Consider the following 144,179-nt stretch of genomic DNA (forward strand, 5'->3'; position numbering starts at 1 on the left):
GGCGGGGAAAGCAGGGAATACGAGATTGATTAATGGGCGGCCGGCTTTTTCAAAAGAGGAAAAGCCGCCGGAGTTTTTATAACAGCAGTGCAGCGCCGCGCAGGAGATCGGGGAGCGGTAAGTATGAAAGAGGGGGGGGAACTGACCAACAGACAGCTAGAGGGACAGACAGACATAGAGACCGACCGACGGACTGAGGGAGAGAACGAAACATAAAAAGAAAAAAGACTGACATCACATGAAAAAAACACAAAACATACAGGGAACAAACAGAGATGCGTCCGTGTCACTCGGACGTGCGCACAGACCCATTGACTTTCATTGGGTCCGTGCTGCGTGTTGCGTGAATAAAACGGACATGCTGGCGTGAGACACGGCCCACAAAACGCATCACGGAGACGGACTAACGGACATAACCAAAAACGCATTTGTAACCGCTGAGATATAGTAACATTGGTGCACGTTTGGCCGTGTTTCCAGTATACACGGAAATGGACCAAACACGCACGTGTTTCACGGATGTGTGGCGGAGCCCTCAGAATCATTTGGATCCGTTGAATCATTCCAGAATTATAACCTCATGAAGTGACACTGGTCAGAATTGCAAAATTTGGTCTGGTCATTAAGGTGAAAATTAGCTCCGTCATCAAGGGGTTAATAAGCTTCTTTAAAAAGTATCAAATACTATCCCACACCATGAACATATAACATAGACAATTATAGTGTCATGATTGACTCCTGGCTCAGCTGGAGCTGAGCCTTTTTTTTAGTTTCACTTCTGATGCAGGTCACGTTAGGGGTTAATCCTTCCTGCCTCGTTCTGGAGGTCATGCTGCTTTATTAGGGCACTGTTTCTCTTGGACTTCGCCAGTGATATTTCTGGCTCTGCTGTGTTCTGCTCTTGAGTGACCTGTTGTCTGCCCTGCCCCCTCCTGACCTCCGTGTTCACCTGACATGTTAACCTCCTCTGTTGTCTGTTTCCATAAGTGTCTCTCCCGCTTTCTCCCTGTTCGTTCCTTATCTGTTTACCTTAATTCTGTCTTGTCTTCCCACTCCCCCTCGCTTCTAGGCTCTGATTTCCCGGCTACTGACTATTTGCTTCCCTCTGACTACATTTAGACTTTGCCCATGTGTACTTACAAGACCTCATGTTGTGACACGGCTTTCTGACGATTCTACTGCCATCTGGTGGGCTTGACTAGTATTACCTCTGCTAGGGAATTCCCTGCTCATACGTTTCCTCCACTTTTACGCCCCCTAGTGGTTTACCAGCTAACTACCTTCTCAAATAGTTTCAGGAATCCTCTCAGTCCCACATTACTGCGCTGTACTGCTATTGTACATCTTAGAGTACAGCGTGACATATAGACAATAGAAAGCCTTGATTAATGAGCTTCTCACTCAAGATTTTTGAATAAGGAGTGTATTATCCAATGATATCTAATAATGGTATGAACAGGCAAACATTTCTAAATTAACCCTTAAACATTTCTGTCCACTACCTTTCAATGGAGATATAACTTGCGTTACACGCACCCTAAAGTTAGATTCGTGTCCCCATTCCACGATAAGTATCCCTTAGAGACTGCCCCTAATCTCCCTTACTGGTTTAACATGGTAGACTAAACTCTTAGATATATTATACGGAAAACATTTTTTGAGCAGAATTCACTTATCTCATAGACGTATTCATTTCCTTCCACTTGTATATTGGGGTTCATAAGGAGACGAAGTTAAAGCTCAATCACCATTATGTTGCTCAGCTGCACATATGGCAGCACATATCGTTCCAGGACAGTCCACATGGTATAAAAAAATAAAATCCACTTATTTTTACCACGTGCACCGTTCTGGAGCGATATGTGCTGCCATATGTGCAGCTGAGCAATATAATGGCGATTGAGCTTTAACTTTGTCTCCTGATGAACCCCAATATACAAGTGGGGGGAAGCATCGAGTGTTAGATTTTTCCAATATTTTGATAAAGACTGTGGAAAGTCTGGGTATTATTATATACCAGTGAAAAAAGTCATGAGGGTGCTGTCCTGAATACGTCTATGAAATAAGTGAATTCTGCTCCAAAAAATGTTTTGTGTATATTATATCTAAGAGTCTACAGTAGTCTACCCTATTAAACTGGTAAGGGAGATTAGGGGCAGTCTCTAAGCAGCAGAAATTTTCCCAACAAATCCCTATAGTGTGAACATACCCTATATTTCAAATCCCATTTATTTCAAAGGTATGCAATATAACTCTTGAATCTAATATATAAAGCTGAGTGTATGTATGTATGTATGTATGTATGTATGTCCGCTAAAGGAATCCACACCGTCGCATTTACAATCACAAAATTTTGCACAGATGCCCCATGTGACTTATGGAATGTCATATACTATGTTTTGACAAGAAAATTTAACCCCGCGCTTTACAGTTACTTTCCAATAAACCTGCCTCCATTAAAGTGAATAGAGCTGGGAACTACAGGTCATTAATAGGAGCTGTGATTGGTTGCTATAGGAACGAAGGACATTCATAGTATAAGAAGCTTATGTGTGAGGTAATATGATGTTGGTGGAGAGACAGACACAGACAGACACAGACAGACACAGACTGAGAGACAGACAGACAGAGACAGATAGAGAGAGGCACACAGGGAAAGAGACAGAGACAGACAGAGACAGAGAGGAAAGAAAAGCCAGACAGACAAAGACACATGGGGAAAGAGACAGACAGAGGCAGACAGGGAAAGAGACAGAGAGAGACAGACAAGGAAAGAGACAGACCGAAAAACAGACAAAGACATATGGGGAAAGAGACCAACCTGGAAAGAGACAGACCTGGAAAGAGACCGACCTGGAAAGACACCGACGGGGAAAGAGACAGACCGGGAAAGAGACAGCTAGCAAAGGAGACAGGCAGAGAGACAGACAGGGAAAGAGATGGGAAAAGAGACAGACAAGGAAAGAGACAGACAGGGACAGACAAAGACAGACGGTGAAAGAGACAGAGAGAGATAAAGACAGACTGGGAAAGGGACAGAGACAGACAAGGAAAGAGACAGACAGAGACAAAGACAGACGGGGAAAGAGACAGACCTGGAAAGAGACAGACCTGGAAAGAGACAGACAGGGAAAGAGACAGACAGCAAAAGAGACAGACAGAGAGACAGACAAAGACAGACAGGGAAAGACGGGGAAAGAGACAGACGGGGAAAGAGACAGATGGGGAAAGAGACAGATGGAGACAGACAATGAAGGAGATAGACAGGAAGAGAGACAGATGAGGAAAGCGTCAGATGGGGAAAGAGACAGAGACAGATGGGGAAAGAGACACAGATAGACTGGGAAAGAGACAGACCGAGGAAAGAGACAGACCTGGAAAGAGACAGACCTGGAAAGAGTCAGACGGGGAAAGAGACAGATGGGGAAAGAGACAGACAGACACAGAGAGATAGACAGACACAGAGATAGACAGACAGACAGAGATAGAGAGAGGCAGACACATACAGAGATAGAGACAGACAGACACAGAGACAGAGAGACTGATACAGAGATAGACAGAGAGATACACACAGACAGACACACAGAGACAGACAGGGAAAGAGACAGACAGACAGACTGGGAGAGAGACAGAAAGACAGTTACTATCCCGGGCAACGCAGGGTACTAAAGCTAGTAGTTTTATAAAGTGGAAAAAGTGTTTCCTGCACCCTAGCACCCATTGTTAGATTTTTTTGACTGTTGGCAAGAAAAAGAAACAAATGAGAGCAAAACTTTGGTGAGGACAGAATCAGCCTCTATAATCAAATTTAATGTTGCAGAAGACGCCAAACAGTAATTATTTAATTCAGGTTTTTCACATGGCTGGTATTCTGTGCACTATTCAGTTTTCTGAAAATTTGCATTAACAGGAAAGATGTCAATAAGGCCTAACGAGTAGAGTTGAGCGCGGTTCTAGGTTCGAGGTTCTCCAGTTCTAGGCTCGAGTGATTTTGGGGCCTGTTCTAGATCGAACTAGAACTCGAGCTTTTTGCAAAAGCTTGATAGTTCTAGAAACGTTCGATAATGGTTCTAGGAGCAAAAAAACAGCTAATTCCTAGCTGGCTTTCCGCTGTAACTCTGTGACTCACTCTGTGACTCACACTATTATGAAATTTCAGTGTATAGTGTGCGTGAACAGCGCCTTCAGATCACTGCTGTTTGTATAATGGCGATCGCCATTTTTTTTTTTTCCTTGTCTTCCTTCCCTAAGCGCGCGCGTCTTGTGGGGCGGGCCAGCATGTCAGCCAATCCCAGACACACACACAGCTAAGTGGACTTTTAGCCAGAGAAGCAACGGCATGTGTGATAGGATGTCAATGTCACATGTCCCTGCATTATAAAACCGGACATTATCCTCCAGCACGCCATTATCTGCCTTCTGCGTCCTTGGTGTCAGACATCACTGGTGCAGCTCCGTCCTTTGTCCTATCGCCGATACAGCTGTATGCGCTCCATACACAGCGCTGGACAGCTTAGGGATAGCACTTTCTATAAGTCCTTTTAAAAGCTCCTACCGGCAGGATCAGAGCCATAGGTGACAGGTCCTGAAAACAGAGACAGCGTCTGTGTAGCTAAGGTCAGGGATTTCGTCGCTGCATTTCCCCATTAGGAGGGAATAGAAAGGCAGGCTTCCTTTCCTCTACCCAGAGCCCCACAACCCTGGCACTGTACCCTCCTGTCCTCTGCACACTCCAACTCATTATAACAAAGCCATTATACTAGCAAACACTCAGTGTACCTAGTGGCATCCTAAACGTGGCTATTGGACTTTTGTCTAGTCACACTAGTGCAAAGACATTTGCAGCACGTCTGCCTGCATTGCACACTCCAACTCATTATAACAAAGCCATTATACTAGCAAACACTCAGTATACCTAGTGGCATCCTAAACGTGGCTATTGAACTTTTGTCTAGTCCCACTAGTGCAAAGACATTTGCAGCACGTCTGCCTGCATTGCACACTCCAACTCATAACTAAGCCATTATACAAGCAAACACTCAGTGTACCTAGTGGCATCCTAAACGTGGCTATTGGACTTTTGTCTAGTCACACTAGTGCAAAGACATTTGCAGCACGTCTGCCTGCATTGCACACTCCAACTCATTATAACTAAGCCATTATACTAGCAAACACTCAGTGTACCTAGTGGCATCCTAAACGTGGCTATTGGACTTTTGTCTAGTCACACTAGTGCAAAGACATTTGCAGCACGTCTGCCTGCATTGCACACTCCAACTCATTATAACTAAGCCATTATACTAGCAAACACTCAGTGTACCTAGTGGCATCCTAAACGTGGCTATTGGACTTTTGTCTAGTCACACTAGTGCAAAGACATTTGCAGCACGTCTGCCTGCATTGCACACTCCAACTCATTATAACTAAGCCATTATACTAGCAAACACTCAGTGTACCTAGTGGCATCCTAAACATGACTATTGGACTTTTGTCTAGTCACACTAGTGCAAAGACATTTGCAGCACGTCTGCCTGCATTGCACACTCCAACTCATTATAACTAAGCCATTATACTAGCAAACACTCAGTGTACCTAGTGGCATCCTAAACGTGGCTATTGGACTTTTGTCTAGTCACACTAGTGCAAAGATATTTGCAGCACGTCTGCCTGCATTGCACACTCCAACTCATAACTAAGCCACTATACAAGCAAACACTCAGTGTACCTAGTGGCATCCTAAACGTGGCTATTGGACTTTTGTCTAGTCACACTAGTGCAAAGACATTTGCAGCACGTCTGCCTGCATTGCACACTCCAACTCATTATAACTAAGCCATTATACTAGCAAACACTCAGTGTACCTAGTGGCATCCTAAACGTGGCTATTGGACTTTTGTCTAGTCACACTAGTGCAAAGACATTTGCAGCACGTCTGCCTGCATTGCACACTCCAACTCATTATAACTAAGCCATAAGGCTATGTGCGCACTAGAAATGAGAAGTTTCTCAAGAAACTTTCTCGAGAAACTTCTGGGAGTGAAAGATTTCCGGACCTCCGGAAAAAATCCGCACCAAATCTGCATGCGGATTTGCCGCGGATTTGCCGCGGATTAGCCGCGGAATTGCCGCGGAATTGCCGCGATTTTCCCGCGGGTGGTTCCCTGCGGATTTCAGCAGGCTGTACTGCCGAAATCCGCAGGGTACCTGCGGAAATAATGGACATGTTCATTTTCTCAAGAAAGTTTCTCGAGAAATTCTTCTCGCGGAAATTTCTTGAGAAAAATCCACACCAGTGCGCACAGCTTTTTTTTTTTCCATAGAATTTGCTGGGAAATGTCTGCACAAAGATTGCAGACATTTCTCAAGAAATTTCCGCGGCAAATCCGCGGGTAAATCCGCGGGTAAAAAGCTCTAGTGCGCACATAGCCTTATACTAGCAAACACTCAGTGTACCTAGTGGCATCCTAAACGTGGCTATTGGACTTTTGTCTAGTCACACTAGTGCAAAGACATTTGCAGCACGTCTGCCTGCATTGCACACTCCAACTCATTATAACTAAGCCATTATACTAGCAAACACTCAGTGTACCTTGTGGCATCCTAAACGTGGCTATTGGACTTTTGTCTAGTCACACTAGTGCAAAGACATTTGCAGCACGTCTGCCTGCATTGCACACTCCAACTCATTATAACTAAGCCATTATACTAGCAATTTATGCTGCCAGTTTAAGGGCCGTAGTTGCATTGTCAGGGATATTTATTCTTTATTATTCTGCTGTTAATAAAGCTAGACCACCGCTGCAATCTACACCACCTCTCAATTTTTACTACCACATTTTCAGTGCACAATCTTGTCGCAATCAACATGAGTGGCAAAATGACAGATACTGGTGGAAAGGGGAAGAGGCGTGGTGGAAAAGGAAAAAAAGGGTTTGTCCGTGGGGAAGGTGGCAAAGCTCCATTATCATCTGCTGAAGATAGACCATCTACCAGCAAAAGTAAGATGTCTACTACTTACCGTGGACAATCCGATGTGCTCCCTTTTTTACGGACACGAACAACAGGAACAAAGGTAGATGATGGCCAAAAAAGGAAAATGCTTGAATGGATCTCAAGTGGTCCAACAAGTGCCCTCTCAGCCACTTCAAGTACCGCATCCAAAGAACAGCAGTCCTCTGAGTTGTCATCCCAATCAAACTTGCTTTCTCCCAGCTCTGAAGTCTCCATCAGCCCTGCACAGTATGGTGGAACTGAGATGGCTGAGTCTGCAGAGCTGTTCAGTCACACTATAGCCTGGGAATCAGAGGTCTGCTCCCAAGCTACAGTGAGTACAGAACATGAAATGGTCTGCAGTGATGCCCAGAACTTTTGTGACTCTGATTCAGGCCGTGAGGACCAAGTTTTTGAGCATAATGTTGACCCTTTATCACAAACTGTAACACCTGTGGTTATAGACAATGAGGAACATACTGATGAAGATGAGACGCAGATACCCGATTGGGATGACAACTTAAATATTCGGTCAGGGCAAGAAGAGGCTCGGTCTGAGGGGGAGGGGAGTGCAAACACAACAATTGATGATGAAGTTCTAGATCCCACCTACTGTCAACCCACAGTCAGGCACTCGAGGAGGTCAACAGAGGTGGTGGAGGAGGATGCAACTGATGACGAAGTTACCTTGCGCCTTCCTGGACAGAGTCGGAGTACTGGTAGCACGTCTACAACTGCATCCTCAGCCACCACTCTGCCTCTGAGCACTAGTCGGGGTGGATCAACAGGTCACATGCCCTCTAAGCCTTGCCTAGCCTGGTCCTTTTTTGACATAGCAAAAGATCGCCCAAATTATGTGATCTGTAAAATTTGTCATGGTTCTATTAGTAGAGGTCAAAACCTCAGCAGTTTGACAACTTCTTCCATGAATCGTCACATGAATAAATATCATATCTCCCGGTGGGAAGCTCACCTTGCTGCAATGCGGCCTAGCGGAGCGAACCATCCACCGCCTGCCCCTTCCAGTGCATCCGCGCGCTCTTCATCTTCTAGGACTGTGGGGACAGCTGTCACACCTATTTTTCCACGCACAACTTCCACCACTGTAACCGCAACAGGCACTTTGCTTGGTAGGTCATCAGTTGGTTTGGAAGGGGAAACAAGTGAGTGTGTACAGCTCTCTCAGACATCGATAGCACCAACGTTGGATGAAGGCAACATCATGTCTCCGCCTGCACTTTCCTCACAAACCTGCATTTTTCCAGGGACACCCTACTCAACCCTGTCTACACACAGCAGCCAGATCTCTGTCCCTCAGATGTGGTCAAATAAAAGGCCACTTCCTGCGACCCATGACAAAGCTAAGAGGTTGACTCTATCCCTCTGTAAGCTCTTGGCTACCGAAATGCTGCCTTTCCGCCTGGTGGACACACAGGATTTTAGAGACCTTATGTCTGTCGCTGTGCCCCAGTACCAGATGCCTAGTCGCCACGACTTCTCTAAGAAAGGTGTGCCCGCGCTACACCAGCATGTCGCACACAACATCACCGCTTTCATGAGAAACTCTGTGTGTGAACGGGTGCATTTCACCACCGATACTTGGACCAGTAAGCATGGACAGGGACGTTACATGTCGCTGACTGGGCACTGGGTAACTATGGTGATAGATGGTGAAGGGTCTGCTGCACAAGTCTTGCCATCCCCACGACTTGTGTGTCAATCCTCTGTCTGTCCAAGTTCCGCCACTGCTTCTGCCTCCTCCACCTCATCTGGGTCCTCCACCTCCGCCCCAAGCCTGCCTGGTCAGGCCACCAGCGTTCTCACTGCGCAGAAGGAATCACGCACGCCTCATTACTATGCTGGCAGCAGAGCGCAACGGCATCAGGCGGTCTTTAGCTTGACATGTCTTGGGAATAAGAGTCACACAGCTGAGGAGTTGTGGTCAGCTCTGCGGTCCGAGTTTAATAAATGGTTGTCTCCGCTCAACTTGCAGCCTGGAAAGGCCGTGTGCGACAATGCTGCAAACCTGGGTGCGGCCCTTCGCCTGGGCAAGGTGACACACGTGCCTTGTATGGCTCACGTGTTGAACCTTGTTGTCCAGCAATTTTTAACACACTATCCCGGCCTAGATGGCCTTCTGAACAGGGCACGAAAACTGTCTGCTCACTTCCGCCGTTCAAGCGCCGCAGCTGAGCGACTTGCATCGCTCCAGAAGTCTTTCGGCCTGCCGGTTCATCGCCTGAAATGCGATGTGGCGACACGCTGGAATTCAACTCTCCACATGTTACAGCGACTGTGGCAGCACCGCCGAGCCCTGGTGCAGTACGTCATGACGTATAGCCTGGGCCAACGAGATGCAGAGGTGGGGCAGATCACCCTGATGGAGTGGTCTCAGATCAAGGACCTATGCACCCTTCTGCACAGTTTCGACATGGCGACGAATATGTTTAGCGCTGACATTGCCATTATCAGCATGACAATTCCAGTCATTTACATGCTGGAGCACACGCTAAACACTATTCGGAGTCAGGGGGTGGGACAACAGGAAGGGGAGGAACTACAGGAGGAATCATATGCACAAGACACAACAACATCACCAAGGTCCAGACGTTCATCATCACCAACGCGGCAGGCATGGGACCATGGGGGACAGGGATCAACAAGGGCGCATGGTAGCAGGCTAAATGTTGAGGAAGGTGCAGGACAACATGAAGAAATGGAGGACGAACTGTCCTTGGACATGGAAGACTCAGCGGATGAGGGAGACCTTGGTCAAATTTCTGTTGAAAGAGGTTGGGGGGAGATGTCAGAGGAAGAAAGAACGGTTAGCACCTCTATGCCACAAACACAGCGTGGACTTGGTCCGCATGGCTACGCAAGACACATGAGTGCCTTCTTGTTGCACTACCTCCAACATGACCCTCGTATTGTCAAAATTAGAAGTGATGATGACTACTGGATTGCCACACTATTAGATCCCCGGTACAAGTCCAAATTTTGTGACATAATTCCAGCCATAGAAAGGGACGCACGTATGCAGGAGTATCAGCAGAAGCTGTTACTTGATCTTAGCTCGGCTTTTCCACCAAACAACCGTGCAGGTGCAGGGAGTGATTCTCCCAGTTGTAACTTGACAAACATGGGACGGTCTCGTCATCTTCAACAGTCTACCCGTACCAGTAGGACTGTATCTGGTGCTGGTAAAAGCAATTTTATGGAATCTTTTCATAATTTTTTTAGACCCTCCTTTGCAAGGCCACCAGAGACAACAAGTCTGACACATAGTCAACGGCTGGAGAGGATGATACAGGAGTATCTCCAAATGAACATCGATGCCATGACTTTGCAAATGGAGCCTTGCTCATTTTGGGCTTCAAATCTAGAAAAATGGCCAGAGCTATCCAGTTACGCCTTGGAGATTTTGTCGTGTCCAGCTGCCAGCGTTGTCTCTGAACGTGTCTTCAGTGCTGCTGGGTGTGTGCTGACAGATAAGCGCACGCGTCTGTCCAGTGACAATGTGGACAGACTGACGTTCATCAAAATGAACAAGTCATGGATCCAGAAGGAATTTACTACCCCTGTGTCATCCTGGGGAGAGTAAATGCTTGTGGATTTGGAATGTGCTTGATGCAAATCAAAACATCCTGTTTGCAACTAGGGCACAAGTGCTGCCACTGAAAGGGCTGGGTGTGTGTTGGGCCCAATTTTTGGAAAAAAGGGAGACTCCGCTTGGAGTAACCCTTGCTTGCTGTGTTTTTAAAAATGATCCTAGATGAACAGATCTGGGATCAGGAAAGACTTTGCTACCTAACCCGGGGTCATCCTTGAAATTGTTAAGTATGGCGTATTTTTGAATGTGCTTGATGCAAATCTAGCTGTGAAGTGTACAACTGGGGCACAACTGCTGCCACTGAAGGGGTGGGTGTGAGTGGGGCCCAATTTTTGGAAAAAAGGGAGACTCCGCTTGGAGTAACCCTTGCTTGCTGTGTTTTTAAAAATGATCCTAGATGAACAGATCTGGGATCAGGAAAGACTTTGCTACCTAACCCGGGGTCATCCTGGAAACGGTTAAGTATGGCGTATTTTTGAATGTGCTTGATGCAAATCTAGCTGTGAAGTGTACAACTGGGGCACAAGTGCTGCCACTGAAGGCGTGGGTGTGTGTGGGGCCCAATTTTTGGAAAAAAGGGAGACTCCGCTTGGAGTCACCCTTGCTTGCTGTGTTTTTAAAAATGATCCTAGATGAACAGATCTGGGATCAGGAAAGACTTTTACCTACCCCGGTGTCATCCTGGGGACGGTTAATTATGGTGTATGTTTGAATATGCTTGATGCAAATCTAGCTGTGAAGTGTACAACTGGGGCACAACTGCTGCTACTGAAGGGGTGGGTGTGTGTGGGGCCCAATTTTTGGAAAAAAGGAAGAATCTGCTTGGAGTAACCCTTGCTTACATTGTTTTTAAAAGAAGCCAAGATGAACAGAGCTGGGATCAGGAAAGACTTTGCTACCTACCCCGGTGTCATCCTGGGGACGGTTAAGAATAGCGTATTTTTGAATGTGCTTGATGCAAATCTAGCTGTGAAGTGTACAACTGGGGCACAACTGCTGCCACTGAAGGGGTGGGTGTGTGTGGGGCCCAATTTTTGGAAAAAAGGGAGACTCCGCTTGGAGTCACCCTTGCTTGCTGTGTTTTTAAAAATGATCCTAGATGAACAGATCTGGGATCAGGAAAGACTTTTACCTACCCCGGTGTCATCCTGGGGACGGTTAATTATGGTGTATTTTTGAATGTGCTTGATGCAAATCTAGCTGTGAAGTGTACAACTGGGGCACAACTGCTGCTACTGAAGGGGTGGGTGTGTGTGGGGCCCAATTTTTGGAAAAAAGGAAGACTCCGCTTGGAGTAACCCTTGCTTACATTGTTTTTAAAAGAAGCCAAGATGAACAGAGCTGGGATCAGGAAAGACTTTGCTACCTACCCCGGTGTTATCCTGGGGACGGTTAGGAATAGCGTATTTTTGAATGTGCTTGATGCAAATCTAGCTGTGAAGTGTACAACTGGGGCACAACTGCTGCCACTGAAGGGGTGTGTGTGGGGCCCAATTTTTGGAAAAAAGGGAGACTCCGCTTGGAGTCACCCTTGCTTGCTGTGTTTTTAAAAATGATCCTAGATGAACAGATCTGGGATCAGGAAAGACTTTTACCTACCCCGGTGTCATCCTGGGGACGGTTAATTATGGCGTATTTTTGAATGTACTTGATGCAAATCTAGCTGTGAAGTGTACAACTGGGGCACAACTGCTGCCACTGAAGGGGTGGGTGTGTGTGGGGCCCAATTTTTGGAAAAAAGGGAGACTCCGCTTGGAGTCACCCTTGCTTGCTGTGTTTTTTAAAAGGAGCCAAGATGAACAAGTCATGGTTCAGCAAAGACTTTTACCTACCCCGGTGTCATCCTGGGGACGGCTAAGAATAGCGTATTTTTGAATGTGCTTGATGCAAATCTAGCTGTGAAGTGTACAACTGGGGCACAACTGCTGCCACTGAAGGGGTGGGTGTGTGTGGGGCCCAATTTTTGGAAAAAAGGGAGACTCCGCTTGGAGTCACCCTGCTTGCTGTGTTTTTTAAAAGGAGCCAAGATGAACAAGTCATGGTTCAGCAAAGACTTTTACCTACCCCGGTGTCATCCTGGGGACGGTTAATTATGGCGTATTTTTGAATGTGCTTGATGCAAATCTAGCTGTGAAGTGTACAACTGGGGCACAACTGCTGCCACTGAAGGGGTGGGTGTGTGTGGGGCCCAATTTTTGGAAAAAAGGAAGACTCCGCTTGGAGTAACCCTTGCTTATATTGTTTTTAAAAGAAGCCAAGATGAACAGAGCTGGGATCAGGAAAGACTTTGCTACCTACCCCGGTGTCATCCTGGGGACGGTTAAGAATAGCGTATTTTTGAATGTGCTTGATGCATATCTAGCTGTGAAGTGTACAACTGGAGCACAACTGCTGCCACTGAAGGGGTGGGTGTGTGTGGGGCCCAATTTTTGGAAAAAAGGAAGACTCCGCTTGGAGTAACCCTTGCTTACATTGTTTTTAAAAGAAGCCAAGATGAACAGAGCTGGGATCAGGAAAGACTTTGCTACCTACCCCGGTGTCATCCTGGGGACGGTTAATTATGGCATATTTTTGAATGTGCTTGATGCAAATCTAGCTGTGAAGTGTACAACTGGGGCACAACTGCTGCCACTGAAGGGGTGGGTGTGTGTGGGGCCCAATTTTTGGAAAAAAGGGAGACTCCGCTTGGAGTAACCCTTGCTTGCTGTTTTTTTAAAAATGATCCTAGATGAACAGATCTGGGATCAGGAAAGACTTTGCTACCTAACCCGGGGTCATCCTGGAAACGGTTAAGTATGGCGTATTTTTGAATGTGCTTGATGCAAATCTACCTGTGAAGTGTACAACTGGGGCACAAGTGCTGCCACTGAAGAGGTGAGTGTCTGTGTGGCCCAATTTTTGGAAAAAAGGGAGACTCCGCTTGGAGTTACCTTGCGGTGTTTTACATGATTTTAGAAGGGCGTGCCATGCCTATATCTGTGTCTCCTCCTCTTTTTCCTTGTCCAGCTCTTTTGTTTTCGCATGAGTACATGTCCTTGTCACTTTCCCATGTGTTTGTGTTGTGTTGTGAGTTGTTTGTCACCTTTTGGACACCTTTGAGGGTGTTTTCTAGGGGTTTTTATGTGTTTGTGATTGCCTGCCATTGTTTCCTATGCGGTTCGAGTTCGGTTCGTCGAACATTCGACGAACCGAACTCGAACGGGGCCTCCGTTCGGCGAAGCGACCTCGAGCCGAACCGGGACCGGTTCGCTCATCTCTACTAACGAGGAAAAGGAACCTGAAAAAATCCAGAGTGTAATTACTTTACTGACTGGGCCGCATCTACCATGAGGCAAGATGAGCATGAGCACTCCTCAGGTGGCAGTCTGAGATGTCTTTCAGGGGGTGATATTTTGCCACTCTAGGAGTGCATATTGAAAAATTCCCAGTTATTAAACTAACCGCTGATTTGTTGTCCGAATATAAGGCAATTCCTCTACTTTCTACTTTCAATTGAATTTGCATCTTTCAGAAATAGCAGTGTAGCGTTCATTTCCCTGCCCTAATATGTAGTGACATGATGAGATTGCGCTGAAAAATGAGGCAAAGATTGCAAGAAGGTAAGCAATCTGTACTGGAGTTGAAGATATAAGGGACTTTTATTGCAGACTAAGGTGGAGGGGTAAAATTAGTTTGGGAACATAGTATGGAGAAGCGGCAGTGTGAGGAGGGGACACAGTGTGAAGAAGGGGCACACTGGGGGGTAGTGTGGAAATAGGGTAAGCATTAAAGGAGGCAATATCAAGAGGGAGCACAGTATGGAAAGGTGGGAGCTTGAATATACATTCTGGGTGGACAGTAATAGGTAGGGTGCAATAAAGGTGGAGATAATATGGAAAGGTGGCAGCATGGAGCACAATGTGAAGAAGGGTTAGCATAGGGAATGTGGCAGTGTAGAGATAGGTACAGCACGAATTGAAAATAATATGGAGGCAATAGTTCATTAACGAGGACAGTATTGCTGTTATCATTCATAAGAGAGGGCAGTGATGGTTGTAAATCATAAAGGAGTACAGTTTGGTGGTTATAATTAATAAGCCTGAAGAGTTTACCAAAAATAGCTCATAAGGGTGGACAGAGTGGTGGTTATAGCTGTCAAGGGCGAACAGTGTTCTCAATATAGTTCATAAGAGGAGACAGTGTGCCAGTTATAGTTCATAAATGGAGTATGGTGTGGCAGTTTTGGTTCATAAGAGGGATAGTGTGGAAAGAATTGAGGCTGTATTGTGTGCGGCTCATGGCAAATTGAACCCGTTCACATTTGCATCTTAGACGGTGCTGGTAAGTTGCAGTATACATATGGAGGTTGTGTCATGCTAGGTACGGGGAAGTACCAAGCTATAGGTGAAAGGTAAAAGGAACGGAAGGCATGTATCTCGGGAAGGTGAAGATGCTGACCCCTGACCAAATTTACTGCTGGTCCCTGCGGTTCTCGCCACCATAGATTGGTACCTCACCTATGCTCCAAGCCGGATACCTGACCCTAGATATCCCTAGTGCTAGGCCCTAAAAAGGGGATGGATGGGATGACCGCTTCATCAACCCCACTAAACACTATAAAAGACACAAGGAAGAGAAAATTGCATTAACTACTTATCCACAGATGACACATGTAGAAGTTCAGCAAAGTTTTCAGCAATGATACCACAGAGGAGTACAAACCACCTGCTTGCAACCAAGGCTTGAATTAACTGAAAAATATCACCAGAACCTGTCCAAGGAAGGAAGGGGAAGGAAGAACCAAGAGAATACTGACGATCAGCAGCTGGGAGAAATGCGAGCTCCTGCTGGGTTCAAAAGGTGGAGAGATGAATCCAGCAGGAAAGCTACCTATACCAATGAATACTGACAGCAGGAACAATAGAAGGTCAGGAAACATACTGTGCAGCCAAAGGCTGTAACCTCCTATGGCGAGAAACCACATGACTGTCTGTCACCCGTGACATACCCATGACAGGTTGTGCCTCTTTGGCTGTGCACTCTTTGGCTATTTTAAATTAGTGCTGTATATTTCTTCCCTTTTAAATTTGTCAGATTTTGGCCTGGGAGAATAATATCTGATAGGTTATGGTCCCTCCAGAGAAAGATATATCTTGGTGTTGCTTCTGGGTACAGACAAATTTGTCCAATTTGTGGGCTAAGTACCTTTATTTAATATGTATTGCCTATTTAGTAGCAATCAAGTTTAAATTTAACATATATAATGTTTATATTTATCTTGGTGCATACTGTGCGCTGTTGAACTGCTTGGTTTTCCTTAAGAATAGTCACAGGAGCATGCATCTATTCACACTTGCATCATTCTTAGAAGGTGCTGCTAAGGTTTTTTTGTGTTTATGTAGTATATATTTGGATGCATCTTTGGATGAACACTCCTCCCATCAGCTTAAGGAGAAGTCTTTCCTGCCCTTTAAATTTATATAATAGTCATGGCAATATGAATTTGCTTTATTCTTGAAAGGTACCGGTGAGTTTATTTTGTGTTTTATTCATATACTGATGGGTTTTTGAGCTGTATTTCTCTACTGATGGTTGATTTGGTGGTGGATTTATGTGCTGTTTTCATGTGTTGATGGTGATTCTGGTGATGCATTTATGTACTGATAATGGTTCTGGTGCTTTATTCAAGCATTGATGTTTTTTTGTAATACATTCATGCAATTACCTTGGACCCTGTCAGCCTGATAATAGCCCCAGCTGTGATGTTATTTAAATTGTTTAGTTATTAGATTAAACAAGGCTAAAAGCAGCTTTTAGTGATTGTCATATGGCACTAAAGGGTGTTTTTAGCCTTGTTTAAGCTAACATATAAATAATAAAAAAAAACAACGAGGTGTCACCCACCTACTTTTCATAACCAGCCAAGCTATAGCAGAGTGCTAGGGGCTGATATTGCCATACTGTGAAGGTTCATGGATATTGGTCCCTTCCTAGCCTATAAGGACCAGCTCACAGCTGCCCCAGAGTTGACGCGTCCATTAAATGTACCAATTCTGGAGCTTTCACTGGCTCTTCCTAATTGCCCTGTTGAGTTAGTAGTTGGGGTAAAATTTTTGGGGTTGATGTCAGTTGTGTAATGCCAGCTGGTATCACCCCACATTACTAATCCAATATGTAAAAAGAAAAAGACACATTCAGGAAAAAATTGTAATTTTGACTAAAGACTCCTCCACACTATATCTCGTTCAATAATTTATTAACAAAAATATTCCCACGAAGTTTCTCATTTGAGTTACTGGCTTAATGGTGCCCTAGCGACACACGGCGACGCTGATGATTGTTGTAGTCACTCCCCGACTCCTGTGTATAGCTGTGCACAGCTATTCACAGTTGCCAGAGCTGCATTCGTGGATCATGGACTATCACAGAACTTCGTGTGAACATTTTTGATAAAAATTGGTGAACGAGAGTTAGTGTGGTGGAGTCTTTATTTAAATAAACTATTTTTGTGAGTGTGTCTTTTTTTCTTTTATTTACTGGGTTAGAAATGGGGGTGTCACCTCTTCATTACTAACCCCTGTTCTTGATGCCAGCTGACATTACACAGCTGACATCAAATGCCAAAAATATTACCCCGATTGTCATCGCACCAGGGCAATCAGGAAGATGTGATTCACAAAGTTTGGGGCAGCTGCAGGCTGGTATTTCTAGGCTGGGTAGGGCCAAATAACCATGAACCTTCTAAGCCTGATAAGGTCATCCCCCCAGCTGTCTAATTTACCTTGGCTAGTTATGAAAAATGGGGGAGGGACCTCCACATAATAAAACAATAATTTGTTAAAAATTAAGTTCCCAGCAGTGACCTGGTAGTCCAAGCATCTTCCACAAGCTTTTTCCATCCATTTTAGTGATTTCCTTGCCCCTCCAACCCTCCAGATAGGGTCTTCTGGAAAAATGCTTGAGTTCCCCATTTACTTCCATGATACTTATTACTCGAATTAAACCCATCAGAGAGTTGCCGACCTGCTCAATCCGAGTAATGAGTACTCAAGCATGTTAGAGCACACCCATCACTAAACATTATATGCATCCCAAATAAGCTTACTAAGTAAGAATCTAGCCCTTATGTAGCACCATGAAATGAAAAATTAAAATGTTTCAGGTCACAAAAATGGTATCACAAAACAAAATTATTAGTGATGGGCAAATACTAAAACATTTGGGTTTGGTTTATTGGTCTCTAATATGTAGTACCATTTGTGTATTCATCACTAATAATAAATCTAATGCAAGTTAATGGGAAATGCAAATATTTTTCTGGCGGACCCTTGCATGATGTCTGTCGGAGCTGTAAACATGCTAAAATGTATGGAATAGTGCTGAAATTGATTTAGAAAGCATGGAGAGGATGCCCGGATGCATCTCTGAAAAACAGGTCGCTTCTGCAAACAATAATCAGAGTATTAAGCCACTTTGACCTGTGGTGCCTCATCTATTTGTGATAACCAGTGCAGGTAAAGTAGACAGCTGCAGCCTGCAGCCCCCAGCTGTGCGCTTATTTTGGCTTGTTATCAAAAATACATTCCTCCATGCTGTTTTTTTAAATTTTTAAAATAAATAATAAACAAAACTATGGGGACTACTACCTAATTTTGATCACCAGTGCAGATAAAGCAGATAGCTGAGGACTGGTATTCTCAGGCTGGAAAGGTCCATCACTATTGGCCCCCCAGCCTAAAAATAGCAGCCAGAAGCTGCCCAACAACAGGTGCATCCGTTAGATGCTGCAGTTGTAGAACTTTTCCTTGCTCATTCTGATTGACCTGGTGCAGTGGCAATCAGGGTAAAATATCAGGTTGAAGTCAGCTGAGATTTGTCAAAAATCACAACTAAACTACCCCCGCAGGTCTGGAGTCCACTCGATGTCCTATGATGATCCTGGGTCTGCTACATCCAGAAGCTGAAGTGATGGAAAACATGCATGATCATTGCAGCTCCTGAGACAAACTGAGGGCAATGGAGGCCCCGGCTGTGAGAAACGGTGATGTCACCCAAGTTCACAGTCAGGATCCCAAGGTGCCAATTGCTGAATCCGTTAGATGCGGCAATTGTAGAGCTTTACCTGGCTCATTTTAATTGACCTGATGCAGTGGCAATCGGGTAAAATATGGAGTTGATGTCAGCTGTGATTTGACAAAAGCACAGCTGTCATCAAGCCCTGGGTTTGTAATGGAGAGGTGTCTATGAGACCCTTCTATTACCAACACTGTACGTAAAAAAAAAAAAAAAAAAACACAAACAAACAAAAGTCCTTTTTTTAAATAATAAAAAACACTTTTTCCCTAGTTTATTACCCCCACAAAACGCCCCTGCAGGTCCAAAGTAATCCACACAGTGTCCCACAGTGATCCTGGCTCTGCTACATCCAGCAGTTGCATTGATGGAAAACGTGACAGATCACTACAACTTCTGGGACACTCTAAGTACAGAAGGGACCTGGCTGTGAGAAGCTGTGACATTAGTTAGGGCTCTTGAGTTCACAGCTGTATTCCCAAGGTACCAAGTGTGACTGGCGATTACCCCCTGTAAGATTGATAGATTATCAGATTGCTGGACATGGCGGAACGTCATTCTGGCAATTTGGCAGTCTGGTCACTGCAGTTCACAATCAGGGGCTCCCCGCTTCCCTCAATGATCTCATTTGAACCAGCTGATGGATTGCCGGACTGCCTTGTGGCCATGTCCTACAATCCGACAGTCTGGCAGTGTGTTCAGCTGAGTTCACTGAGTGTAGCTGGGGAGCCCCTGAGTATTGTTAACTCCGGTGACCTGACTGCTAGATTTCAACACTGCTGTGCTGCCTTGTCCCGCAATACAACAGCCCGGCAATCCAGCAGTCAGGTTACCGGAGTTCACAGTAAACTCAGTTGAAAATGCTGCCGGATTAAATGTTGGTTTGTGGGACATGGCCGCACAGCAGTCTGGCAGCGGGTTCAACTGAGTTGATTGAGGCCAGCGGGGGAGCCTCTCAGTTTGAAACTCTGGTGACCTGACTGCCAGATTACTGGACTGTCAGATTGTGGGACATGGTGGCACAGAATTCTGAATGCCTGCACCTGTGAGCCCTGAAAATCTTAAAGGAGCCTTTAAGGAAGCATTTAAGGTTCCTGCAGTTCCCAGCTGCTGGAACTTCTGGAGGCTGTGAACGCTTAAGACTTCACAGCCTCTAGATGTCCCAACAACTGGGAAATCCAGGAACCTTTAAGGCTCCCTTAAAGTTATCAAGTTGACAGCTGCCGGGACACCTGTTGGCTGTGAACTCTGGTAATCTAAAGTTACCAACATTTCCAGCCACTAGATCTCCGGGCAACTGTGAGGCCCAGAAACCTTAATCGAGCCTTTAAGGGAGCATTTAAGACTACTAGAGTTTGCGGTTGTTGGAATACCTGGAGGCTGTGAACTCTGGTTAGGCTTCACAGCCTTCAGGAACATTGTAAGATCCCGTAAAGGCTTCCTTAAAGAAGAAGAACTGCAGTAGCTTTAATGACTCCATTAAAGACACCTTTAAGTCTTCCAGGCCTAACATTTTCTAGGCCTTAAGTTTGAACTGTGCTGCCACCGTGTCACGCAGTCCAACAGTGCACTGAGTTCAACTGAGGTCATAGCTAGTGACTCACACAGAGGGTACTGTGAGAAACACCAGAAGAGACCTAAGGCAACCTGACTGCCAGATTTCCAGACTGCTGTGCCGCTGTTTCCTGCAATCTGGCAGTCTGGCAAGTTCACCACCGGTTACACTTGGTACTCTCCTCGCTACCCTCAGTGTATCCCAAAAGCTGCAGTAATTGGTTGCGTTTTCCATCACTGCAGCTTCTGCATGTAGCAGAATTGGGGTCTTTGTGGTAAATTGTGTGGATCACGTCGGACCTGCAAGGGTCTTTATGGGGTTAATAAATTTGTGAAAGAGGGTGTATTTTTTATTATTATTTAAAATAAAGGAGTTTTGTTTGTGTTTTGTTTTTGTTTACTTACAGAGTTGGTAATGCTGGGGGTCTCACAAACACCTCCTGTCAATTACTAACCTAGGGCTTGATGGCAGATGTGATTTTTGACCAATCACTGCATACACCAACCCCATATATTACCCTAATTGCTTTTACACCAGGGCAATTAGATGAGCCATGTAAAGGATCTCACTTGGCGCATCGAATGGATGTACCAATTGTGGGCCAGCTACGGGCTTCTACTTTTAGGCTGGGGAGGTCCTAATAATCAGGGACCTTCCCAGCCTGAGTATACCAATCCCCGGCTGTCAGCTTTACCTGGGTTAGTTATCACAAATAGGTGGGGACTGCACATCATTTTTGTTTATTCACTGCACCTGCCAATCATAGAAATAATGGTAGAAAAGAATGCTATGCCATTAGTGTGATTGGCAGGCAATCCCCAAATGTTTAGGGGCTGAACATTAGGCACCAAACATGTGTGGAAGCGAATTGAAACTCATGAGGTGAATACCAAAATAGTTGACGAGTAACGAATATCCCAAATACTTTAATATTTGTTCTAGTAACGAATAGTGCTATATATATATATATATATATATATATATATATATATATATACATATATATATATATATATATATATATATATACACAAAGCAAGAAGGCCTGCGGAGACACCATCACATGTTTCTCAACGCTGGCAGGAAACTAGCCAGGTCTTTCACCGGGAAGGAACAACCACGGGAAGGGCAGTCTCCAGTCAAGGAGACCACCTATGCCAAACATGGTATCCATCCACAGACAGCCGTTTCGGGGTATTTGCCCCTCATCAGTGTGGAGTAGGAATCTGGCTAGTGGGAGCATTGCCTAGTAAAAGACTATGTGAGCAAGGATGGTTGACCTTAGGGAGATCAACATCCACCACTGCGGAGACACCATCACGTGTTTCTCAACCCAGTGATTCTAGAGTAATGCCCCCTGGGAAATATTCTTGCTTTGAATATTTCCCAGGGGGCATTGCTCTAGAATCACTGCGCTGAGAAACACGTGATGGTGTCTCCGCAGTGGTGGATGTTGATCTCCCTAAGGTCAACCATCCTTGCTCATATTTATATATATATATATATATATATATATATATATATATATATAATTCGCTCAACAATAATCATTATGTATTTTTAACAAAAAGAAAATCGGGGAAAGTTTTGTTATCATTATAATCACATTCACTTGGAGAATCATGATCACGGGTCATTTTTACATTACAATAAATACTGTTAAAGCAATTTTAGTTGAAACCTTATGATTTAGTCTCCAAACCTGTACTTGCACTTGTGTGGTGCCACAAATGATGTGCTGGACAGGTGGAAAAAATATCATCGGAAACAATGTAGTCAGTTCCTTCATCATTTTTTTTGTAGTGTTTTTGTGAAATGCCAGCCGGTATCCACTTTGCAGTGCAAAGTATATGTGGACTCAACTGAAGATAGTAACTGCTGCATTATTAGTATATCCCTATCATCAACGAGCAAAGACTGACTCCTGCTATAGTTTGCTTTCTAGTTCAAGTTGAAGGAAAATTCTATCTTTGCTATCTAGATCTATGCATACCTGTTCAATTATTCCAATCCTATGTTTCCTGAATGTCCCTCTGTGAATATACTCGTCAAGTCATTAAATGCAAGGTTCAATAAAACGAGAATCAATCTCACCTGAGTGTCTCGAGTTTACAATTTGCCAGTCCGTAAATAACAATAAACTCATTCTTAAGCCTGCTTTACACCAGGCAATCTATCGTGCGATAGATCGTCGGGGTCACGGTTTTTGTGACGCACATCCGGCATCGCTGGCGATGCCGGCCTGTGTGACACCTCCTAGCGACGCAGTATCGCTCACAAATCGTGAGTCGGGTACTGCTCGTTAGGTTCCATAATATCGTTTACTTTAGTTGACCATCGTTTCCGTGGTAGCACACGCCGCTCCGTGTGACACCACGGGAACGATGAGCAGCTCGCCTGCCTCCCGCGGCCGCCGCCGTCTCTATGTGGAAGGAAGGAGGTGGGCGGGATGTTTACGTCCCGCTCATCTCCGCCCCTCCGCTTCTATTGGCCGGCGCCCGTGTGACGTCGCTGTGACGCCGAACGTCCCTCCCACTCCAGGAAGTGGACGTTCGCCGCCCACAGCGAGGTCGCACGAGAGGTAAGTGTGTGTGACAGGGGGTTACTAACTTTGTGCGACACGGGCAGCGATTTGCCCGTGACGCAAAAAGGACGGGGGCGGGTACGATCGATTGTGAAATCGCACAATCGGTCGTACCGTGTAAAGCAGGCTTAAGACTTGAGGTGGATTTTGATTGATAAGTAACACGAAATAGAATGGTTACTAATATCATAATAGTTATAAACAAAGAGAAAAGAAGAGAATTGGCACGAGAACGTAATGCAAAAAGTATTAAATTTTATTCACACCAGTATACAAAGATATAAGATATCAACTTGTCATAAAAATTGGTTGTACAATGTCAATTAAGACAAAAAATTGAGAAAGAGGAGATGAAGTCACCTAGGGGTAATGGATGCAAGTGTATGTAGAACACAAAAAGCATAAAAATATATAGTCCTGCCCGCCGCTGTAGAAGAACCCTGGAGGGGGAGGGCCCAAGGATGATGTTGGAAAATGGTGTTTAAGAATGGTATATCACCAAAATATGTAGGTCCAAGGAAGAGCCCCTAAACCCCAAGATAGTAAATAATCAGGGCTCCCTCCACAACTAAATGTAGTCAGGAATTGATAACAAAAAACAGGTAGACAGTAGTCATTAAAAGAAGTGCAAGAAAGTAGTATAGAAAGGATTAGTCGTAGGGCAAAGAGAGGAGACTTCTTCCTATTGGTGGACAACTTAGATAGTGCAGAATGCCTGGATCGAAATATATTGGAAACTTGTATTCATTATTTTGCACATTTGTCTGTGTCTCGTGTATCAATGTATCTGTGCTATCCATCTGTTATAAAACTCACCCCCTTTTTTATTTATTTATTTATTATTTTTTCTTTATGTAATTTAATGTGCCTTATTGACTTATGTATTCCATGTGCTATCACAATCGTTTTTTATTCTCCTTACTTTTCTACTATATCCGGTGTCCTTGCGCATCTGCCGGTTTGCCGACTGCTGGCGTGGCGTTGCTTGGCCGTGTCCGCCTTGTGCGCATGCGCGGGAGTCATGGAGACGTCCGTTCTCCCGCGCATGCGCACTACCCCCGGCGATCTCGGCCCGCTCCGCCCGCTGGCCTCGACTTCCGGCGCATGCGCAGTTTCGGACACCGTTCCCATCTGATTGAAAACATATGTGCTGACCCTTTATATAGCGGTCAGCCTCACTTCACTTCTCACTTCCCTCGTAAAAGCGTTCAGGCGAAACAGCTGTTGGGACCGTCCTCCTGCCGCCACCTTCCTCCACTCCTTCAGGTAGTACTTGGTTTTTCATTTCTATTACTCTTAACCTCTCTTTGGCTCCACGACTAGTCTGGGCATAGGGACTTGATTCCCTTTATTGTCCGCTATTGTGCTAATTGGCACCTCTCGGCTTTACGACTACATCTGCCCATTATACTTACCAATCCAGTCTCCTCTCTTTGCCCTACGACTAGCCTTTTCTACATTAGGGACTACCTCGGGTACCTTTCTTTCTCTGCCCGCTCATACCTCCCCGTACAGGGGTCGGGCTGCATTTTACTTTTAATCAACTGTTTACACTTGTCCTCTCTACATTGTTATCCTCTGCCCTGGGATTACATTTCGGCATCCTTGCCTTTTTCTCCACCTCTCTTTGGCTCCACGACTAGTCTGGGCATAGGGACTTGATTTCTTTTATTAGCCGCTATTGTGCTAATTGGCACCTCTCGGCTTCACGACTATATTTGCCTATTATATTTACCACCTCAGTCTCCTCTCTTTGCCCTACGACTAATCCTTTCTATACTACTTTCTTGCACTTCTTTTAATGACTACTGTCTACCTGTTTTTTGTTATCAATTCCTGACTACATTTAGTTGTGGAGGGAGCCCTGATTATTTACTATCTTGGGGTTTAGGGGCTCTTCCTTGGACCTACATATTTTGGTGATATACCATTCTTAAACACCATTTTCCAACATCATCCTTGGGCCCTCCCCCTCCAGGGTTCTTCTACAGCGGCGGGCAGGACTATATATTTTTATGCTTTTTGTGTTCTACATACACTTGCATCCATTACCCCTAGGTGACTTCATCTCCTCTTTCTCAATTTTTTGTCTTAATTGACATTGTACAACCAATTTTTATGACAAGTTGATATCTTATATCTTTGTATACTGGTGTGAATAAAATTTAATACTTTTTGCATTACGTTCTCGTGCCAATTCTCTTCTTTTCTCTTTGTTTATAATGTTTATTGAAGTAGGCACCTCTCCTGTGGGAACCTCGGTTTTGTTTCCCTCAGTGATTATATAATTAAGCCATGCATTTGTTGTTTATAATATCATAATAGTGTAACCTCATAATAAATGTCAGCAATTAATTACTAGCTTTTATCTTTATATCAAAGTCATGTACAAAGCAAAAGGAAAGCTTAATTTAACACTGTATTTAGGGGAACCATCCTCCTGTTTCTCATTTTTTTTGTCAATACCAATTATGTAAGTATTGGAGAATATGTGTCTCCTTTATAATTGCTGCTGATAAATTGATGGCTCTTACTACATCACTGTAGCCAGTATTGGCTTTATATCTGTGAATCTACCACTAAGGGGAGCTGGTACTCCGGCGAGATGTGATGCTTCTAGGTGAAATTAGGTGCAAGTGCACTAGACAGCACTAGCATCAGAGCAAGAATACAATAGAGTGGTCGTACAAGGTGAGGTCAGAGCCAGGAAGTCACGTAGGTACGGAGGGATAAGCGGAGCCGGAATCACATGCGAGCCGAGAGTCGAAAGCCAAGAGGTATCGTCAGGAGCCGGAGGGGAACAGAACTGTAGTCAGGTAACAATCCAAAATCGGGAACCGGGAGGACAAGTCAGTAAGAGGAGGACACAGAGATGGGATAACTAAACAGAGAGCAGGTAGGGAGACAGGGAGGACATACAATTAGGGGAGAACAGAGGTTAGGGAGAAAAGGACTGTGTAGTTTATAGGATCACAACAGACTTGCAGGGACCAGAGGCGCACACTGAAGGGCAGGAACTATAACTGGCGCCGTACTGAGCAAAACAGATCCAAGATAAAGCAGCGTGACCATAGGAACGAGGCATGGCAGGATAGACTCCTCCCACCAGACCTGACCCTTGAAAATACAGACAGCAGGAACAAAAATATACGCAATTGCTTTGCAGAGCAGTCATATGTGAATTGTGACAATATCGCTTTGTGTGCCCAGAATAGCTAGCACCCTATATTCTACTCATCAAGTGGGCCATACAACTTAGATATGTCTCTCTCCTCTTGAAGCCACCCAAAATATTGCAATTATCTTCTAAGATGTCCTCCCTTCCGAGCAACAGAATTCTAAGCCCCAAACTAATACATAAGTCGCCACTAATTAATATATATATATATATATATATATATATATATATATATATATATATATATATATATATATACACACACACACACACACACACATACAAAGTATATATATTTATTTATATTTAAATACAATTCATAATGATTATATGTAATTTGCCACTTTGGCAGTCTCACGTCTCACTTCTCATAGAGCAACATTTTCACAGGCCTCTTGTGCGTATAAGAAAATCTGACACTGATTTCAACTATTTAAAAACCTTTCTAATTTCTTTTTTTTCCACTGTAATTTGCCCATGAGATTACGATTATTGAAGAACGAGTAAAAGAAAGATGGAAATTGATTTAATTAAGGTCAGGAGAAAAGTTGACATTGTGTTCATCCACCCCACAATAACTTTCCTTTTAATTTGCTCACGTAGTAATTCATTATTGCAATCAACGATCCGTTTTTATAGTGAGCTTCTTCTAACATCGAGAATTTATATTCTCCTTTGGCACTCCTAAACTTTCTTTTATCACTCTGCTTGCAAAATAAAATAAGTCAGAAGAAGAAATACCTTACTTTGTGGCAAGGCATAAAATCTACTTTTACAAACCTCTCTTATTCTGAACATTCAGTCTACTTTGGGATTTGAATGGTACAGAAGTGTCTGTGCTGAAATGTGAAGTCATAAGCAACTGTGAGTCTAAAGCTTTCCATATAATATATGTTTAGTATACACTTTTAGTGCTATACCTCCAGCATTTTATAACCTGCTGCACAAAGAAATGAATTCATGTGGGTTTGAGACATCTCTGTGAGTACAAGCAGATAAAATGGATTATAGGACAAAATAATAGTTGAAGGACATATTTAAAATCCAGGAATGACTTATTTGATAAAGTTACATATCTGAAAATGATTTAGCTTGATTTTTGGTTCTCTCTGCAAGACACACAATATACCATGTAGAAATCCAACGTGCTGTTTTAAAGAATCTATGCATCTCCTATATCTTATTTTTTTTTATCTCAAAGATATACTTTCATTTACAGTTGTATGGAGGCATGTGGTGAAAAATAAAATCTTTAGAAAATGGCCTGCACAAATCAGCAATATCTGTATCCCATTAACTATAGTGGTACTTGCAATTTCTAAAAGAATGATAGTCGTAGGGATTTAAACACAATGGGGCAGATTCATTAAAGAATTTGTCCACTACTTTTACATTAATAGCATAACATTAGGAGAGGTCATCATTGTCTAATCAGACACCCCGCACCCCACTGATCAGCTGCTCTTGGTGCAATAGGCGGCAGTAAGCAGCTGGAAACGCTCAATTCTGGAGCCACCCTGTCTTATGATGACATCTACGGCTGAATACTGTGCATCTTCATCCCATTCAAATCAATAGGAGGCGGATATGCAGTACCTAGACTCAGCTACAACTCGAAGATGGGCTAGCTACGGAACTGTCAAGAAGGTGAATGCATGGAACAGGGACTCCAAGGAAAACCCTAAGACTAGGGCCCCTGTGCTGTCCCTTATCTCAAAAGGTAGACTTGATGGTAGCCAGGTTCGTGCCTCCAACATGGCCCTGTGTCCTCACCAAGCCCTGATTCTACTTCCCCCCACCAAGGGAGCAGGTAAACGAAAACTCTTGCGCACTGCACTCAAACACAAACAAGGGACAGTATGTGCCCTGGGGAGTAACCCAAAAGGGGTAGGAAATAAATACACAACTGGAGGACTCACACACCACGTTGAAATGCAACTCAAAGATCACAATACAACTGGATAACCACAGGAACCAGAAAGCAAAAAGCTATATCTGGCAAACAGCCCCAGAATCCAGAACCTTATAATGGCTGAAGATGGTAATCAGCAGTCTGAGCTCCCAGCAGCTGATCACAGGCCAGCAGAAATTAACTCCTGCTGTACTAGAGAGCAGAGAAGCCAGAACTAGCCGATGCCCATGACAGGCTGTGCAACTAAAGAATCCCAGGCAGCTTGTCAAACTCAGCAGTGTGAACAGATTCCAACGCTGCCATGACACCCAGCGAGTGTAATGCAGAACACTGCACGACAGGAATTGAACATTTCCGTCAGCCTGCTGCCGCCGCCGGCCCCTAAGACAATTAATCGGCGGAAGTGTGAGGTGACCCGGTCAATCTGACATTGATGATCTATCCTAAAGGGTGCTTTACATGAGATGACGGATTGTGTGATGCATCGTCGGGGTCACGGTTCTCGTGACGCACATCCGGCATCATACACGACGTCGTCTCGTGTGAAACCTCTGAGCGACGCAGTATAGCTCACAAAACGTGAGTTGTGCACTCGGCGCTCAGTTTCATAATATCGTTTATTTTTCCCGCAGCAGGTTGTTCATCATTCCCGTGGCAGCACACGGCGCTCCGTGTGACACCACGGGAACGATGAACACAGCTTACCTGCGTCCCGTGGCTCCTGCCAGCAATGCAGAAGGAAAGAGGTGGGCGGGATGTTTACATCCCGCTCATCTCCGCCCCTCCGCTTCTATTGGCCGGTCGATGTGTGACATCGCTGTGACGCCGAACGTCCCTCCCCATTCAGGAAGTGGACGTTCGGCGCCCACAGCGACGTTGCTCAGCAGGTAAGTGCGTGTGATGGGGGTTTCACGACTTTGTGCGACACGGGCAGCGATTTGCCCGTGACGCACAAACGATGGGGGCAGGTACGATCGATTGTGGAATCGAACAATCGGTCGTCCCTTGTAAACCAGGCTTAAGGATAGGCTATCAATGTAAAAGTAGTGGACATGTCTTTAAGACTGGCGGTACACATACCAGTATTGCTGAATGGGCTCACTGTGGAGAATGATCTGCCTAATTTGTTAAGACAAGCATGCCACTTATTGAAACAGTTGACTGGTTTATGCTGCCCACAGAAATGTACTCCAGTCAGAGACAAGAGTACACTTCTGGAATAAATTACATGACCTTTACATGTATTTGACTGGGGGGCGTAACTACATACCAGTCCTTAAAGAGTCAGCCCCATAACACACAAGATTGTCAGCATTATATTCTGAATTGCTTGAATGGTGTATAAAAAGGGAAAGTAGATTTCAGAGCATAGGCGCAGCTTGTGAAAGATTTGAATAAGATGATTGAAAGTAATAAGGTAGAAGATCATTAACATCAAATATGCATTACTAATAAAAGATAAACAAATTTATTCAGAAGGAATGACCGTATTTTTCGAATTATAAGACACACTTTTCCTCCCAAAACATTGGGAGGAAAATGAGGAGTGCGTCTTAAAATCCGAATGTAGCTTACCGGGTGGTTGTGCAGAGGGGTCAAAGGAGGCAGGGAGATGCTCCGAGCAGTGCACTGTGCTGACGGTGCTGATGGTCTGTGCGACGCTGTTCTGGATCGGAGCGCGCCGCTTTGTTATGTTCGGAGCAGCTCCGTTCTGCTCTGTCCACGGCTGCTCCGTCCTGCTCGGCTACTCTGTGCATGGCTGCTCCATCCTGCTCTATTGCTCTGTGCACGGCTGCTCCATCCTGCTCTATTGCTCTGTGCACGGCTGCTCCATCCTGCTCGGCTGCTCTGTGCACGGCTGCTCCGTCCTGCTCAGCTGCTCTGTGCACGGCTGCTCCATTCTGCTCGGCTGCTCTGTGCACAGCTGCTCCGTTCTGCTTGGCGCTCGACTGCTCCATCACCAGCCCTGCACTGAGCAGAGCGGCGTCGCTGGCCCCGCACAGTGCAGAGCATCACAGGGCCCGCACAGAGCAGAGCGACATCGGCCTCGCACAGAGCAGAGCGGCGTCGCCGGCCCCGCACAGAGCAGAGCGACACCGGCCCCGCACAGAGCAGAGCAAAACTGACCCCGCACAGAGCAGAGCGGCGTCTCTGGCCCCGCATAGAGCAGCATCCGCGTCGCCGACCCCGCACAGAGCAGCACCCGCAGTGAGTATTTGGGCCCCCCTCTATACTACTCTACTTGCAGTACTCCAGTGCCGTCCCTGCCTCCTGTGACCCCCGCTCCTCTGCAGGCCCCCCTCTCTGGTAAGACACCACCAGATTATAAATGGACCCCATTTTTTTTTTCACCTTTTTTTACCTCCAAATTTGGGGTGGGTCTTATAATCCGGTGCGTCTTATAAAACGAAAAATACGGTACATTTTCCTCAAATTTTATAATAATTCAGATTCTCCAGAAATTGAATTTATTACAATTCACGATGTGTAAATTAGAAAACAAACAAATCGTAAAAGGTTAAAAAAAATAATAAAACCTCTCTACTCCCAATGTTTTTTTCTCTTTGTATGTTACAGCGTTGCTTAGGCAGCTCACTGAGATATCTATGTTTATGATACCATTCTTAAATCACTGGTAATGATGGGTTACAGTTTTATTTACTTTTTCCACATGTTTTCAGCACAATTGCCCCCATTTTGCGTCCTTCTACAGCCTCCCTAGCCCTTATGACCATTTTATAGCAGCAAAGTGATCAGACCAGTTTAATCTTCAGGTCAGTAGAATTATAGAAATACCAGATATCCTATTTTTCTATGCTTTTCTACTTTTCACACTAAAACTATATTTTAAATAAAATAATTTGTTCAATAAAACATATTCTGAGAAATTTAACTCTTCTTTTTCAGAAAGATCTATATTAGGATGTTATTTTTTACAGGACAGTTTGGTATTTTCATTTAACCATTTTTTTACATATGACTTTTTGATTCCTTTTTATTCCTTTTTTTTATGTCTGTCAGTATGATGAAAAAGTGACATTTTTCATTATTAGTGTTGTTTATTACCCTGTTCCCCGAAAATAAGACACTGTCATATTTTTTTTTGCCCCCAAAAAAGCAATAGGTCCTGATTGGGGTTAAGTTTACCCCCCCCCCACACACACACACACCACATCAGTTCTCCCTATGATCTCCCTGCAGCTGTGCTGCCCTGCGTCTGGCTGACATCAGATCTCTCACACTCAAGCCAGCTTTACAATTAGGTATGCGATCTCGTATGCGATGTGACACGCCCAGGTCGCATATGCGATTGAATGAGATTGCACATAGGTCGTTCATTTGCTGTCACACGTGCGTTAGTAGTCTATGTTAAATTGATCAATTTTGTGTGCGATCCTTTAGATCATGTGTTCTGTGACGTATGCATTGGACACCCTTTTTTTTTTTATTTATTGACTTGCCAAGCGTGTGTAATGTGTAGGGATGCGTTTTTACTATGTCATCTGCCATTCAGCTCTGCTACATGGCCGCTGACAGCAGACACAGACAGCCATGTAGCAGAGCTGAATGGCAGATGACAGCAGACACAGACAGAGCCGCACTGTCAGAATGAACTCGGGTGAACCTCACCCGACTTCATTGTCATGCTGCGGCTCTGTCTGTGTCGCGTCCTGATTAGCGGTCACCTGTGAAGGGCTCACCGGTGACCGCTAAACTCCTGAGTAAGTGAATTGAGCAGCCCTCTCTCATACTCACCGATCCCCGATCCCTGGCGCTGCACGGCATTCACACTGCTCCGGCGGCTTTTACTGTTTTGAAAAAGCCGGCCGCCCATTAAACAATCTCGTATTCCCTGCTTTACCCGCCCACCGGCGCCTATGATTGGTTACAGTGAGACACGCCCCCACGCTGAGTGACAGGTGTCACACTGCACCCAATCACAGCAGCCGGTGGGCGTGTCTATACTGTGCAGTGAAATAAATAATTAAATAATTAAAAAAAACGGCATGTGGTCCCCCCCAATTTTAAAACCAGCCAGATAAAGCCATACGGCTGAAGGCTGGTATTCTCAGGATGGGGAGCTCCACGTTATGGGGAGCCCCCCAGCCTAACAATATCAACCAACAGCCGCCCAGAATTGCCGCATACATTATATGCGACAGTTCTGGGACTGTACCCGGCTCTTCCCGATTTGCCCTGGTGCGTTGGCAAATCGGGGTAATAAGGAGTTATTGGCAGCCCATAGCTGCCAATAAGTCCTAGATTAATCATGTCAGGCGTCTATGAGACACCCTCCATGATTAATCTGTAAATTACAGTAAATAAACACACACACCCGAAAAATCCTTTATTAGAAATAAAAAACACAAACATATACCCTGGTTCACCACTTTAATCAGCCCCAAAAAGCCCTCCTTGTCCGGCGTAATCCAGGATGGTCCAGCGTCGCGTCCAGCTGTGCTGCATGGAGGTGACCGGAGCTGCAGAAGACACCGCCGCTCCGGTCACCTCCACACAGCTAATGAAGACAGCCGCGCGATCAGCTGAGCTGTCACTGAGGTTACCCGCTGTCACTGGATCCAGAGGTGGATGCAGCGGTTGCCGCGGGTAACCTCAGTGACCGCTCAGCTGATCGCGCTACTCACCGCTGCTCCTCTCACCTCCACGCAGCAACTGAGGTGAGTAGCGCGATCAACTGAGCTGTCACTGAGCTTACCCGCGGCCACCGCTGCATCCACCGCTGGATCCAGTGACAGCGGGTAACCTCAGTGACAGCTCAGCTGATCGCCGGCTGTCTTCATTTGCTGTGTGGAGGTGACCGGAGCGGCTGTGTCTGCTGCAGCTCCGGTCACCTCCATGCAGCAGCACTGGATGCGACGCTGGACCATCCTGGATTACGCCGGACAAGGAGGGCTTTTTGGGGCTGATTAAAGTGGTGAACCAGGGTATATGTTTGTGTTTTTTATTTCTAATAAAGGATTTTTCGGGTGTGTGTGTTTATTTACTGTAATTTACAGATTAATCATGGAGGGTGTCTCATAGACGCCTGACATGATTAATTTAGGACTTATTGGCAGTTATGGGCTGCCAATAACTCCTTATTACCCCGATTTGCCAACGCACCAGGGCAAATCGGGAAGAGCCGGGTACAGTCCCAGAACTGTCGCATATAATGTATGCGGCAATTCTGGGCGGCTGTTGGCTGATATTGTTAGGCTGGGGGGCTCCCCGTAATGTGGAGCTCCCCATCCTGAGAATACCAACCTTCAGCCGTATGGCTTTATCTGGCTGGTTTTAAAATTGGGGGGACCGCACGCCGTTTTTTTTAATTATTTAATTATTTATTTCACTGCAGAGTATAGACACACCCACCGGCTGCTGTGATTGGGTGCAGTGTGACACCTGTCACTCAGCGTGGGGGCGTGTCTCACTGTAACCAATCATAGGCGCCGGTGGGCAGGTAAAGCAGGGAATACAAGATTGTTTAATGGGCGGCCGGCTTTTTCAAAACAGTAAAAGCCGCCGGAGCAGTGTGAATGCCGTGCAGAGCCGGGGATCGGGGATCGGTGAGTATATGAGAGAAGGGGATAGACTGACATGGACAGAGAGTGAGAGACAGCGATAGTGACCGACTGACAGAGATTAGTGCATGACAGACATTGTGAGGCGCTTCAGAACGCAGCTTTTCAGCTGCGCTCTGAAGCGGACCTTTTTTAAGCTGCGGTGCAGAGCGCACACCTGCGCACATAGAATCAGACATCAAAATCGTATGAGGGATGTCACACGTTACAATTGACTAGGTTCATACAACAAAACGTCCAATGTATGAGGAATAAACGACGTGTATGCGATCACCGTATTTTCGTTCAATCTTGATTGCACGTAGGTGTCACACGTAAATACGTCACGAACGATGCAGGATGTGCGTCACTTACAACTTGACCCCGACGACGGATTGAAAGATTTATTGAAGCGTGTAAAGCAGGCATCACACACACACACACACACACACATCAGTTCTCCCTATGATCTCCCTGCAGCTGTGCTCTCCTGCGTCTGGCTGACATCAGATCTCGCGCACATGTGAAGCCCCACAGGTGTTGTGTCAGTGCATTACCTTCAGGGACTCCACGCAGCTGGATCTGGTCACAGGTAGGAGATCTTCTTCTTGTCGTGACGCCACTCTCAGTATTGCGGCCAGTAGGGACCGCCACTGCAGGTTGAGGGTCGCCTGGGGCTGATGGTATGTGCAGTTAGTTGGAATAGCCTCCTGAGAGTGAGGCAAGCCCCAGGGCCCGATGTAGGTGCGTAGTACCACAAGGCACAGAATAACTCCACACAGGCAGAATGTCTTTCAGGGTTTTTACTCACTTCAGGTGGCAGGGTGAGTAACCCGGGCGTAGCTGGGATGAACCAGGCGGGAACCAGGTGTCCTTCAGGCTGACTTGTGAGGGTGACTACTAACTCGCCTTCCTTAGCCCTTGGTGGTTTGGGGTGACCCCGACTTTGAGTCCCTATGGGGGTCACCCAGGGAAGTTGCTGAAGCCTCACTCCCCTTCGTTTGCCGTGTGCTTGTTGCCTGGGCCAGATCACTCCAGCTTCTTGCCTCCTGTGAGCTATGGGCCCTAACTGTGGCTACGTGGCTGCGGCTTTTTGTGGTGTTGTGGCGTGGGCTTTGAGAGCCCCACACCGGCAGGTTTAGCAAAAGAAAGCTGGATCTATCTCCGCTTCGGGATCTGCCGCCCGTTTGGGCCTGGTACTCTCTAGCAGTCTCCTTACTTCCCACTCCGTGCTCTCTCTTTAGCTGAAGATGGATTTCGGGTAGCACTCCTAGTTGACCGTTCTCCCCCGTCAGTAGCCTCTGCGCGGGCGCTGTTAGACAGCAACAGCCCCACAGGTCTGCTCCTCACCGAGCCCTATGGAGTTCTGCCCTAACTGACTCACTGCCCCTCCTCTCCTGTTCTTGCCTACGCCACCTAGCAACCAGATTCTCTTACCACACCCCTTGAGAGGAGATGGAGGCTTTTGGCCCCCTCCACTATTCCAGTGAAGGTCAAGGCTTTTCCCCCTCCTGGGATCCCCAGGGGTCCTCTCATGGGTACATGTGTGAGACCTGATCACTATGCGCCTGTGTACCACACCCCTGTCAGCCTTCTGGATTACCTGTATTGTACTGTCCCCAGCATGGGTGCAGTACTCAGTGGTGCCTGACCAGGTCAGGGGCGCCACACACACACACACATCAGTTCTCCCTACAGCTGTGCTCCCCTGCGTCTGGCTGACATCAGATCTCACACACACACACACACACACACACACATATACACACACACACACACACACACACACCACATCAGTTCTCCCTATGATCTCCCTGCAGCTGTGCTCCCCTGCGTCTGGCCGACACTCACACATCAGAACACAGTCACACATCAGACAGCACACACACACACACACATACACACACATCACTTCTCCTTGTGCTCTCCGGTGGGTGGTCCCAGCAGCTGGGCCGCACGCCATCCTCCTCTCCCTCCTGCCGACACTCACAGATCCGATCGCATACATTCACACACACACAAACACACACACACACACTCACAAATCAGACAGCATACACGCACACATCTGATCGCATACACTCACACACACTCACAATATCGCACACACTCACAACATCCGGAGATACCACATGCGTCTGGCCATGTGATCCTTGGCAGGTCCTGGATGATCACTGCACGCACAGTGCACAGTATCGCCGCCGAGAAACAAGCTATATTGCTGGATGTGGTGAGTGTGTGGATGCGATCTGTAGTGTGTGTGTGTGTGTGTGTGTTTGTGTGATCTGATGTGTGTGTGCATGTGTGTTCCGCTGCAAAACCTTGATGCGCTCACCTGCTCCCGGTCGGCGTCTGGTAAGTATGATTGGGGGTCTTTTTTCTTCTGCCTTCTCTCTTCTGGGTGTCCCGCTGCCTATAATGAAGTGTCCTGCAGTGTCTTTAACTTTTTCACCGCTGCATGACACTTCATTATTGACCGTGGCTAGGTCTTATTTTCAGGGGATGTCTTATATTAAAGCTTCCCTGAAAACTACTGGGAGGTCTTATTTTCGGGGGAGGTCTTATTTTCGGGGAAACACTGTATTATTTTTTACGTTGTTCACCATATGGAATAAAAAATGGAAACGTTTTATAAATCAGGTCATTCCGAATGCAGCAATACCATTTATGTGTACTTTTTTGTTTATTTTTGTTTTAACCCCTTCACATTTGTCGATTTTTCCATTTTCTTTTTTTTCCTCTCCTTCTTCCAAGAGCCATAATGTTTTAATTTTTCAGTAAATATAGCCATGTGAGGGCTTGTTATTTGAGAGATGAGTAGTGAACCCGCAAACATCTGGAATTGGTGGGTCCAACCGGATTTTTTAAAAAATCCGGGATCGGGACCAAAATTAATTCCAGATATCCGGCTGGACACTGATCCCCATATAAGTCTATGGGGACCTGAATATTATGCTTTAAAATGGTGTTAGAAAGGGCTAGGGGGTTCTAGACCAGGCGCTTTATACTTACCGAGTTTCACGTGCAGCTATAACACTACTTCTGGGGCCGCTCATAAACCCTCATACATATTCACTGTTTCCCCTGCCCACTGGGGGAACAATTTTGAAGTTTGTCAATAAAAAGAATTGCGCTTTTGTTGCTATTTTCCAAGACCCCTAGAGTTTTAATTTTTTAAAATCTGGGCCTGAGTGAGGGCTTATTCATGTTTTGATCTTTTGTTATTGCATAGCGGCAGAAAATGGTGCGATCCCTGCCGGAGCATGTTAGATCGTGTTGTCAGAGTTTGACAGCCCAATCTAACTATTTAACAGGCAATCGGAGATCCACCCGTGTCTTTTAGCTGCACATATCTGCTGATCAGATTAGCAGCCATGTGCAGGGAATAATGTGCACTCAACGTGGGAGGCCGAATTAAAGGGCCATACATAGGTACGTCATTGGTCGTGAAGGGGTTAATGCAATTGCAATATTTTTAGTGACAAAATGGGTTTTCAGGATTTGCATGTGTTTTTTTCAGTTTTTTTTAATGACTTTTTTACATATTTTATTTAACATTTTCATTTTATTTAATTTATTTAATTTAAGCCCACTGTGGGACATTAACCTCTTCATCACACATGACGTACTGGGTACGTCATGGATCGTGGGAGGTTAATCCGTTGCCGTGGGCAGTCCGAGGGGATCCGCGCACATCTCAGCTGATTTCAACAGCTGAGATGTGTGCCTGCTAGGCGCGAGTGGAATTGCTTTCCACCCGTGCCTATTAACCTCTTACGTCGTGCTGCCAATATCTGATAGTGAGATGTAAATGCACGCCGACATTAGGGTAACTTACCCACCCCCATTTGAAGTCACGTGACTTCCGGTGATTGCCATGGTATCACAGAGTCATGTGATGACTCCTGTAGCTATTATGAGTCACTTTCTGTCACTGCCGGTAGGGGGCAGTGTGTGAGAGTAAAGCCACTTTTCTACAGATCTTAGCTGTGTAGCTGTGATCTGGAGAAATGAATGAGCCATCAGACTGATGATCATTATAGTCCTCTAGGGGACCTAGTAAAATTAAAAAAAAGTAAAAAAAAGTTTAAAAAATAAAAAAAATAAAAGTTCAAATCACCCCCATTCGTCCCATTGAAAATTAAAGGGTTAAAAAAAATAAAAAATAAACACACATTTGATATCGTCCACATTCAGAAATGCCCTATCAAAATATAAATCAATTAATCTGATCAGTAAATGACATAGTGGAAAAAAAATTCCAAATGCTAAAACTATGTTTTTTGGTTACCGCAAATTTTGTGCAAAATGCAATAACAGGCAGTCAAAACATAACATCTGTGCAAAAATGGTACCAGCTTGAGACACAAAAAATAAGCCGTCACTGAGCCAAATATCCTGAAAACTGAGGACGCTATGGGTCACGGAAAATGGGGCAAAAAAGTGCGCCACTTTTTTTGGACAAACTTCTGAATTTTTTTTAACCCCTTAGATAAAAGTAAACCTATACCTGTTTGGTGTCTATGAACTTGTACTGACCTTAAGCATCACACCAGTACATCAGTTTTACCATATAGTGAACACGGTGACTAAAATATTCCAAAAACAATTACTTATTTTGCAATTTTTCCGCACTTGGAATTTTTTTTGCTGTTTTTCAATACACCATATGGTAAAATTTATGATTTCATTTAAAAGTACAACTTGTCCTGCAAAAAAACAAGCCCTCATATGGCAAGATTGATGGAAAAGTACAAAAGTTACAGCTCTTGGAAGAAGGGGCGAAAAAAAATGAAAAAATTAAAATCGGCCAGGGTGAAGGGGTTAATCTTAAAGAGAACCTGTTGCATTTTACATTCAGTCCAATCTGTGGACAGCATAATATAAGGATGGAGAAGCTGAGCAGGAGGATATATACAGTACAGACCAAAAGATTAGACACACCTTCTCATCTCTAGAACAACTGTTAGGCTGGAAACACATCTATGCGAGTAAAATCGGTCCGACTGGGCTGAAAAAAACTCGGCTGATTTTAGTTCACGTTAGGTCCGAGTGCAACGCAAGTGCGATGCTTTTTCTGAATAAATTAATGATTTTACTAGCGTGTGTAATGCGTGTGTAATGCGTGTGTAATGCGTATTTTTTACTATGTCATCTGCCATTCAGCTCTGCTACATGGCCGCTGACAGCAGACACAGACAGCCATGTAGCAGAGCTGAATGGTAGATGACAGCAGACACAGACAGAGCCGCACGATCAGAATGAACTCGGGTGAACTTCACCCGACTTCATTGTCATGCTGCGGCTCTGTCTGTGCCGCATCCTGATTAGTGGTCACCAGTGAAGGACTCACCGGTGACCGATAATCCCCTGAGTGACTGAAGTCAGCAGCCCTCTCTCATACTCACCGATCCCCGATCCCCGGCGCGGCGCTGCACGGCGTTCACACTGCTCCGGCGGCTTTTCCTATTTTGAAAAAGCCGTCCGCTCATTAAACAATCTCGTATTCCCTGCTTTCCCCGCCCACAGGCGCCTATGATTGGTTGCAGTGAGACACGCCCCCACGCTGAGTGACAGGTGTCTCACTGCACCCAATCACAGCAGCCGGTCGGTGTGTCTATACTGTGCAGTGAAATAAATAATTAAATAATTTAAAAAAACGGCGAGCGGTCCCCCCCCAATTTCAATACCAGCCAGATAAAGCCATACGGCTGAAGGTTGGTATTCTCAGGATGGGGAGCTCCACGTTATGGGGAGCCCCCCAGCCTAACAATATCAGCCAGCAGCCGCCCAGAATTGCTGCATACATTAGATGCGACAGTTCTGGGACTGTACCCGGCTCTTCCCGATTTGCCCTGGTGCGTTGGCAAATCGGGGTAATAAGGAGTTAATGGCAGCTCATAACTGCCACTAAATCCTAGATTAATCATGTCAGGCGTCTCCACGAGATACCTTCCATGATTAATCTGTAAGTTACAGTAAATAAACACACATACACCTGAAAAATCCTTTATTAGAAATAAAAAACACTAACATATACCCTGGTTCACCAATTTAATAAGCCCGAAAAAGCCCTCCATGTCCGGCGTAATCCAGGATGGTCCAGCATCACTTTCAGCTCTGCTGCACGGAGGTGACCGGAGCTGCAGAAAACACAGCCACTCCTGTCAGCTCCACGCAGCAACTAAGGTGAGTATCGCGATCAGCTGAGCTGTCACTAAGGTTACCCGCTGTCACTGTTGGAGGATCCAGCGGTGGCTGCGGGTAACCTCAGTGACAGCTCAGCTGATCACGATACTCACCTTAGTTGCTGCATGGAGCTGACAGGAGCGGCGGTGTCTGCTGCAGCTCCTGCCACCTTCATGCAGCAGAGCTGGAAGCGACGCTGGACCATCCTGGATTACGCCGGATATGGAGGGCTTTTTGGGGCTTATTAAATTGTTGAACCAGGGAATTTGTTAGTGTTTTTTATTTCTAATAAAGGATTTTTTCATGTGTGTGTGATTATTTACTGTAACTTAAAGATTAATCATGAAAGGTATCTCGTGGAGATGCCTAACATGATTAATCTAGGATTTAGTGGCAGATATGGGCTGCCAATAACTCCTTATTACCCCGATTTGCCAACGCACCAGGGCAAATCGGGAAGAGCCGGGTACAGTCCCAGAACTGTCGCATCTAATGTATGTGGCAATTCTGGGTGGCTGCTGACTGATATTGTTAGGCTGGGGGGCTCCCCATAATGTGGAGCTCCACATCCTGAGAATACCAGCCTTCAGTCGTATGGCTTTATCTGGCTGGTATTGAAATTGGGGGGGGGAGGGACCGCACGCCGTTTTTTTAAATTATTTAACTATTTATTTCACTGCACAGTATAGACACGCCCACTGGCTGCTGTGATTGGGTGCAGTGAGACACCTGTCACTCAGTGTGGGGGCGTGTCTCACTGCAACCAATCATAGGCGCCTGTGGGCGGGTAAAGCAGGGAATACGAGATTGTTTAATGAGCGGTCGGCTTTTTCAAAATAGTAAAAGCCGCTGCAGCAGTGTGAATGCCGTGCAGCGCCGCGCTAGGGATCGGGGAACGGTGAGTATGAGAGAGGAGGGAAAATGACCGACAGACTGTGAGAGAGGGACAGAGATAGTGACGGACCGACAGAGAGAGAATAGAGACCGAGAGGGAGAGACCGACTGACAGAGAATAGTGATTGACAGACATTGTGAGACATCACTCGTTTCCAGTGTTTTAGGAAACATGCGAGAAATGTATTTAGAAAATCGGATGTCACTAGGATGGTGAGAGTGCCGTCCCGTGACATCTGATTTTTTACACGCTCCCATAGACTTGCATTGGAGAGACTCGCAGTAGAAACTCGCAAAAAAGCAGCATGCTGCGATTTTTTTCTCAGTCCGATTTGGACTGAGAAAAAAATTGCAGATGAGAGCTGAATCATTCACTAACATGTGTCCGATTCCAATGCGAGTTTTTCTCGCATTGCTCTACTGCGAGAAGCTCGCAAGTGAGAAGCAGCCCTTAAGAGGAGACTTTGTGCCGCAGGTCTTCATGGTAAAATAGCTGCAAGGAAACCACTGCAAAGGACAGGCAACAAGCAGAAGAGACTTGTTTGGGCTAAAGAACAGACATTGACAAAAATGGAATGGACATTAGACCAGTGAAAATCTGTGCTTTGGTCTGATGAGTCCAAATTTGAGATCTTTGGATCCAACCACCGTGTCTTTGTAGAAAAGGTACAACAAAGAGCCAGCACCAATGTGCACTAAGGCATCAAATATTCCAAACTGCATTATAAAAATTTTTTTTGAGATTTTTGGCAAAAAATTGCAATTTCTTGAGCTGCTTCGCCACGTCACGGCAAATCTCATTTGAAGCAGTCCTACACTAAAATATTTTTATAAAATGTGCCATGCGGCCTCACATATAAATAGCAGAACTGCTCTCAGCAGCACTCACCTGGTCTATTGCAGTCCCGTACCCATGACTGAGTCATGGCTGTGGGCGGGACAGGTCCAAGCAAATGCTGCATGAAGTATATATATAGCCTGTGGACAAAGCCTGATGACCCAATGTGAACAGTCACCAAACGCCAAAATCTATACAGATGGAATACATCCCAAATTGGGGTGCATAGCAAGGTGGAGGTCAACCACCGACCAATTCAACAAAGAAACAACAAAGAGCCAGCACCAATGTGCACTAAGGCATCAAATATTCCAAACTGCATTATAAAATTTTTTTTTGAGATTTTTGGCAAAAAATTGCAATTTCTTGAGCTGCTTCGCCACGTCACGGCAAATCTCATTTGAAGCAGTCCTACACTAAAATATTTTTATAAAATGTGCCATGCGGCCTCACATATAAATAGCAGAACTGCTCTCAGCAGCACTCACCTGGTCTATTGCAGTCCCGTACCCATGACTGAGTCATGGCTGTGGGCGGGACAGGTCCAAGCAAATGCTGCATGAAGTATATATATAGCCTGTGGACAAAGCCTGATGACCCAATGTGAACAGTCACCAAACGCCAAAATCTATACAGATGGAATACATCCCAAATTGGGGTGCATAGCAAGGTGGAGGTCAACCACCGACCAATTCAACAAAGAAACAACAAAGAGCCAGCACCAATGTGCACTAAGGCATCAAATATTCCAAACTGCATTATAAAAATTTTTTTTGAGATTTTTGGCAAAAAATTGCAATTTCTTGAGCTGCTTCGCCACGTCACGGCAAATCTCATTTGAAGCAGTCCTACACTAAAATATTTTTATAAAATGTGCCATGCGGCCTCACATATAAATAGCAGAACTGCTCTCAGCAGCACTCACCTGGTCTATTGCAGTCCCGTACCCATGACTGAGTCATGGCTGTGGGCGGGACAGGTCCAAGCAAATGCTGCATGAAGTATATATATAGCCTGTGGACAAAGCCTGATGACCCAATGTGAACAGTCACCAAACGCCAAAATCTATACAGATGGAATACATCCCAAATTGGGGTGCATAGCAAGGTGGAGGTCAACCACCGACCAATTCAACAAAGAAACAACAAAGAGCCAGCACCAATGTGCACTAAGGCATCAAATATTCCAAACTGCATTATAAAATTTTTTTTTGAGATTTTTGGCAAAAAATTGCAATTTCTTGAGCTGCTTCGCCACGTCACGGCAAATCTCATTTGAAGCAGTCCTACACTAAAATATTTTTATAAAATGTGCCATGCGGCCTCACATATAAATAGCAGAACTGCTCTCAGCAGCACTCACCTGGTCTATTGCAGTCCCGTACCCATGACTGAGTCATGGCTGTGGGCGGGACAGGTCCAAGCAAATGCTGCATGAAGTATATATATAGCCTGTGGACAAAGCCTGATGACCCAATGTGAACAGTCACCAAACGCCAAAATCTATACAGATGGAATACATCCCAAATTGGGGTGCATAGCAAGGTGGAGGTCAACCACCGACCAATTCAACAAAGAAACAACAAAGAGCCAGCACCAATGTGCACTAAGGCATCAAATATTCCAAACTGCATTATAAAAATTTTTTTTGAGATTTTTGGCAAAAAATTGCAATTTCTTGAGCTGCTTCGCCACGTCACGGCAAATCTCATTTGAAGCAGTCCTACACTAAAATATTTTTATAAAATGTGCCATGCGGCCTCACATATAAATAGCAGAACTGCTCTCAGCAGCACTCACCTGGTCTATTGCAGTCCCGTACCCATGACTGAGTCATGGCTGTGGGCGGGACAGGTCCAAGCAAATGCTGCATGAAGTATATATATAGCCTGTGGACAAAGCCTGATGACCCAATGTGAACAGTCACCAAACGCCAAAATCTATACAGATGGAATACATCCCAAATTGGGGTGCATAGCAAGGTGGAGGTCAACCACCGACCAATTCAACAAAGAAACAACAAAGAGCCAGCACCAATGTGCACTAAGGCATCAAATATTCCAAACTGCATTATAAAAATTTTTTTTGAGATTTTTGGCAAAAAATTGCAATTTCTTGAGCTGCTTCGCCACGTCACGGCAAATCTCATTTGAAGCAGTCCTACACTAAAATATTTTTATAAAATGTGCCATGCGGCCTCACATATAAATAGCAGAACTGCTCTCAGCAGCACTCACCTGGTCTATTGCAGTCCCGTACCCATGACTGAGTCATGGCTGTGGGCGGGACAGGTCCAAGCAAATGCTGCATGAAGTATATATATAGCCTGTGGACAAAGCCTGATGACCCAATGTGAACAGTCACCAAACGCCAAAATCTATACAGATGGAATACATCCCAAATTGGGGTGCATAGCAAGGTGGAGGTCAACCACCGACCAATTCAACAAAGAAACAACAAAGAGCCAGCACCAATGTGCACTAAGGCATCAAATATTCCAAACTGCATTATAAAATTTTTTTTTGAGATTTTTGGCAAAAAATTGCAATTTCTTGAGCTGCTTCGCCACGTCACGGCAAATCTCATTTGAAGCAGTCCTACACTAAAATATTTTTATAAAATGTGCCATGCGGCCTCACATATAAATAGCAGAACTGCTCTCAGCAGCACTCACCTGGTCTATTGCAGTCCCGTACCCATGACTGAGTCATGGCTGTGGGCGGGACAGGTCCAAGCAAATGCTGCATGAAGTATATATATAGCCTGTGGACAAAGCCTGATGACCCAATGTGAACAGTCACCAAACGCCAAAATCTATACAGATGGAATACATCCCAAATTGGGGTGCATAGCAAGGTGGAGGTCAACCACCGACCAATTCAACAAAGAAACAACAAAGAGCCAGCACCAATGTGCACTAAGGCATCAAATATTCCAAACTGCATTATAAAAATTTTTTTTGAGATTTTTGGCAAAAAATTGCAATTTCTTGAGCTGCTTCGCCACGTCACGGCAAATCTCATTTGAAGTAGTCCTACACTAAAATATTTTTATAAAATGTGCCATGCGGCCTCACATATAAATAGCAGAACTGCTCTCAGCAGCACTCACCTGGTCTATTGCAGTCCCGTACCCATGACTGAGTCATGGCTGTGGGCGGGACAGGTCCAAGCAAATGCTGCATGAAGTATATATATAGCCTGTGGACAAAGCCTGATGACCCAATGTGAACAGTCACCAAACGCCAAAATCTATACAGATGGAATACATCCCAAATTGGGGTGCATAGCAAGGTGGAGGTCAACCACCGACCAATTCAACAAAGAAACAACAAAGAGCCAGCATCAATGTGCACTAAGGCATCAAATATTCCAAACTGCATTATAAAAATTTTTTTTGAGATTTTTGGCAAAAAATTGCAATTTCTTGAGCTGCTTCGCCACGTCACGGCAAATCTCATTTGAAGCAGTCCTACACTAAAATATTTTTATAAAATGTGCCATGCGGCCTCACATATAAATAGCAGAACTGCTCTCAGCAGCACTCACCTGGTCTATTGCAGTCCCGTACCCATGACTGAGTCATGGCTGTGGGCGGGACAGGTCCAAGCAAATGCTGCATGAAGTATATATATAGCCTGTGGACAAAGCCTGATGACCCAATGTGAACAGTCACCAAACGCCAAAATCTATACAGATGGAATACATCCCAAATTGGGGTGCATAGCAAGGTGGAGGTCAACCACCGACCAATTCAACAAAGAAACAACAAAGAGCCAGCACCAATGTGCACTAAGGCATCAAATATTCCAAACTGCATTATAAAAATTTTTTTTGAGATTTTTGGCAAAAAATTGCAATTTCTTGAGCTGCTTCGCCACGTCACGGCAAATCTCATTTGAAGCAGTCCTACACTAAAATATTTTTATAAAATGTGCCATGCGGCCTCACATATAAATAGCAGAACTGCTCTCAGCAGCACTCACCTGGTCTATTGCAGTCCCGTACCCATGACTGAGTCATGGCTGTGGGCGGGACAGGTCCAAGCAAATGCTGCATGAAGTATATATATAGCCTGTGGACAAAGCCTGATGACCCAATGTGAACAGTCACCAAACGCCAAAATCTATACAGATGGAATACATCCCAAATTGGGGTGCATAGCAAGGTGGAGGTCAACCACCGACCAATTCAACAAAGAAACAACAAAGAGCCAGCACCAATGTGCACTAAGGCATCAAATATTCCAAACTGCATTATAAAAATTTTTTTTGAGATTTTTGGCAAAAAATTGCAATTTCTTGAGCTGCTTCGCCACGTCACGGCAAATCTCATTTGAAGCAGTCCTACACTAAAATATTTTTATAAAATGTGCCATGCGGCCTCACATATAAATAGCAGAACTGCTCTCAGCAGCACTCACCTGGTCTATTGCAGTCCCGTACCCATGACTGAGTCATGGCTGTGGGCGGGACAGGTCCAAGCAAATGCTGCATGAAGTATATATATAGCCTGTGGACAAAGCCTGATGACCCAATGTGAACAGTCACCAAACGCCAAAATCTATACAGATGGAATACATCCCAAATTGGGGTGCATAGCAAGGTGGAGGTCAACCACCGACCAATTCAACAAAGAAACAACAAAGAGCCAGCACCAATGTGCACTAAGGCATCAAATATTCCAAACTGCATTATAAAAAATTTTTTTGAGATTTTTGGCAAAAAATTGCAATTTCTTGAGCTGCTTCGCCACGTCACGGCAAATCTCATTTGAAGCAGTCCTACACTAAAATATTTTTATAAAATGTGCCATGCGGCCTCACATATAAATAGCAGAACTGCTCTCAGCAGCACTCACCTGGTCTATTGCAGTCCCGTACCCATGACTGAGTCATGGCTGTGGGCGGGACAGGTCCAAGCAAATGCTGCATGAAGTATATATATAGCCTGTGGACAAAGCCTGATGACCCAATGTGAACAGTCACCAAACGCCAAAATCTATACAGATGGAATACATCCCAAATTGGGGTGCATAGCAAGGTGGAGGTCAACCACCGACCAATTCAACAAAGAAACAACAAAGAGCCAGCACCAATGTGCACTAAGGCATCAAATATTCCAAACTGCATTATAAAAATTTTTTTTGAGATTTTTGGCAAAAAATTGCAATTTCTTGAGCTGCTTCGCCACGTCACGGCAAATCTCATTTGAAGCAGTCCTACACTAAAATATTTTTATAAAATGTGCCATGCGGCCTCACATATAAATAGCAGAACTGCTCTCAGCAGCACTCACCTGGTCTATTGCAGTCCCGTACCCATGACTGAGTCATGGCTGTGGGCGGGACAGGTCCAAGCAAATGCTGCATGAAGTATATATATAGCCTGTGGACAAAGCCTGATGACCCAATGTGAACAGTCACCAAACGCCAAAATCTATACAGATGGAATACATCCCAAATTGGGGTGCATAGCAAGGTGGAGGTCAACCACCGACCAATTCAACAAAGAAACAACAAAGAGCCAGCACCAATGTGCACTAAGGCATCAAATATTCCAAACTGCATTATAAAAATTTTTTTTGAGATTTTTGGCAAAAAATTGCAATTTCTTGAGCTGCTTCGCCACGTCACGGCAAATCTCATTTGAAGCAGTCCTACACTAAAATATTTTTATAAAATGTGCCATGCGGCCTCACATATAAATAGCAGAACTGCTCTCAGCAGCACTCACCTGGTCTATTGCAGTCCCGTACCCATGACTGAGTCATGGCTGTGGGCGGGACAGGTCCAAGCAAATGCTGCATGAAGTATATATATAGCCTGTGGACAAAGCCTGATGACCCAATGTGAACAGTCACCAAACGCCAAAATCTATACAGATGGAATACATCCCAAATTGGGGTGCATAGCAAGGTGGAGGTCAACCACCGACCAATTCAACAAAGAAACAACAAAGAGCCAGCACCAATGTGCACTAAGGCATCAAATATTCCAAACTGCATTATAAAAATTTTTTTTGAGATTTTTGGCAAAAAATTGCAATTTCTTGAGCTGCTTCGCCACGTCACGGCAAATCTCATTTGAAGCAGTCCTACACTAAAATATTTTTATAAAATGTGCCATGCGGCCTCACATATAAATAGCAGAACTGCTCTCAGCAGCACTCACCTGGTCTATTGCAGTCCCGTACCCATGACTGAGTCATGGCTGTGGGCGGGACAGGTCCAAGCAAATGCTGCATGAAGTATATATATAGCCTGTGGACAAAGCCTGATGACCCAATGTGAACAGTCACCAAACGCCAAAATCTATACAGATGGAATACATCCCAAATTGGGGTGCATAGCAAGGTGGAGGTCAACCACCGACCAATTCAACAAAGAAACAACAAAGAGCCAGCACCAATGTGCACTAAGGCATCAAATATTCCAAACTGCATTATAAAATTTTTTTTTGAGATTTTTGGCAAAAAATTGCAATTTCTTGAGCTGCTTCGCCACGTCACGGCAAATCTCATTTGAAGCAGTCCTACACTAAAATATTTTTATAAAATGTGCCATGCGGCCTCACATATAAATAGCAGAACTGCTCTCAGCAGCACTCACCTGGTCTATTGCAGTCCCGTACCCATGACTGAGTCATGGCTGTGGGCGGGACAGGTCCAAGCAAATGCTGCATGAAGTATATATATAGCCTGTGGACAAAGCCTGATGACCCAATGTGAACAGTCACCAAACGCCAAAATCTATACAGATGGAATACATCCCAAATTGGGGTGCATAGCAAGGTGGAGGTCAACCACCGACCAATTCAACAAAGAAACAACAAAGAGCCAGCACCAATGTGCACTAAGGCATCAAATATTCCAAACTGCATTATAAAAATTTTTTTTGAGATTTTTGGCAAAAAATTGCAATTTCTTGAGCTGCTTCGCCACGTCACGGCAAATCTCATTTGAAGCAGTCCTACACTAAAATATTTTTATAAAATGTGCCATGCGGCCTCACATATAAATAGCAGAACTGCTCTCAGCAGCACTCACCTGGTCTATTGCAGTCCCGTACCCATGACTGAGTCATGGCTGTGGGCGGGACAGGTCCAAGCAAATGCTGCATGAAGTATATATATAGCCTGTGGACAAAGCCTGATGACCCAATGTGAACAGTCACCAAACGCCAAAATCTATACAGATGGAATACATCCCAAATTGGGGTGCATAGCAAGGTGGAGGTCAACCACCGACCAATTCAACAAAGAAACAACAAAGAGCCAGCACCAATGTGCACTAAGGCATCAAATATTCCAAACTGCATTATAAAAATTTTTTTTGAGATTTTTGGCAAAAAATTGCAATTTCTTGAGCTGCTTCGCCACGTCACGGCAAATCTCATTTGAAGCAGTCCTACACTAAAATATTTTTATAAAATGTGCCATGCGGCCTCACATATAAATAGCAGAACTGCTCTCAGCAGCACTCACCTGGTCTATTGCAGTCCCGTACCCATGACTGAGTCATGGCTGTGGGCGGGACAGGTCCAAGCAAATGCTGCATGAAGTATATATATAGCCTGTGGACAAAGCCTGATGACCCAATGTGAACAGTCACCAAACGCCAAAATCTATACAGATGGAATACATCCCAAATTGGGGTGCATAGCAAGGTGGAGGTCAACCACCGACCAATTCAACAAAGAAACAACAAAGAGCCAGCACCAATGTGCACTAAGGCACATTGTTGTTTCTTTGTAGAAAAGGTGAACGGATGGACTCTACATGGCTGGTTCCCACCATGAAGCATGGAGGAGGAGGTGTGATGGTGTGGGGGTGCTTTGTTGGTGACACTGTTGGGGATTTATTCAAAATTTAAGGCATACAGAACTAGCATGGCTACCACAGCATCTTGCAGCGGCATGCTATTCCATACGGTTTGCGTTTAGTTGGACCAAATGACCCCAAACACACCTCCAGGCTGTGTAAGGGCTATTTGATTAAGAAGGAGAGTGATGGGGTGCTACGCCAGATGACCTGGTCTCCACAGTCACCAAACCTGAACCCAATCGAGATGGTTTGGGGTGAGCTGGACCGCCGAGTGAAGGCAAAAGGGCCAACAAGTGCTAAGCATCTCTGGGAACTCCTTCAAGACTGTTGGAAAACCATTTCCGGTGACTACCTCTTGAAGCTCATCAAGAGAATGCCAAGAGTGTGCAAAGTAGTAATGAAAGCAAAAGGTGGCTACTTTGAAGAATCTAGAATAGAAGACCTATTTTTAGTTGTTTCACACTTTTTTAAGTATTTCATTCCACATGTTTTAATTCATAGTTTTGATGCCTTCAATGTGAATCTACAATTTTCAGAGTCCTGAAAATGAAGAAAACTCTTTGAATGAGAAGGTGTGTCCAAACTTTTGGTCTGTACTGTAGATTTCTTGGCAAACATTTAGTATAACTTGTACTTTATTCACTGAATTATCTGCCTCACAATTTAAGGTAAGGATCTCCAGACTGCTTGACATAAGTTTACTTTCTCTAAATGTAACCTCTATTGTGCATACATATTGCTTTTGCCCTTAAAACTATTCTTTTACAACCGCACCAGCATCATTCACAACCTGGGAAACATCTGCCTGCAAGTGTACATTAGAAACATGCACAGACAGAACAATATACCCTAACCTGACCCAGTGTTGATTTGCTCCGGGCATCATCATGTAGACAACAGCTGTCAAAATCTATATTAATCAGTTTTTCCTTATTCATCATGATAGTTTAGTCATTGATTCATGAATGATCATTTCTAAAGTCATCAAAACAATACAGAAAACAATGTAATGAAATGTTCAATTATTTATCTTTATATGGTATGCAAATCAACAAATACTTAAAATGAAAATACTTAGAAGTGAAGCAATAAAGGCATGTGTAGTAGTTATACCGTAGTGTTCAAAATAATAGCAGTCCAATATGACTAACCAGATTATTCATTGTTTTTAGTATAAATTATATTATCTCGTCAAACAATTTACCAGTTGGTGCAGTAGATTCTTAGGAGGGCTTTGCATGTTGCGACATCGCAAGCCGATGCTGCGATGTCGCACGCGATAGTCCTCACCCCTGTCGCAGGTACGATATCTTGTGATATCTGGCGTAGCGATAATTATCGCTACGTCAGGTTCACATGCACTCACCTGCCCTGCAACCGTCGCTCTGGCCGGCGACCCGCCTCCTTACTAAGGGGGCGGGTCGTGCGGCGTCACAGCGACGTCACACGGCAGGCGGCCAATGGCGGCGGAGGGGTGGAGATGAGCAGGATGTAAACATCCCGCCCACCTCCTTCCTTCCGCATAGCCGCTGGCGGCAGGTAAGGAGATGTTCCTCGTTCCTGCGGCTTCACACACAGCGATGTGTGCTGCCGCAGGAACGAGGAACTAAATTGGACCTGTCGCGGCACCGGCATTATGGAAATGTCGGAGCCTGCACCGATGATACGATAATGACTCTTTTGCGCTCGTTCATCGTATCATCTAGGATTTACACACAACGACATCGCAAGTGACGCCGGATGTGCGTCACTTTCGATTTGACCCCACCTACATCGCACCTGCGATGTCGTAGTGTGCAAAGCCGCCCTTAGAAAACCAACAGACTCCACATTCATGATCTGCAGGTTTTTGAGTGTATTTGAATAATTAATTCAAAGGAAAATATAAAGCAGTAAGGAGTTAAATTAGTGAGGTCAATCATTCTGTGAAGAAACAGGTGGGAATCAGGTGGCACTTATTTAAGGGTGAAGCCAGCACGTTGTACATGCATTTCTCTTGGAAAGCCTGAGAATTATGGGTCATTTGAAACTTTGTTCAGAACTGTGTAATTTGATTAAAAAGTTGATTGGTTAGGGTAAAACTTATAAAGAAGTGCAGACAATGATCAGCTAAAATGATCTGCAATGCTTTAAAATGGAAAGCAGAAACAGAGAGACATGTAAGAAAACGGAATACTACCATTCAAATGGATGGAAGAATAGCCAGAATGGCAAAGGTTCAGCTAATGATCAGCTCCAGGATGATCGAAGACAGTCTTAAGTAGAGATGAGCCACTCCCTGACGTTCAAGTGCGGTTCTGTTCACCGTCTGAGGCTCCATTCAACAAACATTCGACAAACCGTTCGACGAACCACTCGAACCCCATTGAAAACAATGGCAGGCAAACACAAACACATAAAAACACAAAGAAAACACCTTCAAAGATGTCCAAAAGGTGACATAAAACTCCCAAGACACCACAAACACATGGGAAAGTGACAAGAACATATACTCATGCGAAAACAAAAGAACTGGACGAGTAAAAAGAGGAGACACAGATATAGGCATGTCATGCCCTTCTAAAATCATGTAAGGCACAGCAAGGGGACTCCAAGCAGAGTCTCCCTTTTTTCCAAAAATTGGGCCACACACCCCACTTCAGTGGCATCACTTGTGCCCCAGTTGCAAACTGGATGTATTGATTTGTATCAAGCACATTCAAAAATACGCCAGCCTTAACTGTCCCCAAGATGACACCGGGGTAGGTAGCAAAGTCCTTGCTGAACCATGACTTGTTCATCTTGGCTCATTGTTAAAAACACAGCAAGGCGACTCCAAGCAGAGTCTCCCTTTTTCCAAAAATTGGGCCACACACACCACTTCAGTGGCATCACTTGTGCCCAAGTTGCAAACTGGATGTGTTGATTTGTATAAAGCACATTCAAAATTACGCCAGCCTTAACTGTCCCCAGGATGACACCGGAGTAGGTAGCAAAGTCCTTGCTGAACCATGACTTGTTCATCTTGGCTCATTGTTAAAAACACAGCAAGGAAACTCCAAGCAGAGTCTCCCATTTTTCAAAAAATTGGGCCACACACACCACTTCAGTGGCATCAGTTGTCCCCCAGTTGCAAACTTGACAGGTTGATTTGCATCAAGCACATTCCAAAATACGTCAGCCTTTACTCTCCCCAGGATGACACAGGGGTAGTAAAGTCCTTGCGGATCCATGACTTGTTCATCTTGATGAACATTAGTCTGTCCACATTGTCACTGGACAGATGCGTGTGTGGCGCCCTGGACAAGCCAGGTCGTCACAGGTACTGCAACAACACACCCCACACCCCGGTCAGGCACACCAGTCACACACAAATCCTTGTTGCCTCCCTCCAGGGGCTGATGTCCACACCAGGTGGAGTGGAGCCAGGCGGTTGGCCCCACCCACTGAGGAGTTCACAGTCCTGGAGGCGGGAAAGGAAGTCAGTTAAGCTCGGGCAGAGCTAGAGTGTAGTTCAGAGGAGTAAAGGAGTAGAGGAGCAGTCTGACCATGTCCGGGTACGTGGCCCGGGCACATACAGCAAGGTTGGCAGACGGTGGTGGCGTCTGCAGGAGAGGCCGATTGACGCGGAACAGTAGGACTGGGGTCGGGCAGTGGCCCGCCGGTACCGAACCAGGGAGCGAAGAGAAGCCAGCACCATTCGGCAGGGCCTACGGACCCCGGCCAGGCTTGGAGTCGCCGTTAAACCGGTCAAATCCGTTAGCGACGGGAACCTCCGGGGTTTCCCAGCAGCAAAGACCCGATTGAAGGCAACCGTCCAAACCGTGAAGGGAAATACAGTCACCGCCAAGGCTACAATTCCCAGGGCCAGAGCCTGCGGGCAAAAGGGGCACCTCCGGCGCCTATCAAAGCTGGGGAGCGGGTTACCGGTGGAAAGCCATCGGGGCCGAAAACACACTACAGGTGCAGGGAAAGGCAGTCACCGCCAACCTACTGGGAGTGACCACTGCAGCCGTCTGCGGGACCCGTTGATCCAGCCGTATGTTTTACCAGAGACTCCGTGTACGTAATTGGCTGAGTGAGTACCACCATGCCGTCTGGCACCACGCTGCCCCCGCGACCCTGCACCTCACCAAACCCTGCCATCCACATTCCAGTCACCTCACTGGGCCCCGTGACCACCCAAAACCCCACTACCCATGGAGGGGAGAGAAACATCTCGGCTGCTCCCTGTCATCGCTCCCGGGATCCCTGTCCAGAGCAGCGGTGGTGTCCTAACCTCACCACAAACCGTGGGTGGCGTCACGGACCGACTTCCCCAACCCCAAAAACTATCCCCTTTCACTCACGGGCGAGGAGCGCCGCTTGAGTCCCCGGATCCGGCCCACCGCTTGAGCCACCGAACAGCGAGCAGCAAGCAGCAGGCTGCAGCGGCGCCGGACCCGAGCGCCAGCGAGAGCGCAGCAGCGACGGCTCCCTCCCCGCCCGCGACACATGCGCTTATCTGTCAGCACACACCGAGCAGCACTGAAGACATGTTCCGAGACAACGCTGGCTGCGGGACACGACAAGTTCTCCAAGGTGTAAGTGGTGAGCTCTGGCCATTTTTCAAGATTTGAAGCCCAAAATGAGCAAGGCTCCAGTTGCAGAGTCATGGCATCGATATTCACTTGGAGATACTCCCGTATCATCCTCTCTAGCCGTTAACTATGTGTCAGACTTCTTGTCTCTTGTGGCCTTGCATTGGATGGTCTAAAAAAAATTTTGAAACGATTCCATAAAATTGCTGTTACCAGCACCAGATACGGTGTTGCTGGTACGGTTTCACTGATAATGATGAGACAGTCCCATGTTTGGCAAGTTACAACTGGGAGATTCACTCTGTGCACCACTGATGTTTGGTGGAAAAGCCGAGCTAAGATTGCGTAACAGCTTCTGCTGATACTCCTGCATACGTGCGTCCCTTTCTATGGCTGGAATTATTTTGCCAAATTTTGACTTGTACCGGGGATCTAGGAGTGTGGCAACCCAGTAGTCATCATTACTTCTAATTCGGACAATCCCGAGAGTCATGTTGTAGGTAGTGCAACAAGAAGGTGCTCATGTGTCTTGCGCATCCCTGCGGACCAAGTTCTTGCTGTGTTTGTGGCGGCGAGGTGATAACCGTGCTTCCTTCCTCTGACATATCCCCCCAACCTCGAACAACCGAAATTTGACCAAGGTCTCCATCATCTGCTGAGTCTTCCATGCCCATCGCCAGTTTATCCTCCATTTCTTCCTGGGCTCCTGCACCTTCCTCAACAGTTTGGCTGCTACCATGCTCCCTTGTTAATCCCTCTCCCCCACCGTCCCATGCCTGTCGCCTTCGTGATGCATAACGTCTGGACCTTGCAGATCTCGATAGCCCTTCCGCATATGAATCCTCCTGTACTTCCTCCCCTTCCTCTTGTCCCACCCCCTGACTCCGAATAGTGTTTAGAGTGTGCTCCAGCATGTAAATGTCTGGAATTGTCATGCTGATAATGGCATTGTCAGCGCTAAACATATTCGTCGCCATGTCAAAACTGTGCAGAAGGGTGCATAGGTCCTTGATCTGAGACCACTCCAGCAGCGTGATCCGCCCCACCTCTGCATCTCATTGGCTCAGGCTATACGTCATAATGTATTGCACCAGGGCTCGGCGGGGCTGTCACAGTCGCTGCAACATGTGGAGAGTCGAATTCCAGCGTGTCAGCACATCGCATTTCAGGTGATGAACCGGCAGGCCGAAAGACTTCTGGAGCGATGCAAGTCAGTCAGCTGCGCCGGTGAACAGCGGAAGTGAGCAGAGAGTGACCGTGCCCTGTACAGAAGCCCATCTAGGCCGGGATAGTGTGTTAAAAATTGCTGGACAACAAGGTTCTACACGTGAGCTATACAAGACACGTATGTCACCTTGCCCCGGCGTAGGGCCGCACCCAGGTTTGCAGCATTGTCGCACCCAGCCTTCCCAGGCTGCAGGTTGAGTGGAGACAACAATTTACTAAACTCGCTCTCCAGAGCTGACCACAACTCCTCAGCTGTGTGACTCTTATTTTCCAGACATTTCAAGGTAAAGACCGCCTGATGCCGTTGAGCTCTGCTGCCAGCATAGTAAGGAGGTGTGCGGGATTTCTTGTGCGCAGTTAAAATGCAGGTGGCCTGACCAGGCAGGCTTGGGGCGGAGGTGGAGGACCCAGATGAGGTTGAGGAGGCAGAAGCAGTGGAGGAACTTCCACATACACAGGATTGACGCACAAGTTGTGGGGACGGCAAGACTAGTGCAGCAGACCCTTCTCCATCTCACACCATAGTTACCCAATGCCCAGTCAGCAACAAGTAACGCCCCTGTCCATGCTTACTGGTCCAAACATCGGTGGTGAAATGCACCCTGTAACACACAGAGTTTCTCAAGGAAGCGGTGATGTTGTGTGCGACATGCTGGTCTAGCGCAGACACACCTTTCTTGGAGAAGTAGTGGCAACTGGGCATCTGGTACTGGGGCACTGCGATGTACATAAGGTCTCGAAAATCCTCTGTGTCCACCAGGCGGAAAGGCAGCATTTCTGTAGCCAACAGCTTGCAGAGGGTGAAAGTCAACCTCTTAGCTTTGTCATGGCTAGGAGGAAATGGCATTTTAATTGTCCACATCTGAGGGACCGAGATCTGGCTGCTGTGCGGAGACGGTGTGGAGTAGGGTGTCCCTGGAAAACTGCTGGTCTGTGAGGAACAGGGCCGCCATCAGGGCATTACTACTGTGCCTGGTGTAGGGGGCCCAATGAAGAGAGGGGGCCTGGACAGGCCCGGGGTAAATACTTATCTTTATTAAGCCCCGGGCAGGACGGGCCCCTCCTCTTCACCAGGCCCCAGTCACAGCAGCAACAGAGGGGCCCGGCGGTGTCGCTTCACCTCCTTACATGACTAATTTGCATGTGATGGGGGCGGAGCATGCAAATTAGCCATGTGGTGGAGTGGAGGCAGAGTCATTGGAGCAGAGCAGGGCGTCGGCACGTCATCGCTGGGCCTTGCAGCAGTGTGGTGAGGTCATCACTCTGCGACCTCATTACACTCCTGCAAGTAACAGCGGCAGAGGTGGCGAGGACGCAGCAGCCAGAGGGACAGGTAAGCACTGTGAGCTGCAGACATTCGCTGGGGGGGGGTGAGGTGGCCCGCCCGCTTATCTCAGCCCGGGGAGGCCCGCTTATCTCAGACCGGGGGGGTGAGGTGGCCTGTCCGCTCATCTCATCCCGGGGTGGCCCGCTTATCTCAGACCGGGGGGTGAAGTGGCCCGTCTGCTAATCTCAGACCGGGGGGGCCCACTTCTCTCAGACCGGGGGGGGGGGGCAGGTGGTGAGGTGGCCCACCCGCTCATCTCAGACCGGGAGGGTGGGTTGAGGTGGCGCGCTCGCCTGCTGCTCTCAGGAAGGAGCGCTGATCCCAGCCAGGTTCAGCTGATCTCAGACTGGGGGGGGCTGCCGACCCCAAACCCTGTCTTACCTTAGCTAGATGCGCGGGAGGGTGCAGAATTGCATCACGGGCAGGTGAGTATAATGTGAATCATGTGTAATGTTCTGTCTGTGTCTTTGTAATGTGCTGTCTGTGTCAGTGTAATGTGCTGTCTGTGTCTGTGTAATGTGCTGTCTGTGTAATGTGCTGTCTGTGTAATCTGCTGTCTGTGTTATGTGCTGCCGGTCTGTGTTATGTGCTGCCTGTCTGTGTTATGTGCTGCCTGTCTGTGTTATGTGCTGTCTGTATGTGTTATGTGCTGCCTGTATGTGTTATGTGTTGTCTGTATGTGTTATGTGCTGCCTGTATGTGCTATGTATAAGATATGTGTGTCCTGTATAGTGTGCAATATGTAGCTGTCTGTCTGTCTATGTATACTATCTGTGTATACTGTCTGTCTATGTATACTGTCTGTGTATACTGTCTGTCTGTATATACTGTCTTAAAATACTGTCTTTCTGGGTATACAGTCTGTCTGTGTATACAGTCTGCCTGTCTGTGTATACAGTCTGTCTTTCTGTGTATACTGTCTGTCTGTGTATACTGTGTATGTCTGTGTATACTATGTGTCTGTATTCAGTCTGTCTGTGTATAGTCTGTATATACAGTCTGTCTGTGTATACTGTCTGTGTATCTGTCTGTGTATACTATCTGTCTGTGTATCTGTCTGTGTATACTGTCTGTGTGTGTATACTGTCTGTTTGTCTGTGTATTCAGTCTGTGTATACAGTCTGTCTGTCTGTGTATTCAGTCTGTCTGTGTATCCAGTCTGACTGTCTGTGTATACTATCTGTCTGTATATACTGTCTGTCTGTGTATACAGTCTGTCTGTCTGTGTAATTTTCTGAGGGTAACAACTTCAAGGGTGCTAACACTTTTTGGCCATGACTGTATATGTGTATATGTGGGTGTGTGTGTGTGTGTGTGTATACACATATGAGAGAGAGAGAGATAGAGATAGATATAGATAGATATATACAGTGCTGGCCAAAAGTATTGGCACCCCTGCAATTCTGTCAGATAATACTCAGTTTCATTTTGAAAATTATTGCAATCACAAATTCTTTGGTATTATTATCTTCATTTATTTTGCTTGCAATGAAAAAACACAAAAGAGAATGAAACAAAAATCAAATCATTGATCATTTCACACAAAACTCCAAAAATGGGCCAGACAAAAGTATTGGCACCCTTAGCCTAATACTTGGTTGCACAACATTTTGCCAAAATATCTGCGAACAACCGCTTCCGGTAACCATCAATGAGTTTCTTACAATAATCTGCTGGAATTTTGGACCATTCTTCTTTGGCAAACTGCTCCAGGTCCCTGAGATTTGAAGGGTGCCTTCTCCAAACTGCCATTTTGAGATCTCTCCACAGGTGTTCTATGGGATTCAGGTCTGGACTCATTACTGGCCACTTTAGTAGTCTCCAGTGGTTTCTCTCAAACCATTTTCTAGTGCTTTTTGAAGTGTGTTTTGGGTCATTGTCCTGCTGGAAGACTCATGACCTCTGAGGGAGACCCAGCTTCCTCACACTGGGCCCTACATTATGCTGCAAAATTTGTTGGTAGTCTTCAGACTTCATAATGCCATGCACACAGTCAAGCAGTCCAGTGCCAGAGGCAGCAAAGCAACCGCAAAATATCAGGGAACCTCCACCATGTTTGACTGTAGGTACCGTGTTCTTTTCTTTGAATGCCTCTTTTTTTTTTCCTGTAAATTCTATGTTGATGGCTTTTCCCGAAAAGCTCTACTTTTGTCTCATCTGACCAGAGAACATTCTTCCAAAACGTTTTAGGCTTTCTCAGGTAAGTTTTGGCAAACTCCAGCCTGGCTTTTTTATGTCTCAGGGTAAGAAGTGGGGTCTTCCTAGGTATCCTACCATACAGTCCCTTTTCATTCAGACGCCGACGGATAGTACGGGTTGGCACTGTTGTACCCATGGCCTGAGGGCAGCTTGAACTTGTTTGGATGTTAGTCAAGGTTCTTTATCCACCATGCGCACAATCTTGTGTTGAAATCTCTCGTCAATGTTTCTTTTCCTTTCACATCTAGGGAGGTTAGCCACAGTGCCATGGGCTTTAAACCTCTTGATGACACTGCGCTCCGTAGACACAGGAACTTTCAGGTCTTTGAAGATGGATTTGTAGCCTTGAGATTGCTCATGCTTCCTCACAATTTGGATTCTCAAGTCCTCAGACAGTTCTTTGGTCTTTCTTTTCTCCATGCTCAATGTGGTATACACAAGGACACAGGACAGAGGTTGAGTCAACTTTAATCCATGTCAACTGGCTGCAAGTGTGATTTAGTTATTGCCAACACCTGTTAGGTGCCACAAATAAGTTACAGGTGCTGTTAATTACACAAATTAGAGAAGCATCACATGATTTTTCAAACAGTACCAATACTTTTGTCCACCCCCTTTTTTATGTTTGGTGTGGAATTATATCCAATTTGGCTTTATGACAATTTTTTTTTTACTTTTTTCATTGAAGACAAATTAAATGAAGATAATAATACCAAAGAATTTGTGATTACAATCATTTTCAAGAAGAAACTGAGTGTTATCTGACAGAATTGCAGGGGTGCTAATACTTTTGGCCAGCACTATATATATGTGTATGAAATTCCTAGTGGCGTCCCTGGTGAGGAAAGTGCAGGCAGAGACTAGAGTTGAGCGATGTTCGAGGTTCGCCAATTTCATGTCCAAGTAAATTTTTGGGGGTGTTCGAGCTCGAGCTCGAACTCTTTGCTAAAAGTTCGACAGTTCGAGTTAGGTTCGAGAACGGTTCGATCAACAAAAACGTGGCTTTTCACAGTAAGGCTATGTGCGCACGTTGCTGTCTGCATGCGTCCTGCGTCCCCAGCACAATCTCTCTTTCCTACTCACCGATCACGGGCGTCTCGCTGCACAGCTGTCACAAATCTGCGGTGTCTTTCCCTCTTTAGAAAATGGCTGCCGCTTCGTTATTCAATCAAGTATTCTGTGCTTTCCCCACCCACTGGCTCCCATGATTGGTTGCGGTCAGACACGCCCCCACGATGAGTGACAGCTGTCTCACAGCAACCAATCACAGACGACGGTGGGCGGGTCTATATCGTGCAGTAAAATAAACAAATAATAAAAAAAAAAAAATGCGGTTCCCCCATATTTGATACCAGCCAGGATAAAACCACACGGCTGGAGGCTGGTATTGTCAGGATGGAGAGCACCACATTATTGGGAGGCCACCACCCTAATAATATCACCCAGAAGCCGCCCGGAATTTCCGCATCCATTAGATGCGACAGTCCCGGGACTCCCCCCAGCCTATCCCGAATTGCCCTGGTGTGGTGGCAATCGGGGTAATAATCAGTTTAATCATACCAGGCATCTCCCCGAGATACCTTCCATGATTAAACTGTAAGTGAAAGTAAATAAACACACACAACGAAAAATCCTTTATTTGGAATAAAAGACAAAAAAACATCCTCTTTCACCATTTTATTAATCTTAAAACAACAATCCAGGTCTGAAGTAATCCACACGACACTGTCAGCTTTGCTAACTCTGCTACATGAAGATGACAGCGGGCTTTTTCTTCTTCTCACGTAGCACTTGAAGAGAATCGCGCTGTAATCTTAGACTTCAGTCTGCAATGCAGAAGTCAAGATTACTAAATCTGCCCATGTTCTTCATTAGAGCCAGTAGCTCAATGGTTAGACCGCTCGACTAAGAAGCATTAGTTCATGAGTTCTATCCCCCCGGCCGTCCGGGTAAAAAGTTTTATTTATTCTTAATTTTAAATTAAAATTTTTTATTTATAATTCTAATTAAATTGAACTATGCACTGAGGGGAGGAGCCGGACATCAGCTGTTAGCTACACCTTTAAAATCAGAGCAGTTCATGAAATGAGTCTGCATTGCTCTATCTCTTTCTCTCAGTCAGTCAGTTAGTCGGTCTCTCTCTCTCCTCTCTTCTCTCTCCCCTCTCTCTCTCTCTCTCCTCTTCTCTCCTCTTATCTCTCTTTTCTCTCTCTTCTCTCTCTCTCCTCTCTCTTCTCTCCTCTTCTCTCTCTCTTCTCTCTCTCTCTTCTCTCTCTCCTCTCTTTCTCTTCTCTCCTCTTCTCTAATCTTCTCTCTCTCCCTCTTCTCTCTCTCTTCTCCTCTCTCTTCTCTCCTCTTCTCTCTCTCTCTCTCTCCTCTCCCTCTCTCCTCTCCTCTCTCTCTCTTCTCTGGTCTTCTCTCTCCCTTCTCTTTTCTCAGGTGTGTAGAATGCAGAGGTGGTGTACCTTGCTTGGCACCAGAGGAACACTAAGGCGGGCTTTGCACGTTGCCACATCGCAAGCTGATGCTGCAATGTTGCACGTGATAGTCCCTGCCCCGTCGCAGGTACGATATCTTGTGATAGCTGGCGTAGCGAACATTATCGCTACGCCAGCTTCACATGCACTCACCTGCCCTGCGACCGTCGCTCTGGCTGGCGACCCGTCTCCTTCCTAAGGGGGCGGGTCGTGTGGCGTCATAGCGACGTCACACGGCAGGCGGTCAATAGCGGCGGAGGGGCGGAGATGAGCAGGATGTAAACATCCCGCACACCTCCTTCCTTCCGTAGAGCCGCCGGCGGCAGGTAAGGTGAAGTTCCTCGCTCCTCAGCATCGTACCATCGCTGCAGCAAAATTATGGAAAAGTCGGAGCTTGCAACGATGATACGATAACGACGCTTTTGCGCTCGTTTATCGTATCATCTAGAATTTACACACAACGATGTTGAAAGTGACGCCGGATGTGCGTCACTTTCGATTTGACCCCACTGACATCGCACGTGCGATGTTGCAACGTGCAAAGTTAGTATCCCAGACACTTTTAGTATGCTACTAAGCGTCAGCACTGTTTGCTACAAAAATTGCGTAGCAAAAATGGCCAGGTGTGTAGAATGCAGAGGAGCTGTAGGTAGTAGGACAGCAAAGGAACCTCAGTTTCTATCCCTGCCAATGAAAAAATGCAGCAAGGAATTGCCTGAGCTGATGTAGCCAGACGTTGTTATCTAAAGCCCGGCACAGCATTGGCACGGACCTGCCTAGCAACAATGCCTATGAACGGCTGTAATGCAGCCCTGAAAAGGCTAAATCCCTAAAGCGCTGTGTAGATTGCACTGTATGGCTAGAGCGCACATAGCAGCAGCAGCGGGAGCGGGAGCAGTGACTGTCACCCACCCACAGCAGAGAGATAATGGCGGCGATGGGGAAAATGGCCAGATCTTATAGGGCAAGGACATGTGACATGCACAGCCTATGACACATGCCCTTGCTTGTCTGGCAAAAATCCACTTTGCTGTGTGTGTGTGTCTGTGATTTGCTGACAGTCTGGCCCGCCCCACTGTACGCGCGGTTATAAAAAAATAAAAAAATAATGGCAATCGGCATTCTTTCAGCACTCAGTAGCAGCACTGATCTAAACCCCATGCCCCCCCGCACACTATACGCTGCGTTTTGATAATATAATGATTCACAGTGACTCACACTATTACAGTGAGAAGCCAGCTAGTACCTAGCTACGCTGTTTGTTGATCGAACCGTTCTCAAACGTAACTTGCACTACCGAACTTTTAGCAAATCGTTCGAGTTCGTCGAACGACTCGAACACCCCCCAAAACCACTCGAACATGAAATTGACGAACCTCGAACATCGCTCATCTCTAGTCTTAAGTTACCTGGGAGCACTGTGACAGTTAGAGGACACCTGTGTGAAGCTAATCTATCAGCAAGAAGTCCCTGCAAAGTCCCACTGTTAAAAATAAGACATATACTGAAGTGGATACAATTTGCCAAACACATCAATTGGCCTAAAGAGAAATGGAGAAACATTTTGTGGACCGATGAAAGCAAAATTGTTCTTTTGGGTCCAAGGGCCACAGACAGTTTGTCATACGAACCCCAAACTCCGAATTAAAGCCACAGTACACACTGAAGACACTGAAGCGTGGTGGTGCAAGCATCATGATATGGGCATGTTTATGTTACTATAGTGCCGGGCCTATTTACTGCATACCAGGGATCATAAAGCAGTTTTCATAAATAAAAATACTTGAAGAGGTCATGTTGCCTTGCACTGAAGAGCAAATTCCCTTGAAATGGGTGTTTCAACAAGACAATGACCGTAAACACACCAGTAAACAAGCAAAATCTTGGTTCCAGTGCAACAAAATTGAGGTTATGGAGTGGCCAGCCCTTCCCCGGACCTTAATCCAATAGAACACTCATGGAGTGACATCAAAAATTCAGTTTCTGAGGCAAAGCCAACAAATGCAAATAAATTGTGGGATGTAGTCAAAGCATCCTAGGCTGGAATAAGATGTGACAGTCCCTGCCTTTTACCCGGCTCTTCCCTGCCCTGGTGCGGTGCAATCGGTGTAATAGGGGGTAAATGGCAGCTCACAGCTGCCACTAAGCCCTTGATTATTAATGGGAGACATGTATGATACCCACCCATTCCTAATCTGTAAGTGAAAGTAAATAAAAACAAACACCAAAAAAATCGTTTATTTGAAATAAAATACAAAAACCCACCTATTTTGACCACTTTATTAACCTGAAACTGGCGAACGCAAACCGAACAGGTTCGCTCATCACTAGTTGTGAAGGGTGATTTTTTTCACCATGAAAAGGATTCTCCAATTATACACCACTGTTGTCTTAAGTGAAAGTCCAGCCTTTTTTGAGTTCCCAGGCAAACCAATGCACTTTTTTTTTTAGAATATATCAAACTGTTAATTTGGTCACTTCTAACAGAAGCTAGCTCGCTGATTGACTTCTTTTGTTTTCAGTCTAATAATGGTTTTCTTTTCCATTGAAAGCTTCTTTACCCATATATTGTTGGTTCACAGCAACAGCTTCCAAATGCAAACGTACCAATATGTCTGCTGCAATTCAAACGACGAACAATATTTTGAAAATGAACACTGTGTTAACGATCAAATAGGTTGAAAATCTATTTGTGATCGTTCGGAGTCGCACGTAGGTGTCACAAGCAACGACGTCGCTAACGATGCCAGATGTGCGTCACGGAAACCGTGACCCCGCCGACATATCATCAGATAAGTCGTAGCGTGTAACGCCGCCTTTAGTCTCTGAGCACTAAACACCTTCTTTTTCTCGGCACTCCAGGGAAGTTGCAGTTTTGTAATATGACAGCAATGGAGTATTATGGGTCCTGGTTGCTTCACGTTTGAGTCTTCTCAAATTTTTGGTATTTGATATGCATCTTTTTTCTCAATATGATTTGTTTTTTTAACGCTGTTAACTATTTGCATTCTTTTGTTATCACCCTCCAATATTTTAGCAATATCATGAGTGCTGCATCCTTCTATAAGGCTTGTAACAATTGTTGCCTTTTCAGAGTCAGTAAAATCTCTTTTTGACCCATTTTGCCTGAGGAAAACAATCTGCTTAATAATTCTGTGCATCTTGATAAAGGGTGTTGTATCTTTATTTTTCATCCTCCCTTGTTATACAACAAATACTCATCACCCGATTTGCTTCATCCAATAAGCATTCAAGTTTATACAGCTTAAAGATGGAAGATATTCATAAAAACATAGGATAAAATAATCTGTTGGCCAATAATTCTGCACACAATGTAGAATATATATATATATATATATATATATATATATATATATACATATATATATATACACACACACACACAGTATATATATATATATATATATATATATATATATATATATATATATATATATATATACACACACTGTATTTTTCGCTTTATAAGATGCACCACTCACCCACCGCCACTGCCGCTGCCACTACTGACCCGCCGCACCTGCCGCTGCCACTATTGACCTGCTGCGCCTGCCGCCACGGACGCAGCCATGCCTGCTGCCACTGACCCGCCTTACCTGCAGCCACTGACCCGCCGCGTGTGCCAGTAGAACCTCTGCCTCCTGTGACCCGCTTCACCACCACTGCTGCCCCCCTCCGTTAAGACAACAATAATGCCGGCGTCACATGGTATGATCTATCGTGTGATCGCACGAGCGATCGTACATCCCCCGTCGTTTGTGCGTCACGGGCAATTAGCAATTAGCTCTCATCCAAGGGCTCCATCTGCGAACGCGCTGACTCCCGGAGCAGCACGTGCGCAGATGGAGCTCTCATCCAAGAGTTCCATCTGCGCACGCGCTGTCTCCCGGCCGCCATCATTTGAAACTGGGACCGCAGACGCACTGGGAAACCTGCTGTACAGCCACCCACCCGCACAGAGAGGTAGCTGGCACCGACAGGCACCCGGCTGCAGCCTGCACGCAGCCACAGGCACCCGGCTGCCGCCCGCACGCAGGTACAGGAACCCGGCTGCCACCCGCACACAGGTACCCAGCTGCCACCCGCACGCAGCCACAGGTACTCGGCCGCCCGAACGCACCCGATCGCCACACAGACAGGCCCCCCAGGTAAAGCTATATTCGGATTTTAAGACGCACCCCTCATTTTCCTCCCAAATATTTGGGAGAAAAAGTGCGTATTATAATCCGAAAAATACGATATATATATATATATATATATATATATATATATATATAAAAAGGTGTTCTGCCTTTCATATATCAGTATGCATAAATTATAACATGACATTTGTATATAAGATGTAATCTATGGATGAAGACTATGTGTGGCAAGGCAACCACGAACTTGTGGCTTGTAAATAAAAATGTTGTTTTGTGGCTTTCACCGTTGCCGCCTCCGGAGAGGCAGATTGGAGGAAGGGCCCGCAGTGGAGCAGGCTGGGGCCCAGCCACCACCGGAACCGGTGGCGATCCTCTGGGGGTTTCAGGGGTTCCCCATGGACGTGGGTCCCCTGAAAAGGACAGAACCCGCAACTTGTGCTGGACTGGGGTCAAGGGGTGTTGCCCATTTGCTTAGGGGCAGCATCAGGGCCAGGTTGCTTGGGTGGGAGAGAGCGGAAGCAGTAACCGTTTCGCAACATTTAAGTAAGAGTACCTCCCGATGTGGGAAGATGTTATTTTAATTGTAATCTCTGTTTTACTGTTTATCTTTTCAGTTGTGAAAATAAAACCGGTGATGGACGGGCAGCCCGCGGACGGTCTGCATTTTACTAAGGGGGAATGTGTTGCCCTGGACAAGCCAGGGGCCACAGAGAACAGCACCAACACATCCCACACTCCCGGTCAGGCACACCGAAGTCAGACGAAAAAACCCTTGTTGCCTTCCTCCAGGGGCTGATGTCCACACCAGGGAATGGGCCAGGCGGTTGGCCCCGCCCACCGAGGAGTTCACAGTCCTGGAGGCGGGAAAAGAAGACAGATCAGTTAGAGAGTTGAAAGTGAGAGGAAGGAAAGTGGTAGTAGAGCAGACTGAAGTTGGTCCGGGTGTGTGGCCCGGACGGATCAGCAAGGTTGGCAGACGGTGGTGACCGTCTGCAGGAGTGGCCTATTGGAGCTAGCCGTAAGGACCGTGGAGGGGCAGTGGCCCGGCGGTACCGGACCGGTACGCAAAGAGAAGCCAGCACCATCCGGCAGGGGCTTACGGACCCCGGCAAGGCTAGGAGTCGCCGTGAATTTGCCAAATCCGTTAGCGAAGGGAACCTCCTGGGTTTCCCAGCAGCCAAGTCCCGTCAGAAGGCAACCGTCCAACCGAGAGAGGGAAACACAGTCACCGCCAAGGCTAAAGTTCCCAGGGCCAGAGCCTGCGGGCAAAAGGGGCTCCTTCGCCAACCATCCAAGCTGGGGAGCGGGTTACCGGTGGGAACCCATTGGGACCGTTTACAGTACACAGGTGCAGGGAAAGGCAGTCACCATCAACCTGCCGGGAGAAACAACACCGCAGCCGTCTGTGGGACCCGTCCATCCAGCCGTGTGTTTTACCGAGAACTGTGTCCTCATCATTGGCTGAGTGAGTACCACCGTGCCGTGCGGCACAGCGCTGCCCCCGCGACCCTGCTCCTCACCAGGCCCCGTAACCCGCCTGCCATCCATCCCTACCCTATCACCGGGCCCCGGGACAACCAACCCCCTACCCACGGAGGGGAGAACTAACATCCAGGCTGCTCCCTGTCATCGCTCCCGGGATCCCCCGTCCAGAGCAGCGGTGGTGTCACCAACTTCACCACAACCGTGGGTAGCGTCACGGACAATAACCAAATCCCCACAATCCAATCCCCACCCTTTTCACTCACGGGCGAGGAGCGCCGCTCGAGTCCCCGGGATCCGGCCCACCGCTTGAGCCACCACCGAGCAGCAGCAGCAGCCGGACCCGAGCAGTGGGAGAGCACAGCGTCCCCTCCTCCGCCCGCGACATATGCGAAGGAGATAACAACAGCAGCTCATATTAAGCTCATTTTCTGCACCATACCCTGTAAAGCCCTATAAAACATATCAACCTTATTGTAAGATGGTAATAATGCTTATGCTTCCTTGTCATGCAGTGCATATTGTCATCAATTCCTACAACATAAGGTAGACAAATGTAGAATAGACTTTCGTAAAGGCTGTTTTGTCACTTGTAGTGACTGACATGATGCTAATAAAATATCACCATGGCCATATTATTATTTTTGCACAGCAGTGCTTCTATATAGTCAGGTCTGAAGCACCTCCTTTTGTTACAGTTTTTCCATCAGTCTTTGAAATATGATATGCCATGGCTTCTCATAGGACTCCTAAAAGCAATCCCAGCAAATAAATTCCATACATCATACCCAAGCATGCATTAGAGCGAGTATGTCAGATGAGGGCTGCATGTTGTAATGAATGCTCTGTAATCGCACGCAAAGCTATGCATTATTAAAGACATGTTTTACAACTGCATTAGAATGCATTGAATCTGACACAAAGCTATCATATATTTCATTTTTATACCTTGTTCAATAACATGTATGTTCCTCCCTGGATAATCATCTGTGTCAGATCTCTCATTGCAACAAACGTGAGCAGAACTGTAGAACTGTTGATAATCTAGTATCCTAACTGGCTACAAAACTCACAAACCTAGTATTATAATAATGCTATAATTATTATTATTATTATTTCACCATTTTTCCATGGCACTTTACAAATTAAAAGGGACATACATAATGAAACAAGTACAATATTCATGAACAATACAAGGCACAGACAGGTACAGGAGGAGAGAGGCCCCTGCCCGCGAGGGCTCACAGTCATATATATATTTAATCTCAGAAACTTAGTAATAAAAAAAATATTTGTAAAATGCAGTCTTTGTTGGAGAAAAATCAACAATAATGAAAACTAAATTTAGTGTGCCTACAACTAAGCATCTGAGTACTGCATAAATCTACCAATAAGGAAAATGGACGAGGCTGCTAAATATTACAAACTAGATGTTAGTTATCACGTTATATTGATTTTACCAGATTTTTTGGTCAATACTAAAAGACAATTGCCATTGAAAATTGTACACTTATGGCAATGTTAGACAGTGTGGCCTTGAGGAAATAATGATGCTGTCAAAAATACGGAGCATACAAACATATACACAAACTAGCCATAATAAAACCACATGCCTGATTTTGTGTCCCACCATCCCCTTCTGTTACCAAAACAGCTGAAATATGTTGAGCTATGGATTGCACATGACCTCTAGGCGTCCTACAGTATTTGTCACCAAAACGTTAACTCAAGATATTTTAAATCATAAGCGAAACTGGATTTTCTTTGACATTTTTAAGACTGTTTCCATCCACAGCAGTGACATTACTCCAAGCTGCGGATCAAACTAGGCTCACACATAGTAAGCTGGCTTTTCTTTTCTACTCTGATAGTCTTAAGCCGCATAAGCAGCAAGTTGTAATGCATTCTGTGTTCTAACGACTTATACTATAGTAGTTGTTATGACCATCAATAAGCCTTTGGTGCCCATCATGCCTTTTTCCTGGTTAACTGGTTTCCTTCACTGGTCCATTTTGTGTAGGTATTTGCCACTGTACACCAAGAACTTTCTACAAGACTTACCATTTTGTACATATTCTGACATAGTTATCTAGCTATCTTGCTAAAATTGCTCAGACCCATTGGTGTAACTTGAAGGTTATCTACCCTATTGCAGAATCTGCAATTAGGTCGCTTAACTATCATGTGTCTACAAAAGTATTAATATTTTCATATTGGTCAGTGGGACCTTTTGGACCCCCTAGGCTCCAGGACACAGGTTGCAGCTGCAATCTCTGCACATACTATTGTCAGGTCCCCTTATTCTTGTTCTTTTTTCACCAAATTCGAGACCTGACTATTCTTATACTGCTTAATACTTGTCACTACTGAACATTAATGTATAATGTCGGTGAACCCCCAAATCCCATGTGTTTTCTATTTTCCAATAAATTGAAATTAAACTAAAAGTAAATGCTACTTTAGTGTCTTTGGCTGTACATTTATAACGTTATGGCTTATTTGTGTAAATGCATTCTTCTCAACTGTCTCGGAACCAGCAGGACAATCAAGGACAATATTCAAATATTAACAAGTGTGGGGCAGAGAGCCATCAGCAATGTCAATATGTCATGACATGTAGGGGCATTAAAATATATATATGTCATTGCACTATGAGAGAATCATACAAGACAGGGGTATGCACTGAGGGGGCATTGTACTGTGCAAGCATGGGAAGCATCGTGGGTTTATTTTTGGAGCATTATGCTTCACATAATGTAAAAGGGCAAAAATAGTGATATACTGTACAGGAACATACAATAGGCTTCACTGGGGCATTATGTCTGTGACAAAAATGACTGAGTGGGGGGCGGAGCTAGACATGGCTGAGTGAGGACGTGCTTTTCTGGAGCTCCTCTATATAATCCCCCATAAAGCTGGCTTTTACATAAAAAATGGGCAAATCTACTGCCAAAAAGAACAAGCCCAATACCCCAAGTCGGCCCCCTGCACCCCAGCACAATATTGGGGCTTATTTCACCCGCTCCAGGGAGTCTGGGGCACCTCCACAGCCGGAGCATGAACTGAGGCCTGCAGAGCCTGAACCGGTCCCTGCTCCTGTCCTGGTGCCCAAGAATACCGGAATGCTGGAGGCCCAGAGGAAGGAGGACGCAACAGAGACCCCTCGGGATATAAATGGTCCCATCGAGAGACCCACAGCAGCGGTACACACAGCAAAGAACCCCGCGGCGGGAGGAGCGGTGAGTGTGCCGGCGCCATTCCAAGATGGCGCCCGCCTACCTGCGTTGCGGCCTGGAGGATCAGCGCTTGAGGACGGGACACCCGCGACCGCGACCTTGCCTGCCCCACACCCCAATGCGCTGCCGACGGGACCGGGGAGCGCCCACAACTCACCTGCAGCCGACACGAACGAAGTCTGGAGAGCGGCGCCCCATGAGCGAGGAGTGCACGCGTGCCCGGGCCCAGGTGATGACTCACCGCTGCAGCCCCGGGCACTGAAGAATCAGATGCCGCGCAGCGCGGCTGAAGTCCAGGTGCTGACAGCCTCTCACACAGGGGCGCCTGATTCCAGCGAGGAGGCAGTAGCAGACACCCCTGAAGGACTGCCTGGCCCACAGTTGCAGGTACAGGGGTGGAGGGGAGACATGCTGACAGGGGCCCACATTAGGAGTATTGGCAATGGCACGAACCACACTCCTTCACCAGGGGCCCCATGAACACCAGAGGGTCCTGGAGACGGGGGAGGACTGCACGGTTCTCAGAGGGCAACTACTGAATTCTGGGGGATACCCCCAAGAAAACAGAAATAGAAGGAACAATCTACGTATTAGAGGACTTCCTGAATCAATTGCGGCCCCTGATATCCCTACTGTCCTCCGTTCCATTTTTAACAATCTGTTAAAGAAGCCACCAGGAACCCCTCTAGAGCTTGACAGAGCCCATAGGGCCCTACGCCCCCTGGATCCACAAGACCCCCGCCCAAGGGATGTTGTGTGCAGGGTGCATTTCTTTGCGGCAAAGGAGGCCATTTTACAAGCAGCCAGGAAGAAACCGAACCTAACATATAACGGCTATGCCATCCGCATCATGCCAGACCTCTCAAGACACACCCTAGCCCAACGTGCTACCCTCAAGCCCCTCCTGGATGTCTTAAAAGAAAAGGGACTACCATTTCGGTGGGGATTCCCATTCTCACTATCGGTGCAGAAGGACTCTCGATGGTGGGTCCTGCGCTCCCCAGAAGATTCACCAAGAACTTGGGACTGCCCGCAACTCCCATCGCGGCCTGGCCACTTACTCTACTCCAGCCCTGGGTCCCCAGGGAAAGACTCGCCTATACCAGACCGACCCCACCTTCTGGGTACAACAGGGGGCTACCTCCGAGAGGAGAACGGGGCCATGGGGCGGGTCGCCCTCGCTACCCAACTTTGCATACGCCCCTATGACCTATCTTATTTACAGATATTCAAAACAAAATGGCCTTTACTTGTTGCTTTAAAGTTTATCCACTGCCCGTACTATATCAGCATTTAATTCTTTTGCCGGTATTTATGGTTATCTCTAACGTTTTTAGTATATCCAGAGCTCTACTTGGTTATGCCTGACATCCTTTTTCCCCAAATAGGTCGGGATCCTCTGTCCTGCCTAGACAAGGCGGATATGTTCCCTAGGAACGTTTGTTCGGATTTAGGTTACTGTGCAAGGTCTTTTTACCTGATGCTTCTTTTGTTTTCTTCTCCGCTTTGCTCTACCCATCTAAAATCTCTTCCTTTCCCTTTCTTTGGCGACCGGGTTGATCGTGTGCGATCCCCTTTCTCATATATCTCTAATGTCTTACTCTTTTATAGATGGCGGACCTAACTATCGCTTATTTTAATGCCAGGGGCCTCAATGTTCCGGAGAAACGATCGCAGATATTGTACCACCTTCATAAATGGAAGGTGAGCATGGTGTGTTTTCAGGAGACCCATTTCAAACAAGGCCATGCCCCCATTCTTAAAAATATGTATTATCAGACATGGGTATCCTCAGACAACCCGGATTCCCGCTCTAAGGGTGTGGCAATAGCTATCCATAAATCCCTCCCACATCAAATCCTAAAGTGCACGACAGATAGTCTTGGAAGATATATTATCCTCTCACTGAGGGTGGGGAACCAAACACTCAAAATCATTAATGCATACACCCCAAATCAAAAACAAGACAGCTTTGTTACACGTTTAGTAGACGCTGCGATCCCCCTGATACAAGGTACAGTTATTTTATGTGGCGACCTCAACGTCACCCTTGACCCCACTTTGGATAACTCCAGGGGGAAATCTAATATTGCTTACACCACGATTAAACGGATCAAAAAAGCTTTATTGTGCATTCAACTGTTCGACGCCTGGAGACTGCAACATCCGTCCGACAGAGACTATAGTTTCTATTCCCATACCCAAGACTCGTATAGTCGCATAGTGTCAGGGCCAGGCGGTCGGGCAGACCCAGGAGGTGGATCCACTGGGCCGAACTCTAAGATGGTGGTAAGGAGTCCGGTAGCTGAAGCAGTATGGGCAGTAGAACAGTCCGTGCAAGAGAGCGTAACGAAGAAGTCCCTGGGACCACGGAGTCACGGATGATAGTCCGGGTGACGTAGCTCAGGTTCGGAAGCCGAGATGATGTCAGGCGGGGTCCGGAACCTTTTGGAGCAAGATGACGGGTCACCGCAGGGATCCGAGATGGTACGGACTGTCAGATGGCAGACGGACAGCGTGCGGGGTTCCGGATTCAGCAGGACCGGATGGCGAGGCAGGATCAGCTCTAGAAGAGAGATACGTGAGTATGGCAAGAAGATACAAGGAGACCTGACTCCTAGCTTGGAAAACACGAAGATCAGGCCCCGCCCCCTTGGACAATAACCCCCTTTATACCCTGTACCTGTTCAACCTCATTTCCTGTTAATGGACGCTGGCCCTTTAAGAAAGGGTCAGTGACCGCGCGCGCGCCCTAATGCGCATGCGCGCCGCCCGGGTGCCAGAAGCCAGGGAAGGAGGCTGAGAGGAGGACGCAGGGGAGCCGGCCAGGTCCTGGGAAGCCGTCGGGCGCCGGAATCGGGCACCAGGGGGCCTGGGAAGGACGGGCACCGGAGGCTGGAGAGCGGGGAGCGTGGCAGGTGAGCCGGGGAGCGGGGGTGAGGACCCGGGGAGCGTGACAGTACCCCCCCCCCACGCCCCCCTCCCCGCAACCGGGACATGAAGGCACGGATAAGAGGAGTGCCCACGTTCTCCCTGGGCTCCCAGGACCTATCCTCAGGACCATACCCTTCCCAGTCCACCAGGAAGAACTGTCGACCCCGTACGGTCTTCATGGCCACGATATCCCTTACCGCATAGATGTCGTCATCGGCAATAGGTGGAGGAGCCGGACTGGCAGTAGCGGAGAAGGGACCAAGGACAACCGGTTTGAGCAGGGAGACGTGGAACGAGTTGGGTATCCTCATCGTGGCCGGGAGCTGTAGCTTGTAGGAGACCTCATTGATCTTGCGGAGGACCTTAAACGGCCCGATGTAGCGAGGACCCAGCTTGTAGGATGGAATCTTCAACCGGATGTACTGGGAAGCAAGCCAGACCAGGTCACCAGGAGAGAAACGCGGAGGGTCCAGACGCCTCTTGTCAGCGTGTTTCTTCATCCGCTGGGAAGCGCGTCCAAGGGACGCCTTGACAGAGTCCCAAATGGTAGCGAAGTCACGGGCTACAGTATCAGCCGCAGGGACATCCGAAGAAGGGGATATAGGCAATGGGACGGAGGGCTGAAGTCCGTAAACGACATGGAAGGGAGATTTGGAGGATGACTCACTGATGTGGTGGTTATGTGAGAATTCAGCCCAAGGCAGAAGCGTGGACCAGTCGTCGTGATGGGCGTTGACATAGTGACGTAAGAAGGAGGTCAAGATTTGATTGACCCTCTCCACTTGGCCATTAGACTGAGGATGGTAAGCAGAAGAAAAGTCCAGAGTCACTCCCAGATGTTTGCAGAGCGCCCTCCAGAAGCGGGAGGTGAACTGAGTTCCTCTGTCGGACACGATGTGGGATGGAAAGCCATGCAAGCGGAAGATGTGATGTATATAGGCTTCCGCGAGTTCCTGAGCAGAGGGCAGTCCAGCCATTGGGACGAAGTGAGCCATTTTGGAGAACCGGTCCACCACGACCCATATGACTGTGTGTCCGGAGGATAATGGCAAGTCCGTAATAAAATCCATCGCTATGTGTTGCCACGGAACTGAGGGTATCGGCAGAGGCAGAAGACGGCCATAGGGCAGGTGTTTGGGCGTCTTGTTCCTGGCACAAGAGGAGCAGGCAGAGACAAAAGCAGCGACGTCCGTGCGAAGGGATGGCCACCAGTAATGGCGTACAATCGCACCCCATGTTCTCTTCTGGCCTGCATGACCGGCTGTTTTTGAGGCATGACCCCAGTGTAACACTTTTTGCCTGTCTGTCTCAGAGACATAGGTCTTCCCGGGCGGTATCTGGGCCAGGGTGACAGGGGCCACCGGAATAATCTTGCTAGGAGAGATGATAGGTTGGGTAGTCTCTTCCTCCTGCTCCATGGGCATGAAAGACCTAGACAAGGCATCAGCGCGTACATTCTTGTCCGCGGGTCGGAAATGGAGCTGGAAGTCAAACCTGGCAAAGAATAAGGACCACCTGGCTTGCCGTGGGTTCAGTCGCTGAGCGGACCGCAAGTATTCCAGGTTCTTGTGGTCCGTGTAGATAATCACGGGGTACACTGCTCCTTCCAGGAGGTAGCGCCACTCCTCCAGAGCCAGTTTGACCGCCAATAGTTCTCGGTCACCGATGGTGTAATTACGTTCAGGTGCTGAGAAGCTCTTGGAGAAAAAACCGCAAGTCACCATCTTGCCGGAGGAGGACTTCTGCATGAGCACTGCTCCGGCTCCCGAGGAGGAGGCATCCACCTCCAAGGTGAACTGGCGGTTTAACTCCGGACGGTGGAGTACAGGAGCGGAGGCAAATGCTCGCTTCAGTGAGCAAAACGCGGCGTCGGCCGCAGGTGACCAGTCCTTTGGATTAGCCTCCTTTTTGGTCAAAGCGGAGAGAGGAGCAGTCAGGGCAGAGAAGTGAGGGATAAACTGGCGGTAGTAGTTGGCGAATCCCAGGAACCGTTGGATTGCCTTCAGTCCAGAAGGGGGAGGCCAGTTGAGTATGGAGGAGACCTTCTTTGGATCCATTTGCAGTCCAGTACCCGAGATGATGTATCCCAGGAAAGGAAGAGAAGACTGCTCAAAGACACACTTCTCATATTTGGCGTAGAGACGATTCTCTCTCAGTCTTTGTAGAACCAGCTGTACGTTCTCTCTGTGGGTCTGGAGGTCCGGAGAGAAGATAAGGATGTCATCCAGATAAACTACTACACAGATGTAGAGGAGGTCCCGGAATATGTCGTTCACCAATTCTTGGAAGACTGCTGGTGCGTTACACCAGCCGAAGGGCATCACGCAGTATTCATAGTGCCCATCGCGAGTATTAAACGCGGTCTTCCATTCGTCCCCAGAGCGGATACGAACTAGGTTGTAGGCACCCCGCAGATCCAGCTTGGTGAACACACGGGCTCCTCTGAGCCGGTCGAACAATTCGGGGATGAGCGGCAGAGGGTACTTGTTTTTGACGGTGATCTGATTCAGACCCCGGTAGTCGATGCATGGGCGTAGGTCACCCTCTTTCTTCTTAACGAAGAAGAAGCCTGCTCCCGCAGGAGAGGAGGATCTCCGGATGAATCCCTTTGCCAGGCTCTCTGTGATGTAGGTAGACATGGCCCTGGTTTCGGCTGGAGACAATGGATATATCCGTCCTCGAGGTGGTGTTGTTCCTGGGAGCAGGTCGATGGCACAATCGTAGGGACGGTGTGGCGGAAGTACCTCAGACTCCTTCTTGTCAAAGACGTCTGCGAAGGACCAATAGGCCGAGGGCAGTTCCGGTAGGTTCTCTGGAACCGGAGGTCGTCGGATAGGTTGTATGGACTTCAGACACTTCTCATGACAAGCAGGACCCCATCGGGTGATTTCGCCAGTACCCCAGCTGACTGATGGTTCGTGTGTCCGCAACCAGGGAAGTCCCAGCAGGATTTGATGGGACATGTGTGGAAGGACGTAGAGAGCGATGTTCTCGGTGTGCAGGGCACCGATACGCAGTTCGACCGGTCTGGTGACCCAGGAGATGGTATCAGATAGGGGTCTCCCATCCACCGAGGCAATCACTAGGGGCTTCTCGAGTAGAGTAACAGGCAGCTGGTACTTGTCCACAGTGGCCTGCTGGACGAAATTGCCTGCTGCTCCAGAGTCGAGGTATGCCTCAGCCGTAAACCGCGTCTCTCCCGTTGACACTTGCACAGTCCACATAACCGGGTCTGAGAGAGTCCCAGCACCTAGGGTGGCCTCTCCTACCAACCCTAGGCTTTGGAGTTTCCCGGCCTTTCTGGACAGGAGCGTAGGAGGTGTGTTCCCTCTCCGCAGTAAAAGCAGAGACCCTTGGCGAGCCGCTCTGCTCGACGTTGTTCAGACTGTCGTACTCGGTCGATCTGCATGGGCTCGTGGACGGGAATCCCAGCTGTTGATGACTGAGGTACGGAGGGCTTCTGTGGAGGAGAGGAATGCCGTACCGGACGTCTCTCACGAGACAGCTCTTTGGAGCGCTCCTGAAAACGAATGTCCACTCGAGTTGCTAGGGCAATCAGGGCATCTAGGGTGGAGGGCACGTCACGACCCGCCAACTCATCTTTGATGCGACTCGAGAGTCCTTCCCAGAAGGCGGCTGTTAGGGCCTCATTATTCCACCCGAGTTCTGAAGCCAAAGTGCGGAAACGGATGGCGTATTGGCCCACCGTCAGTGTTCCTTGACGTAATCGGAGAAGGGATGAAGCAGACGCAGAGGCGCGTCCCGGCTCGTCAAAGGTGCTGCGAAAGGCCTGCAGGAACTCTTGAAGAACCTTGGTCATAGGATCCTCCTTCTCCCACAACGGGTTCATCCACGCCAGTGCCTCGCCCTCCAGGTGAGACATGATGAAGGCGACCTTGGCTTGGTCGGAGGCAAACAGATGTGGCAGCTGCGTGAAATGGAGGGAGCATTGGTTTATAAACCCCCTGCAGGTCTTGGGATCTCCGGCGTACCGGGGTGGTGAGGCCAAACGCAGTCTGGAAGCATCCGAAGAGACAGCCACGGGAGCGGGGGACGTGGCTTGACTAGTGGCGGCTTGGGATGTTGAAGACGTGACTGCCGCTTGTAGCGTGGTCAGGCGGGTGTCCACGGAAGTCATAAAGTTCAGCATGCGGGTCTGGACTTCACGCTGGCGTTGGAGTTCCTCTTGCAAGGCCGCTAGTGCTGCAGCGGGATCCATGGCCTGATCTTACTGTCAGGGCCAGGCGGTCGGGCAGACCCAGGAGGTGGATCCACTGGGCCGAACTCTAAGATGGTGGTAAGGAGTCCGGTAGCTGAAGCAGTATGGGCAGTAGAACAGTCCGTGCAAGAGAGCGTAACGAAGAAGTCCCTGGGACCACGGAGTCACGGATGATAGTCCGGGTGACGTAGCTCAGGTTCGGAAGCCGAGATGATGTCAGGCGGGGTCCGGAACCTTTTGGAGCAAGATGACGGGTCACCGCAGGGATCCGAGATGGTACGGACTGTCAGATGGCAGACGGACAGCGTGCGGGGTTCCGGATTCAGCAGGACCGGATGGCGAGGCAGGATCAGCTCTAGAAGAGAGATACGTGAGTATGGCAAGAAGATACAAGGAGACCTGACTCCTAGCTTGGAAAACACGAAGATCAGGCCCCGCCCCCTTGGACAATAACCCCCTTTCTACCCTGTACCTGTTCAACCTCATTTCCTGTTAATGGACGCTGGCCCTTTAAGAAAGGGTCAGTGACCGCGCGCGCGCCCTAATGCGCATGCGCGCCGCCCGGGTGCCAGAAGCCAGGGAAGGAGGCTGAGAGGAGGACGCAGGGGAGCCGGCCAGGTCCTGGGAAGCCGTCGGGCGCCGGAATCGGGCACCAGGGGGCCTGGGAAGGACGGGCACCGGAGGCTGGAGAGCGGGGAGCGTGGCAGGTGAGCCGGGGAGCGGGGGTGAGGACCCGGGGAGCGTGACACATAGACTACATATTATTACAGCACAGTGCTCTCCCTTGGATTCAGCACACTGAGATGGATAGCATATTGTGGTCAGACCATGCACCGGTCTATTGTACGATTGAGATTCCCTCCATCCAGGCCCCCAGAGGGTCGTGGCGGCTGAATGAGTCGTTGCTGCTGGATGAGCTCTGTGTTACTGATGTCCAGAAATCTAACACAAGGTTTGTAGAAGACCACACAGTAGATGACACAGCCCCCACTTATAAGTGGGAAGCATTGAAATGTGTCATACGAGGTATTTTTATCAAACATGGGTCCCGAATCAAAAAAGAACGGGCCCAAGATATAGTAAAAGCTCTTCAAAGGGTTTCTGAACTGGAGTTCATTCACAAGCAAGCCTTATCGGCCGCAAACTTACAGGCTCTTCTACAGGCCAGGATAGAGGTTAAAAAACTATTGGATTCTTCATATAAGCGCCTAATACAGGTAGGAAGGGGGAGATTTTATGAGTTTGGGGACAAGCCAGGCAGGTTGTTGGCTAATGCATTGAGAGAAAGGAGAGCCCACACCCTCATACCTTGCATCAAGAACTCACGCGACGAATTACTCTATGCCACCCCTGACATATCTAATACTTTTCATGATTTCTATTCCAAGTTATATAATTTACCTGTCGAGCCACCTGAGCCGAGTGACGGATGCCCCGCAATATCCTCACCTTTTCGGCGTCTCAGTAGCTCCATAATTGAGGACCTGGAAAGTCCATTTTTATTGAATGATTTGTTGATGGTGATCCGCAACACACCGGGTAACAAGAGTCCTGGACCTGACGGATTCCCTGCCAAATTTTACAAGGCCTTTGCGGAGCAGTTAGCACCTTTAATGCTTCTCTCCTTCAATTCAATTTCGGACTCTGTCCCTTTCCCGCCTCATTCAACCACTGCCCATATTTCCCTGAAATAAAGGTGTAAATAATAGGTGAAATAAATTACCTTCCCATAAAGAGGGAAAGGACCCCACGGCATGTGGTAGTTTCAGACCGATATCTCTCCTTAATGTTGATTTAAAAATCTACGCCAAGCTACTTGCAAATAGATTGGGCCCTCTGCTCCCTGACCTGATTCATCTAGACCAGGTCGGGTTTGTCCCGGGTAGGGAGGCAAGGGACAATACGATAAAGACCCTAGATCTAATCCAACACGCACACACTAAAAAACTCTCTCTTATGTTACTATCTCTGGATGCCGAGAAGGCTTTCGACAGAGTCTCATGGCAGTCACTTTCACAGACACTGGAGCATATAGGCCTGGGACCAGATTTTCTCATCCAAGATTATGGCCTTATATCATTCCCCGACTGCATATCTTAAGATTAATGGCACTCTGTCGAGACCCTTCCCCATCCGGAACGGGACCCGACAGGGCTGTCCCTTGTCACCTTTACTTTATGTTCTAGTAATGGAGCATCTGTTATCGGCCATCAGGAATAACCCGGATATACAGGGTATTTGGATCGCCAACCAGGAGCATAAATGTGCCGCATTTGACGATGATCTCCTTATTTATCTATGTAACCCTCTCACATCCCTCCCGTCTCTACTGCTGGAGCTAAACCGCTTCAGCAAATGGTCCAACTTCAAAATCAATTTTGATAAATCAGAGGCCCTAAATGTCTCTCTGCCCCTAACAACGGTAAATGCTCTTAAACCAAATTTTCCCTTTCGATGGCCGGCCCACGGCAGTATTGGATACTTGGGTATAAAGATCCCCGCTGACCCAGCCAGGCTCTTTCAATTAAATTTTCAAACTTTTCTGTCAAGGCTCGAGGGACATTTGGCCTAATGGCAAAAAGGTACTCTATCGTGGTTTGGCAGGATTAGTGCTCTCAGGATGACGGCCTTGCCACGACTGTTGTACTTAACACAGACGGTCCCGGTCTACATCCTGGCAGCATACTGGGCCAAGGCACAACGCCTATTCAATCAATTTGTTTGGTCCAAAAAGCGCGCTCGCTTGAGATGCAGCGTCTTAACTAGGGCCAAGAATGCAGGAGGAGCGGGTCTGCCCGATTGTAGGCGGTACTACATGGCAGCCGCTTACGCCAGGGTTCTGAACCTTCTGCACTGCTCTGGATCTAAGCTCTGGGTTGGTCTGGCACAGGATTTGTGCCCTCTGTCAATACCGACCCTGCCGTGGACCTGGCCTCTCCTCACCAAACATAAAATTGAGATGTCCTACAGCACCAAACAAACATTGAAAACAATACATTCCATGTCATCACACAACCTCATGATCCAGCCTAGAGGACCCCTTATGCCACTAACTGACAATCCAGAGTTCCTGCCGGGAGCATCGTCCAACAATTTTTTGGGCAGCACGAAACTAAACCCCCTGAGATTAAAACAGGTGGCCCCGGGGGGTTCCCTCCTTCCGCTCCGGGAGATTGTAGAGAATCGCAACTTCAAACTGCGGTTCCATTTCGAATATGCCCAACTCAAACACTTTATAACCTCCCCAGATACTGTCATGGCCCACTGTCCGCCCCAAACACCTTTTGAAAACCTTTGTAGTGGGTCTTCTGATACGCGCCATGCAATATCAAGGGTGTACAAGTTTATGACGGGCACGGCAGAGACGTCCCCCCCTCGCTTCTGTGCGGCATGGGAAACAGAGCTCAATCAGACGTTCCCTAGGAAACAATGGGAGCGTTGTTTCCGTCTGACCCACAGGTCAGTGGTGGCCACCAGGATGCAAGAAACCAGCTATAAAATTCTTTCTAGGTGGTACAGGGTCCCAGCATCTCTCCATGCGTGGTGTCCCGAAGTTCCTGATACGTGCTGGCGCTGTGGAGTGCAGGGGGGCACCATGTCACACATCTGGTGGTACTGCCCGAGCTTGTCAGTCTTTTGGAACAAAATATTGGTGGCCATTCAAGAGGTCACTGGGATTGTGGTTCCCAGCCGCCCAGAAGCAGTTTTGCTGTACAAATCTATCCTAGGTCACCTCCTCCAGGCTGCCAAGACAGTGATCCCACGACGTTGGAGGGATCCTACCCCACCTACGCCGGATGAGTGGGTAATGGAGGTGAATGTGATTCACCGAATGGAAATGGTGATGGCCCAGTCACGTGGGCAGACGGTAGAGACAGCCACCAAATGGTTTCAGTGGGAATCATTTCTGTCGGGTAAAAAATTTCTGGAACTAATCTAACCTCCGGAGGACAGGTATCCTGGTCCCCTTATTCTTCAGATAATATACTACCCTTTTGACAAGTTTTGGTCCAACAGACAATGTATCAGTCCCGGTCGCCGCGCCCTACTTCCTTCCCTTCCACTTCTTTCTCTGACCCGCTCTTTCCTCTCTACTCTTCATGACTCTTTTCTTAAGCTTTCTTCTTTGTTTCACTATTTTCTATGGTTTAAAAATGATTATCCATGTATTCTTGTAATCATCCATATTCCATTATGAAGCCCATGATAGTTTGTTATCGTTCAGACTATCGATGAATACTATTTGATGCAGCATGGTTTTGTATTCTTCTCATGTATGTTTTTTTTGAAAATTCAATAAAACTTTAAATTAGAAAAAATGACTGAGTGACGTTAGGGGTTTGGCTTACTGTAAAATAAGTCTGCTAAGTAATATTGGATGCATCGCATTGCATATTCCTTTTTTCAGTATTTCAAAGTTAGAAGGTATAGTTCATGTATAAATACTGTACTGCTTTTCCCTGAGGTCCATTGAAATACTTCATATCATTAGGTTTTGGCCGCTTTTATTTATTGCATCTGCCCAGGGCTTGTAATTTTTCCAGTCACTTCAGGGAACTTATTCCTTACATGTAGCATATTATCAGGTAACTTTACATTAACCCCTTCCAGCAAATGAACATACAAGTGCATCTCAATAAATTAAAATATCAAAATTTTAATTTATTTCAGTAATTCAATACAAAAAGGGAAACGCATATATTATATAGAGTCATTACAGAGTGATCTATTTCAAGTGTTTATTTCTGTTAATGTTGCTTATGGCTTACAACCAATGAAAACCCGAAAGTCATTAAGTCATTATCTCAGAAAATTAAAATATTATATAAGATCAACTGAAAAAAATGATTTTAAACTCAGAAATGTTGGTGCCTACTGAAAAGTCTGTACAGTAAATGCACTCAATACTGGGTCAGGGCTCTTTTTACATGAATTACTGCATCAATTATGTGTGGCATGGAGGCGATCAGCCTGTGGCACTGCTGAGGTGTTATGGAAGCCCAGGTTGCTTTGATGGCAGCTTTAAGCTCATATGCATTGTTGGGTCTGGTGTCTCTCATCTTCCTCTTGACAATACCCCATCGATTAAGGTCAGACGAGTTTGCTGGCCAATCAAGCACAGTGATACTGTAGTTATTAAACCAGGTATTGGTACTTTTGGCAGTGTGGACAGGTGCCAACTCCTGCCTTAAAATGAAATTTCCATCTCTAAAAAGCTTGTCGGCAAAGGGAAGCATGAAGTGCTCCAAAATTTCCTGGTAGATGGCTGCGCTGACTTTGGTCTTGATAAACCACAGTGGACCTACACCAGCAGATGACATGGCTCCCCAAACCATCACTGATTGTGGAAACTACACACTAGAACTCAAGTAGCTTGGATTGTGGCCTCTCCATTCTTCCTCCAGATTCTGGGATCTTAAATTCCAAATTAAATGCACAATTTACTTTCATCTGTAAACAACACCTTGGACCACTGAGCAACAGTCCAGTTCTGTTTCTCCTTGGCCCAGGTAAGATGCTTCTGGTGTTGTCTATTGGTCATGAGTGGCTTGACACAAGGAATGCGACAGTTGTAGCCCATGTTCTGGATATGTCTGTGTGGTGGCTCTTGAAGCACTGACTCCAGCAGCAGTTCACTCCTTGTGGATCTCCCACAAATTTTTGAATGGCCTTTTCTTAACAATCTTAGTAAGGCTGCGGTTAAGCCGGTTGTTTGTGCACCTTTTTCTACCACACTAACTTTCCATTAATATGCTTGGATACAGCATTCTGTGACCAGTCAGCTTCTTTAACAATGACCTTTTGTGGCTTACCCTCCTTGTGGAGTGTGTCAATGATTGCCTTCTAGACATCTGTCAAGTCATCAGTCTTCCCCATGATTGTGTAACCTACTGAACCAGATTAAGGGACCATTTAAAATGCTTAGGAAGCATTTGCAGGTGTTTTGTGGTAATTATTCTAATTTTCTGAGATAATGACTTTTGGGTTTTCATTGGCTGTAAGCCATAGTCATCAACATTAACAGAAATAAACACTTGAAATAGATCACTCTGTTTGTAATGACTCTATATAAAATATGTGTTTCCCTTTTTGTATTGAATTAATGAAATAAATTAACTTTTTGATGGTATTCCAATTTTTTGAGAATCCCTTGTACTTTTTGGAAGGGGTCTTCACCAGTTAGTTATAAAGAGTAAACAAAAAGACATGTCAATCATGTTCAACCTTTCTAAATCAATTACACATGCTCTATCACTAAATTAGATCTGTGCTCCCACTGTCCACAAAAGGCAGATACTGGCTAAATTATACAGACTGCATTTGCCTCTACTAACAGCCATGTTTGTCTGGCATTCTGGTCATGGCTGTTAGTCATTTAAACATCATTGTTAATCTGTGATTTAAATGAAACATTTACCAGTGCTGTGTGACGCAATTGCGAGGGACCGATGGTTAGTGTGTCATTCCAACATTGTGAAGCTCAGCTGCGGTATGTGGTATAACCAATTAAATGATCGCAGGTTCAAGTCGTCTACTAGAGCTAAAAAAAAAAGTAAAAAACAAACACATTTTTTTTAAACAAAAGTGAGAATAAATAAAAGTTCATATCACTCTGCTTTTAACCAGTTAAATATAAACTAAGGTAAAAAAATAAACTTAACTGGTATAGGTACATTTCTGAAAGTTCTAGTGTATTAAAATATGGAATTGGTTAACCCAATTAGTAAATACCAAAAAGAGAACAAAAAATCAAAATGTGAGATTTGTGTGTTTTTTTTGTTACCTCACCAGCCTAAGGCCCCTTTCACACGTCAGTAATTCTGGTACATTTGTGCTTTTTTTTAAACATACCAGAATCACTGACATACGCAGACCCCTTATAATCAATGGGTCTGCTCACACATCAGTGATTTTTCACTGAACTTGTCTCTGTGCAGCGTACACCCGTGGCCGTGATTCTGCACGGAGACAAGTCAGTTTTTTTCTGGCACTATGGTGTGATCCGTGTGTGATCCGTGAAACACGTACCAGAAAATCACAGACATATTAAATATTTTCAACTTACCTTGCCTGCGATTCGCTCTGCAGCCTCTGCTTTCGGCAGCTCCTGCCTGGCTCATGAATATTCATGAGAGCAGGAAAACCCAACCAGGAAGTAGGTGCAGAGAGCGGTGGGCGGATGCTGCAGAGCTGGAGACTTCAGCACCATGGACAGCAGGAACGAAGGCAGGAGAGTAATGTCCATATGCAATCACGGATCACGGATTGCACATGGACATCCCACGTGTGCCGTGAATCACGGAACACGGAGGGACATGTGCGTGTTTTACACGTCAGTGAAGAAAGTCAGTGTTTTTCACTGACGTGTGAAACGGGCCTAACAAAAATGTAATATTAGGCTATGTGCGCACAGTGCGTTTTTCGCGGCGTTTTTGCGCGTTTTTCGGGTGCGTTTTTGGCCTCAAAACTGCAGGACTTTGCTTCCCCAGAAAAGTCTATGAGTTTTCATTTTTACTGTCCGCACACATCTGGGTTTTTTTCCTGCGTTTTTGAGTTACAAAAAAAAATGGACATGTCAGTTCTTTCCTGCGTTTTTCTGCGTTTTCCCCACATGCAATGCATTGGAAAAATGCAGCAAAATGCAGAGATCAAAAACGCAGCAAAACGCAGCCAAAAACGCACCAAATCGCGGCAAAAACGCATGCCTTTTTTGATGCGTTTTTTCGACGCAGGTGCGTTTTTGTGCGTTTTTAGCGGCCAAAAACGCACAAAAACGCAGCGTCAAAAAGACGCACTGTGTGAACCTAGCCTTAAGCAATCCAAGCCCAAGCATCGTATGTAAACTAAATTCCACTGGATTTAAAATGTAAGCTCAAGATGTAAAATGGAAGCACCTCCTTAGCCCCATTAACAGAAAAATAAATGTGCTACGGATCTTGGAAAAAGGCAACAAAGAAAAAAAGTGTTTTTTTCCAATATTCAAAAAACTTTATCACTTAAATAGTAAAACAAATACTTGTTTGGTATCTCTGTAATCGGATTGATATGGACAATTATGTTTCCATGTCATTTTTCTTGCACAATGAATGCAGTAACAGTAAAACCTTATAAAAACCTTTTCACCATTTCATCCCACTAGGATAATGTTTTCCAGTATTTTAGTACAACATAAATTAAAATGAGTGACATTCAAAGATACAACTTGTCCAGCAAAAAATAAGCCCCTCATGTTTATGTCGATTGAGAATTAAAAACGTTATGGCTGTTGAAAGAAGAGAAAAAGCTAAAGTGAAAAATGAAAAATTCAATGGTACTTAGAGGGTTAATGTAGCATTAAGCCGTTTTGTCTTATACTGTACTGTATTATCACTATTATCTTTGTTGCATGGACTTTTACTGTTTTAATAATTGCTATTTAGTGCTACATTATATATTATAAGATGGCTGGGTAATGGATCATGGGTTTAAATAATTCTTGCAAGATCATATACCATTTTATTATCCTTTTTTACAATATTTTGTATCTATCTCCTGATTTCCAGCTTTCTATTTCAGTTCCCATGCACTGCCTTGCTTAAATATAAGAACACTCAAACCGATGCTCAGGCAAAGGCACATTGTGCCATAAGTCTGTTAGATATTTCTTATGTTTTAAGAAAACAGTCTTGAAAAGACCCTTCCACTCAGCAGGATGAAAACTACTTTTGGTAAGGACATGAATCAACATATTGTGTCAACAACATTTCCTATATAGGTCTAGGCCTCGCTGGGATTTCATGGAATTTCTGTAAATTGAGTTTTACTGTGACAAATAGAATTTATGTCTTCATACAAAATATAAGGCTGGATGACAGGTTCTACCGCCATACAATATTAATCTGGGGGTTTTTTTTCCCCTCAAAACTCCATTATATCAGCATAAACTTGCAGTGCAAGAAAAACCTCCTTTAAACAAATATTTGCTTCAAATGGTGTTACATTGCCATATAGAAAATTAAAGCTTATTTTTATACGATTATATTTATACGATCGAATATACGTATTATGATTTCACCCACCTCACCTTAATTCACAGACAATGTATAAGTAAGGTTTATTGCAAATCATTCTGTTTGCCTGATCATTAATGATATGTTCAATTTGAGAAGTGCCATTATATACTGTAAGTCCTGTAAGTAATTATATGTATAAAGTTTGGACACACCTTCTCATTCAAAGAGTTTTCGTTATTTTCAGGACTCTGAAAATTGTAGATTCACATTGAAGGCATCAAAACTATGAATTAAAACATTTGGAATGAAATACTTAAAAAAGTGTGAAACAACTGAAAATATGTCTTATATTCTAGTTTTTCAAAGTAGCCACCTTTTGCTTTGATTACTGCTTTGCACACTCTTGGCATTCTCTTGATGAGCTTCAAGAGGTAGTCACCGGAAATGGTTTTCCAACAGTCTTGAAGAAGTTCCCAGAGATGCTTAGCACTTATTGGCCCTTTTGCCTTCACTCTGTGGTCCAGTTCACCCCAAATTATCTCGATTGGGTTCAGGTCTGGTGACTGTGGAGGCCTAGCACCCCATCACTCTCCTTCTTAGTCAAATAGCCCTTAAACAGCCTGGAGGTGTGTTTGGGGTCATTGTCCTGTTGAAAAATAAATGATGGTCCAACTAAACGCAAACCGGATGGAATAGCATGCCACTGCAAGATGCTGTGGTAGCCATGCTGGTTCTGTATGCCTTCAATTTTGAATAAATCCCCAATAGTGTCACCAGCAAAGCTGGTGAGTCTGCGTTCTATTCCGCAGCATTTAAGTCACTGTATGTGCGTTTCAAAACGCTGCCGAAAAGCTGTGTTTGGAATGCATTGTGAATGCAGAATTCTTGCAGATTTCATGTGTTCTGGAAAATCAATGGGTCTGCGTTCACGTGCGTATTCTGCCATAGACTGTCTTACGTGTGGAGCATACGTGTGCCCGTGTGCTCCACACATAGACATGTCTGGTTTTCTCCGGCATCATGGGTGTCACACGGAACGCAAACTGGTCATACGTAACAAAAACGGACCACGCGGATGTGTTGCGTGTGATACGCACCGGAGAAAACACATGTGTCTGCGAGAAAAAAAAACCTTTACTCACCTTCTCCAGCCCTGCAGTCTCTGCCACTGCTGTCACTTGCTGCTGACCGCGGCTCATTATGATCATTGCATATTCACTTCACTGCGGCCGGAAGCAGCAGCAGCAGGGAGTCGGCAGGACCGGAGACCGCAGATCAGAACCATGGACAGCGAAGCTGGGGACAGGTGAGTAGAAAGTTCCCGTTCTCTGTGTGTTATCACGGATAACACACGGAGAACACACGTGTGCCATACACGCGGCTCACCGAGGGCAATACACACTTTTGACACGTCCGTGCGTGATTTTCACGGACGTGTGAAAGAGGCCTAAGAGATGTGCACAGGAATGCGATTTCCAACAGTCTCCAATTAAACTCAAAACTGTCATTTATATATACTTCCACAAATACAAGCATTCCATGTACATATTTCTAAAGTAGTAACAAGTAGTAGAATAATAGCTGCACTCCCTGTATCCACCCAGCTTAGCCACACCCCATCAGTAGTTCTTTGTTTAAGTGTGTTCTCTTTAGACCCAAAAACATTAACTTCATCATTGCTCTTAACATCTCCTTTCTTTTTCTCCATGCCTGCCAAATAACTCTTGTCTATAGATGAGCAGAGCCGTGGAAGTTTAGATTTGCCGGGTTCGGCAGGACTTTATTTAAAAGTTTAGTTTGGGAATTTGACTTGGCCTAAACTGAACCCTGGACCCAAAATTGATGTCACCGCTTCTGATAAATTTTGTACTCCTTTTATTATTATTAGCTCTATAAATAATAATAATAATAATACATACATACAGTTAGGTCCAGAAATATTTGGACAGTGACACAATTTTCGCGAGTTGGGCTCTGCATGCCACCACATTGGATTTGAAATGAAATCTCTACAACAGAATTCAAGTACAGATTGTAACGTTTAAATTGAAGGTTTGAACAAAAATATCTGATAGAAATTGTAGGAATTGTCACATTTCTTTACAAACACTCCACATTTTAGGAGGTCAAAAGTAATTGGACAAATAAACCAAACCCAAACAAAATATTTTTACTTTCAATATTTTGTTGCGAATACTTTGGAGGCAATCACTGCCTTAAGTCTGGAACCCATGGACATCATCAAACGCTGGGTTTCCTCCTTCTTAATGCTTTGCCAGGCCTTTACAGCCGCAGCCTTCAGGTCTTGCTTGTTTGTGGGTCTTTCCGTCTTAAGTCTGGATTTGAGCAAGTGAAATGCATGCTCAATTGGGTTAAGATCTGGTGATTGACTTGGCCATTGCAGAATGTTCCCCTTTTTTGCACTCATGAACTCCTGGGTAGCTTTGGCTGTATGCTTGGGGTCATTGTCCATCTGTACTATGAAGCGCCGTCCGATCAACTTTGCGGCATTTGGCTGAATCTGGGCTGAAAGTATATCCCGGTACACTTCAGAATTCATCCGGCTACTCTTGTCTGCTGTTATGTCATCAATAAACACAAGTGACCCAGTGCCATTGAAAGCCATACATGCCCATGCCATCACGTTGCCTCCACCATGTTTTACAGAGGATGTGGTGTGCCTTGGATCATGTGCCGTTACCTTTCTTCTCCACACTTTTTTCTTCCCATCATTCTGGTACAGGTTGATCTTTGTCTCATCTGTCCATAGAATACTTTTCCAGAACTGAGCTGGCTTCATGAGGTGTTTTTCAGCAAATTTAACTCTGGCCTGTCTATTTTTGGAATTGATGAATGGTTTGCATCTAGATGTGAACCCTTTGTATTTACTTTCATGGAGTCTTCTCTTTACTGTTGACTTAGAGACAGATACACCTACTTCACTGAGAGTGTTCTGGACTTCAGTTGATGTTGTGAACGGGTTCTTCTTCACCAAAGAAAGTATGCGGCGATCATCCACCACTGTTGTCATCCGTGGACGCCCAGGCCTTTTTGAGTTCCCAAGCTCACCAGTCAATTCCTTTTTTCTCAGAATGTACCCGACTGTTGATTTTGCTACTCCAAGCATGTCTGCTATCTCTCTGATGGATTTTTTCTTTTTTTTCAGCCTCAGGATGTTCTGCTTCACCTCAATTGAGAGTTCCTTAGACCGCATGTTGTCTGGTCACAGCAACAACTTCCAAATGCAAAACCACACACCTGTAATCAACCTCAGACCTTTTAACTACTTCATTGATTACAGATTAATGAGGGTGACGCCTTCAGAGTTAGTTGCAGCCCTTAGAGTCCCTTGTCCAATTACTTTTGGTCCCTTGAAAAAGAGGTGGCTATGCATTACAGAGCTATGATTCCTAAACCCTTTCTCCGATTTGGATGTGAAAACTCTCATACTGCAGCTGGGAGTGTGCACTTTCAGCCCATATTATATATAGAATTGTATTTCTGAACATGTTTTTGTAAACAGCTAAAATAACAAAACTTGTGTCACTGTCCAAATATTTCTGGACCTAACTGTACATACATAGTTTTGTATTGTTTCTTGAATCCCATATCAATATATTATTTCTGACATCACCTCCTTCTGTATCTCTTTTGCAGTTGCTTTAATACAGGGCCAGGCCTCAGGCCATCCTGAAAAGAGATTCCTGCAGATGAGATATACTTCTATGTGCATACCTTGGGTAATTGTATGGACTTGCAACAATGATCATCACTCTGTCCTTGTGGAACCTTAACATTATCTCAGAGCTTCTGTTAATTTCCATGACGTTGTGTAAGCACACCTTGCACATGTCTTTGCTTTTCATTACAAAATAGATGAAAAGTTTTGTCATAATTTGGCAGTGCCAGTGCGAGAGCTTATAGAACATGGGTTTTCAATTGGCTAAACAGTTTTTATTGTTCCTCTTTGATGGTACTGTAACTCCATCCTCTTTTCTTTTCTTTTTAATGCATAATATAAGGACTGTAACATAATTTACACATTGGGAATCCATTCCCTACAATACTCTACAAGTCCTAAAAAGACTACGAGCTTTCTAAAAATAGTAGGGAGATGTTTTTTGGCCTTGAGATATACAATGGCTTTGTAAACATATACAGTATTTTTCGTTTTATAAGACACACTGGATTATAAGACACACTCCAAATTTAGAGATAAAAAAAAGGTAAAAAAAAATAATAGTGGGGTCCATCTTATACTCCAGTGTTGTCTTACCGGAGGGGGGCGGCAGCAGTGGTGGAGCGGGGTCACAGGAGGCATAGGCTGTACTATCAATGGCAGCGGGTCCGTGGTGGCGGCAGCAGGCCAGTGGTGTCAGCGGCGGGTCAGTGACAGCAGCAGCGGCGGGTCAGTGGTGGCAGCTGTGGGTCAGTAAAAGCAGCAGCGACGGGTCAGTGGGGGAGCAGGCCGGTGTGGTGAGTGTCCCAGTCTGTCTGCAGTCCTAGTTAAAATGATGGCGCCCAGAGCGGCGCGTGCGCAGGTAGAGTTCTCATCCAAGAGCTCCATCTGCGCATGCGCTGACTCTCGCAGCAGCGCTTGCATAGATGGAGCTCTGATCCAAGAGCTCCATATACGCACACGCTGACTCCCGATGCCATCATTTGATACCTGGACTATGGACAAACTGGGACACTCGCCGCACAGCCACCACTGTCCACACAGCCACCCACCCGCACGCAAAGAGTGAAAGCCAGCAGGCTGTCCACCCGCACAGAGAGGCAGCCGGGACAGAGAGGTAGCACTTACAGGCACACGCAGCAACACGCACCTGGCCACCCACATGCACCCCGCCGCCCTCAAACAGATCTGCACAGACAGCCCCACCCAGTAAGCTATATTCGGATTTTAAGACACACCCCTTATTTTCCTCCCAAATTTTTGGGAGGAAAAGTGCGTCTTATAATCCGAAAAATACGGTATACAATGGCCTTGTGATATACAGTATATGGCTTCGTACACAGCAACAGATCATCTACATACTCTAGAAAGTTAAGTTGAGTGTCTGGATTTTGTGGTTTCCATCTCTTTAAAGCCTAGCCAATACCTCTGTAAAGTCTGAGGTAGAAGTTGTGCCTCCCTTTGGTAATATAATCCAGCAATACTGTTCTTTGTTGTTACTGAAGGTAAGCAGTAGCTGGCTTTCTTTAACTATCGGTATGGAGAAGAACTCATTTGCTAGGTTAGTTAAAGGGAAAAATTCAGCATATTTGATTAAACAGAATGTGGGGATATGTGGCAATGGGGATATCTATTATCATTTTCTTGTTTACCTCTTTTAGGACATTGACCATGCAATATCCCTGTGGTTTCCCTGGACCTTTTTTACCTATTGGGAATAATGGGGTGTTCCAAAGGGACCTGCACTATTATACTATCCTAACTGACAAGTACCGCTGTCCTTAATCAGTGACTAATCACTCTTGTTTGTCCTAGCTTAGTGGATATTGATTAATCTTACCGGCACTGTCCTTGACTTTACCTTAGTAGACACTGTCAGATGATTCACATCAGTTTTCCCTTTTTCCAACATGGAATCTGAGACTTGTTTTAATGAAACATCATGGTCATGTGGTTCAATAACTGCATTTTCAAATTTCCTCTCTGCACATGGGTGTTAACCACATCTATTAACCCTTACATGTATAGATATGAATCCAACAGTATCTGATTAGGAATTAAAATTTGACCCTCTGCAATACCCTTCCCTCTTGTGTATATTATGCATGCCTCTACAGCTGCTAGCAAGTCTGTGCTTAATAGATTTACTGGGAAATTAGTGATAGTGTGGATTCTTGCTACTAATTCAGTGTCATCCTGAATAGTCAATTTCAATGCCATGCCTTCAATTAAAGGTGCCAATTTTCCAGTAAACCCCTTCCCCCTAAGAGTTTTAGTTCCCATGTATTTCCTCAAAATGTCATCAGCTCTAGGTGGTTCTGGCTACTCTAATATCCACTAAACATTTTCATTTATTTCCACCAGGAGGCAGTGTCAAGATGATATGACTCTGTGGTCCTCCTTTTTCTGCACCACATAAGCTGTGATACTTAGGGGTATGTTGAGGGGGGAAAGTGAGGGGCATTTCTTTAGGTTGCCTTGTTTACCACAGTGAAAATAAAAGTACTTTCCTCTTTGCTTTTCCTTTGTCTATCGTCCCCTTTGATTTTCCCTTTTAAAGTCCCCTTTTGTTGTTCTCATTGTGCCAAATTTATCACTATTGGCTGACTCCTCCCTTTTTCTTTTTTTCTTCACGTTTATGATACTTAATGACCTTAAAATTGGCAGGAGAATTTACGTAGTCATGATGTCTGATTCATGGCAGGTGTGATATAAGTGAAATCATAATTGATTATTTAGTCCATATAAAAAAGTATTCTTAAGAACTCTCTTATCTCTAGGTTTCTTTCATTCAAACCCTTGATGTAGATGTTGTTGTAAAGCTTTGTCAAAGTAGCACTGTACTGTTTTTGCTAGGCTCTGCTTTAATTCCCCAGAAGTATCTGGGGTATTAGTTCATTGATCTTGGCAATATCTATCACAATTTCTCAACCTCAGCTAACCGGACTGTGGTGTTTTCTTGTCATGTGGGTCTGGTCCGTCATGCCCACCATCACCCTGCACAAGTGTTTTCCTAACTTCATAAGCTACATCTGAAGCACATACATACAGTACATTTGATATGTTACCTACATAAGCCTCCAAGGCTTGGTATACATCTACTAATTGTGTAATATATCTGTTATATTTGACACTATGGTCATTAATTATGAATTGCTCCATGGCTTATACAAAGTTGAACCATGGCTTATACAAAGTTGAAGTTTCACCTTTTCCAGGACTTCTTTCCTTTATTGGTGGGTGAGTTGTGTTCTGTGTCATCACTAGGTAAGTGGACAGACTATTAATGACTGAAGGGGTAGAGGGGGTCCTATCATTCAGTCTCCATTGTATTCTAATACCTGGTCTTCTGTCTTGACATGTGTGACAATGTTCAGTCCCTTGGTCATGAGCTTGTATTTGCTTACAGATTCAAATATTCCATCTAGTGCTACGTCTTAGTGAACCCCCTCGCTATTAAGTCACATGGTTTGAAATTCAAGTCTTGAAGTTTGGATAAAGTGGAGGGGAGCCTGAAGATGGTGAGGCATTAAGAGCAGGGGATATGGAAGTATCATACCCCTGTTTTGTACTCCTCATCATCTTGTTCCTCCTTTATTACAGTGTCATTGCCTTCCATGCTTCTATTACTGACTCACACTTTTTCATTTATTCACTCTTTGATATTTATGAAACTGAATCCATCTCTATAGATCTAGGTGACCTGTTGGAGGCATCCCTGCATTTTTAAAAATTGTCTCTATTCTTTAAAACAGTACTGCTCATGCCACTCACTATTTTTATGGCAGTTTCTAATACATCTTTTGGCCCCTTGCATTCCCAGAGACTAATGCCAGGTACCTTGGAATAATATTTAGTCTAATAATACTGGTCAACACAAAAAAATCATCAGCAAAGGTAATATGTCTGTTTTATGGAGTTTGATGAGCCTGATTCCAAAAAAATGCTTAGTTTTGCTCTATCACAAAGTTTCTGAGATGTAAGTATTTTATTACAATATTTCTGCATTTTCAATGTATGCTGGGCTCCTCATGTGATATGCTGAAGTTGTTCAAATGGTCTTCGTGACTGGTTGAATATAAGGAAAGTGGCTATGCCATTTGCTGTCCCCATGATTTGGAGAGAACCCAAAAATCATAGTGATGACTGATGACTGCTACTTTTGTTTTGCCAAACTGAAGTGCATTTCTACAAAGAACAAACATAAGATTGATTACCCTGAACTTGAATCTGTGATTAGGCCAGTTCTACATGATGGTATCTTGCCAGTTCCTTTACCACCATTGTCTCGATTGGATGAAAATAAAGTAGAATATGAAGACTATGGAGCTGAAGCTACTGGCAAAGACATAGAGACCTCAAGTCAATATGATTATGTACCTGATGGAGCAGCTGAGCAGCCATATTGGTTTATTCAATATGAGTTAAATGATCTCATCAGAGACCTTTCATTGTCATGAAATAAAGCTGAACTTCTTGCATCTAGGTTGAAACAGAAGAATCTTCATCATGATGATGTCAAAGTGTGTTATTACCGAAACAGAAGTAACACTTTAACACAATTTTTCACAGTTGATGGACCATTGGTGTACTGTAACATTATGAATGGCCTCTTTGAAGAACAGAATCAAGAGTATTTTTTTACAGATTGGAGATTGCTTATTAACTCATCCCAGAGTAGTTTGAAAGCAGTGTTGCTTCACAATGGAAATATGAAACCATCAATCCCTATTGTTCACTCATATCATCTAAAGGAAAGTTATGAAAATCTGTCAGTTGTTTTGGATGCTATACAATATAAACATCAACAATGGAATATCTGTGGAGATTTGAAAGTAATTGGTCTATTAATGGGAATGCAAAGAGGTTTCTCAAAATATTGTTGCTTCTTGTGTTCATGGGACAGTAGAAAAACAGTAGAGCATTATGTTCGTCGTGATTGGGGACAGACGAACATCTATGCTCCAGGTAGAAACAACGTTCAGCATAATCCTTTAGTTGCTCCAACAAAAATCTTTCTTCCGCCACTACATATAAAGTTGGGATTGATTAAAAACTTTGTGAAAGCCATGGCAAAGACAAATTCACAAGGGTTCCAGTACATTTCACAGAAATTCATCAGCTTTCTCCAGCAAAACTGAAGGAAGGGGTATTTGTTAGTCCTCAGATCAGAGAGCTTATGAGAGATGATGTGTTTGAAGGAACGCAAAATGATAAGGAATTGAGATCTTGGAAAAGCTTCAAGTGGATCTGTGAAAACTTCTTAGGAAAAAAATAAATTTCCAGAATATGTTGAAGATGTTGAGGAACTACTAAATGCCTACCAGTGTCTTGGATGTCACATGTCTCTGAAAATGCACTTTTTGGATTCACATTTAGATTCCTTGTCTAAAAATCTTGGGGATTTAAGCAATGAACAAGGCGAGCGGTTTCACCAGGACATTAAAGTAATGGAAAACCGCTACCAAGGTTTTTGGAATGACTCAATGATGGCAGATTATTGTTGGTTGTTATATAGGGACATCCCTGCTGAATTTTCTCAAGTTTGTCTTTGCTCACAGTATCAAAAGGGAAAAAAAAAATTACTGTTCTGAATTCAACTCATCTCAATCACTCCCACCTAAAGACCGGTAAAGCATAAATAAAATAAATTAAGCATGCATAGCATCTCAAAAGTTCTATGAGAAATACCTTGCTGGCCTCTCAAATCTAAATGAGATAGTTCTCTAAAACAGAAGGGTGCATATATAAAACAAAGGCTTAGTTACCTTGGTTGTTACTTTTGGATTCTTTTTTTTTCAGGATTTTCCCTTGTGCTCTTAATGGGAATCTGTCAGCAGGTTTTTGTTATGTAATCTAAATACAGCATGCTGTAAGGGATAACACAGAGAATACATCGATTTCTGTCTTATCAAAGTTTGTGCTATTGTTTACTTGAAATGATTGTTTAGTACAAGGACCTTATCATTGCCTCATGCAAGGTAGTCCAACATGCCCCCTCTTGTGATTAGCAACTCACTGTCAACGCACAATGTCTATAGAAAGTCTGGTGTGGACAGAGGCAATTTTCTCAGCCCTGCTGCAGTGCTAAATCTAAATACTCTGTGTCAGAACCACTTAATATTGTAAATTAAATGATACATCGTTGGATTCAGGGTCTTGTTGTTTACATAATGCTGCTTTCAGATGAGGTAGTTAAAACCTGCTGCCACATTTCCTTTAAAGAGACCTTAATGGAATTCCTACTCCTTGTGATAGTAGTCACGGTACATTATGTTATGCATTATGTATATTGATGTTCATCCTGGTCTAATTATGCAATGTTTTTGTAGCCTTTCCTGGCTTCGTGCATTTATTAACACATATATACATATATATATATATATATATATATATATATATATATATATATATATATATATATACAGTTAGGTCCAGAAATATTTGGACAGTGACACAATTTTCGCGAGTTGGGCTCTGCATGCCACCACATTGGATTTGAAATGGAGCCTCTACAACAGAATTCAAGTGCAGATTGTAACGTTTAAATTGAAGGTTTGAACAAAAATATCTGATAGAAATTGTAGGAATTGTACACATTTCTTTACAAACACTCCACATTTTAGGAGGTCAAAAGTAATTGGACAAATAAACCAAACCCAAACAAAATATTTTTATTTTCAATATTTTGTTGCGAATCCTTTGGAGGCAATCACTGCCTTAAGTCTGGAACCCATGGACATCACCAAACGCTGGGTTTCCTCCTTCTTAATGCTTTGCCAGGCCTTTACAGCCGCAGCCTTCAGGTCTTGCTTGTTTATGGGTCTTTCCGTCTTAAGTCTGGATTTGAGCAAGTGAAATGCATGCTCAATTGGGTTAAGATCTGGTGATTGACTTGGCCATTGCAGAATGTTCCACTTTTTTGCACTCATGAACTCCTGGGTAGCTTTGGCTGTATGCTTGGGGTCATTGTCCATCTGTACTATGAAGCGCCGTCCGATCAACTTTGCGGCATTTGGCTGAATCTGGGCTGAAAGTATATCCCGGTACACTTCAGAATTCATCCAGCTACTCTTGTCTGCTGTTATGTCATCAATAAACACAAGTGACCAAGTGCCATTGAAAGCCATGCATGCCCATGCCATCACGTTGCCTCCACCATGTTTTACAGAGGATGTGGTGTGCCTTGGATCATGTGCCGTTCCCTTTCTTCTCCAAACTTTTTTCTTCCCATCATTCTGGTACAGGTTGATCTTTGTCTCATCTGTCCATAGAATACTTTTCCAGAACTGAGCTGGCTTCATGAGGTGTTTTTCAGCAAATTTAACTCTGGCCTGTCTATTTTTGGAATTGATGAATGGTTTGCATCTAGATGTGAACCCTTTGTATTTACTTTCATGGAGTCTTCTCTTTATTGTTGACTTAGAGACAGATACACCTACTTCCCTGAGAGTGTTCTGGACTTCAGTTGATGTTGTGAACGGGTTCTTCTTCACCAAAGAAAGTATGCGGCGATCATCCACCACTTTTGTCATCCGTAGACACCCAGGCCTTTTTGAGTTCCCAAGCTCACCAGTCAATTCCTTTTTTCTCAGAATGTACCCGACTGTTGATTTTGCTACTCCAAGCATGTCTGCTATCTCTCTGATGGAGTTTTTCTTTTTTTTCAGCCTCAGGATGTTCTGCTTCACCTCAATTGAGAGTTCCTTAGACCGCATGTTGTCTGGTCACAGCAACAGCTTCCAAATGCAAAACCACACACCTGTAATCAACCCCAGACCTTTTAACTTACTTCATTGATTACAGGTTAATGAGGGAGACGCCTTCAGAGTTAATTGCAGCACTTAGAGTCCCTTGTCCAATTACTTTTGGTCCCTTGAAAAAGAGGAGGCTATGCATTACAGAGCTATGATTCCTAAACCCTTTCTCCGATTTGGATGTGAAAACTCTCATATTGCAGCTGGGAGTGTGCACTTTCAGCCCATATTATATATATAATTGTAGTTCTGAACATGTTTTTGTAAACAGCTAAAATAACAAAACTTGTGTCACTGTCCAAATATTTCTGGACCTAACTGTATATATATATATATATATATATATATATATATATATATATATATATACATATATATATATATATATATATATATATATATATATATATATATATACATATATATATATATATATATATATGGTAGTAAATGCATGAACCCAGGAAAGGCTACAAAAACATTGCATAATCAGACCGGGATGAACATCAATATACATAATGGATAAAATAATGTACCATGGCTACTATCACAAGGAATGTATATATATATATATATATATATATTCAGAAACTGTTTTTGCCTCAGTGCATTGTTCACAATAACGAATCTGTCTTGGTAAGACTAGTATTGTCATGAACTTTGTTCACCTTTATTTATTGGTCAAATCACCTGTGAAACCCACACTTTCAGTCTAATCTTCGTAATTGAAGCACTTTTTGCCAATTAGCACTTTGAGAAGTAATTAACACAGAGGTTCAGTAACAGCCTGTACATATAGGTCGACTGCTCTGTCATGTACAGAAAACGAATGTTAATACCATTGTTAAATACCTTGTTCTTGACAGTATGTACTGTTTGCTTGAGATGATGTGCTGCCGAGCACGATGATTTTTAAGCAAGCTTAAATATAATTTAACCTGACAACACAGCGTATTGCTTGTACATCAGGTGATTGGCAGACTGTTTACAATGCAGGATCCCTAGGAACGCTCATTCCCAAAAATTGGCCAGTGTAAATAGACACTTACTCTTTCTCAGTTTAGTGTGGATTTCTTCTAAATGTACTCAATAAAGTACAAGTTCTTTTGTATTATTAGTTTAGCTAAGATTGTGTCCGTCTACGATTCTGAGTTAAATAACAATCAGACCACATTTTATCAGATAAACACAGAGGGTTTGGTAATACCAAAGGGTTAGAAATATTAATTGAATAGCACGATCCATATTACATAAAAAAAACTGACAAAAGTACCTCAAACTGCATATAAACCAAAAATTGACTTCAGTCTATCCATAGTGCTTCAATGAAGTCTAAATAGACAATAATATTCAAGGCTTGTACAAATTTATTGAAGATGCCAAAACACACAGAATAGCACATGGGTCCTGTAAAAACTCACAAGAAAAAAGACGGGGAAATATGATTACGATGAGGTCAGAAAAACATGATACATATATCCACAGCAGTGAAAATGTCAACCACATGTACATAATATGACATTGACATTGGGACAGGACATGAATCTAAGGCGAAACACACGTCAAGGAGAAAGACCCTATCAGGTTGTATCGTTGTTTGGATCGCTGGTAAGTTGTTTGGTGTGACTGGGCATTAAAAAGAGGCATTTTACACATGTCCATAAAATAAGAGAAGACAAGCAGCAATCTAAATAAAGTAAAGAAATATGATCATTCCGATCATTTGAATATGTCATGTGCTTCCTTGTTTGCAAGATTAATCTGTCAAAATCCCTTTCATGTTTTGGAGAGAAAACAACCTCAATTAGCTGGATACATAAAGACAGCCTTGAGCTCCGTAATCATATGATCAAACATTCCAATCATAACCCAGTGGTTATACTGTCACTTCCTCTTAAACAATATTGTGGAGTCTTGAGGATTCAAGTAGTATATTCAGGATTCATCATGAGTAAGGCCAGAGTCACATTTGCGAGTGACTCGTACGAGTCTCGCATCTTGTCACTTGGCACGGTCTGCCACTCGTCGGACAAAAGCGAGTCTACTGCATAGAAATACATGTAGCTGAGATGCTCCTGTCCGGAGAGCGGCAGGCTGGGCCAGGTGATGTGATGCGAGACTCGAGCGAGTCACTCGCAAGTGTTAGTCTGGCCTAAAGGTCAAAATTAATTTTAACTTGCAAAAAGAGAGAAGCACATGCTAAAAACTCCTATTATCTTATCCATTTTGGATTATACCTAGATCTTTACTCAGAGATAAAACACCAGCATATAAGATGTAAATACATGGAAAAAAAGAGGTGAGGCTTGAATAGAGTCCCAGATGTTATACGCTGTAAAAGGGTAAAGAAACTTCCACTGTGAAACGCTGGGTTGCCTTTGGAAAAGGGGAATATAAGGCTGAAATTCAATTATTTATATATAATTATATGAAAGGCTGAAATTTAATTATTTATTTATAAGGCCGGGGCCTCAAGGGATTATGTGCGATCCTCACATGACACTCGGCTCAGGTTGGCAGCACAGCGGGAGCTGAGTGTCATGCGAGGAAACCAATTAGGAGTGCACAGCCATAGTTTATACGGCAGATTTATCTGGAATAGGGGGGTGCACCTGTCAAGCAAAGCCAACCATATCAATCACAAGAAAAGCGCTTGACCAAAGGCACTCACTCCAGATTTAGAGTAATATAATACGATTTTTATTTGTGTATCAAAAAGTTTTAAAACACACATACAAAATACAACACAGTGCAGACATATTAAAAAACACCAAGGACAATGGTAATGAGACCCAATCCAGAATAAATCCTCTCAAAAATATATTGTACCAGAATCACCATAAATAGTTCAAAATGTATAACAATACAGATAATGAATCAGAGATATAACCATCTTATAAATAGGTATACATCTCAAGCAGCATTATGACCAAATAGTCAGAGCAGCAACTGCAATACCTCATAGGCATAAAATTCCTATCATGGTGATTCCCTATCTGAAAATAGAGGTGGAGAACCTCGTCCGATTGTGCAATCAGACCACAGCTGCGGGGGGCGGGCCGGCGCTGCGGATGGGAGGGAGAGATTTATTTCCCTCTCTCCTCAGTAGCCGGCATTTGCGATTCTCGCACTGCTCTCGCGTTACACCGGTGTAACGCGAGTGCAGTGAGATGTTTCTCTTGCCCCATAGTCTTGTATGGGTGCAAGTGAAACAGGCTCACATTACACTCGCAGCATGCTGCGACTGTTTTTTCGGTCTGATTAGGACTGAGAAAATAATCGTTCATGGGAGCGGGCACATAGAGTAATATTGGTCAGTGTGGAATGCGATTTTTTTATCGAACTCCACTCGCTCCTTTTTTCTCGCTATGTGTCTTAGGCCTTAGACTTATATTCCTTCTTTCCTGCACAAAGAGTCTATTCCAAAGCTGTATTTTCTCTGTTACTATTACTTAACTGCTTTACTTTAGCTATCTGGTGTATTCCACACACGTGCAAACTCACAACACTTTGTTATAATAAAATATAACTAGATTATTCACTAACAAGAGTACACTTAATAGACAATATAATATTAGCAAATGTTATCAAAATGTAAAGCATATACTAAATTATACACAAATATAATACAGGAAAACATCAGTAAATAATACCTTCATGAATACATCATTAAATAAAGATGAGTGAACTTGTCAAGATTCGGTTCAGTTCGTGTTCACCAACTTCCCTGGTGTTCGACAAACAGCTCGACAAACAACTCAACATACATATCCAAACACCATTTAATTCAATGGGAGGCAAAACCTATGTGTTAGTAAGGGCTAGGGAGGCTGGTGTTAGTAAGGGCTAGTGAAAACGCTGGCTACTGGGCAGGCCAAAACTTCCAAGGTTTGACTGGCGAGCTCAGGCCACTCTTCCATTTTTGAAAAGGCAAAAGGGTCCATCCCCCTTATAGCATCATTGTTTAGCCCTAGATATTCCTGCACCATCCTCTCCAGTCATTCACTGTGTGTCAGACTTCTACTCTGCTCTGCAGGTGCATGCAATGACGTAAAAATGTGTGCCACAAATTTCAGAATTAGTTCTGGCACTTGAACTACTGCTGCAAATGCTTGTGCGTTGATGACACAACATTCCCATGGTTGGAATTCTAGAACTGAGATTCACACTGGGACTCACTTATGTCTTCTGGAAAAGTACTGTTAAGATGGTTTACAAGCTTGTTTCAATTCTCCAACATCCGCTTGTCACATTCCAGGGGTGGAAGCATTTTGCTAAAATTACTCTTGTACCATGGGTCTAACAGAATGGCAACCATGTATTCAGGACTATTAGTAATACTAACAATACGAACATCATGTTGAAAATAGTGAAGCAAGAAGACGCTAATGTGTCGGACGCTTCTATGCGGTCCACTCCATGTTGTGTTGGTGGCGGGGTAATGCCTATGTTTGCCTCCTCCATCCTCTCCCACCAACCATGGACAAAAGACGGAATTAATATCTTCTTTGACTCTGGAGTTTTCTGCGCCAATCACCTCTTCCTCCTCCATTTGTTCCTCTGCCCCTGCACATTCACTACCACTTTGTCTGTTACCATGAGCCTGCCTTGATCGATGGACTCTACCCTCCCATGACATCCGCCTCTGCGATGACTGTACAGACCTTACATGAAATGATATCCCTTCCTCATGCTCCTCTGCTTCCTCCTCTTCCTCTGGGACTCCCACCTCCTCCCGCAGACTAGTCAAAGTGCACTCCAACATGTAGATGAGCGGAATAGTGAGGCTGATGGTGGCATTGTCAGCGCTAACCATCTTTTCAGCCATTTTGAAACTGTGCAGGAGGGTGCAGAGGTCCTTCATCTGTGCCCACTCCGCAATCATGATTTGCCCCACATCTGTACTAAGTTGTCGAAGGTTATGCATCATGGCATAGTGCACTAAGACTTGCTGCTGCTGCCACAGTCACTGCAACATGTGCAGAGTGGAATTCCACTGTGTTGGCACATCGCATATCAACCAGTTGACCGGTAGGCCAAAAATCCTTTGAAGAATTTCAAGTTGATTACCCATGGGGTGCGAACAGCGGAAGTGAGCACACACCAACCATGCCTTGTGCAGCAGTGCATCCAGCTCGAGACAGTGGGCTAGAAATTTCTGTACAACCAGGTTCAAGATGTGAGCCATGCAAGGCACATGTGGGATGTCGCCCTGGCATAGGGCCACTAATAGGTTTGCACGCACCAATATAACACATGGCCTTTCCTGGCTCCAGGTTCAGTTGAGACAGCCATTGATCAAACTCGGCCTACACTGCAGCTGTGTGACTGCGTACTCCGATGCAGATTAATTTCAGCATTATCTGATTGCGTTGAGCCCTGGTTGAGCTGTATGGAGGTGGAGGGATTCTCTCTGCACTTTCTGAGCATGTGTTAAATTAAGGGAGCGGTTGAGGGCGCAGGTGGAAGTCCTATGGGAGGTGGAAGAAGCAGAAGGGAAAACGGTAGATCCAGAACTTTGTCCTGAAAGCCTTGGATATTTCAACACTTGGGAAGCAGCCCATTCATGCCTGCCCCTGCAGCCACCAGAGTAACCCAGTGCTAAATCAGCAAGATGTAACGCCCCTGGCTATGCTTGCTTGTCCAGGTGTCAGTGGTGAAATGCATCCTGGGAGACAGTTTTTCAAGGAAAAGGTAATCTTGGCTGTGACATGATGGTGTAGTGCAGGCACAGCTTTATTAGAGAAATAATGGTGACTGGGCAACTGGTACTGCGGTACTGTGGGGGGCCATTAGGTTTCGGAAACCCTCTGTATCCACCAGGTGGAAAGGCAGCATTTCTGTGGCCAACAGATTCGATATGGTGAAGTTCAAGCACTTTGCTTTGCCATGTGTGAAAGGTAATGGTCTTTTACATGACCAAACCTGTGGGCTGGTTGCTGTGCTGAGCGAGGGTTGAGTAAGGTGTACACAACTGAGCGGTGGACTTTGATGGAGTTGTAGTAGGAGATGAAATGCAGGACTTGTACTGAGAAACATGTGGCGTGCTCGGTGTCTCACATGGAACAAAAACTGATGGGCTTTCACTCTCCCCCACTGTAGCGGGTACACAAGAAGAGGTTCTGCGGTCAGAGACCTGTGTTAGACTAGTTTTGCCAGTGACACAAGAGGAGGAAGAAGTGGCAGACGATGTTGATTTGGAAGCTGGTGGCTGGGCAAGCCTGTTAGTCCACGTTTTAGTACAGTGAGATTCCCACAGTAATGCATGTTGGTTCACCATTTACCTTTTCATGCGTGTAGTAGTCAAATTATTTGAATTTTTTCCTCTACTCAGTCGTTGTTTACAACATTGGCAGATAACAGACGTTGGGTCATCATTTGCAGTCTCAAAAAATGCCTAGGCTAGGCAACCTTTCCTGCGAACTTTAGGCCCGCAACCGCTGCTGGCTACAGCCAGAGTTGTGGGTGAGGATGCAGTGCTTCTCATGGTTGCATCACTACGTGTTTGTGCGGGAATTGCCACCGTAACATCATCGGCTTCCTCCTTCTCGTCATCTCCTGATCTACTCAGCTGCATGACTCTGGGTTCATACCAAGTGGGATCTACAACTTCATCATCATGTTATATGTAGTCCCCCTTTTCCTTTTCCTGACCTGACATCACAGCACAGTATGTGTGTGTAGCACCCCTGAACCCATCAGGGCACTACAAGGTACTGCTTCCTGTCAAAGATGCAGGGCCTACCCCCAGGGACCTGGAAGACCAGTTCCAGTAACAGCAAAACACATTATAATCCCAGTTTTCCTCCATCCACACAGACTGGTGACAGACTAGAATTGGACCTAATGAATGACAACCCATGGGTGGAGCCGATCCAGTCCAGTAGACAACGACCAGGTGGGAGGGGACAAACAGACAGTGAGAGAGAGTAGTGAGAATTGAGAGGAGATGGACGCAACTGCTCTGACACGGGAGTGTAATGGGGACCTGAGGGCCCAGGAATGTGGTTGCCGGAGGAGTACGGCGAAGTACTCCCGGAACCATAGCACCAATGGGGCACAGAGCCCTAGGTCAGGCAAATGCTACAGGCAGACCTGATATAAATCTGCACAGTGAGGGGACCATCCAGGACCTCTCTGACCTTAGAAGTCCGAGGGTACCAGCAGTAACGGGAGAACCAGGGACCGGAACGGAACACCGACCCTACAGTTTAATGGAGGCATGTTTTTTTTAGAGTAACTGTAAAGCACAGGGTTAAATTTTCCCGTCAAAACATAGTCTATGACGTTCCCTGAGTCACATGCGGCGTCTTTGCAAAATTTCGTAATTGTAAATGCGACGGTGCGGATTTCTTTAGCGGATACACACACACACACACACACACACACATATAGACATACACACATACATACACTGAGCTTTATATATTAGGTTTGTGTACAATGTATATTGTATCTGGTGTTAAAAGAATAGATTTGTATTGTGTCCTTAAAACTCTGTCACTGGCTGAGTTTATGATGCTGAGCCTGACTTCTGTGCTGTTGGGTGGTCAGTCTTTGGGCCCTTCTGAAATCTGAGATAGTCCAATATAAAATGATAATGGTCAGGGTGGGGAGGACAATGACAGTGTGTAATAAATACATTAAAAGAGTGAAGTAGCTTTGGTGCTGTGAGTCTTTATAGTGTGTTGTGCCATGCTTCTTGTTGGCTGGTGTCATGATTCTCCAACTCTATAAGTTTTCCCAGTCTCCTCATGGCTTAAATCTGACAGAGGTTTTCTGTTCATTGCCAAACCCATAAATAATTTTCTGGAGCATCACAGGAGTGTCTGTTTGACCTACAACGAGAAAGGTAAAATATGCTCCTGTGATTTCTCCCAATGCAATTACACGCAATGATCTAATTTATCTTCTACTGCTGCACCAAACTCACTCATTCTATAGCATATATATGGGTGTGGATGTTCCTACCTGGTTACCACCCCCTGTTACCTTTCCTGAGGTGCTCACTAAGTTATATTATATCTTTGCCCCACACAATAAATGCAATTTTCCTTAGTCTGTCCATAGTCCATTGCTTCTGTATCCTATATCCAGCCTAGTTAAATGTACTGGCCTTCTACAAATTAATAAAAAAAACTAATTTAGATGCAGAAATTATAAATATATATATATATATATATATATAAATCCGTGCCCCACCGTGTCATATTTGAATGATGTAGTCCACTTTGTGTGTCTGGGTCTCCAGCCACAGCTTAGACTCCGAAGCTTCCAATCAAAAAGGATAAAGTGGCGAGTCTCATAATTAAAATCTTCATCTTTATTCAGTACATTTTTAAAACATCATAATGGTTGAATTATAGTCTCAATATGTTTCAGGCAAGCATGCCCTTAGTCACTGAGTTAAGTCACTCAGTGCAGCGACATCGCTAGCTATGTCGCTGTCGATCGCACCCGCCCCCGTTGTTTGTGCGGCACGGGCAAATCGCTGCCTGTGGTGCACAATATCGCTAGTACCCATTACACGAACTTACCTGCCTAGCGACGTTGCTGTAGTCGGCAAACTGCCTCTTTTCTAAGGGGGCGGATTGTGCGGCGTCACAGCGACATCACACGGCAGGCTGCCAATTGAAGCGGAGGGGTGGAAAACAGCCAAAGGAAAGACACGCCCACCTTGTTGCCGGAGGACGCAGGTACGGTGTTGTTGTGATCAAAAATACTCACCTTATCGTTGATCGTTGACACGTTGTTCTAATCTCAAATATTGTTGCTGATTTTGGACGCAGGTTGTTCGTCGTTCCTGAGGCAGCACACATCGCTACGTGTGACACCCCAGGAATGACGAACAACCTGCGTCCAAAACCAGCAACGATATTTGAGATTAGAACGACGTGTCAAGTTTTTAGAATAGTGTCACTTTTGTGTATTCTCTGTTACCTAGGCCTCTCAAAGTCACTTCAAATGTGATATGGTTCCTAAAAAATGGTTTAATACATTTTGTTGGAAAAATTAGAAATTGCTGATGAACTTTGAACCCCTCTAACGCCCTAACAAAAAAAATTTGGATTCCAAAATTGCACTGATGTAAAGTAGACATGTGAGAAATGTTATTTAGTAACTATTTTGTGTGACATACTATATCTCTCGGATTTATGGGCATAAAATTTCAAAGATTGAAAATTGCAAAATGTTCTCTATATTTCTGATATTTTCACAAATAAGCGCAAAAAATATTAACCTAACTTTACAACTGTCATGAAGTACAATAAGTCATGATAAACAATGTTAAAATCACCAGGATCTGTTGAAGCGTTCCAGAGTTATAACCTCATAAAGTGACACTGATCAGAATTGTAAAAAAAAGGGTCTGGTCAGAAAGGTGTTTTCAGGCCCCAGGGTGAAGGGGTTAAACAACCATGTACACAAAGGAACAGTGCAGGTCTGCTGAAATTCAAGACCTTACACAAGGTTAGTTGAACTCATTGCGAAATTGGTTTGGAATCTAGTCGTGGTTTCTGAGATAATAAGGTTGGCAACATGCTTGAAAAATCATTGATGATATTTTGCATACTAGTTATAAGTTTAGAACTAGCAGCAAGTTCGACATTAATTGTCATATTCTTAGGTTTGATCTCAGCACTAAACAGAGTCAGCTGTTCCTCAATATCATCACAATGATTTTTCATTTCCAGCAGTTGTGATTCAAGCACGGAAATCTGCTTCTCTATCAATAATGCATTGATCATTATCTGCCAGTTTTGTCTGTACACAGCATTGGAAGTGGAAATTTGGGGAATCTGTACACAATGATTCCTCATTCATACACACTAGCACACATGTGGAGCTGTTTGGTTGTTTTATTTAATATTGATCATTTGTCTACACACAAACTATCATGGCTATATGCTTGCTCCAACAGAGCAGATCACAGCAATTGGGCAGAATTGGTGTTAGTGGGAGCTGTTGGGGTAAATGTACTGTGAGTACTTAAAGGGCACTTTACACGCTGCGATCTCGCTAGCGAGATCGCTAGCGAGCGTACCCGCCCCCGTCGGTTGTGCTTCATGGGCAAATCGCTGCCCGTGGCACACAACATCGCTCGGACCCGTCACACTACTTACCTGCCTAGCGACGTCGCTGTGACCGGCGAACCACCTCCTTTCTAGGGGGGCAGTTCATTCGGCGTCACAGCGACGTCACTAAGTGGCCGCCCAATAGAAGCGGAGGGGGCGGAGATGAGCAGGACGAACATCCCGCCCACCTCTTTCCTTCCTCATTGCGGGCGGCCACAGGTACGAGGAGGTTCCTCGTTCCTGAGGTGTCACACATAGCGATGTGTGCTGCGGCAGAAACGACGAACAACATTGTACCTGCAGCAGCAATGATATTTGGGAAATGGACAGCGTGTCAACGATTAACGATAAGGTGAGTATTTTTGATCTTTAGCGGTCGCTCGTACGTGTCACACGCAACGACGTCGCTAACAAGAACGGATGTACGTCACGAATTTTGTGACCCCCAACGACATCGTGTTAGCGATGTCGTTGCGTGTAAAGTGGCCTTTAGCGTTTCAGGATAGATAGATAGATAAATACATACTCTTCCAAGAGCCATTTTGCTATCTTGTTCCTGAAGAACAATTATTGTGACTCTGTAATGATCACCCCAAAACGTCGCTTGCAAAGCAAACATTAATACACTTAGGACACAAACCGCATTGATTAATAGGTTCTCTAAATTTAAATTTACTCTATGTTAAGTTCAATTGCTTGAACTTCAAGGCCTGGGTACACAGTATAACACAACACTACACCACACCGTGTGTCAATGTTATCTGTCTGCAACCCTCTCCCTATCTTAAGCTGGTGTCACACACAGCGACAACGACAACGACATCGCTGCTACGTCACCATTTTCTGTGACGTTGCAGCGACGTCCCGTCGCTGTCGCTGTGTGTGACATCCAGCAACGACCTGGCCCCTGCTGTGAGGTCGCCGGTCATTGCTGAATGTCCTGCTTCATTTTTTGGTCGTCGCTCTCCCGCTGTGATGCACACATCGCTGTGTGTGACAGCGAGAGAGCGACGAAATGAAGCGAGCAGGGAGCAGGAGCCGGCGTCTGGCAGCTGCGGTAAGCTGTAACCAGCGTAAACATCGGGTAACCAAGGGAAGACCTTTCCCTGGTTACCCGATATTTACCTTCGTTACCAGCCTCCGCCCTTGCTGCCAGTGCCGGCTCCTGCTCTGTGCACATGTGGCTGCAGTACACATCGGGTAATTAACCCGATGTGTACTGTAGCAAGGAGAGCAAGGAGCCAGCGCTAAGCAGTGTGCGCGGCTCCCTGCTCTCTGCACTGTGACATGTAGCTGCAGTACACATCGGGTTAATTAACCCGATGTGTACTGTACCTAGGAGAGCAAGGAGCCAGCGTTAAGCGCGGCTCCCTGCTCTCTGCACATGTAGCACAGCGACGTTATGATCGCTGCTGCGTCGCTGTGTTTGACAGCTAAGCAGCGATCATAACAGCGACTTACAAGGTCGCTGTTACGTCACAGAAAATGGTGACGTAACAGCGACGTCGTTGTCTCTGTCGCTTAGTGTGAACCCAGCTTTAGTTCACAATATAATCACACTAAGAAAAACAAATTAAGGACAGTCTGGGCCTGAACTCACCAATGTAAATGGGTAAAGAAACTGCCAATGTGAAATGCTGGGTTATCTTTGTAAAAAGGGAATATAAGGCTGGAAAACAAGAATTTATATTCTACTTATATTCCCTTCTTCCAACACAAAGGATCTACTCCCAAGGGTATATTTTATTTGCTACTATTACTTTACTACTTTAATTTATCTATCTGGTGTATTCCACACATGCACAGACCCAAAACACTTTGTTCTAATAAAATATAACAAGTTTATTCACTAACAAGAGTACACTTAAAGGGAACCAACCTGCAGGATTTTCATATAAAAAGTAAAGCCAGAGCTATGCCAGTGCGAGGATGCTGAATCTAAGCATATCTTTTGTTCTGAGATTGGATGTTTTATTGCAGAAATATGTGTAAGTAAAGTTCCAGAAATGCACTGCTATTTGATTGACAGGTGCAACAGGAAAGGAATATGTGAGTCGGTTCTTGCTATCTATTTTCGCGCCTGTTTTTCTGCCTCCCGCCGAAACTAGTGTCTATGACAGTGACAGGGCTAGGAAGGCCAGGCAAGCAGACAGGGACAGGAATAGATTGCAAGACTCGACCAACATATTCGCTTCCTCTTGCACTTGTCAATCAAATAGCAATGCATTGCTGAAACTTTAGTTGAGCATATTTTTTAAATGAAATATCCAATCACAAAACAAAAGGTATGCTTACATTCAGCATCCTAGCGCCAGTATAGCACTGGTTTTACTTTATGTGAAAATTCTGCTGGTTGGTTCTCTTTAATACGCATTATAATACTAGCACATGTAATCAATATGAAAAGCATATACTATATTATACACAGATACAATACAGAAAAAGCCCACTAAATATCTTCACAAATACACTATTAAACCCACAATTACATACCATCCACTTTGACTAAAACACTCACACAATTACAGTTACAGCCCAACCAACACTAATACTATTCCTATATGGTTACAGGTAAAGTACAGAGGTTTTGATATTTAGTTATGTGGTCATCTTTCATGTTAGTAATGCAAGAGAAGAAAGAGCTAACAGGAAGTGCGTTAGGCTTATATAGGTGCTAGTGATGAGCGAGTACCAAAAATCTCGGGTGCTCGAGGCTCGGGCCGAGCATCCCAAGATACTCGTGTACTCGGCCCGAGCACCGAGCCCAATGTTATCCTATGGGAGACCCGAGTATTTTTATGAAATGACCCCCCGGCAGCATGTAGAAACCCTAAAAATGTCACAAAAGTCTTAGAAGAGTGCTCAAATGACATGGCAACAGCATGGGGAAGACCCCTTGAAGCATTTATCACTCAAAAGTCACAGCTGTGAACAATTTTGTCCGAGTTTTACGCCATTTTTACGGACTCACCAGAAAACCTTCCAAAATGACACCAAAATGAATTTTCATGGCGGAAATGTTAAGGGCACATACCCAATAGTGAGATAGAGCTGGTGTATGTTACTTTTTGAGATTACATGAAAGATTTTATGTGAAAACATTGTGTGGCACTCCGATGTCCAAAACGCACGTTTTGTGCTTTTTACTAGTGATGTCGGTCATTTTTTTTTTCATTCTATCTCCCTCAGTCCGTCGGTCGGTCTCTCTGTCTGTCTGTCGGTCTCTCTCTGTCTTGTCTGTCCCCCTCTCACAGTCTGTCGGTCAGTCTCCCCCCTCTCTCATACTTACAGTTCCCCGATCACTGCCGCGGCGCTGCACAGCTGTTCAGTAAACTCCGTCGGCTTTTCCTCTTTTGAAAAAATCTCGTATTCCCTGCTTTCCTGCTTTTCGGCGCCTATGATTGGTTGCAGTGAGACATGCCCCCACGCTGAGTGACAGGTGTCTCACTGCACCCAACCACAGCAGCCGGTGGGCGTGTGTATACTGTGCAGTGAAATAAATAATTAAATTATTTAAAAAAACGGCGTGCTGTCCCCCCAATTTTAATAGCAGCCAGATAAAGCCATACGGCTGAAGGCTGGTATTCTCAGGATGGGGAGCTCCACGTTATGGGGAGCCCCCCAGCCTAACAATATCAGTCAGCAGCCGCCCAGAATTGCCGCATATATTAGATGCGACAGTTCTGGGACTGTACCCGGCTCTTCCCGATTTGCACTGGTGCGTTGGCAAATCGGGGTAATAAGGAGTTATTGGCAGCCCATAGCTGCCACTAAATCCTAGATTAATCATGTCAGGTGTCTCCCCGAGAAACCTTCCATGATTAATCTGTAAATTACAGTAAATAAACACACACACACACCTGAAAAAATCATTTATTAGAAATAAAAAACACAAACCAATTCCCTCGTAACCAATTTAATAAGCCCCAAAAAGCCCTCCATGTCCGGCGTAATCCACGGACCTCCAGCGTTGCTTCCAGCTCTGCTGCATGGAGGTGACTGGAGCTGCAGCAGACACCGCCGCTCCTGTGAGCTCCACACAGCAAATGAGGTGAGTAGCGCGATCAGCTGAGCTATAACTGAGGTTATCCGCGGCCACCACTGGATCCAGCGGTGGCCGTGAGTTACCTGACTGACAGCAGCTGATCGCGCTACTCACCTCATTTGCTGCGTGGAGCTCACAGGAGTGGCGGTGTCTGCTGCAGCTCCGGTCACACGACAGAGCTGGAAGCAACGGTGGAGGTCCGTGGATTACGCCGGACATGGAGGGCTTTTTGGGGCTTATTTAATTGGTTACGAGGGAATTGGTTTGTGTTTTTTATTTCTAATAAAGGATTTTTTCGGGTGTGTGTGTTTATTTACTGTAATTTACAGATTAATCATGGAAGGAATCTCGTGGAGACGCCTGACATGATTAATCTAGGATTTAGTGGCAGCTATGGGCTGCCATTAACTCCTTATTACCCTGATTTGCCAACGCACCAGGGCAAATCGGGAAGAGCCGGGTACAGTCCCAGAACTGTCGCATCTAATGTATGCGGCAATTCTGGGCGGCTGCTGACTGATATTGTTAGGCTAGGGGGCTCCCCATAACATGGAGCTCCCCATCCTGAGAATACCAGCCTTCAGCCGTATGGCTTTATCTGGCTGGTATTAAAATTCAGGGGACAGCACGCCGGTCTCTTTAATTATTTAATTATTTATTTCACTGCACAGTATACACACGCCCACCGGCTGCTGTGATTGGGTGCAGTGAGACACCTGTCACTCAGCGTGGGGGCGTGTCTCACTGCAACCAATCATAGGCGCCTGTGGGCGGGGAAAGCAGGGAATACGAGATGGCTGTGTGCAGAGCACAGCGCGCCCGCCGGTATAAAAGCTCGGTCACAATGTGCGGGCCGGCCAATCACTGCAATTCCACAACTAACAAGGGCTTTGGCATTGCAGTTGTCTGCCAGCCAATTCTTGCATGAGTTACTGCAAAAGAGAGATATTTAGTTTATGTATTGGCCAATGCATATAAGCCCGGAGACCAACGGCAAGGTATATCTCTGTAATCCGGGAACCTAACTTAAAATGCCACTATCTAGGTTAAAAACATCCTTATCTGGGCAAAATGCCACTATTTGGACTACAAACCTCCATGTATGGGCAGCTAGGCTCCTGCTATAATGGTTATGAACACAGCCAGGTCTTAGGGCGGAGTGCTTAGTCAGAAAAAGACTCACTAGAAATATCAAAAAACTGACCCGCACATCCAACAAATGTGAACAGGTGCTAACTGAAAAAACATAGTAACTATAAATGCATACAGTCGCACACTGAAAAAGCCAAAAATGTACAAGGGAAAATATGGCACTGCATTACTGCAAAAGCCTAGCTGCCCATACATGGAGGTTTGTAGTCCAAATAGTGGCATTTTGCCCAGATAAGGATGTTTTTAACCTAGATAGTGGCATTTTAAGTTAGGTTCCCGGATTACAGAGATATACCTTGCCGTTGGTCTCCGGGCTTACATGGATTGGCCAATACATAAACTAAATATCTCTCTTTTGCAGTAATGCAGTGCCATATTTTCCCTTGTACATTTTTGGCTTTTTCAGTGTGTGACTGTATGCATTTATAGTTACTATGTTTTTTCAGTTAGCACCTGTTCACATTTGTTGGATGTGCGGGTCAGTTTTTTGATATTTCTAGTGAGTCTTTTTCTGACTGAGCACTCCGCCCTAAGACCTGTCTGTGTTCATAACCATTATAGCAGGAGCCTAGCTGCCCATACATGGAGGTTTGTAGTCCAAATAGTGGCATTTTGCCCAGATAAGGATGTTTTTAACCTAGATAGTGGCATTTTAAGTTAGGTTCCCGGATTACAGAGATATACCTTGCCATTGGTCTCCGGGCTTACATGCATTGGCCAATACATAAACTAAATATCTCTCTTTTGCAGTAATGCAGTGCCATATTTTCCCTTGTACATTTTTGGCTTTTTCAGTGTGCGACTGTATGCATTTATAGTTACTATGTTTTTTCAGTTAGCACCTGTTCACATTTGTTGGATGTGCGGGTCAGTTTTTTGATAATTCTTGCATGAGGGCTGGCACTCAAAAGAGCGCCAACATGCAGGGATGAAGACCACGAGTACAGCACGAGTATCGCGAAATTACTCGGTACCCGCCGAGTAGCCCGAGTACAGTGATACTCGTGCGAGTACCGAGTAGTGACAAGCGTACTCACTCATCACTAATAGGTGCCTGTGTCCAAGATTCAATTCCCCCTATCATTGGCTGAAAACTGTGATGTCAATCAGGTATGTGTATAGCCAGGTGTTGAAGGCTCCTCCCATCTAAAAAGGTAATTTCAAACCACATGGTCCTTTGTTTGACCAACAATCCAGCATAAGAGAATATGTACAAACACTTAGCTTCTACATACACTGAACAAGAAGCAACACTTTTGTTTTTGCTTCCATTTTTCATGAGCTGAACTCAAAGATCTAAGACATTTTTCTATGTACAAAAAAGGCCTTTTTCTCTCAAAGATTGTTCACATATTTGTCTAAATCTGTGTTAATGAGCACTTCTACTTTGCCGAGATAATCCATCCACCTCACAGGTGTGGCATATCAAGATACTAATTAGATAGTATTATTATTGCACAGGTGTGCCTTAGCCTGGCCACAATAAAAGGGCACTCTAAAAGGTGCAGTTTTATCACACAGTACAATGCTACAAATATTGCAAAGGTTTGAGTGAGCGTGATATTGGCATACAAACCACTATCAAAATCTAAACATGAAAAATGGAAAAGCATTACTGCTATAGGGATACTGTGAACAATAAAAATACATTTAGCTATCTGGAAAAAAGGAAATACATGAAAAATGGTATTGCAAAAACTGCTATGAATATTTGAAAATAGTAGAGATGTTTAGCAAATGTATTGATCAATGCAAATGAGCTCGAAAACAAACGACAAGGTAATCACTAATTTATCGAAACCCTAACCTTAGTGCCTCTCTATATGCTATTAAAAATCTGCAAGTGTGGGCAGACAGGCTCCTGGCTATATAGGAGTTCACAGTAGAGTTGAGCGATGTTCGATGTTTGAGGTTCGACAATTTCATGTTCGAGTGATTATGGGGGGTGTTCGAGCTCGAACTCGAGCTTTTTGCTAAAAGCTCGACAGTTCGAGTTAGGTTCGAGAACAGTTCGATCAACAAAAATGTGGCTTTTCACAGTAAGGCTATATGCATGCATCCTGCGTCCCCAGCACAATCCCTCTCTCTTTCCTACTCACCGATCATGGGCGTCTCGCTGCACGGCTGTCACAAATCTACAGTGTCTTTTCCTCTTTAGAAAATGGCTGCCGCTTCATTATTCAATCAGGTACTCCATGCTTTCTCCGCAAACCGGCGCCCATGATTAGTTGCAGTCAGACATGCCCCCACGATGAGTGATAGCTGTCTCACTGCAACCAATCACAGCCACCGGCGGGCGGGTCTATATCGTGCAGTAAAATAAATAAATAAATAATAATAATAAAAAAAATGCGGTTCCCCCCATATTTGATACCAGCCAGGATAAAGCCCCATGGCTGGAGGCTGGTATTGTCAGGATGGAGAGCGCCACGGTATGGGGAGCCCTCCAGCCTAACAATATGACCCAGCAGCCAGCCCGGAATTGCCGCATCCATTAGATGCGACAGTCCCAAGACTCCACCCAGCTCATCTTTAATTGCCCTGGTGCGGTGGCAATCGGGGTAATAATGAGTTTAATCATGCCAGGCGTCTCCCCGAGACACCTTCCATGATTAAACTGTAAGTGAAAGTAAATAAACACACACAGCGAAAAATCCTTTATTTGGAATAAAATACAAAAAAACACCCTCTTTTACCAGTTTATTAATCCCCAAATACACATCCAGGTCCGAGGTAAACCACACGACACTGTCAGCTCTGCTACATGAAGATGCAGCAGCACCGTAGAACACGATCGCGCTGTGTCCTCTCCACGTAGCAATGAAGTGAATCACGCAGTCACCAAAGACTTTGCTCTGCAATGCAGACATCAAGATTACCAAATCTGCCTATCTTTATCATTAGGGGCAGTAGCTCAGTGGATAGAGCTTAAAAAGCATAAATTTATGAGTTCTAGTCCCGGGCCCGGTAAAGAATTTAATTTACTTTTTTTTTTAAATTTTTTTATTTTCAATTTTAAATTATAATTATTATATATTTATAATTATAATTTAATTTAATTATGCACTGAGGGGAAGAGCCAGACATCAGCTGTGAGCCGTGGGACACACCTCTAAAATCGGAGCAGTTCACGGAATGAGGCTGCATTGCTCTCTCCTCTCTCTCTTCTCTCTCTGTCTCTTTCTCTCTCTTTCTTTTTCTCTTTTTTTTCTCTCTCCCTCTCTCTCTCTCTCCTCTCTCTCTCTCTTTCTCTCTCTCTCTCCCTCCTCTCTCCTCTCTTCTCAATTTTTCTCTCTCGCTTTTTCTCAGTCTCTCTTTCTCTCTCTCTCCTCTCTTCTCTCTTCTCTCCTCTCTCTCTCTTTTCTCTCTTTATCTCTCTTTCTCTCTCTCTTTCTCTCTCTCGCTCTCTCTTTTTCTCTCTTTCTCTCTCTCTCTCCCTCTCTTTCTCATCTCTCTATTTTTCTCTCTCTCTCTCTTTTTCTCAATCTCTCTTTTTCCCTCTCTCTCCTCTCTCCTCTCTCTCTCTCTTCTCCCTTCTCTCTTTCTCTCTCTTTTCTCTCTCTCTTTTTCACTCTTTCTCTCTTTCTCTCTCTCTCCCTTTCTCTTTCTTTCTCTCTCTCTCCTCTCTCCTCTGTCTCTCTTTTTCTCTCTTTTTCTCTCTTTTTCTCTCTCTCTTTTTCTCAGTCTCTCTTTTTCTCTTCTTTCTCTCTCTCTCCTCTCTCTCTTCTCTCCTCTCTTTCTCTCTCTCTTTCTCTCTCTCCCTCCCTCCCTCTCCTCTCTCTCCTCTCTCTTTTTATCTCTCTCCTTTTCTCAGTCTCTCTTTTTCTCTTTTTCTTTCTCTCTCTTTTTTCTCTTTCTCTCTTTTTCTCTCTTTCTCTCTCTCTCTTTTTCTCGCTCTCTCTTTCTTTCTCCTCTCTCCTCTCTTCGCTCTCCTCTCTTCTCTCTCTCCTTTCTCTCTCTCCTTTCTCTCTCTCCTTTCTCTCTCTCATTTCTCTCTCTCTTTTCTCTCTCTCTCTTTTCTCTCTCTTTTTTCTCTCTCTTTCTCAGACCTGGCGATGACCAGCTGATGCGGTCACCTGGCGGAATCAGCTGACACTATAAGTCGAGCGGTGTGGCCGGCTTTTTACCGCCCAGCCGGCTAAACTATCAGTTGATGCTGTCGGACAGGCGTCTGCACTGAAGTGCGTAGTTTGTTTTGTTTTTTTGCACTGATGCATCAGCTGATTGTATAAAAGCTGTTTATACAATCAGCTGCTGTGTCATGTGATTTAGGCCCAAGAATAATAATGAGTAATAAAGTAATAATGAGTTAATACTAGCTTTGTTTTACTAGCTAGTATTAAGTCAGAGATTCTTAATGTCAGGCAAGTTTGACCCAGCCATTAAGAATCTCCAATAAAGGGTTAAAAAAAAAGACACCACACAGAGAAAAAATACTTTAATAGAAATAAATACACAGACACACTTAGAGACTCCATGTTCATTACTCCCTCGCATCCCTCCACGATCCATGGTCTTCTGTCTTCTTTCTCCTTCAACCCATGCAGCTCTGCTACATCAGACAGTGTTGCATGGGAGGAAGACGCTGCTGCTTCCCATGCAGTCTATATTACTCAGTGAGTAGCAGAGGCTGCAGGCTGTAGGCGCATTGCTATAGCAACGGTGATCTCCGTTATTGACCGGCTGTGGCAGCCGGTGAATAACGGAACGGGGAAGCAGAACGGGGAGCCGACAATGTGCCAGAGCATCTCGCCAGTACACGGGGATGCACAAACAAGCACCGCCTACCGGAGAGATGCACTGACAGGACCTAGCAATGACGTCTAGCCATGTGACCAGTCTGTAGCCAATGAGATAATAGACACGTGACTGGTCACATGCTTTTTTTGACGTCACGGAAGGTCCTATCATGAGTGCTGGTTACCGGGAGGACGCAGCGATTATCGGAAGGAAAAGCGGCAGGAGACAGAGTGCAGGACGCATCACGGGGACCTGTAAGTGTAATGGAAATGTTTCCTAACTGTATGTATACATTTAAAATGTGTTTTTATGTGTTTGTGTTTGCCTCCCATTGTTTTCAATGGGGTTCGACAGGTTCGTCGAACGGTTCGCTGAACCGAACTCAAACAGGGCCTCCGTTCGACGAACCAAACCAAACTCGAGCGTTTAGAGGCTGGCTCATCTCTAGTTCACAGTGTCCCTATAGCAGTAATGCTTTACCACTTTTCATGTTTATATTTTGATAGTGGTTAGTGTTCAGCTTATTATCTGTATTATAGTCATGTATTTTTAGGCTAGCACCTAATTCACACACATAGGTGTTACAGTCAGTTTATTTTCTGAATAGCATGCAGTTTGTTCTTACTGCGAACCCAGAACCCCGCCCTATTACTATACTCTATTCATGATTCTATATAGCCAGGAGCCTGTCTGCCCATACTTGTAGATTTTATTAGCATATAGAGAGGGACTAAGGTTAGGTTCCTGAAAAATTAGTGATTACCTTGTCGTTGGTTTTCGGGCTCATTTGCATTGATCAATACATTTGCTAAACATCTCTACTATTTTCAAATATTCATAGCAGTTCTTGCAATACCATTTTTCATGTATTTCCTTTTTTTCAGATAGCTAAATGTATTTTTCATTGTTCACAGTATCCCTAAAGCAGTAATGCTTTACCATTTTTTATGTTTATATTTTTATAGTGGTTAGTGTGCAGCTGTATTATCTGTATATCTGTATTATAGTCATGGATTTTTAAGCTAGCACCTAATTCACACACATAGGTGTTCTAGTCAGTCTTTTGTTCTGATTGATATTGATTGATACTTACTGCAGGTAATCCCACCAGAGCTGCTGCCCGTTAATTGAATGTTCATTTATGTACTATATAAGCCGTCTCCAAAGATGTTTAAGAGAATTTGACACTACAGTACATGCAACCGGCCTCACAACCGCAGACCACATGTAACCACACCAGCCCAGGACCTCAACATCCAGTATCTTCACCTCTAAGATCGTCTTAGACCAGCCATCCGGACAGCTGCTGCAACAATCAATTTGCATAAATAAAGAATTTCTGCACAAACTCTCAGAAACTGTCTCAGGGATGCTCATCTGCATGCTTGTCCTCCTTATTTGGGTCTCCAACTGAGTGCAGTTGGTCGTCGTAACTAAAGGGTGCTTTACACGCTGTGACATCGCTACCGATATATCGTCAGGGTAGTTAGTGACGCACATCCGGCGCCGGTAGTGACATCGCAGCGTGTGACACCAAGGAGCAATGATCAACGATCGCAAAATCGTTCAAAAATGGTGATCGTTGACAAGTCGCTCCTTTCCTTAATATCGTTGCTGCTGCCACAGGTACGATGTTGTTCGTCGTTCCTGCGGCATTACACATCGCTATGTGTGACACCGCAGGAACGATGAACATCTCCTTAACTGCGTCCACTGGCAATGAGGAAGGAAGGAGGTGGGCAGGATGTTACATCCCACATATCTCTGCCCTTTTGCTTTTATTGGCCGGCCGTTTAGTGACACCGCAGTGACGTCGCTATGATGCCAAACGCACCTCTCCCTTGAAGGAGGGATTGTTCGGCGGTCACAGTGACGTCTCTAACAAGGTATGTGCGTGTGACGCTGCCGTAGCGATAATGTTCGCTACTGCAACGAGCACCAAATGTCGCACATACAACGGGGGCGGGTGCTATTGCGCTCGACATCGCTAGCAATCATTAGCGATGTCGCAGCGTGTAAAGCACCCTTAAGTTGAGTGGGTAAATACTCACTCAATGGCATCTAGCATGTTGGAGAAATGTTGTCTTCGCAGATGAATCTTGTTTTTTTTCTGTACAGTCAGGTGGCATACTGTGTCTAGAGCGACATGTGGGTGAACGGTTTGCTGATGTCAATGTTGTGAATAGAGTGGCTCATGGCAGCGGTGGGGTTATGGTATGGGCAGGCGAATGTTACACACAATGAACACAGGTGCATGTTATTGATGCCATTTTGAATGCACAGAGATACTGTGATGAGATCCTGAGGCCCATTATTGTGCCATTCATTCACAACTATCACCTCAAATTGCAGCAGGATTATGCATGGCCCCATGTTGCAAGGATCTGTACACAATTCCTGAAACTGAAAACATCCCAGTCCTTGCATGAAAAGCATGAATAACTGGACATGTCTCCCATTGAGCATGTGTGGGATGCTCTGGATCTGTGCATAAAACAGCATATGTTCAAGTTCTTGATAATATCCAGCAACTGCGCACAGCCTATGAAGAGGAGGGGACCAACATTATACAAGCCACAATCAAAAACCTGATCAACTCTTTGCCAAGGGGATATGTTGCACTGCACGAGATAAATGGTGGTCATAGATAGTGACTGGTTTTCTGACCCCCTCCTTAACCCCCCAATACTGAAAAACTGCACATTTTATAGTGGCCTATTATTGTGGCAAGCCTAAGGCATACTAGTAAAATTATCATACTGTCCTATTAGCAGCTTGATATGCCATACCTGTGAGGTGGATGGATTATCTTGACAAAGGAGAAGTGATCACTAACACAGATTTAGAGAAATTTGTGAACAATATTTGAGAGAAGAAGGCCATTTATGTACTTAGAAAAAGCGTTAGATCTTAGAAAAACAAGTGTTACATTTATACATAGGTGCTAAGAAGAAAGAATGTGGGAAAGATCTGCTCAAGTTTTTGGTTATGTAGAATTGATAAATAGCTGCAAATTATTCGGGAAACATTCACAAGCACATTTGATCTAACGAGGGACATCTATTCTCAAATTCCTGCTGACACAGGTTGACTAAATATTCAATATTTGACTGATGTAATTCATAACTCCATTCATAACAGTATTCATTTTTCAAGCATGAATGGATGCAATAGAAGGGAAATATATAAAGAACCAGATGGATAGAAGTTTGTTTTGTTTGGAACAATAGGTTTGATTCTATGTTCAATACTATTTTTAAGGAAGCATGTAGCAAACATTGCCAGTGCGCACATACCACAATAATAAATTCTTAGCAAGTTCTAGCTCATGAAATATATTTTCACAAAATGTTGCTGTTGAATAAATATTTTTCCAAATTCCTGAAGCAACAATTGAATCCATTGCACCTTATGATTGCAGTATGAATGATCTCCATCTTCAAATTCATCCATTTCATGAAAAAACCCTACAGGAAACCTGACCTTTACAAATAACCACTTTCACAGTCAGCAGCACTTAGTTGTTAGTGGTTTGCCCGAAGCTGGCAAAAAAGAAACACTTCATGTTTACACATGACTGTTGCTTTGGTTTTCCCTACAGGGAATATAACTCGCATATGTATATAAAAATGAAAACTGTTCATCCAAAACAACTGAAAAGGTACACACAAAGAAAAAAGAAATTGTAAAAAGTTTCAAATGTTCCAATAGAAAATTAGCGTATTTATCTATTATACTGTATACAGTATATATTCAGGGCTGTGTTTGCATGTCATGCTGCCTTTAGGCACTGGTGATAAATTTCCCCCTATTAAAGGCACATTTACACTTGACAATTAGAATATTTTCATATATGTGTTTGAAAGCTAAATTGCAGATTTCACATTTCACAGAAAAAACGGTACTAATTTCGACATTATTTATTCCACCCAAAATTATGAAAACCATAATGGAACTAAAGATACTGCAGAGTGAGCCACTGTGCTCTATTGTTTTATGTTTTATGACAGATTCAGCATTGCATATACCTCTTTTTATATTGAATAGAGATGATTGAATCTTTTGAAATTTCACTTTGCATATAATTGCAATGCTATAAATCCTCCAATCGTCCTGAAACGATGTGTGCACTAACTCACAGGACTGTTTACAACCCCTTTTAAGCTATCTAATATAAAAAAAGTCTTAATAATTAACCTCATCAATCTTCATAGAAACAGATGATACATTGCGTCAACCAACAACCCACTTAAGGACACAATGCACTGATAGACTTTCCATGTTTTTCAAGGTTAATAAATGGTAAAAAAATTGTTAGTTTTTGGTTATTTGTGGTCAAGTAGACCATTCTGTAAAGAACACAATTAAACTGACAGTGTCACTGTCAGTGGTAATATCATTTCTCTGTAATTGAGATGAGTGATGAGGTGTACTCCATAAAGGACTCTGCTTCCTCTAAACTAATATGCTTCCTCTAAACTAATATGATTCCTCTAAACGAAAAAGCTAATTGTGGTATGGGTTTGAAAAAACTAACAGCAACATGGCTGGTGTCAGTGGTGGAGCAGCCGCCATGTTCTTAGCTGTAGTTTAGATGTTTTCTTTTGGGCCAATAGCTACTGGCAAGAAGTTGCTGACAACCTGCCTGTTCTGCCTTGTAAAGATGTCTCCCAGCTCAGGCGGCGAGGCATTACGAAGTCGGCTGTCAAACAGTATGACATCAGCAGTGATGCCCAATCAACAAAGCAGAGCAGTGGATAATGCACTGCTCTGTTGACATGATGTCATCAGAAGTAGAAGAATTACTGGCAGGAGTGTTCCGTGTATGGTCTGAACCTGGATAAATCTTTACAGGGCAAAACATGCAGGTAGCTAGCAACTACCTGTCTACAATTTCTTAGCCCAATAAGAATACAAAACCATATGTCCCAGATAACCCTTTCAATTATTATTTTGTAGAACAGCTTGTATCCTTTGGGTAATGGCGGCGTCACACGCTACGATATACCGGGCGATATGTCATCGGGGTCACAGATTCCGTGCCGCACATCTGGCATCGTTAGAGATATCGTAGCGTGTGACAGCTACGAACGACTGTGAACAAGCAAAAATACTCACCTTATCGTTGCTCGTTGACACGTCGTTCATTTTCATAATGTCGTTCCTCCTTTTGCGCGCTGGTTGTTCTTCGTTCCGGAGGCAGCACACATCGCTCCGTGTGACACCCCGGGAACGACAAACACAGCTTACTTGCATCCCGCTGGCAATGCAGGAGGAAGGAGGTGGGCGGGATGTTACGTCCCGCTCATCTCCGCCCCTTTGCTTCTATTGGCCGGCTGCTGTGTGACAGCACTGTGACGCCGAACGTCCCTCCCCCTTCAGGAAGAGGATGTTTTCCGCCCACAGCGACATCGTCCAGGAGGTAACTGCGTGTGACAGGGGGTTAACGACTTTGTGCGCCACGGGCAACTAATTGCCCGTGACGCACAAACGACGGGGGCAGGTACCATCGTTTGTGCAATCGCACGATAGATCGTCCTGTGTGACGCCGCCCTAATTGTCTTGCTGCAGGACCCATATTCTCATAAGATTCAGCTCATGGACAGATATTTTCCTTTAAAATATATTATATTTCAAATGTCATTGTTTCATCAGTAGTGGAGATTTGTCCTGACCCAAATACAGCAAAATAGGCACAAATCATGATACTACAATTACTGCACTTCACAGATAGTAGGAGGTTTTTAAGCTGTAATGCACAGTTTTTCATTTTCCAAATATAACACTTCTTTTTTTAAACCCAAAAGCTCTATACTGATCTTATCCGTCCATAAAATATTGTTTCAATAGCAGAAAAGACTGGATCTTATGAGATTCAAATTTGGCAAATCCTGCAAATTAACAAGAAAAACATGATTCATATCAAAATTCTTTGTTGTAAATTAAATGCTCTTTACCATGCTCTGGGGTCTTTCCAGTCCTCAGAGCATAATAAACAGGGGTTTTGGTCTATTGTATTCTATGTTGGGACTTCTAGTTGAGTAGGTCTTTGTCATCTCTGTGAGCGAGTGTCATGATGTTAGTAGATGCACAGTGTATTGGCATAATGTGACTCATGATAGCAATACAAACAGGAACATCAGAGAAGCTGTGGCCCAGAGTGAAGCAGGTTTATCCAGAGGTGCACAATTGGGGAAGATGAAAATAAGAGACCAGATGGTGAAGGGGGGAGTGGGGCAGCAAGACCGGTAAGCAGTAAGATGTGCAATATTTTTTTTTAACCTTTTACTTGCCCTCAACAGGTCAATAAACTGGTGTCTAGTTTGCTGCTATTTCACTGAATTTGCACTAAACAAATTACAAAAAAATCTTATTCTGGAATGCAAAAATATTTGTAAAGTTCAAGGTGAATTAAATTCCACTCAAATAAATTTGCTCATCTCTGTTCAATAGCCTTCTGGCTTGTCCAGATTAGCGTTTGCAAACTCCAGATAGGCAGCAGTGTTCTTTTTTTGGAGGGCAATGGCAATCCTCTTACAATCATGTCATGCAATGTCGGACTGGCCCACCGGAGCACCGGAAAATTCTCTGGTGGGCCCCTGGGGCCCCAGTGGGCCCCCGGTCCCGCGTGGGCCCCCATGCTTAATATGTGAGGGTACCGCGGGCATGTTACTGCGGGCTGGGCAGGAATGCTTCTTAGGGCCCTGTTAAAGTGGCCTGACTGGTTTCTGTGGTTGTAGAAGGACCTGTGGTGACATCACAGTCATGTGACTCAACAAAGGTCCTTCCACTTTGGGAATCCTCAGGCCTGCACAAAATGAGGTGCACACAGGACCTGTAGACTGCGCCTCTCATATTCAATTGTATGCACGTCTTTCAGGTGCACATACATGGTCAGCCCCGGGCCACACGGAAGAAGAGGACATGCAGGCACCAGGTAAGCGCTTCTGCAACCCGCCGCTGTAAGCCTCCTGCCTCTCGTCGCTGTCAGCCTCCTGTCTCTCGCCATTGTGAGTCTCCTGCCTTTTGCCGCTGTGAGCCTCCTGCCTCCCACTGCTGTGAGCCTCCTGCCTCCCTGCTGTACCTGCCTCCCGCTGCTATGAGCCTCCCTATTGTACCTGCTTCCCGCCACTGTGAGCCTCCTGCCTCCCTGCTGTACCTGCATCCTGCTGCTATGAGCCTCCCTTTTGTACCTGCTTCCCCCTGCTGTGAGCCTCCTGCCTCCCCCTGCGGTGAGCCTCCTGCCTCCTCCTGCAGTGAGCCTCTTGCCTCCCCCTGCAGTGAGCATCCTGCCCCCCCTTCAGTGAGCCTCCTGCCCCCCCCTGCAGTGAACCTCCTGCCTCCCCCTGCAGTGAGCCTCCTGACTCCCCATGCAGTGAGCCTCCTGCCTCCCCCTAAGGAAGAAGAGGACATGCAAACACCCTTCCTTTTGTACCTGCCTCCCCCTGCTGTGAGCCTCCTGCCTCATCCTGCAGTGAGCCTCCTGCCTCTCCCTAAGGAAGAAGAGGACTTGCAGGCACCAGGTAAGCACTTCTGCCACATGCTGAGCCTCCTGCCTCTCACTGCTGTGTGCCTCCTTCCTCTCGCTGCTGTGAGCCTCCTGCCTCCTGCTGCTGTGAGCCTCTTTCTACTATGAGCCTCCCACTGCTGTGAGCCTCCTGCTTCCCACTGCTGTGAGCCTCCTGCCTCCCGCTGCTGTGTACACCCTTAGTACTGTGTGCCACCAACCCAGTGCTGTGTGCCACACATGGTGATGACTGTGCTCCCTCAGTCCTGTACATGTGCCCCTCTAGTGCTGTCCGTGTCCAGCAGTACTGTCCGTGCCTCAGCCCCTCCTGTGATGTGTATATGCCCCCAGCCCCTCCTGTAATGTATATATGTACACGGGCCCTCCTGTAATGTGTGTGTGTCTGTGTGTGTATATATATATATATATATATTTATTTATTTATATAAATTTTGCACAGACGCCTCATGTGACTCAGGGAACGTTGTAAACTATGTTTTGACAGGAAAATTTAACCCCACGCTTTACAGTGGGGAGACGGATAGAGAGAGACAGAGAGAGACAGACACAGACGGTGAAAGAGACAGAGACAGACAGGGAAAGAGACAGATAGAGACAGACAGGGATAGAGACAGACGGGGAAAGAGACAGACCTTGAAAGAAACAGATGGGCAAAGAGACAGACCTGGAAGGAGGCAGATGGGGAAAGAGACAGGCAGACAGGGACAGAGACAGGCAGACAGGGAAAGACACAGACAGAGAGAGACAGACAAAGACAGATGGGGAAAGAGACAGACCTTGATTGAGATAGATGGGGAAAGAGAGACAAATAGAGACAGACAAGGAAAGAGACAGGCAGACAGGGAAAGAGACAAACAAAGAGATGGACAAAGACAGACAGGAAAAGATACAGGAAGACAGACGGGGAAGGAGGCAGACCTGGGAAAAAGACAGACCTGGGAAGAGACAGATGGGGAAAGAAACATAGAGATAGAGACACAAAGAAAGAGACAGACAGAGAAAAGCAGACAGGGAAAGAGACAGACCTTGAAAGAGACACACCTGGAAAAAGACAGACGGGAAAAGAGACCGACAAGGAAAGAGACCGACAAGGAAAGAGACAGACAGGGAAAGAGACAGACAGGGAGACCGACAAAGACAGACGGGGAAAGAGACAGACCTTGAAAGAGACAGACCTTAAAAGTGATAGACCTGGAAAGAGACAAATGGGGAAACAGACAGACCTGGAAAGAGACAGATGGGGAAAGAGACAGACTTGGAGAGAGACAGATGGGGAAAGAGACAGATAGAGAGACAGACAAAGACAGATGGTTGAAAGAGATAGATGGGGAAAGAGACAGACCTGGAAAGAGACAGATGGGGAAAGAGACAGACCTGGAAAGAGACAGATCTTGAAAGATACAGACCTGGAAAGAGCTAGACCTGGAAAGAGGCAGATGGGGAAAGAGACAGACCTGGAAAGAGACAGATGGGGAAAGAGACAGAAGGGGAAAGAGACAGACCTGGAAAGAGACAGACCTGGAAAGAGACAGACGGAGAAAGAAACAGACAGAGAGACAGACAAAGACAGACAGGGAAAGAGACAGAAGGGAGAAAGAGAGAGACAGACACAGACATAGAGACAGACACAGAGACAGAGAGACAGACACAGAGATAGAGACAGACTGATACAAAGATAGATAGAGAGATAGAAACAGATAGACAGAGACATAGACACAGACAGACAAGGAAAGAGACAGACAGAGAGACAGACAGACAGCAACCCACAGACAGAGACTGGGAGAGACAGAGAGACAGTTATTATCCTGGGCAACGCCCGGGTACAACAGCAAGTATATAAATATATATACCGGTATATGTATATATATATATATATATATATATATATATATGTATATGTCCACAGGCCCTCATGTGATGTATATGTATGTCCACAGGCCCTCCTGTGATGTATATGTATATTCATCCACAGGCTCTCCTGTGATATATGAATTTTTTGCGGCCCCTGAAGGTTGGTAGAAATTTCCAAATGGCCACCAGCCCTGGGATAAGGCAATGTGGGACAGGATGGGGCAATTAGGAAGGAGATTGTGAAAGGCGGCATAATATAATTAGTATAATGAGGAGTGGGGAGACTTTATGCAGAGACATAGGATGGGGGAGATATTATAGAAAAGGCAAGTTTTGGGGGACATTATGGAAAGGTGAAATTTGTGGGGCTATTTTGGAGGGTGGATATTTTGTGCAGGAAGCAATTAACCCCTTCTGATTCACCATTACACGCTGCGATCTCGCTAGCAAGATCGCAAGCGATCGTACCCGCCCCCGTCGGTTGTGCGACACGGGCAAATCGCTGCCCATGGCGCACAACATCGCTAACACCCGTCACACAGACTTACCTGCCCTGCGACGTCACTCTGGCCGGCGAACCGCCTCCTTTCTAAGGGAGCGGTTCGTGCGACGTCACACGGCAGGCGTCCAATAGAAGTGTAGGGACGGAGATGAGCGGGACATAATATCCCGCCCACCTCCTTCATTCCGCATTGCCGGCGGGATGCAGATAAGGAGATGTTCGTCGCTCCTGCGGTGTCACACATAGCGATGTGTGCTGCCACAGGAACGACGAACAACATCGCTAATAAGCAGACAACGATTTTTGGTTTCAGGAAGATCTCTCCACGGCAAACAATTTTGACCTCTTTTGTGATCGTTTAAGGTCGCTCGGAGATATCACAGACTGCGATCTCGTTAATGAAGCCAGATGTGCGTCACAAACACCGGGACCCCGACGATAATTCACTAACGATTTCGCAGCGTGTAAAGCCCCCTTAAGTAATCATGATTCGTGACAAACATTTCATTGTGACATCACGGGAGACTCATGTCCAATCACTAGGATGGGAGATATTATTACTATATGGGGGCAGAGCGAGGAACATACATTATGGGTTTATGGTGGCAAATGGTGAAGATAATTACTGTAGGGGCATATTATTGGACATTATTACTGCTGTAATATAATTTAATTTTGAGGATACTGTCCTCCATGGAGAGAACAAAAGTCTGATGTGGTGTAGAAATTGGGGAAAGAGTGAGGAATGGGCTCTGGAAGTGATCAGCTGCAGGTGACTGTGTGTTATTTTCTGTAGAGTCGCGTCATGGCAGGAAGAACTGATGGCGGTCAGTGCCGGATGAAGCGGAAAAGCAAAGATAAATAACATCAGCTAGCGACATCACTGGTAAGTCAGTGCATTACATGTACACACACACACACACACACACACTATACACAATATACAGAGCTTCTATGTATAATATCACTAATTAATGTCCCCGGTGATCACAGTATTACCTGTACACTGACACTATATACAGAGCTCCTGTGTATAATGGCACTGTTGGTAATATTAGTGTTATTAGCATTGTGGTGTTATTCATCATGATCATTATTGTAGTATTATTCGGGCACTGTGTGGTGGTAATATGTGATCTAGTCACAGTGTGGTGGTATTTCTCGGTTGTATGTGGCATTATTTGGTCATTTATATGGTCTGGTCATAGTGTTGAGGTATTTCTCCCTTGTATGTGGTAATATTTGGTCATTATGTGCTCTTATTATGGTGAGGCGGTATTTCTCTCTTGTATGTGGTTGTATTCGGTTACTATGTGGTGGTATTTCTCCCTTTTATGTGTTATTATTGGTCTTGATATAGTGGATTGTGTTGTGTCTGGAGGACATTTTTCTCTCTATCAAAAAAGGGAAGATTATTTCCAGTAGAGATTATATACTTGAATGTTTAACCCCTCCCTGTCCTGTGACTATTACACTGTATCAAATATGCTAAGTAATCGCCTATTCTAAGGTCATGTGCCCATGTTGAGCATTTGGTCAGTATTTTACCTCAGTATTTGTAGCCAAAACCAGGAGTGGTAAAATCAGAGGAAAAGTACTGTATAATAGAAACACCTCTGCATTTTAACCCACTCCTAGTTTTGGCTTAGAAATATTGATGTAACAAAGTGACCAAATACTGAACGTGTGAGCGCAGCCTAAGGATAAGTGATAACTTATTCATCTGTAGGGACCGATTGCTGAGACCCGCACCGATCGTCCAACTTTTATCCCCTTGAAAGTAGACCTGATATCCTCGGATCCATTAATTCAATAAGTGATCACCTAACTAACCTGTGGATCGGTGATAACCTGTTTTTACCAAAGATCCCCATTACTGCAAACTACTCTAATTGTACATCAATTATGGTGCACAGGAGATGTGCAGGAGCCACCTGTGTTTCACAGTCGATGCTCCACTATAACAGGGATTACGGCTAACAGGTATTTGCATTTGACTATAGGGTGGGCCCCTGGAGTCAATTCCTTTGGTGGGCCCCAGACACTCCAGTCCAACACTGATGTCATGCATACCATTGTTGTTCAGTCTCCTCCTCATACAGTAGTGAACGCATAGGGAACATTAACATTAGCTAATGTGAAAGGGACATTTAGTTGCTTAGAAGTTACCTTGAGTATGCTTGTGACCTTGCAGAGTATTATACTGTACATTACCTTTTTTGTGAAGTGATCCTTGTTTTTCAACTTCTACTGAAAAGGTAATAATGGACTTGAATTACCTCCATTTCTAAACACTGTCTGACTGTGACCTGGTGAAAAACAAACGCTTTCTGAGATTTGTTTTTAACCTTTTTGCAGCTTGATGAACATATGCAACATTTCTTCTGATGTCCTCAGAAATCTCCTTTGTTCGTGCAATGAGAAACATCCACAAACATGCAGACTTTGATAAATCCTTATTCTTTAAATAAAACAGGCCACTCATTTAAGCCCCCGTCACACACAGCGAGATCGCTAGCTAGATCGCTGAAACGTCACAGGTTTTGTGACGTATCAGCGACCTCGCCAGCGATATCGCTGTGTGTGACAAGCAGCAGCGAGCGGGCCCCTGCTGCGAGGTCGCTGATCGTTACAAAATGATCAGGACAATTTTTTGCTCGTTGGTCTTGCGCTGTGCAGCATGCATCGGCGTATTTGACGTTGAGAGACCAACGATCTGAATGTGCAAGGAGCCGGCGTCTGGCTGCGGTACGCTGGTAACCATGATACACATCAGGTAACTATGCAAAGGGCTTTGGTTAGTTACCCAATGTTTACCATGGTTACCAGCGGCGCCGGTTACAGGCTGCCAGACACTGGCTCCCTGCACACGTAGCCAGGGTACACATCGGGTAACTATGCAAAGCGCTTTGCATAGTAACCCGATATGTACCCTGGCTACGAAGCACAGCGTTGTTACACTGGTGGCTGGTGGCTGGTCTCTGATCGCTGTGGAGATCTGCCTGATTAACAGCACACCAGCGACCATGTAGCGATGCTCCAGCGATCCCTGCCAGGTCGGATCGCTGGTGGGATGGCTGGAACGTCGCTAGGTGTGAAGGAACCCTAACACCTCACTGTCACCACAGACAGACTAATAACACCAGACTCTAATGTCACCTTCAACCTATCTGCTAATCCTAAAGGTTTACAAACTTTTGCTACTTACAAACATGTTCATTTTCCTCAATAAAAAATGTGTAATATTCTTGCCATGTTTGTTAGTTTGGGTTCTCTTCATCTATTTTTAGGACTTGTGTGACTCCTGATGTAGCATTGTGTCAAAGTTATGTACACTTATGAAAAATTCTAAAGGGTTAACAAACTTATCATATACAGTACATATCTACCTCCTCCATAGTACATACAGTGAGTGGTACCTTGGATTATGAGTAACATGGTTTGAGAGCGTTTTGCAAGACAAGCAAAACTTTTTAAAAATTTGTAACTTGGTTTAAGAGCAATGGTTTGCAATAAGAGCAAATACTCACTGTACACACTTCTGGTTCCGTCCTTTCACCATGCTCTGACCTGCTTTGGAGGTAACTTTCTGCACATATGTACTGTATACTGTATACAATATACAATTGTGCAGTACAGTATATACTATATAGCATGTCTATCAATTTGCATTTGTGGATACAGTACTGTGCTTTCTTTCTGCTAACCAGTACAGCACATTGCTTGTACTGTAATATACTGTAACTGCCTGTGCAGTATTCCTTCCCCAGGGCTTAGTTTTCCCCTTATTTTGAGGAGAATAGATTTGGGGGGGGTTGTGTGTGCTATATTAGATTAAAGGTTGTCATATCTATACATAATTTTTTCTTTTTATAGTGTGTTAGAGTAGGACCCTGTTTCCTCTCAGGTAGATGTTGTGGATCGGCCGATTCTGAGTGTGACGCTTCAACAAACTAAGACAGACACGTCTGTAATATGGAAAAATCGATATAACACTGTTTATTAATGGTTATTTCGGGCTTTTTATACCCTTTAAGCTGGTTACATAATATGAGACATGTGATATAATTACACAATTTTAGGTGGATACCAAATATCATAGGTCAAGGTTAATCTTTGTTATACTTTTGAGAGATAAACAAAGAACAGCCAATATTATGTTCCAAGGAAATACTTGAACAGAAAAACATGCAAGGGAGTATGGGTCTTCAAGGATACAGGGGAGTAGAGGATATGATTATAATAGAATGAATAGCATTGGGCCAAAAGGATATTACATCATATTCTTATATAAGAGCAGACAATATGGTGTACAAGACAAAATGGCTTCTCTAACAATTCCCCTTTTTTGATTATGTTCTATCTTAGCTACCTGTCCCTTCCTATAGGGTAGACCGCAGAGGCTTGTCCTACTTCACAATACACAAGGCTTTCCCTACGCGCATCATGGGGTCCTGCCATTCAAACGTGCTCTGTGGAATCGGCCTACGTTTTCCCTATACCCATCCTATCCACTGCTCCTGGAGGGGAATATATTCAAGGATTATATGTAGTATAATATTATATATATGTTTTACCAGTTTGTTCACTATATAAATGTGATATATGTTTGTGTAATCCGTGTAGTGTGTTTATATATCACACACTTTATGGTGTTTTACACAGTATTAAAGTTCTCTTTTTGTTGATTTTCTTGCATCTCGTGGCCAATCAATTCCACAGGACTTCCACAGTAGGTACAGTCCGTCAAGTCCACTAGGGTCTCCCTGTTGCATATTATGCATCTGCATCTCTTTGTGGTCGTTATGGTCATCATCACTTGGGTTTGGAGAGATTCGGTATCAATAACTTTTTCCTTTTTGAGTTTGTATTTTCCTGAAAAACAGTTACAATTAGCTCCTAGAATTTTCTTCACAAGCATTACAAACAGTTTTATCAGTACTGCAACTACCAATATTATGAATGCTCCTTGAATCACATAATGTATTATCCCAGTGATCCATCCACCCACACCTTTGAATAAATTCAGTGGGTTCAACCATGAGAGCCATGAGGGAAAAGGCAGTTCACTCAAGGCATTTGCCTGCTTAAATCCCTTTTTCAATCTCTCTGCTTGGTTTATGTCATGTGTAACTTGCATCAGTCCTTCAGGGTTTCTGAAGTGACAACATGAAGGTCCCACCACCTGACAGAAGCTACCACTAGAAGCAGTCAGATAATCAAGTAACATCGAGTGTTGATTGGTAATGATAATGAGCTGTTTTGTGTAGGCTGATTCTATATTTATTGCATCAAATAATAGATCAGTCACATTATCAAAAATATCTCCTAGTTCTTGAATCATTTGGGCATTTCTCATTGTTCCCAACATTACTCCCAATGGACTTGTCAATAGCATTCCTGCCTGAGCATACCATGGAGTACTAAACAAATGCTTCTGTGTCTGTTTATCAGAATTTGTGTCAGTATCACGTTTTGCAAGCATGTGTTGAGGAATATTTTTATATGGGAAATCATCCTTATTCCATACCCAAGTTGCAGGTTCTAATCTAGCCAATGTACAAGTTCCTTCTGCCCCTTTAGGGATCCATCTGTAAGCCTTTTCCCCACAAACAATGTAAATACCTTTTGGAAGTTCAAACTGATACTCATTTAGTAGTGCCATTACCACTGATACCAATCGCAAAGTCTCATCATACAAACACCAAGAATCTTCTAAGTCAGTGGTGACTGTTCTATAAAATTGGAAAGGCATACAGTATGGTTCCTTGTTAATGGCTATTGACATTTCTGCTGCTCCATCACCCAGTTGCTCTTCTTCAATTTCCTCATTCATGTATATTGCACTACGGTTTTCACAAATATCAGTGTCACCATGCTCGAATCTATAGGCTCTGGTCCAGTTTGCTTCATGTATGTATCTTTGAAGGGATATACAAGGTGGTCTGGTACAATACTGATTTCCTGTTTTTCCCGGGGAATAACTTCTTATTCCAAAACTAATTTTTAGCATTTGATTGGGTACCTGCCCCAAATACCCATAGTTGTTTCCTTACTTACCCAGGACCCATCATTCTCTTTAAATTCAAAAATCTCATCTGTATTTTTACCTTTGCCTTCTAATTTTGTTAAATTTATTTGAAACCAAGGTTGTTTTGTCCACCCCGTTATAGGTAAAGGTGCAGAAGTTTTACTTTGCTGATCATTTAATTCTAAAGCATGCATCCTCTAACACCTTGAACCCATTAGTTCATCCTCCGATATAGGGGTTACAAAATAAGGTATGGTTTTTGCTGCAATAGGTGCATGTGAGCATATCCAACAGTTTGACAGATTAGGAGCTTTTGCTATATAATCATGATACATTACAAATTTATTGTCCCACTGTTTAGGTGCCTCATCCCACTGTGAGTCACTCTCGCTGGGGCCTCCAAGTTGTTAGAGTAGGACCCTGTTTCCTCTCAGGTAGATGTTGTGGATCTGCCGATTCTGAGTGTGACGCTTCAACAAACTAAGACAGACACGTCTGTAATTTGCTAAAATCGATATAACACTGTTTATTAATGGTTATTTCGGGCTTTTTATACCCTTTAAGTTGGTTACATAATATGAGACATGTGATATAATTGCACAATTTTAGGTGGATACCAAATATCATAGGTCAAGGTTAATCTTTGTTATACTTTTGAGAGATAAACAAAGAACAGCCAATATTATGTTCCAAGGAAATACTTGAACAGAAAAACATGCAAGGGAGTATGGGTCTTCAAGGATACAGGGGAGTAGAGGATATGATTATAATAGAATGAATAGCATTGGGCCGAAAGGATATAAGGGTTTTAAGGGATGTGATAAGAAGTATTATGCCAAATCTCATTTAACAATAAGACATATTTTTGGAAAGAGACAGAATAAGTCATATTTTGGGAGACAGACAGCATATTCTAAGAAAAGTGCATATTTGTAAGAGAACATAATTCTAGGAAACAGGGAACATATTCTAACAAACAAGTTAGCAGATGTTGTTTTTGTTAAAAGTTCTAGATAGAACATCAATTACATCATATTCTTATATAAGAGCAGACAATATGGTGTACAAGACAAAATGGCTTCTCTAACAAGTGTAACTCCCACACACCAACCATTCTATTGTATGCTGACGTGCAGTTTAATTTGTTTTATGTTTTTTACTGTACATTATTTTGTATTACTGTAAAAAGTTTGTATAAATACAGTAAATATTTTTGGGTTATGGAACGAATTGTCTGCAATTCAATTATTTTCAATGGGAAAATTTGCTTAGATATAAGAGTAATTTGGTTTAAGAGCACACTCCTGGAACAAGTTATGCTCAAAATGTAAGGTTCCACTGTACTGATACCAGCACAGATACAGCCGGCTTGAGGGCTTCAGCCCCCAGCTATGCGCTTATCTTGGCTGTGTATCAAAATAAGAGGAACTGCATGCGGCTTTTTTTAATTTTAGTTAAATAAATAATTTAAAAAAACAGCGTGCGGTCACCCTAATTTTGATACCCAGCCATGATAAAGCCCAACAGCTAGGGGCTGCTATTCTCAGCCTGGGGAATCCTATGGCTATTAGGCCGCCCCCCAAGCTAAGAATAACAACCTGCAGCCACCCGGAATTGTCGGATCCATTAGATGTGACAAGCCCAGTACTTTTTCCAGCTCTTCCCAATTGCCCTGGTGCGGTGGCAATCGGGGTAATATGAGAGTTTAAAAACATCCCGCAGCTGTCACTAAGCTATAGAATAGTTATGGCAGGCGCCTTTACACAACCTATCACTAATCTGTAAGTGAAAGTAAATAAACATAAAAACCGGAAAAATCCTTTATTTGAAATAAAAGAAAAAGAAACAGCCTCTTTCACCACTTTATTAACTGCAAAACACCCTTGAAGGTCGGACATAATCCACATGAGGTCCCACGACGATTTCAGCACTGCTACATCTTAAATGACAGCTCACATCATGGAACATGACCAAACATTATAACTGCCAGCAGAGAGTGAGTAATTAACGGTGATGTCACTCAGGTTAGTGACGGTCACAGCTGGACATTCACGTGTGACCGCACGTAACAAGCGTGACGTCACAAGGTGAATCGCGTTCATGTCGGCGTATCACCGGGGTTTCCTGCAGATCCACCAGCATGAACCTACGCCTCATGGTCTTTACTTTGCTGGAGGGAAGTCCAGTAACATAGGTGCCCTGGTCTGTGAGGTGATCCATAGTTCAATAAGCCTGGGTCATCATAGTGATGGCCCAGGGCTACTATGGCAGCGATTGGAACCATGTGATCACTTTCCAGGGACCCAATCTGCCAGGAAGAGGTAAGAGATTCCTTTCCCTGTCTTCTGACTGCTGCGATCGTACTGACTGCAGCATTCAGGAGGTTAAATTGCCAGGAGGGGCACGAACACCGCTCTGAACAGAGATAGCCGGGACCTGTCTGTAACATCAGCCAGAGACCCAGCAATGAGCACGGTGGTACAGTGCCTGAACCCCCGCGGTCTCATGACAAAAAAAGCACAAAAAAGGCATGAAATAACGCATGTGAAAAAGCATGAAAAAAGCATGAAAAATGCTAAAACATATGAACAAGCAACCGGGATAACCGCAACCTTGATAGAATTGTTAAGAAAAGGCTATTGAAAAATGTTGGGGAGATTCACAAGAAATGGACTGCTGCTGGAGTCAGTGCTTCAAGAGCCACCACACACAGATGTATCCAGCACATGGGCTACAGCTGTCGCATTCCTGTGTCAAGCCACTCATGACCAATAGACAACACCAGAAGTGTCTTACCTGGGCCAAGGAGAAAAAGAACTGGACTGTTGCTCAGTAGTCCAAGGTGTTGTTTTCTGTTTTCAGATGAAAGTAAATTTTGCATTTCATTTGGAAATCAAGGTCCCAGAGTCTGGAAGAAAAGTGAAGAGGCCACAATCCAAGCTTTTTGAGGTCTAGTGTGAAGTTTCCACAATCAGTGATGGTTTGGGGAGCCATGTCATCTGCTGGTGTAGGTCCATTGTATTTTATCAAGACCAAAGTCCGTACAGCCGTCTACCAGGAAATTTTAGAGCACTTCATGCTTCCCTCTGCCGACAAGCTTTTTGGAGACGGAAATTTTATTTTCCAGCAGGACTTGGCACCTGTTCACACTGCCCAAAGTAGCAATACCTGGTTTAATAACCACAGCATCACTGTGCTTGATTGACCAGCAAACTCTGCCGATCTAAATCCTGTAGAGAATCTATGGGGTATTGTGAAGAGGAAGATGGGAGACACCAGAACTAACAATGCAGACGAGCTGAAGGCTGCTATCAAAGCAACCTGTGCTTCCATAACACCTCAACAGTGCCACAGGCTGATCACCTCCATGCCACGCCACGCCACATTGATACAGTAATTTATGTAAAAAGAGCCCTGACCAAGTATTGAGTGCATTTAATGTATATACTTTTCAGCAGGTGCCAACATTTCTGAGTTTAAAATCTTTTTTTTCAGCTGGTCTTATAGAATATTCTAATTTTCTGAGATAATGACTTTTAAGTTTTCATTGGCTGTAAGCCATAATTATCACCATTAACAGAAATAAACACTTGAAATAGATCACTTTGTTTGTATTGCCTCTATATAATATACAGTTAGGTCCAGAAATATTTGGACAGTGACACAAGTTTTGTTATTTTAGCTGTTTACAAAAACATGTTCAGAAATACAATTATATATATAATATGGGCTGAAAGTGCACACTCCCAGCTGCAATATGAGAGTTTTCACATCCAAATCGGAGAAAGGGTTTAGGAATCATAGCTCTGTAATGCATAGCCTCCTCTTTTTCAAGGGACCAAAAGTAATTGGACAAGGGACTCTAAGGGCTGCAATTAACTCTGAAGGCGTCTCCCTCGTTAACCTGTAATCAATGAAGTAGTTAAAAGGTTTGGGGTTGATTACAGGTGTGTGGTTTTGCATTTGGAAGCTGTTGCTGTGACCAGACAACATGTGGTCTAAGGAACTCTCAATTGAGGTAAAGCAGAACATCCTGAGGCTGAAAAAAAAGAAAAAATCCATCAGAGAGATAGCAGACATGCTTGGAGTAGCAAAATCAACAGTCGGGTACATTCTGAGAAAAAAAGAATTGACTGGTGAGCTTGGGAACTCAAAAAGGCCTGGGCGTCCACGGATGACAACAGTGGTGGATGATCGCCGCATACTTTCTTTGGTGAAGAAGAACCCGTTCACAACATCAACTGAAGTCCAGAACACTCTCAGTGAAGTAGGTGTATCTGTCTCTAAGTCAACAGTAAAGAGAAGACTCCATGAAAGTAAATACAAAGGGTTCACATCTAGATGCAAACCATTCATCAATTCCAAAAATAGACAGGCCAGAGTTAAATTTGCTGAAAAACACCTCATGAAGCCAGCTCAGTTCTGGAAAAGTATTCTATGGACAGATGAGACAAAGATCAACCTGTACCAGAATGATGGGAAGAAAAAAGTTTGGAGAAGAAAGGGAACGGCACATGATCCAAGGCACACCACATCCTCTGTAAAACATGGTGGAGGCAACGTGATGGCATGGGCATGCATGGCTTTCAATGGCACTGGGTCACTTGTGTTTATTGATGACATAACAGCAGACAAGAGTAGCCGGAGGAATTCTGAAGTGTACCGGGATATACTTTCAGCCCAGATTCAGCCAAATGCCGCAAAGTTGATCGGACAGCGCTTCATAGTACAGATGGACAATGACCCCAAGCATACAGCCAAAGCTACCCAGGAGTTCATGAGTGCAAAAAAGTGGAACATTCTGCAATGGCCAAGTCAATCACCAGATCTTAACCCAATTGAGCATGCATTTCACTTGCTCAAATCCAGACTTAAGACGGAAAGACCCACAAACAAGCAAGACCTGAAGGCTGCGGCTGTAAAGGCCTGGCAAAGCATTAAGAAGGAGGAAACCTAGCGTTTGGTGATGTCCATGGGTTCCAGACTTAAGGCAGTGATTGCCTCCAAAGGATTCGCAACAAAATATTGAAATTAAAAATATTTTGTTTGTGTTTGGTTTATTTGTCCAATTACTTTTGACCTCCTAAAATGTGGAGTGTTTGTAAAGAAATGTGTACAATTCCTACAATTTCTATCAGATATTTTTGTTCAAACCTTCAAATTAAACGTTACAATCTGCACTTGAATTCTGTTGTAGAGGTTTCATTTCAAATCCAATGTGGTGGCATGCAGAGCCCAACTCGCGAAAATTGTGTCACTGTCCAAATATTTCTGGACCTAACTGTATGCATTTCTTTTTGTATTGAATTACTTGCTGAACCACAAAAAGAGGAATAAAAATGTTTCCCAAAAAATTCAGAAAAATCCACAGAAACAAAGGGCAAAAGTGTTTACTTGCCCAGGCCACAGAATCAAATGCACTAACAGGATGCAGCAAAACCACTAATAAAGATGGAGGACACAGGTGCAAAACACTGATAGATTAACCACTCACACACTGCCAATCCATGGAGGGGGTGATTGCTTAGTATTAAAATTGCACACAAATGGCTTGTATAGGGCGCCGTTCACAAATGTAGGTGCACAGTGTTTGGCTTACAGCCTATTAATGATTACGCCCATACTATTAGATTAGGCAGACTGCCCAGCATTATATAAGTGCACCACACAGGAAAGGAGAGCCTAGTTTACAAGGCCGGAAAGGTAGGACCTAGCATCACCTTAGACAGGTGCTCTGGAGTAATCAAATATAGAAGGGTGAAAAGTAAACCCCGGCACACTGTGCAGTTTCCCAGAAAAATGGACACAAGTTCAAATTTCTTGATCTATTTTTTCTTTATTGTGAATAAGTGGAAAAAAGTGCTGTACAATGGTAGAAAGTCCACCTTGAGACATTTCGGTCTTAGGTGGGCTTTGCACACTACGACATCGCAGGTGCGATGTCGGTGGGGTCAAATTGAAAATGACGTACTTCCGGCATCGCATGCGACATCGTAGTGTGTAAAGGCTTGATGATACGATTAACGAGCGCAAAAGCGTCGTAATTGTATCATCGGTGCAGCGTCGGCGTAATCCTTAATTACGCTGACGCGATGGTCCGATGTTGTTCCTCGCTCCTGCGGCAGCACACATCGCTGTGTGTGAAGCCGCAGGAGCGAGGAACATCTGCTACCGGCGTCACCGCGGCTTCCGTAGAATATGCGGAAGGAAGGAGGTGGGCGGGATGTTTACATCCCACTCATCTCCGCCCCTCCGCTCCGATTGGCCGCCTGCCGTGTGACGTCGCAGTGACGCCGCACGACCCGCCCCCTTAATAAGGAGGCGGGTCGCCAGCCAGAGCGACGGTCGCAGGACAGGTGAGTCCATGTGAAGCTGCCGTAGCGATAATGTTCGCTACGGCAGCTATCACAAGGATATCGCAGTTGCGACGGGGGCGGGGACTATCGCGCTCAGCATCGCAGCATCGGCTTGCGATGTCGAAGTGTACAAAGTGCCCCGTAGGCCTTCATCTGGTCGCACAATCCATTTTGAGTCATATCCGGCAAGGAAGAAAATGCAAATGGCATGTAGAACGTATCAGAGAAAATTCAACATAGGGTGTCTGCCTTTTAAATGGGACCTGGGATAATTATCATGGTATAGTGGCTGTGTAAACTGCTACTATAAAATCCTGTATACAGGGTTACAGGGGAAGATCTGTCAGCTTATATAATGGTATGCACAGGCAATGCAATCGTAAATGACTATGATAATGTCAATCTCTTACTTTAGGAACATTATGAATCACAGGATCAAAATGTCATATCTACTATCCCCTCTAATGGCATAGGTCAGTCACAATATGCAGGAAGCTAGATAGGACCCAGGATCTGGCTATGGGAGCCTGAGGTATAGGGAAGTTCCTGTGGGACAGGCAGTCCTCTGTGTGATGGTGGTCGTGCGCACTGTGCGTCCTATGCCTAGGCATAGGGTCTGGTAGATACTCAGTATGCCCTACGGTCTGAAGAGATGTATATCTGGCCAGTGAGGATTCAGGATAGAAAGCCTTCAGTATATTGGCTGTAGAAGTCAGGAAATGATGAAATTCTAGGCCTTGGGCCTAGTAGGAGTCTTGTGGTGAAGAGAAACTCCACATAATGTCTACCCTCAGAGGAGTCCCAGGCAGAACCAGAACATTCCAGTTCTTTCCAGACAGAGGCTGGAGAATAGCTCCACCTATTGAGCCATGTGACCAAGAACTGGCCAATAGGATAACACCCAATGCACACTTCAGATTCTTACAGTTTTCACCAGTAGATGGTGCTAGAACATAACAAATTAAAAATGCTTTACTTATAACATATAGCATAATATTACATATAAGTAAAGGTACTTAAAGAAACAGACACAATCTGGACCGGGCCACTACATCAGTATATATAGGAGTAGAGCAAACGTGACTGGCTCTCCAATAACATGTGATCAAAGGAGACTAACAAGTATATTAGCTGAGATTAATTCTTCCTAGTCTGCCCATGAACTACAGGTCTGTGAGTTGATGAGTCACCCTGTGCATATCACAGACATCAGGAAAAGTTAGTAGGCAGGGTGCAAGGATCTGAAATATCTCCAGATCCTGATGTCACCGTGTCAGTCGGCAATGTGTGCAAACACCTATTTGTGAGAGTCAGTTGAAGCTTAATTAACTTTATATATTAGTTGCAAAATGTGTAAATGATCTAAAGTGGATCTTACAGATGTTTCCTCCATTTTTATTACACCCTTTAAATTTATGTTCCCCTTATTACTTCTTCTTGATTCACATTAAATTTAGCGCCTATTTTAGACTAATGTTTTATATCATTAGGAAATTATTTATTTCATAATCCTTCCGATATTATGTTTTAATTTTTCAGAATTCTTTTTGATAATCTCTTTTTTATATTTATTTAATCTTCTATTTATTATAGCATTCAAACTGCTAACAAAGCATTCCCATCAAAGTTTTTATTCTCTTAAAATTACTACAATCATCATATAAAGCACTGTGTACTTACTATTGCTCATTTTAATGCTTCTCTTTTCCATTAGCTCTATGACATCAAATGATTAAAACCAGACTAGTTGAATTCTTCTAACCTCTATATCGAAACAGGAATTCTATTTTCCTTTCATGAGTCATCGCCCTTTTCAACTACTGACCCAGCTGCTCCACTCCTCCCAGGGACTTTGCAGTGATGATTCATGCATTGAAAAGAGGCTTCCTGTTTCTTCACATAGCTTAGAAGGATTCAGGTAGTCTGTTTTTAATCACATTATGTCGTAACCTAATTGAAAATAGAATTAACTGTGTGATAGGGCCAAATGAGTTGTAAATACACAGTACTATGTAATATGATGACTGCAATATATTAACAGGATAAACATTTTCGATGGGAATGCTTTTTGAACTCAGAATATTCAGAAAATTCTTCTAATCTTGTTATCATCTGATCAATTTAACTGTTCAGATCATCAAATACCTACAATTTATTTTTCATTAACAAATCCATCATTGAATGCCACATTTTGTTAAACATAAATTCCATTTCTGAGCAAAGACTTCATCATCAGAGAAAGTCAATATATATAATATACTAAACCCCTTTGTAAAATTTCTTCATCAACAAATGCTTTAAGAAACAATACATCAAGATTATACATCGATTCCCCTTTCAAAGTAATTTCCACATCCAAAAATAGTTTTTCATCATTTCTAGATCACCCAAACTATGTCTCGAAACACAAGAAATGATACGTGGCAGAGTTAATGAAATATCACTAGTATAAAATTGTATTAGGTTAGTCCTCTTTCATACACAATAATTAAAATTATCCATTTTCACAAAAAAAGTTTAAAGCAAATCTTACACTAGATACAGCTGCAACTTGATCCACAGACACTTCATAGGAAAAAGAACTGGGATGCATGACTCTGAGCATTCCTCTGCAAAATAAAGAGTGGAAATACAACATGAGAGAAGATTAAAGTTGTTCCTGGCTTATTATTGTAAGCACACAATCCCAGAGAAGGAGAATTCTAAATTATTGCTCCTCTGGTTTAGTTGCGTGCAGGGCATCACACTAATGGAACACTTTTTGTTGTTGCGACTCTTGTCCCCAAAACCCAAAGTACAAAAAAATTCCCAACAGCAAGTAGAGGTACATAGAGGTAGTGATGATAGATGTAGGGCTCCAAAATGGATGTGCTACGTAGACACTATGGCATATCGTATACATGACCTCAATGAAATAAAAATAAAGAGTCCTCCTGTAACTTATGAAACTAATTTATTGGACAATGCATTTTGATCTTGACACGAGACTCTAAAAAACATGTCACTGAACTTATCACCCTTTTAGAAAGTGTAGCCACCTTAATTAGCTGGAAGGTTTAGATGGATTCTTGGACAAAAAGCAGAATATAAAAGCTATGATCCAATCTTGTCAATAGGGGTAAAGCACCAAATAGGGGGGCAGGAAAGATGAGGTTGGGTAGGAGAATGCACAGATGACATATCTGCTCACATGGTGCCACCTTGCTCCTAAAAATATTGATATAAATTAGGCTTGTGATCAGGGCCGTATTTACCACTAGGCACCTGTGGTCCGGTGCCTAGGGCGGCGCGATGCGGGGGGGGCGGTGCCTTCTAGCAGCAAAAAAAAAAAAAAAAAAAATTTTAAAAAAATTATTATTTATTTATTTATTTTTTTTTTTAACCTATCCCACTAAATCCGCAGTCTTTTCGCGGGGGGGGGGGGGGGTAAAGGGGGGTGTTGTGTTTGGCGCACGGGCGCCCCTCTATTGATTTGTATGTATCCGCGTCTTTAAAGCGGATACAAATACACTGCAGGCAACGGGCACAGGGAGCTGATTGAACCCGGAACTGCCGACAGCTGCATTTCCGGGGTCACAACACGCGCGCTCCAATCAGCTTCGTGCCAAGAGCTGGGACATCCAAACCTGTGCAGAGCTCACAGCAGGCACCAGTGTGACGTCTGGAGGATAATCACCGGGTCCGGAGCAGGTAATAAGCTGTCTATATGTGAAGGGGGGGCTTTACTGCTAACTGCTAACTTTACTGCTTTACTGCTACTGTGCTAACTGTATGTGATGGAGGGAGGGGTGCACTGCATCATGCAGTGCACCCCTCCCCCCATCACATACAGTTAGCACAGGCATTTCTGAGTATGCAGTGCGCCCCTCCCCCCATCACATACAATTAGCAGTAAGCACAGGCATTTCTGAGTATGCATGCAGTCTGCATGCATACTCAGAAATGCCTGTGCTTACTGCTAATTGTATGTGATGGGGGGAGGGGGGCACTGCATGCATACTCAGAAATGCCTGTGCTTACTGCTAATTGTATGTGATGGGGGAGGGGCGCACTGCATACTCAGAAATGCCTGTGCTAATTGTATGTGATGGGGGGGAGGGGCGCACTGCATACTCAGAAATGCCTGTGCTAACTGTATGTGATGGGGGGAGGGGTGCACTGCATGCATACTCACAATTAGCAGTAAGCACAGGCATTTCTATGTGATGGGGGGAGGGGCGCACTGCATACTCAGAAATGCCTGTGCTAACTGTATTGTGATGGGGGGAGGGGTGCACTGCATGCATACTCACAATTAGCAGTAAGCACAGGCATTTCTATGTGATGGGGGGAGGGGCACACTGCATACTCAGAAATGCCTGTGCTAACTGTGATTAGCTGAGGCTGGGGGAGAGGGAGGCTGGGGGGAGAGAGACGCTGAGGCTGGGGGGAGAGAGACGCTGAGGCTGGGGGGAGAGAGACGCT

The sequence above is a fragment of the Anomaloglossus baeobatrachus genome, chromosome 4 (genome assembly GCF_048569485.1).
Source record: "Anomaloglossus baeobatrachus isolate aAnoBae1 chromosome 4, aAnoBae1.hap1, whole genome shotgun sequence".
In the NCBI taxonomy this organism is placed as follows: domain Eukaryota; kingdom Metazoa; phylum Chordata; class Amphibia; order Anura; family Aromobatidae; genus Anomaloglossus; species Anomaloglossus baeobatrachus.